Source organism: Manis javanica, chromosome 10 (assembly GCF_040802235.1).
Source record: "Manis javanica isolate MJ-LG chromosome 10, MJ_LKY, whole genome shotgun sequence".
Lineage (NCBI taxonomy): Eukaryota > Metazoa > Chordata > Mammalia > Pholidota > Manidae > Manis > Manis javanica.
The window spans coordinates 36,260,144-36,404,322 of record NC_133165.1 but is presented as its reverse complement, the minus strand read 5'-3'; the positions used below and the strand labels follow the sequence as shown (position 1 = coordinate 36,404,322).

At 41.9% G+C, this 144,179-nt stretch overlaps 3 protein-coding genes and 1 long non-coding RNA gene across 8 annotated transcripts; 2 read left to right on the top strand and 2 right to left on the bottom strand.

The window, feature by feature from the left end:
• The first annotated feature begins 17,609 nt into the window (after positions 1–17,609).
• FZD9 (frizzled class receptor 9) lies at positions 17,610–19,970 on the top strand. The gene has a single exon (XM_017660610.3). It carries the CDS (start codon positions 17,845–17,847, stop codon positions 19,621–19,623), a length of 1,779 nt encoding a protein of 592 aa, XP_017516099.3. The 5' UTR covers positions 17,610–17,844; the 3' UTR covers positions 19,624–19,970.
• Positions 19,971–23,761: 3,791 nt separating this feature from the next.
• Positions 23,762–96,247, bottom strand: BAZ1B (bromodomain adjacent to zinc finger domain 1B). Its single transcript, XM_017660612.3, has 19 exons — positions 95,818–96,247; positions 86,591–86,707; positions 83,025–83,169; positions 78,684–78,885; positions 75,676–75,797; positions 73,653–73,850; positions 65,911–67,612; positions 61,817–61,955; positions 61,146–61,279; positions 59,034–59,133; positions 58,186–58,284; positions 55,309–55,486; positions 53,489–53,671; positions 32,979–33,126; positions 31,790–31,937; positions 29,875–29,984; positions 27,505–27,650; positions 26,249–26,352; positions 23,762–25,926 (listed from the first exon to the last, which is right to left on the bottom strand). The coding sequence occupies exons 1-19, from the start codon at positions 95,922–95,924 to the stop codon at positions 25,569–25,571; spliced, it is 4,440 nt and encodes a 1,479-aa protein (XP_017516101.1). The 5' UTR covers positions 95,925–96,247; the 3' UTR covers positions 23,762–25,568.
• Positions 96,248–108,523: 12,276 nt separating this feature from the next.
• On the bottom strand, positions 108,524–135,121 carry BCL7B (BAF chromatin remodeling complex subunit BCL7B). 5 transcript variants are annotated; one of them, XM_037002739.2, is made up of 6 exons: positions 134,891–135,121; positions 132,574–132,682; positions 112,753–112,849; positions 110,468–110,638; positions 109,809–109,888; positions 108,524–109,556 (listed from the first exon to the last, which is right to left on the bottom strand). In XM_037002739.2, exons 1-6 carry the CDS (start codon positions 134,980–134,982, stop codon positions 109,464–109,466), a joined length of 642 nt encoding a protein of 213 aa, XP_036858634.1. In that variant the 5' UTR covers positions 134,983–135,121; the 3' UTR covers positions 108,524–109,463. The 5 variants fall into 5 exon arrangements, with proteins under 5 accessions (XP_036858634.1, XP_017516103.1, XP_036858635.1 ...); XM_017660614.3 differs by having other exon boundaries at positions 132,607–132,682; XM_037002740.2 differs by lacking the exons at positions 132,574–132,682; positions 134,891–135,121 and adding exons at positions 127,259–127,316; positions 131,769–131,836.
• A 183-nt stretch (positions 135,122–135,304) lies between these two features.
• LOC140844058 (uncharacterized) lies at positions 135,305–139,968 on the top strand. Its single transcript, XR_012122205.1, has 2 exons — positions 135,305–135,558; positions 139,595–139,968. It is a non-coding gene; the product is annotated as an uncharacterized lncRNA (long non-coding RNA).
• The last annotated feature ends 4,211 nt before the right edge of the window (positions 139,969–144,179 follow it).

The following is a 144,179-nucleotide window of genomic DNA, read 5'->3' as shown; positions in this document are numbered from 1 at the left end:
AATGTGTCTGCATGGGGCCGTGTTGAAGTCAAATGCCAGAGAGAAAACCCATCTGTCCCTAAAGTCTCTTTTTTATTGTCTGATTCTTATGGAGTAACGAGTTGGGCAAATGGACCATGTCCAATAAGGTGGTGGGATTGCAACATGTGTTCAGGATATTCCCTGGAGGTGGGGCCCAGGGCCCTGGCTGATGAATTGGGCATGGGGAATCAATGGTATTTCCAGGTTTCTAAACACAAACCTCTAGTTGGATGTGATGTCATCCCCTGAAATGAGGACAAGAAGGGAGGTAAAGGGGCAAGAGGGGGTGAGGGGAAGCCAAGAATTCTGTCCAGCCACGTTACATGGGAGATGTCTGTGGGACAGGCAAGTAGAGACCCATGTCAGGGACACAACTGGATGTCGTAACTCAGAGGGGTGGGTCAGGCAGGAGATGAGAATTTGGCAGCCACTGGCAGACAGATGAGAGAGCTCCTTCATGGAAATGCAAAATGGTGCTCCTCTCCACGCATTCAGAAAGTAATGGGAAGTGGAGGCATAGCCACAGAGCGCAGGGATGCAGGTCCAGGTGAGGGAGCCAAATGCCTTTTCAGAAGACTCTAGAATGTAAGCTCCATGTGGGTGGGGACCTGGCCACCTGTCCGTTCCTCCCACCTAGGCCCCACCCACCAGCGGAGCTGACCATCCTTGCCCCAACCCTGGAGTGCCCCCCCACTGGTAACAGACCTGCTTTGCTGTAGCATATATATCTTTTAAAGGAAAATATATACATATCAGAGACCATAAAAATATGCCCCAAACTATGCCCCATGGCACCAATGTTTGGAGAACAGTGATCCAAGAGAAAAAGCCATAGTTCATGGAAAAGTGTTATAATTGCAAAGGATTACCGTAGGATACATTTTTTTATTGTAGCCGTGAAGCTAATGTTTAAAAGCTATCATTGAGATAAAAGTTTAAATGTAAATTTTCAAAGGACTTGATCTCTCCAAATATCTCCTCACACCCCTATTTTGAGGGACACCCCACAGAGCCAGGCCCAGAGTCTGCAGTCCAGTATAGCCCAGCTCTTAGCAAAGGTTATCCGAGCGAGTAAGCGAAGGAAGGGAGGTTGGGGGAGGAGGTGGTGGAGATCAATGCAAGGCGTGGGCTCAGGATGCACCCACCACTGCTGGTCGTGAACCACGGGCACAGGCATCTAGATGGGCAGGTAGAAGGGGCCTGCATAGAGGTGGCATGGGGGTCTCGGTCTTCCCCCATTTTATAGAGAACCAGGAGAACTGACTGAGACAAGCTCAGAGACCCTCACACCCAAATCCAGGGACACACTGTGCACTTGTGAGAAGGTGACATCTGCATCTGAAAGCTGCCAAAACAGGCACAGAGCACTCAAGCCACTTGTCCAGGCCAGGCAGCTGGGGGCAGGGGCATGCACCCCCTCCTGGGCCCACCCTGCAGCTGGAGGGCATTTCCTTCCCCAAGGTCACAGCCATGGCAAAGCTGGGATGGGAGCCCCTTCCACCCACATGTCAGCTGCTGTCTCCCCTGCCTGGGAACCCTTGCTGGGGGTTCCTGCCTTCTGGGCATCCTCTCTGGGGCAGCCCTGGATGGGGCGGGGACTGGGCACACAGAGCAGCCCAAGGCCTCAGTGGGTCCTGTTCTCCCAGGGTTCAACAAAACCCAGGGGTAGGGGCTCAATCTCCCTTTCCTGCCCCTGTGGCCACACAGCTATGGCTAGGAGATTGGATGGGGGGAGAAAACCCCAACACCCCGCTTTCCACTCTGGGCCTCGACTTCTCTGTATTTGTTTATTTACCTTGGAAAAGGCCCCATGGCCCAGGCAGGAAATGGGCCAATTCCAGGAGGCTTGGCCGGCCGGGCTGGGGAACAAGGAGCCGCATTGTGTTTCATGCCGGGCCACTCCCCGCCCTGGGCCTGCTGCAGGAGCCCTGAGAGGGGGCTCCGCGTGGGGGCCCGGCAGGAAGGAGGCACGGGCCAAGGGGCTGCTAGTGCTCTGAGCCAGCCTGGCCATGAAAGGGCTTCTGTGCGGGGGAGGGCCAGGGAGGGCCATAGGCAGGGCTGCTAGGCAGAGGATGGCCCCTTGTCAGGGCCTAGGGCCTGCCTGGCACCTACCTGCCTGCCCAGGGGATGGGAGAGGACCTGCAAGCCACCTAGCCCTGGTGCCCCAGCTTCTTGTGGGCAGATGCCACCCCTTGGTGGGGGGCCGTCCTGCCCTCAGTCTGCCCTCCCCAGGCCTAACTCCTGCCAGGAAACTCACCCATGTCAGTGGGGCTGGAGGCTGGGGGGCCCTGTGGTCCGAGCCCTGCCCTGGCTGACGAAGCCAATGTCATGGGGGACCTGGGGGACCTGACTGCTCCCAACTCTGATTCTCCCTCGTCAACAGGCTGGGGTCCACAGGGGCTGATCTTTCATTCATTCGCTCACTCAATGTGTGGTTCCCGCCTGTTGTATGCACACTCCCTTCCTCTCTATTCCTGTCACCTTGACTTTCAGTGACCCCACTCCCCCAGGCCCCAGAGTGTTATTTGAGCAATACAGATCTGATCATGTGGCTCCTGTCCCCAAAGGTCTTCAGAGACTTCCTACCATTTTCTGAGTGAATAGCTCACGGGCCCTGTGAGCTCAGCACCACCTGCTCCTCAGACCCCAGAACACCAATGACTGAGTGAGGGGGACCATGGAGTGTTAGTCACAGAGAGATGGATGTGTCCCACCCAGCAACCAGGAGGGCTTCGGAATGCACTTGTCCTTCTTGAAGAGAGCCCGAGGGGCCTCAGAATTGGGACGAAGACCCAGGGCAAGAAATGTGCACAGCAGTCCCCCGACTGGAGCCTCCAGATCCTTCCAGGATAGCCCTTCCCCGCTGAGTTACCTGCATGGCCTCACTCTCTGCCCCCTCTTCTGCTGCCCTCATGGCCTGACATCACACAGTGTCTGTGTTTATCTGGGGTTCATCTCCTGATCAGCTCTACCCCAGGCACCAGGTCTGTCCCCTCCCCTGCATCCCCCAGTGGGGGCCATCGTAGGTGCTCCACAAATGTGCATGAAGAAAACAGGAAAAGAAGGGAGGGAATGGGGAAGGAGAAGACCGGAATGAAAGGAGTGATGATCTGCTTCCAGATGGGCAGGCTCGATATTGTGAAGAAGTCAGTTCTCCCCAGACTAATCTGTAACTTCAATAAATTGATCTCTAAATCTAATAAGATCTTTCAGATTATAAGGTTCATCTAGAAGAGAAAGCGAGGAAGAAGAACCAGGATGATGATCAAAATAAAGAACAAAGACAACAAAGAATAAAGAATAAGGAACCTGCCCTTCCAGGTAGGAAAGCAAACTACACATCTGCAATAATTAAAACATTTTGAAAGACTTATACCCTGAAAACTACAAGACACTCTTAAGAGAAATTAAAGAAGACACTAACAAATGGAAATTCATCCCATACTCTTGGGTAGGAAGAGTTAATATTGTCAAAATGGCCATCCTGCCCATAGCAAGCTACAGATTCAGTGCAATCCCTATCAAATTACCAAACTGAAACAAATAGTTCTAAAATTCATATGGAACCACAAAAGACCCCAAATAGCCAAAGCAATCCAGAGAAGGAAGAATAAAGCAGGGAGGATCTTGCTTCCCAACTTCAAACTCTACTACAAAGTCACAGTACTTAAGACAATTTGGTACTGACACAAGAACAGACTCATAGGCCAGTGGAACAGAATAGAGAGTCCAGATATTAACCCAAACATATACAGTCAATTAATATATGATAAAGGAGCCATGGACATACAATGGGGAAATGACAGCCTCTTCAACAGCTGGTATTGGCAAAACTGGACAGCTACATGCAAGAGAATGAAAGTGGATTATTATCTAACCCCATACACAAAAGTAAACTCAAAATGGATCAAAGACCTCAATGTAAGTCATGAAACCATAAAACTCTTAGAAAAAAACATAGGCAAAATTCTCTTGGACATAAACATGAGCAACTTCTTCATGAACATATATCCCCGGGCAAGTGAAACAAAAGCAAAAATGAACAAGTGGGACTATATCAAACTAAAAAGCTTCTGTACAGCAAAGGACACCATCAGTAGAACAAAAGGCACCCTATAGTATGGGAGAATATATTCATAAATGACATATCTGATAAGAGGTTGACATCCAAAATATATAAAGAGCTCACACACCTCAAAAACAAAAAGCAAATAATCCAATTAAAAAATGGGCAGAGGGTCTGAACAGACACTTCTCCAAAGAAGAAATTCATATGGCCAACAGGCACAGGAAAAGATGCTCCACATTGCTAATCATCAGGGAAATGCAAATTAAAACCACAATGAGATATCACCTCCCACCAGTTAGGATGGCCACCATCCGAAAGACAAACAACAACAAATGTTGGTGAGGTTGTGGAGAAAGGTGAACCCTCCTACCTTGCTGGTGGGAATGTAAATTAGTTCAACCATTGTGGAAAGCAGTATGGAGGTTCCTCAAAAAACTAAAAATAGAAATACCATTTGACTCAGGAATTCCACTCCTAGGAATTTACCCTAAGAATGCAGCAGCCCAGTTGCAAAAAACATATGCATCCCTATGTTTATCACAGCACTATTTACAATAGCCAAGAAATGGAAGCAACCTAAGTGTCCATCAGTAGATGAATGGATAAAGAAGATGTTGTACATATACACAATGGAATATTAGTCGGCCATAAGAAGAAAACAAATCCTACCATTTGCAACAACATGGATGGAGCTAGAGGGTATTAAGCTCAGTGAAATAAGCCAGATGGAGAAAGACAAGTACCAAATAATTTCAGTCATCTGTGGAGTATAACAACAAAGAAAAAACTGAAGGAACAAAACAGCAGCAGAATCACAGAACCCAAGAATGGACTAACAGTTACCAAAGGGAAAGAGACTGGGGAGGATGGGTGGGAAGGGAGGGATAAGGGGGGAAAAGGGGCATTACGATTAGCACACATAATGTAGGGGGGGCACATGGAAGGTTGTATAACACAGAGAAGACAAGTAGTGACTCTATAGCATCTTACTACACTGATGGACAGTGACTGTAATGAGGTATGTGGTGGGGACTTGATAATGGGGGGAATATAGTAACCATAATGTTCCTCATGTAATTGTACATTAATGATACCAAAATTAAAAATAATAATAATAATTAAAACACTTATTGCTGCTACAGTCAATGCTGTTGCACTTACCTGTGTCAGGTACTGTTAGGAGCAGCTTTCCCTGTATTGATCCATCTGAGCTGAATCCAGTTTTACAGCTACAACCATTTCCAGGTAAGGAAACAGAGGCACAAAAAGAGTTAACTGACTCAAGGGTAGCCTGGTGTGCCCCAGGCCCTGTGCTAAGCACTTTATACCTAGTATCTCATTTAATACTCCCAACAGTCCCATGCAGTAGGTACTATTACTCAGTCCAGCTATAATAGATTAATACTGTGTGAGATGCTGGGCCAGCACTACAAAGAAGGCAGGTTGAGCTTTAGATGGGTTCTACACCCATCAAGTGAAAAAAAAAGTTACAGAATAATGTATATCATTAAAGGGAAACAGAAGAAAACTATCCTGCATATATGTGTATATAGGGAGGTGAGTGCATTGAAAAGTGTTTGAAGGGAAATGAAATGAGACTCATAGTGTCACCTTTGCAGAGGAGAAAAGGATGGGGACCTTTGCTCTTTGCTACTAACTTCTGTGCCTTTTCCTCCTTAAATGGTAAGATATAACACGTAAGTGCACAAAACATGTTCACATTAAAACTTGCCATCAAATGAACACTTGTGGACCCCACTCAGTCAAGAAGTAGAGCACTGCCAGACCCTGAAGCCCCTCACCCGCCCTTTCCAAACCCAACCAACTCCCTGCCTCTACCATGACTACCGCATCCTACCTAACGATTATGATGTTTGCCTCTTTGCATTTCTTTAACATTTATTATAAATATCAATTGTTTAGTTTTGCCTAATTCCAAACTTTATATAAATGAACAGTGTGTATTCTGTTGGGTCTGGCTTCTTTCACTCAATCTGATGATTTAAAGAGTCAGCATGTTGGTGCAGGTAGCATCGTTCATGTGTTTTCTTTGCTCTATAGATTCTTACTTGACGTACTTAAAAAAATTTCCTATAATGAAACAAGAACAGGTGATGTAAAAAAGAAAAATAGAAACAAGAAAGAGCTCTTGCAATTTGAAAATATGGTAGTTAAAAGTAAAAAAAATAAAGAAGAGGAAATACAAGGTCAGAAGATAAAGATGAGGAAATTTCCCAGAAAGTAACTAAGAAGATAAAGGGGTAGACATTAGAAAGAAAATATGATATTAAAAATCAATCCAGGAGATCCAACATTCACCTCATAGAAATCAGAAAGAGGGAGTAAAAAACATGGGAGGAAGGGAATTATCACAGAAATAATTCAAGAAAATCTCCTAAAACTGAAGGACAAATGTGTCCAGACTGAAAGGGCTTGATGAGGGCCTACCACCTTGGAGGCAAAGAGACTGTTGTCAAAGATAAATAAAGCCAGACACTAGTTAAAGTGATAAGGACCAATTTTAATCAGTAATATCCTATTGCAATAGGGAAGAGTCCAGTGTGTACTGAACTCCACTTTGATTTGCACGGAGGTGACTGGGTGTTTTAAAGGAAAAGGAACAGAGTGGCGAGCTAGGGGAGCATGTGGGGTTGAGGGAAGCAAAAAATTACAAAAAGAGGAGAGGGGTTGGTCTACATGAAACCCACCTGGGTTTGCTAACTGCTACTTATCAAGATTAGGCTCCTACCTTCCACAGAGGCTGGGAGACCTGGTCCCTAATTTTCAGGTGTTTCTTGGAACCAATAGTGAGTTCTTTCTGCAGCCCTGAGTTTTCTCAGGCAGGCACTTTAAAGGGGGCTGGGGTCAGCCTAGGGATGCAGCCTCGAGCTGTTAGAATCTGTTAGTTTGTGGAAGTCTTTATAGGCCTAGTGGAGAAGAGGGCTCAGGGGAACCTGGCTAGACTTTGGTCAAGCAGAGAATCTCTGCCACCAGCCAGTTTAGAATACTGAGAACAAAGACAAGCATCTGAAAGTTTCCTCAGTGGAGGGGGTGGAGTAAGAAAGGCACATGCAAAGGAATGGAATGACAACATTGGAAACTAGAAAACAGTGGGAGTAAAATCTTTAAACTCTGGGAGAAAAATGTTTCCATCCTAGAATTCTGTTTCTAGCCAAACTATCAATTGCATGTAAGTGTAATATGAAAATTTTACTTTTAGACATTCAGGATTTCAAAAATTTGATCTCCTATGCACTTTTTCAGCAAAGTACTGGAGAGGGTATTTCTCCAAATTAGGACAACAGCCAAAAAAAAAAAAAAGGTAACTGTGGGGTCCAGAATGTAGGGGATCCATCAGAGGGAATCACCAGAATGGTAGGGAAGGAAAGCCCCAGAACCAGAGCTATGCCCAGGCCTAGGGGCAGCATGACAGAGAGCTTGAAAGGAGAGCCCCAAGGAAAAATGCATCGCATAGATTATTGAATGGATCTGGGAGGGGCTCTGCTGACTTCTTGGAGCCTTTGAGAATAAATTCATAAAAAATCAAGACAATGGGCAAATGGTGCAGGGAAGGAAAGGCATGACAATTATTAAGTTCAGAAAAAGCAATAGTTATATAAATGAAAAGACATGTAGTCCTACACTGGGTGCTCAGCAGGGCTGCCCTAACCATGACATTGTAAAACATTAAGTGTTCATTGAATCCAAGGTTGTGATGTAAACCCCATCAGACAGTTGAGGAAGAGACAGAACTATGACAGAGCCAAATCCTCTTTTCCCACTATGACAGAAAAGAGCCAAATCCTCTTTTCCCCTCAATGGGCAATCCCCCAAATCGGTAAATTGAGAAATAGCGGTATAAGCATATTATTTAGAAACATCAGATAAATAGTAGAAGGATAGAAGTGCTGATGGTGGTAACCTCTAAGGTGAGGAAGGGTCAGATAACAGCACCGTTTTCATTAAAAAATCTCGTGGAACTCTGAATTGTTAAATTCCATGCATGTTCCATAACACAGTTCTGCTCTTGGGTTCATACCCAACAGAAATGTCCACCAAAAGACAAGGTATAGGACGTTCATTGAAGGCTTGTTCACAAAAGCCCTGTCTCAGTTGTTCAGCTGCTCTAACAGACCATAGACCAGACTGGCTTATAAACAACAGAAATGTATTTATTTCTCATGTTATTGGAGGCTGGGAAGCTCAAGTTAAGGTGCTGGCAGATTCAAGGTCTGGTGAGGGTCCCCCTTGTGGTTCACAGATGGCTGTCTTGTCACTGTCTCCTCACCTGATGGAAAGGGAAAGGGAGCTCTTTGGGGCCTCTTGTGTAAAGATATTAATCCCATTCATGAAGACTCCACCCTCATGACCTAATCACCTCCCAAAGGCCCCATCTCCTAACACCATCACTTTGGGGGTTAGATTTCAACATAGGAATTTAGAGGGACACAAATGTGCAGTCTAAGAGCAAGCCCCACACTGGAAACAACCCAGATGTCCATCAACAGGAGAATGAGTAAATGGTACTATGACCATACAATGGAGTCCCAGCAACGACTCAGACAAATTGCAGAGACACGCAACTACGTAGATAAGTCATACAGGCAACATGCTAAGCAAAAGAAGCCAGACTCAGAAGAACAAATACCATATGATTCCATTTATACAACGGTTGAGAACAGGTGCAGCTAAGCCAGGAGGAGAGCAGTGAGAAGAGTGGACTGTCTGGCTGGAAGGGGACACCAAGGAGCCCTCTGGGGTGAGGGGCATCCTCTGGGTCTTGATCTGGGTGGGTCACATGGTGTGTTCACTTTGTTAATAATTTACCAAGCTGAACACTCAAGACTTGTGCATCTTAATATAAATCACATCTCCATAAAAAAGAAAAAACTATGTGCCTGTGTTACTTTAGTTACAAAATTGATTATAAATAAGTAAAAGCATCCCAATTTTATTCACTTGTAAGAAAGCATTTGAATCCATGTCTGTAAAAGTCTGAGGGGCACACCCCAGACTGCCTGTGCCAACAAGGGCTCCTCCCAGAGATGGGGCAGGTCTGGTGGAGGAAGTGTGGATTTTCGCTTATTATTTAAACTCATGTATAGTATAATGTTTGTTATTTTTAAATATATATGGTTATAAAGTGTATGTATTATATTTCTTTCTCTTTAAAAAGAGTAAGTCAGGAAGCAATGGTGGAGAAGGGTATACAGTTCTCAGAGGGACTGTCTTCAGCAATGGTGTGGCCCAAGCTCAGAGGCTGGGTTTCTGTTGGGACCCTGGGCTCCGTGAGTGGGAGGTGGGTTCCAGGCGGGAAGGCTGGACACAGCCCAGGGTGGGGAGAGGTGAAGCTGGTGGGCAGCCAGGGCCCACCTCTCCAGCAGGATCGGCGGCACCGTGCTAGGCGCACAGCGCTTCTATAGGGACTCGCCGGAAAGCTTTCTTTTAAAAACAGAAGGAAAAAAAATCAACTTTTAGGTCCAAAAGTGTCTTCATATGTATTAATATATTCATCTTTTTACTACTAGAATCATAAAATAGAATGTTAGTTATTTTTTTAACGGAGGGAGGGACCCAGGAAGGCAAAAGTGCGTAAGGATCATGAAAGTCAAAATGCGGCCCTGATGACAAAGGGGCTTAAAATGACAATTTCAGACAGTAGTTTACCCCAGAGTCCTGCAGAGACAGAGTGAACACTGTTCCTGTGTGTGCGTGCATGCGCACGCATGTGTGTGTCGGGGCAGGGAGAAGCAGCGTGGAGAGGGAGGGTTTGGATGTGAACTGACAGTAACGGGACATGGGCACATGGGCTTGCGGGTGGAGTCCCAGCCCCACACTGTGATCATTAAAATGACAAACTACAGCCCAGAGAGGCTCAACAGATTATCTGAGAAGAAAGCTTTTGGGGCATGATTCAAATCCAGGCAGCTGAATCCAGGAATCGTGTTCTGAACCATCCTGTGACATCACCTCCCAGAGCCCGAACGCCTCAGAGATGTACTTGAGGTTTTCTCTGCAGAAATGGGAGTACAAGCAACAGAAAAAGATGTATGGGGGCAGGCAGTTCTGTCCTTCACGTGAAATAAGCCTTGTGCCTCTCCCCACGGCACAGCCAGGAAAGACCAGAAACACCCAAGAAGTGGGAGAGGCCGGCTCCCTCTCTGTGGGAGCTCCTAGTGCAGCCGTTTGGGGGAGAGAGGAGTGAGGTCACAGGCACACTGATGGGAGCCACTGGAAGCAGGCAGACGAGTGGACCTGTCCCGAGGGAGAACACATGGCAGAGAAGGGGAGCAGGGCACGGGCCTGTTGTCAGGAGGCCTGGGGTCCAGCTCTGCCTCTCAGCCTCGGTTTCCTTAACTATAAAGTGAGGGCAAATAAGGGCATGGGTATGAAAGGGCCTTGCAGGACACAGGGACTGTTGGGACTGGAGGGCTTTAATCTGAAAGGGTTGAAGCAGGGACAGGAGGCGGTGTGCCCTGGGAGGCCGTCCCTGGGCTGTGGCAGGGTCTGGGGCAATGTCCACCCCTGGCTGAGGGAGGCCACGGTCTGGAGTGGCTAAAGGGCATGCCTCCTCAGCGTATGGGCTTTGTTGGGCTCCTGCCCTCACACCTTGAGAAGCCAAGGTGGCCTAGAGCCCGCAGTGGTGGGAGCTAGGGTGGGGCAGGAGAACGGCCAGGACGCACTAGGGCCATCCAGCCTGGCGCCTCCCCAGGCAGGGCCAGGCCGAGGGAGTTAGGCCCTACAGCCTCAGGGGAGTGGGGGTCCCAGGCCCTGCGGCTGGGGAGGCAGTGTGAGGCCCGGGCCGCTGGGAGAGCCCGTGAGCTCGCTCCAGGCCTCTCGCTGGGCTGGGCTGGGCTGGGCAGGGCGGCGGGAGGGCCCGGGGCCCTGCTGGGGCCTTCTTCCTCCTTGTTCGGCAGCTAAGGTTATTTTTCCCCCCCTCGACCGCTGCTGAATTTCCCTCCGAGTTGGATAAATAAGCAGCAGGCTCCAACGTCAACGAAAGAGGAGCGCGGGCGGCCGCACAAAAGCGGCTTTCAACAGCAGCAGGCGCCTCCGGGCCCGTCCTGGCCGTAGGGTGGCCACCGTGGCCGGCGGGGCCGGGGCAGCAACGGGACGCGGCTCCTGGGGGCGCGGTGCCCCTCCGCTCGCCCTCCCCGGCACCCCGCCCCTTCCCAGCAGCTCGCCACTTGCAGGACCAGCCGTCTTCCCGCCGCGCCGCCGCCGCCGCCCGCCAAACTCGAGATGCAAAAGCCTCTCCCTCTCCAGGGCTCACGCGCTAGTCATCTCTCAGATAGCCGCCTGCCGCCAGCAGAGCCCACGCCTGTCCTTCCCCCGCCACCCCAGCACTCTGCCGGGACTGTGTAGAGGGAAGTCCCTCCCGTAAAACCTCCTCCTGGCTCCCCATCCCTCCTGGCTTTCCAGCCTCCACTTGGGCCCCTGCAGGCTGCTGCTTTTTCTCTCTAATGCTTTTGCAAAGGCTTTCCCCTCTGTCTAGAACACCCTTCCCTCTCTTGTACCTGGCTCCCACTGGGCTTTGAGACCCTGCTCATGTATCACCTTCTCTGACAGCCAGCCCCAGCTTCTCTAATCCAGGAGGTCAGCTGACACCATAGCGGTCACTGTGCTGTGACTCCAGCTGACAATGAGCCATCAGAGGGCAGGTGACCTGTCTTGTTCATATTGTGTTCCCAGCACCCAGTCCAGTCTGTGCTGTGCATTGTGTGCAGTGGGGGGCTTAAAAGAGGAGGTGCCTGGTACAAAGTAGGTGCTCAATTAATGCTTGCTACCACAAATTCCCATAAAATCACATTAACATCCATTTACAAAAGTTAAATGCAAGCTAAGCTATAGTGGCTGCAGTTCAGTGGTTGCCTGTGGAGGGGAGGAAAAGTACAAGAAAACTTTTGGAGGTGATATATATATATTCATTCTCTTTTTTTTATCCTGGCACTGTTGCTTGCCTTTAGATGAGTTGCTTCAACAGAGTCTCTAAGACTGTTTCTTTGTCTAAAAATTAGGAAAGTAGTAGCCACTTCATAAAGTGTTATGAAGGTTAAATGAGATGTAAATGAATGCTTAATAAACAGTAATTAGGTTTAAGCTCATTTCACATTATATTGCCCAGTTATTATACCTACCAATTATATATGTACCAATTGTTGGCATGTTAGTGTGCTACTTCCCAGTAAGATACTTGTGTTTTAACTGGAAGAGATTCACTGGCTGCATCAATTTCACTGATGATTTCACAAGTATATCCACATGTCAAAATTCATTGAATTGTATACTTTAAATATGTGCAAGTTTATTGTACATCAATAATATACTTCAATAATGCTGTAAAAAAATTTCACATACCCATTGACCCCGCAAGTTCTTCGACTATGCTATAGGAATAAAAACACAAGTTGACAGATGTTTTCTGTAAAGGGCCAAATAGTAAATATTTTCAGCTTTTCAGGCCATGTGGTTTCTGTCAGAACTATTCAACTCTGCCATTGTAGTGTGAAAACAACCATAGAGTCTATGTAAACCAATGAGCATGGCTTTGTTCCAATAAAACTTTATTTACAAAAACAAGCAGTGGGCCAAATCTGGTCTGTGGACCAGATTGTAGATCCCAAACACAGATACATATACCCATGTATCTGCCAGGGGTAATATGGATTGAAATGGAAACCACCTAAATATCTCTCCAAAGTGGGCTAGCTGAATAATTTATAATAAACCTGCATTCCAGAAATCAGAGTAACTATTAAAAAGAATAGGTTGGATCCTGTGTGTTATATGGAAAGACATTCATGACAGATTTCTTTTTTCAAATATCTTATTACGAAAATTTAAAAATATACAGAAAATTTAAACAAAATTTATAATGAGCACCTGAATGCCCACCATGTAGATTCTACCATCAATACTTTACAGCACATATTTTTATCATCTATCTATCCACTGTCCCTGATAGATTATTAAGGGAGAAAAATGAGGCATAAAAATGTACAATATTAATTCCATTTTAGTAAAAGGCTGCACCACGTGTATGTATGGTTGTGAAATCTAGACAAAAGTGTCAAAAGAGATACCTAAACTCTTACTATAGGTCCCATGAGGGCTAGGATTGTAAGAAGAGGAAGAAAGGATTATTTTATTTCTCTGCTCACTTCTAATGTTGAATTAGTTGTGAAAATTATAAAAGCCTTAAAAAGAAAATTTTAAAACATTTCTTTAGCAATAGTGGAACAATCTAGTCCAGCCTTTGACATTCCAGAAAGGGAAATTGAGTCAGAACCAGGGTGTTGAGGAGATGGGCCCGTTCCCTGAGCCCCACCTGAGCATCTTACTCAGCCCTGCCCTGTGCACAGGCGTGTGCATGCACACACAGGAACAACTAGGTCCCTGCGTGTCCTTGTGTGTGCATACACTTAACTTGCCCCTGCCCCCACATCGTGTTGGTGCCCACCTCCATCTTCTCAGGAGCTGGGGTCGTCAGTGTACCTGCTGGGTTCTCTGTCACCACTGACGGCCCCTCCTGAGGAGGGTTCTGGGCACCTGGAGGAGGTGCAGGACCACCCTCCTGGTTCCTGCTTCTCACACAGACACCTCTGTCCTCCAGGGTCCAATCAACACTCCTTCCCAACTTCAGGCCCCACTTGCATTCAGCCTCTTCCAGAAAGATCTAGCTCCCTCCTCCTTTTAGCATTCTTTTCATTCAACAAACATTCATGGAGGCTTATTCCAGGCTAGATGCCACCCAGGAGCTCCCAGGCACACGTGTGGCGGCTGCAAGGCACACAGGGGGCACCAGAGCCATTGGGTTGGGGGGGCTGCCATCCTGGAGGAGGCAATATCAGAGCCACAGAGGGGAAGGGAGGGCAACGTGTGCCTGGTGGGTTTGAGTGGTGGCTACTGTCAGGGAAGAAGTTGGTAAGAAGGGCCTCTGGGAGTGTGGGGGGATAGAGGGGTGGCAGGGGTCACAGGTCAGGGAAATGTCCTTTCCCAATTGTGCAGGGTAATTTGTGTAGCCAAGCGCCCCCAGCAAGGAGTTGTTGAGAGGGGTTCTGTTCCCACCTCCCACCGCCTCTGGCCCCTTCTGCCCAGTGGGGCAGGAATGGGGGTGGGCACTGATGGTAATCTCCCTCCTCCCTGTCCCCTCTGGTCCTCCTCATAGTCTCCCTTTCAGTGAGCCTTCGGGTATTGTTCCACCTTTGTAAAGAGTGGGATCGAGTGACAAAGCCGGGTGGGTGGGCAGGCAGCCGAGAGGCCCCTTCTCTCCCAGGCAGCACCTGCATGGGAGAGGGGCTGTCCCCCGCCACCTCTGGCTTCCCAGGAGCAGCTGTTGCCATGGTGACAGGCCTGGCATCCCACAGCTCCTGGGGCACCCTCCCCCCTATAGCTGACAGACAGGAAAGGCCCTGGGACGCCTCTCCATCTTGGTGGGGAGTCAGGGCACAAAAACCCTGGCTCCCAAGCCAGCCCTCACAGGGGAAAGCCTCTACCACTCCCAGCCAACCCTCCGGTTGCCAGCAGAAGGGGCAGCTCCGGATGCCCTGCCTCCTACAGCCACCTTACATGGGGGTTGGGAGGCAGGGCCACACTCCACAATCATGCATGCACCTAGGCCTCCTTGGGGCAAGAAACAGACAGAAATAAAACGTCCCCGTGGTCCTTGAGCAGCTGCTGGTATTGAGGCAGGGGCACAGATGGAGAGCTAAGAATGTGTGACTGCACAGGGGACAGCGGGTGGGTGAGGACCCTGGGCCCCCAGAACAAAGCCTCCAGCCCCATCCAGGAGAGTTGGGGGAACTGCCCATAGGAGGTGATGCTGGAAGCTATTGTGCCACACAGAGCAGAAGAGGAGGGCCTGTGTCCTGGGCAGATTTGGAGGTGTGACACATGTGGCACTGAGGCTTCCAAGGATGTGTGGTGGCAGGACATAAAGAGATGGGCGTGGGGCTGTGGCTTAGGGACTTCTGCTGCCCTTGCAGAAGCATGAGCTTCACCCTGGATAAGGGAAGCTGCCACTGGCATTTGGGGAAGCTCCATTATCCTTGACCAGGCGATCAAAGCCAGGACCTTTCTTCAAAGGGACACTACTCCTGCGCTACCTCCTTGGGAAGTGCAGCCTCACGTCTCACGGCTCTGGTGGGCTGAGTGTGTGCTATGTGGCAGCACAGCACCGGCTGCACTTCCATAGATGCCCCATCTCTCAGTCCTCTTGGAGAGCCAGAGGCTGATGTACACCCAAGACAGAGCATCTCCCTTTCTTCCTCCCATCCCCGTTCCAGCACAGCAATAAGGGGAGGTGGGCACAAATTACAGCAGCTGTGTTGGTGCCTTCCAACGTGGCTACCAAGTGCCAGGTGATGTGGGCTGAGCTGGGCCAGCCGGGCAGGAGCCCTTCTGCTGGTGGTGACAGGGGTGGAGGCCTGAGCACCCACACTGACTTTGTGAGCTGTGTGATCCCAAGCAAATAGCTTGAGTTTTCTGAGCCTCAATTTCTTGTCTGTAAAATGGTGAAAGAATTCCTTGCAGGACTTTTGTGAGGGTTAACAAGGTCACTGTGTAAAATGCCTGGCCCAGGGCCCACTGGCCCACAGCAGGTCCCTGATTAATCTCTCAGCCCTCCCAGTGCAGGCCTCCATTAGGCATCCCAGAAGCTGCAGGGGGTCAGGCCTATGTTTGGCCCTCATTCAGAGTCTGAGTCTGAGTCTTCCAGGTAACCCTAGGCCAAGGGGTGAGGGGAAATGGAGCAGGAATTGGGGAAGGCAGCCCCCAGGGGAGTCCCAGACCTTGGGTGGCCTGCTAGCTGGCAGCCGGGTTTCACCCCCAGAGTTACCTGGGAACCATGGTGGGAACCTGGCTGGACAGAGGTGGGAGGGCCAAGGGGACTCCAGGCAGCCCCCTATAACCCCAGACCCTCAGAAATGCCTTCCCAACCTGGGGGCCTGTGCGCACTCAGGAGTTGCAGTGTCAGACCTCACTCACTCAGTGTCGTCTGTCACCAGCAGGTGAAGTCAGATCCTTAGGGGCTCACAGTTACCGCGCAGTGCCTTGGTACATGGGGAAGGACAGTGCCTGCCACCTCCCACTGGGACTAAGAACCCAGCATCATCCTGATGGCTCTTGGGAATGGGGTGAACTCCTAAGAAATGCCACAGGATGTCACTGTACGTCACGCTTCTGCTCTGCAGGCACAGGAGGGAGAATGGGGCTTTCCGGGGGGCCTGGCTGGGTGGTGGGGGTATGGACAGCATAGCGAGCTGCAGGCTCCCTGGGCAGAGATGAATTCACAGGGAAAGCCCTGTGTCAAGGGAGCTCAGACAGAGGAGGGGAGGGGGGCAAGGGAAACTGCTAAACTCGAGTCCTCCAGTTGAATACCATATGATTTCACTTAGGTGTGGAACCTAAAAAACAAACAAAACAAAACTCATAGATACAGAGAACAGGCTGGTAGTTACCAGAGGCAGGGTGTGGTGGATGGGGTGAATTGGTGAAAGGAGTCAAGAGATGCAAACTTACAGTCATAAAATAAGTCCTGGGGATGTGATGTACATAAAGCATGGTGATTACAGTCAATAAGAGTGTATTGGGTATTTGAAAGCTGCTAAGAAAGCAAATCTTGGAAGTTCTCATCACAAGGAAAAAGTGTCTGTGTGATGACAGACAGTAACTATTGTGATCATTTTGCCCTGTATGCAAGTATCTAATCATGTCGTACACCTGGAAGTAATATAATGTTCTATGTCAGTTATACTTAATTAAAAAAACAAGTCTTTCAATTCTGTGGGAACAGTTTCTAAGTGGGTCCCAGAGGTGTCATGGGGACACCCTAGAGAGCAGAGCATCCGGGCTAATAGGGTGACAACAGCTCTCTTGAGGGGAACACAACAACTTTGTGAAATGAGAATGGGGTCTGGGGTCAGACAATCGCAGGTGGAACACTTGATGACTCTGTGCCTTGGATATGGCATTCCTCCCGGGGCCTCAGTTTCCCCAGCTGGGTTTCTGGATTGCGGAGAAGAGACAATCAGATAGAGTGTACAACGTGACTGATAAGCAGCACGTGTGTAGCAAATGAATTGTCCATTTTTACAGGATTACCTGCATGTTTTACAGAACAGGAAACTGAGCTTAAAGGGAAGAGACCAAAGTCACATTCAACTAGTGAGGAGGCAGAGGATGCAAGGCTGAGGCGTCCCACGCGTGGGAGCCTTGAAAATGTGGTGCCTGACTGGGGTAAGAAGAGGCGACCCGATAGGGGGACCGTGGGGAGAAGACGCTTCCGGCCGATTGTCCGGTCGTGGGAGAGGTAGGGCAGCAAAGGAAGGGGAAGAACCGAAGGTGCGCGGGCAGACGGAGTCGCACCTGCATCGGGCACAGCTCGACTGAACTCCAGCGGGCACGGGCTCGCAGCTGTGAGACGCGGCTCTTTTAAAGCCCGGTGGGGGCGTGCTCGGCGCGCGGAGACCCTGCCCCTGGGCGTGTCCTCCAGTAGCCCCGCCCCGAGGTTTGTAGCTGAGTCCCGGGAGGCGGCGCCGGCTCTGGCTCCGAGGCCGGTGGAGTGGCCGTGGCAGTGGCTGCTCGGCGGGCTCGGCGCCTCCTCTCCTGCGGCCGGCTTCCTTGCCCGATGCCCACGGCGCCCGGCCGCACCCGGACACACGCGGGCGGCTCAGGGATGGCCCGCGCTTCGCGACGTGGCGGGCGGGCACGGGGGCGCGGGACGACGCGGCCCGAGTGAGCCGGGGCCGCCCGGGATGGCCGTGCCGCCGCTCTGCCGGGTGCTGCTGCTGTGGCAGCTGCTGGCGGCGGGCAGCGCGGCGCTGGAAATCGGCCGCTTCGACCCGGAGCGCGGGCGCGGGCCGGCGCCGTGCCAGGCGGTGGAGATCCCCATGTGCCGCGGCATCGGCTACAACCTAACCCGCATGCCCAACCTGCTGGGCCACACGTCGCAGGGCGAGGCGGCGGCCGAGCTGGCCGAGTTCGCGCCGCTCGTGCAGTACGGCTGCCACAGCCACCTGCGCTTCTTCCTGTGCTCTCTCTACGCGCCCATGTGCACCGACCAGGTCTCGACGCCTATCCCCGCCTGCCGGCCCATGTGCGAGCAGGCGCGCCTGCGCTGCGCGCCCATCATGGAGCAGTTCAACTTCGGCTGGCCGGACTCGCTGGACTGCGCCCGGCTGCCTACGCGCAACGACCCGCACGCGCTCTGCATGGAGGCGCCCGAGAACGCCACGGTCGGCCCCGCAGAGCCCCACAAGGGCCTGGGCATGCTGCCCGTGGCGCCTCGGCCCGCGCGGCCCCCCGGCGATGCTGTCCCGGGCCAGGGTGGTGGCGGCGGTACCTGCGAGAACCCGGAGAAGTTCCAGTACGTGGAGAAGAGTCGCTCGTGCGCGCCACGCTGCGGGCCCGGCATCGAGGTGTTCTGGTCGCGGCGCGACAAGAACTTCGCGCTCGTTTGGATGGCCGTGTGGTCGGCGCTGTGCTTCTTCTCCACAGCCTTCACTGTGCTCACCTTCCTGCTGGAGCCTCAGCGCTTCCAGTACCCCGAGCGCCCCATCATCTTTCTCTCCATGTGCTATAACGTCTACTCGCTGGCCTTTCTCATCCGTGCCGTGGCGGGTGCCCAGAGCGTGGCCTGTGATCAAGAGGCGGGTGTGCTCTACGTGATCCAGGAGGGCCTGGAGAACACGGGCTGCACGCTGGTCTTCCTGCTGCTCTACTATTTCGGCATGGCCAGCTCGCTGTGGTGGGTGGTGCTGACCCTCACCTGGTTCCTGGCGGCTGGCAAGAAATGGGGCCATGAGGCCATTGAGGCCCATGGCAGCTACTTTCACATGGCGGCCTGGGGCCTACCAGCCCTCAAGACCATCGTTATCCTGACCCTGCGCAAGGTGGCCGGGGATGAGCTGACTGGGCTCTGCTACGTGGCCAGCATGGATGAGGCAGCGCTCACTGGCTTTGTGCTGGTGCCCCTCTCCTGCTACCTGGTGCTGGGTACCAGCTTCCTCCTGACTGGCTTTGTGGCCCTCTTCCACATCCGCAAGATCATGAAGACAGGCGGCACCAACACAGAGAAGCTGGAGAAGCTCATGGTCAAGATTGGAGTCTTCTCCATCCTTTACACAGTGCCCGCTACCTGCGTCATCGTCTGCTACGTCTATGAGCGCCTCAACATGGACTTCTGGCGCCTTCGAGCCACAGAGCAACCCTGCTCAGTGGCCACCATACCTGGTGGCCGGAGGGACTGCTCATTGCAAGGAGGCTCAGTGCCCACCGTGGCTGTCTTCATGCTCAAAATCTTCATGTCGCTTGTGGTGGGTATCACCAGCGGCGTTTGGGTATGGAGCTCCAAGACTTTCCAGAGCTGGCAAAGCCTGTGCCACCGCAAGATGACAGCTGGCCGGGCCCGTGCAAAGGCCTGCCGGGTCCCTGGGGGCTATGGCCGTGGCACCCACTGTCACTATAAGACCCCCACAGTGGTCTTGCACATGACTAAGACAGACCCTTCGCTGGAGAACCCCACACACCTCTAGGGACACAGGCCTGCCCAGGGCGGCTGTTGCCCCTTCCCAGCCCCCCTCTGGAGGAGACAGCTGACTAGCAGCTGCCCAGCTGTCAAGGTCAGGCAAGTGAGTGTGAGGGGACCAGGACCGGGGTGGGGAGCCTCTCCTTCAACCTCGCTTGTCAGGACCCAGTGAGGCCCACTACCTTACAACCTAGTGCAGGGGCTGGGCCTGTCTGAGTCCCCCCAGGGTCGCTGGGAGCTTGTGGAGGGGAGGAGTGGCAGAAGGGGGCGTGGCCCAGCAGGGAGTTTATTTAATGATGTAATTTATTGTTGAGTTTCTCTGGAAGCTGTGACTGAAATAAACCCCATATGACATCGATGAGTCCTCTCTGGGCTGGGAAAGGGGAAGGTAAGAAGGTGAGGGTCCTGCCAGGGTCTCCCTTGTGAGCATAGCTGGGGGTAGGGGCCGGGTCTATCCCCTGGCCCCCGTCCTCTGGCTCCTGCCAATCAGGAGGACATCCTTCCTGGACAGCTGTTATTTTGCAGGAGTCCTAGGATCTGCATGTTTTCCCCTCTCACCTGTCTTTGCTCTTTTCAGCAACCTGTTTGCCTTTCTCTGGGCCTAGTCTCCCTGCTTCTTGAAGTGAGACTGGAATGCCTGCCAGGATACTCAAGGACTGCCCTGGGATAACACCCCCACCTCTGGCCCTGGGGAGTCTAGCCTGTTTAGGGGCTGTGGGTAAGACTGCTTTCCTCATTTATGTAGAAAATGAGGCCATCAGCCTGTCTCAAAGTTTCCCTTAAAGGCTCAGGACCTGCTCCCACTGTCCTGTGGGCCCATCCTACTGTCCCTTTGCTGGGCCTGAGAAAATCGCTGGTGTGTCCACCTCACTCCTTTGGGCCCTAGTCAGGGTACCCCACCCCCTCATCTGTCCAGGTGGAGTGGTGATGGGGCTGAATTGAGTTATGGGCAACTTGGTAGCACCGACAAGGGCATGGTGATGGGGAGCCCTTGAATGTAGTGAGAATTGGGCCCTCAGCTCTTGAAGGGCTGATAAGATTTGAGGTACTGAGAGCAGCAGTGAGAAAGGGATGCACATGGCTCCCCTAAGGCAGCTTGCACATTTGTGTACTGGGGGACGGGGCAAAGTACAGAGTGGATGTGTGTGCCAGGGAAGCCCATGGCTGCTGGGATCTGTACCGTCTCTGTCCATTACAAGGTGTGTGTGGCCATTCTGATGGGGATGACCCCCATCAGCTTGGCGTCAGACACCGGGGCCCCATCTTGTCCTCTGCTTTGGCTACTGTGACTCCAGCCAGGTGAGTTTTGGTTACTGTCCCTGTGTGCATAATACACAGAGCCAGCATTCAGTATCACAGCCTAGAGGCCCTAATGGTCCAGACTCATTTTAGAGCCAAGGGGGGGGGGCCAAGGTGGACTGCTTCAGATCAGAAGTAGGGATGAGCCCCCAAGCTCAGGGTGCCTCAGGTCAGAGCGCTGTCCTGCACTGACCACCAGTCTCACAGGGATATGCCAGAAACCAAACGAAGATCGAACAAGCCATGTCAGAGTCCCAGAACGCTCCGTCAGAGTAGAGGAGAGTTAAGGGCTGTTACTCAGCACAAGGGAGAGTACTGACCTCCAAGGGGGTTTTGCAACTCTCCCACCTCTGCTTATATATTTTGTGCCCATGGAATGTCCTCCCCATCTAAATCCTTCCCTTCTCAGAGCAGTCTTTGACCAACAGAGCCAAGTGACCCTAATAACACCTTGTAAGTCCCAATGAGGTTCCTTGACTGAGAGAGAATGAGCTGATTGAAGGTGATGGGCACAATCTGGGAGTCAGGGGACACTGGATTTACAGGCCAGGTTTGTAGGGAACAGAGGTGAAGCTGCTAAGGGCCTGCACTGAGGCAGGGGCAGCAGAGCAAAAGTAGAGGGTTCTGGAGACTGAGGAAGAGAAAAGCAAGTGATGCTTGCATGGGCAAGGGGAAGGGAGGGTGAGTGCCAAGAGGGCACCAGCTCACCCCTATTCCTTGCCAGTCAGTAGATGGGGGGAGGTGTGGTGCTTGGCTATGTCCTGCTCAACGGAAACAGACTGGCTTCCAGGACAACTGGGATGGGGGGAGGAGGAGGAGTGCAGTCAGGACAGGCCCCAAGGGGGCTATGCCTTGAAGCTGGGCTGGTTCACATGGTCCAGGGCTTGCAGGAAGGATAGGTGGGCCTTACCAGCTAAGGCCTCAGCCCTCGAAGACAACTATAGCAAATTCCAAAACCCAGAGAAAAAGAAAAAGAAAACATTAGAGACCTTTTCCAGAAGTCCTCCATTTGATCCTTTTCCTTTTAACAGACAGGGGAAGTGTGTTTGGAGAGTTTGGCTGGCACAAGATCACAAGGTGGGGTGGGGGGGGACTGCAGGTGTTATAACCCAGGGTGGTTTTGTCCAGAGAAACCACACCCACAGCAGAACCACCCTCTTTCCCCAAAAAGGAAATTCCATAGCCAAACAAAGAGGCTTCAGGAACCAACACCTGCTGGTTTGTGCATTTGTGCACTGTGCCCTCACCCCTTCCACCGGTGGCCCTGGTGGACCTCCAGAACAGTGCTGTCTGCCACAAGCTGAGCCTGTGTGCATGAGAAGGTCCTAGTTAAGGACTTCTCAGCTCTGACCTGTTTTAGTTTCAGAGAACAGTTTAAAGTTCACAGGAGTCAGCAGAGATGATCCTAAGGTCAACTTGACAGACCCCAGTGGAAGTCAGCAGCTGCTCTGTCCCTTCGGGACAACATACCAGAGGCAGTCTTGGGCGTGAGAAAGCCAGAAGGCCCTGGGCAGGGGTGGTGAAGGAAGGGCAACCTTCTTGTCCTACCAGGCTCGGGTTTCTCAATCTCCTGCTAGGGACATCCTGGCTCCCTGGGAAGTTGGACACAGGAGTGTCTTCCCAGTGGAAGAGGCGCTGGCCCGACTGGCTGCTCTGGAATACAGACACCACCTCACTGACACCCCTGACCTCCTCCCCAGAGACAGCATTTGAGAAAGAATAGTAGGCAGGACAAGGAAGAGGCCTCAGTTGATTCTCAGAAGTAATTCTGACCTGTCCTCAGGAAGCAGTCTCCTGTCCCCACCTAAGTAGTCCACCTAAACTAGGTGGTTCCCCCTAGGCCACACCCGAGCAATGGGCTAAGATGGTTGAACAAGATGAGAATACAGACAGACCCTAGATAAGATGACATGGCCCCAGAAGTGCCATCCTACTGTAGCCTAAGAAACCCATATGACAAACAGGACTTCACAGTTGGGGCTGGGAGCCCCAAGTCTGATTGTGTAGAAAATGATCTGAAGTAGCCCAGCTCCCTCCACCAGAGCGTGAGAGTTGCTCAAACTTGTTGACTGACTACTTCCTCCCCTGTAGGACTAAAAATCCTCACCTGCCCAGGGCAGGCCTGGCTCAGAGCCCATACTAACAGGCCACAAAGCATGTTAGTGGCAGAACCCACACCCAGCGCTGAGGTTTTCCTTCTGCTGTCCTGGTTCAGTTGGTTGGGAACTCGGTTTCATGTCGCAGCAAACGGGGTCACCAGTGGCTCTGCAAATCTTTGAATTCCATAGGCAGGTTGCCACCCAGCCAGTGACCTACTCAAATCAACCACTGACTTTATAAAAACTCCCAGCATAAAAGATAGATGAAAGCATAAATAAAACAAGATCAGCTACGTGGCAGAATTGTTGAAGCCAAGTCCATGGGAATTCATTGTATTTTCACTCTCCTTTTGTGTATGTTTGAAATTTTCCTTGAAAACTAGTGTTTTAAATAAATGCCAGGAGTTTCCCCCAAATTAAGTCCTCAAGGACTATCCAACTTCCCATAGTGAAGCCTTAAAAAACACTTTCTCCTAATTCCTAGAAATTTCAGTGAAAAATTCTGGGGTTTTAAACAGAGCCAAGGCCAGGAGAGGTATTTAAAGTTCACACTTTGATTACCCAGTGCATCAGAAATCTCTTCTGGAAGCAAAAAAATGCAGTAGATGGATCTGAACTGTGAGGCAAAAGACATAAGTCAGAGGTCCTATCGCCCTGAAGAACTGGCTGAAGGAGCCTGTGGAGAACCATGCCGGGAGCGCACCACCCACCACCCTGGAGAGCTGGAACAGAGAGTCACCAGAACCGTTTCTTCCTTATAAACACAAGTACATATGTTTATTTGAAATTCCAATTTATTACAAGTTCACCCTTTAATGGGACCCTTCCTCCTTAAAAGACAGTTTAAAAAACAACAAGCAATTTGGGTGTCACTGAAGCAGGAACACATGATTCTCACTGTTAAGAACAGACGGCTCTAGGGTGAGAGGCAGGGGAAGGTGTAGGTGGCTGGGAAGTTGTAGTAATGTCAGTGCTAACACCAGGCCTGTGGGAAAAGGGACAGTAAACCCAGCCAGCAGCCACGGGAGCAAATCCTCACAGTTCCTGGGCAAGGAGGACGGGGAGAGACAGGGACCACACCTTGAGGTTCAATAGTAAGAGGCTTTATTCATTCTCAAGTTCTAGGAGTTGCAATCCCCTTGGTGGACTTCTTTTCCCTTAATTTAAATACGCACAGAAGAGCACAGGTGCTCAAATTTCTAAATTCAAAGTCGATAGAAAAGAAAATTAAACCCTGTTTTACATTTTTATCAAAATCTGCCATAAAAGGAAAAGAAGACTACAAAGTTTACCTAAATGTAACTACTAGCACTAGACTCGCTGTGGGATGGGGCTGTGTGAGCTGCTCTGCCCATCCTTCCTCCTACCCGCCACTGACACAGACCCCTGAAGAATTCAGGTTCTCAGTGAGTTCTAAGTCTGAAGTCAGAACAGACAGGGGAGGAGGTGGAAGAGGCCACCAGGGCAGGCAGAGGGACGCCCCTGCCCCCAGATCCCGCTCCTTGCCCCCTAAGCCTCCAACCCAGCTTCTCTGAGGGAGTGAGGATGGGCTGAGGAAGATGACGGGGCAAAGAAAAAGCAAACACGTCATCATATAAACTGTACTGTACATGTGCCAAAGCAAGATGACAGAAATATTTTACAAGATGTTCTTTATACAATATCACTGCTGAAACAAGCAACTTTAATAACTAGAAAAGTCAATTAAAAAAAAACATTTAAATTCTTCCTGCTTTTCTTCTGCTCCCCTAAGAGCTTGTTTAGTATGTGGATGGGCTGGGCTCCAACACCCCTCTGACCAGATCATCAAAGCAAAAGTTATATGCATGATTATAAGCAGGACTCCAGTCTCAAAGTGAAGTGCCTTAAGTTTTTTGTTTTCCTGTTTTTGAGGGGAGGGAGTAAGAGAGAGCTGTCACAAAGAAGGGGAGGGGTACTCAGGAATGGCTCCAGGACATGTTCCTTTACTCTGCCAAGACCAATTCAAAAGACCACAACACTGTTTCATGATGCTGGTGAATACAGGGTGCTGTGTGGCACTCACCAATAACGACCCCTGAGGGGGGTGGGGACGACAGAGTAAGGGCTTAAGGAAACAAGACTGTGGATAAAGAGAGGTAAAAAACCACCACCACATCCCCAGTTGGCCTTACTACCCTTATCCTTCTAGGTAATACAGGATCCCTCCCCTGCATGGTGGCCAAAGTGAGAGGGACCTCAGGAAAGAAGAAAGGAAAAGGAACTGGGGTCACAAGAAAAGTCACCCCCTTGACTCTTCCTAGAAACTTTCCTGGAAACGCTCAGAAAGGGGGTGGGGGTTAGGCCATCTACCACCTATAATATTTCTAAGCAAAGACTGCCAACCCAGGCTCTCCAAAGAGCTCTGCTTGATTAAGGCCCCATGAAAAGTTCTGGAAACACAACCTTGGGATGACAGGTGTGACTGGACTCCCTGTGATCTCTTCTCTTCACGTTCTCCATCTTCCTCTCTTGCCTCCCTCCCCTCACCCTCCCGATTCCCCAGCCTCAGCTCCCTTACCAGGGCCCTGCCTCTCTATTTCTTCTGTCTTCGTCCCCTGGACTGTCCAACAGGCTCCAGCTCACTGTCCCCTTCATCTTCAGCAAGCCGATCAGGAAACTTCTTGCGTTTCCTACGGACATATGGGTGGCCAGGCAGGTGTTTATGCAACAGAGCCACCAGACACTGTTCTGTCTTCACCATGCAGTTTAGCACATGGCTGCCTCGGCAGTTGTAAAGCTCAGCATTGGTAAACACTTGCTTAATGTCGGTAAGAAACTCCTGCACAGAGCGGTAGCTCCCACAGGAACATTTGTTCTGCACTGTCTGGAAGTCCATGGGGTGGGTAATAACCTCATAGTAGTCCTCAGCCTCATCTCTGGTCACGGGCTCCCTGTGGGGATATTGGCACAGCCTTGAAAACAACTGACAGAAGTCTTGTTATCAAACCACCCATACCAGAATGCCCACCCCTGCTGAGATCAGCCCACTGGCAAGCCTAGTGAAGGTGTGTCCACCTTACATTAAGAGCTGTCTCCACCAGTTTGGGAAACTAATTACCCTGCTACTGAGACATGGCATGTCCTGAAAGGAAGGGGTCAGGGTAGCTCCTAGGGGTTTAGCTTAGTGTTCCCTCAGCCAGTTGCCTTACTAGGATGCTTTTAAAACCTACCAGATTGGTCCTACTCCCCTATGCTTTAGGACACAAAGCTCACCTGAAGGGCCAGCTGAAGCGGTACTTCACAATCTTGTGGAGGATCTCTTCACACTTCTGCAACTCCAAGCTTTGCCTCCGGGAGCTCCGCTTGGTCTGAAGCACCTGTGCCAAGAAAGAACACTCTTAGGGGTCCGAGAAAAGAAGTGGGAGGAAGTAGAAAATATGTACACATGATTTTAGAAAAAAGAGGAGTTCAACCATTTTCATGGAGCAGAGATGGTCAAAATCATATGACATTCAAGTTAAGAGCACTCTCAGCCAGAGGGCAGGCATCTTCCCACAGCCCACTCGCCTCCTTCCTGGTGGACAGTGATCAAAGGAGCAGGCGACAGGCAGCAGTTGCTATATTGCAGCAATTCTGCTAGAGGTTAGCCAGAGAGGGCCACTGTCAGCAGGACACTAGCCTCTGAGAGTGGATGGACCTGGGATTACAGCAGCACCACCTGAGTCTGAACAAGCAACTGCAGAAAGCCGGGTTAGCTCTGGGTACCGCCAGCAGCTGATTTTGTGGGTGTGGGTTGTCTAAGGTAAGAAATGCAAAAGGTAATAGTTATCTTCCTGGGCTCCCCACTTCAGGCATGTGGGAGATGAGAGGCAAGAGGAAAGGGTGGGCCTCCCCTTCAGGTAGCCGCAGCAGGCTGTGACTCAGTGGCAGGAGCCAGAGTTGAAGGGGGTAGGGCTGGGCGAGAGGGGGATCTCAATGCCCTCTGGGCTCCCTGCTTGCTTGCTTTATGCCCACCCCTCCCACCAATTTGATCTGTCAAAACAAGGTTTTCAAGAGCCTCTTTTTGTTCTTTAAAACTCAGACAAAATCTAAAGCAAAAGCATTAAAATTACACCAACTGAGGAGCAGAGGGGAGGATGATGGTCCTCCCATAACAACTGTCGGTAAAAAGCCCGAGTGAGTGAGGCTCAACATCGCTGACATTCCCACAGTGGAAACCAAGCCCCTCTGAAGCACTGGAGACACATGGGTACTATTTTAAAATCCTCAGCAAGTCACAAGCTGCTTGTTAGCTAGAGGAGACAGTGTTTGCAGGCTACAGCAAGGGGATGCCGGGCATAGCTGCTTCTGGAGGGCCTGCTGCCTCCGACTGCCTGCAGGCCCACCCATCTGCTCTATCAGCCTCCACAGTGAGGCAAGAGGAGGAGGGAGGAGAAGGGGAGGCTCCACCTGTTGCCTGATGAATTCCTAAAGCTGGAGTGGGGGATAAAAATCAGAAACTTAGAGGAAGGACAGTAAATAGTTCTTACCAGCTCATCAACCTCCGTGTCATCCATGGGTGGTGCCTTCAGCTGAGACTTCCTGGTAGGATGTGGATTCTTACCTGGCCGCCGGCCTGGCCTCACTACAGCAGGGATAACACCCTGCTTGCCCCGGACAGTCTTCCGAGGTCTCACTAAAATAAAAAAATACAATTTAGAGCAGAAAAACTGAGAATGAAAAGAGTACACATCCAGAGCCCAGGGAGATCATCTATGTGAGCAAAGCAGTAGCTTCCTCTGCTGCTGTGATGCCCTAACAGGACACTTTGAAGACAGTGGGAGGAGATGAAGAATGGATACATTTCACCAACTGCCAGAGACCTTCTAAGAGTCTCTTCAGAAGTTCCTTCAGCACATTAGTCCTCCTTCTCTACCCTGTTCAGTTACCCCCAAGAATGAGGCCCTTGAAGGAGTCAACTGTAAACTGACTCACTCAGGAGGAGAGGTCATTTGTTAATAGTTCTGCCTGGAATTCCTACAGCCAAAGCTCAGCCGGAGTGTATGCATGTATGTACATGTGAGATGGAGTTTGACTGTAGAACAGATCCTGTTTAATAATTCCCAGACTTATCCTACAATCACCATCACAATCTTTTCCAAGAAAAGCTGATTTATGTGAAGTACTTCCTAACTGCATCCAATTTCAGGGTAGTCCCCAGTCTGCTTTCTTGCATTTCTGAAAACCATAGACAGCAGGCCAGGTCACATCCCTAAGAGCCGTGCCCCAGATCCCCAGAGAATAAAGAACTCAAAGGCCCAAGACCACTTGGGTCACAGGTTTGCAGCAGATGCTCAATATCAGGCAAACCAGCCCTCCTCAGCATGTCCTGAGAATGCAATGCTCCTCAAGGATTAGCTCAAGACTTCTCCACTAAATGTATTTTCCCAGGAAAGTGGGGAGCTGACATTTGGAGACAGATGGGAGTATACAGAGGCAATGATACAAAGAATCAACAAACAATGTTCTGTATTCTACCTGTGGACCATGATAACCCTTGATTATTTTAGGGTCTCTACGCTCAAGACCAGGCCTGAAAGAAAGTAAGAAGCAGGTGCCAAGGATGCATAACAGTCACCAAACCAGGGCCTTGAGTTGCACTAGGAAATCATATCTTTGTTGGCCTACAAGACAGAGTAAAACAAAGGGCTCTGAGGTGCCAAATACTTCCTAGATCCTTTTGGCAAGCAAGGCCCTAGAAACCTGTAGAGGGAACAATTCCTGGGAAAGAAAGCAATCATGTGGAAGTAGAAAGCAACCACTCCTTTCAAAACAAAATTAATACATTGTTATATCCAGAATCTGTCCCCAGAGAACCATGCATCCAAATCACAGTAGTCTCCAGCCAGGAGACAATCATCTCTTCGTAATGCAGGGCTAATGGACTCCTTTCTCCTTAACCTGGATACCTGGCATATCATGCCCAGTGAACAAACAAAAGGAGCTCTATAGGACTGAGAGAAAGTAAGGTGTCCAATGTTAAAATCCCACAGGCCTGGGGAAGATAGGAGCAGGTTCAAAAACCCAAAACCCCCAGGTTTTGGCAGCACCAATGCAGGAAGAGACTGGTCAGCTGAGCATCTCTCCCTTAAGTCCGAGGGCTACAATCTTGGGAATTGTACCATCTTCAATAGTTCATCAAAATCTTGATCTGTGGTCCCCTTTGTACTAATCTACACAGGGTATATTTTCAAAAAGGGAGGCTGTTTAAAAGGCTAGGCTGTGGGACTTTAGGTTTAACTATGAAAGTGACTCAGGAAAAATGAACAGGATAGAGTAAGGGTCAGGGAGGTTGGGCAAATGGTGAGGCTTTTCTCCCCCTACTGGCATCTAGCGAGAAGCAGGTCTGAACCTTCCTAACAACTACACCAACGCCATGAAAAAACAAATCTCTTCTCAAACTAGCAAATCTATAGCCCTGCAGACTACAGGGAAGAGAAAAATCGCTGTAACCAAAGACAACAATAACTTCTCTGTAAGTGGCAATGCTCCAGAGGCCAAAAGGATGGCAGTGGGCCTGGACCTTCATTACCCACTCTCCCCATGCACTGAGGGCCTCAGAGCCACCGCACTTGTCATAAACTAACTCAGGGCCTGGCATTCCACTATATCGTGGACTGAGTGGACCTGCTGTTGAAGTGATACTCTTGAGACCCAGCCACCCAACGTCCTACTAGGAAGGTGGTTAGATACCATTTTGAAGCCCTATTCAAAACCATAGCAGCAGTCACCTCATGACACAACATGTGAGAAAAGGAAGAGGGCACGATGGCAACACTGGGTATCCAGTGCTCCCGCAGCTTTTCCAAGTCAGTCTGGAAGGCTGTGAGATTAATCATGAAGGCAAATTGAACACTTACATCGCAAACCAGCCACCTCATAATCTTCTTCCTCCTCTTCCTCCTCGTCTTCCTCTTCGTCAGTCTCATCATCTTCACTGTCCTCAGAGGCAGACTCTTCAGTATAATTCCTGTGGAGGGAAAAGTTATGTAGAAAACATGGTTCTAGGCCACATAGGTCCTAAGAAAGGATGAAGTCCCGCATGAATCCCAGGAGCTTTTTCATTTTCACAGACTACACAGATATGACGACCAGGGGAGGAAACCTGAATTTAGGCCAAGACACAGGAAACAGAATGAAAATCTAAGCTTCAATAGAATGCCCCCTCCACCAGGGGCCAAATGCTCTGGATAAGACACAAATGGCAACAGAAATCAACACCAAAATATAAGCCCACCCATCCCCACATAAACAATACAGAACTCTATATACCTTTTGTCTCACGAAAACAGCCAGATAATGTAACATTTCAGGTATAAAAGGCTGCCCCCAACTCTGGGGTGAACAGAAAGAATAAACCCAGACAGGTGTTACTCCACCTTGATGGCCCCCTTCCAGGAACTGAAACAGCTTGCAGATGACCACGACATCAAAGCAGTGGTAATCCCAGCTCACAACAGCTGGTCCAGAGCCCTACCATTTCAGAGTAGCATGCCTCACTCATCTCTCTGTGTAGCTGGAATGGAGCGAGAAATAACTGAGTAGTACTGTTAGGTGGGGTCAGGATCAAACAGCTCTACCCTTTCACAGACAGACCAGTCTAGAGTAAGCTGCTCTTCTTTAACTTCACATTTCAGCATGGAGAATAACTGTATTAACTTGGCAAATATCAACATCTCCTCTTTACAAGGCCCTATGTCTGGCATAATTGGGATTCAGGTGACACCTCTATTCTCAGGGCACTGACAATCTCATGGGAAGGCAGTCTGTATAGACCAACCATAAAAGCAAAATGCACCAAAATACTGTTTCAGAGATCAAACACTTAGATGGAACACAGAGGAGGAACAATTAATCCTAAAGATGTAAGGATATTTCAGAAAAGTCAAACTTTAGGCATCTGGCCCAGGTTGGGGTTCTGGAGAGGGAATATTCCTGGGGGAGGGAAGCACAGGAGGCAGGGCCGCACAATGAACTCTGTCTCAGTGCTGAGCACACAGACCTGGGACTAGGGCCCATAAAAACACAGGCTGGTGTTGGACATCAAGAGGCTCAGAAGTTATACAAAGGAGCCTGGATTTTACTCTAGGGGCACTGGAAAGATTCAAGTTTTTTTAGGAGGATAGTGACATAAGCAGATCTTGCTTTATGTAAACCATTCTGGTACTGCTATGAAAGCTGGATGGATAACAGAAGGAAGCTATGAGGGAAAGAGTGGAGAAGTCACTGAAGGAGCCCAGAGGTACAATGCAGGAGGGCAGATGAGAGCAGGCACCAAGCGGACGGGTCAGCAAGACACGGATTCCTAGGACATCTGGATGCTGAGTTGATAACATCTGGCAAAGGAATGAATGTGTACGATGAGGGAGAGGCAGATTCCCAAGTTGACACTTGGTATAGTAATAATCAGGAAAACAACAGGTTGGGTGAGGAAGGTACTGAGTTGCAGGGTTTTTAGCAGTGGGTGGTTGCAGAAGCAATCACAAATGAAGAATGGGCAAAGTGGAAGCAAAAGGCAGACAGACATACTGGTGTTTGAGAAGAAGGTATGATCAGGAAGATACAGACTACAGCTGGTGGTGAGAACCAGCAATGTCAACATGAAGTTAAAATGAAACCAGGCCCTGTGCGCTCCAGTGTAACGCCTTAAATGATGACGATCAGAACCCAAAAGACAAACTTAAAGCTCCTTAGAATAATTCAGTTTGAATAACTGAAGCTTAATTATAACAGCTATTTATTCATTTATTTGTCTTTAAAAGAAGAAATTCTCACCTGCCACGGGAGTTGCGCCTGGCAGTAGCAGGCTGGCAGGCTGGGCACTGCCACTCACCATCTGGTACTTCGTAGAGGGCTGGCCTCAGACAAAACAGGTGGAAGGCTTTATTACACTCGTCACACAAGATCAGCTTGTCATCCTCACCTGCAAGGAGATAAGCCTGGATAATAGCATTGCTGGGAGCATGGAAACAGTCAATGAATTCTACCATGAAGAACATTCTAGTGTAGTGCTGCCCCGCCTTTTTTTTTTTTTAATGCAGTCACTGTCTGAAAAGAAATGTAGCATAAACTAGACTATAGGTAATTTAGGTCTCAAGTCTTCTGACTTATATCCCCAAATCTACCCAGGCCTAGGAGAAGAAAGTTGACATTTACTAAGAGGCAGCAAGAATGAAGTGAAGGCAGGAAATGCTGCTGCTCCTCTTCCACTAAGAAATGAATCCCCCATGAAGTATTATATTTTCTGCCCCTCCTCCCCCTCACCTCTCCCAAAAGCTTTGCAACTTGTATCTGATATGGTCTCTTAAACCATTGGGTTTCCCAACATTTGAAAATACACTAAACTAACTTAACAGAAGGACAGTCATTTCCCCTCTTCAACCTTCACTCTAAATCAGTTTTTAGAGCAACTGAATGATTTTAATTTTACATGGGTCTTTCCATCCTTGGTAATTAAATCCTAACCTAATTCACAAAATAGATTTAGACACTGAGTAGTCAACCACTGGGGTTGCTTTAAGCCCTGAAGTTCCTTTTACACCCATGGTCTCTGAAAGCTCTAGCACTGAACAGGAACAATTCAAATGCCTTGCTCTGTAGGACTTAGCATTGTAAAGCCTCAAACCCGAGTATTCCTCACAATGTACAAATACCGCCCTCTTCTGGTAGTACCCATCTTACTTCATGGGTGACTAAAATTCAGATAAGAGAAAATTTAGGTTAACTCATTTAAAGATTGGAGAAATAAATTGCTTTTGTTTTGTACTCAAACTTGAACAATGGGTCTGTTTTGACTTGCTGGCACATGATTTCAAAGACAGCATTTTGTAGACCTCCAAGAGGAGGTAAAATCTGTCCCACATTTCAAAGCTGTGTACACAGAATTCTTTAGATGAGAAAGAGCTTGGGAATGGAGGTCCAAGTCCCTAACACACTCAGATGAGCAACTCTGATCTAAATATACCTTTCTTTCGACAAACTTTGCATCTAGCATTTTCTGCTGACATATCCCACTTGATACAGGCATCGAGCATCCCGAGTAGAACATGCATTCTAGAAAAAGTCTGAGCCTCACGGATTGCTGTCTTCCATTTTTCCAGAGCAGATGCAACCTAAACAGAGAACCAACCAGGCCAGCATTACTATAGTGACTTCAAAGACATTAAATGTGGATTTCTTACACAATACTGACAGAGAGTACACACTCAGAGAAGGGGCTAGGGCTAGGTAAAGACACGAGACAATTAGGAGTACATTTACCTCCTTCTTACAGAAGAAATTAAAAGCTCTGAAAGTGAAAAAAACTTGCCAAAGGTCACACAAAAATTAAGAGCAGAGAGTGACTAGAAATAGGTCTCTTCTGGTGAACTCCATTTAGATTCAGTATCATTTAAAAGCAGCAACACCTGTATTGTGTAAATGCTAGTATGCAGTATCATGTAGCTAATAAACTTAAACAAGATATGAGTTTCTGCACTAATATGGGCACAATCCCATATTCAGAGCCTAGAAATAGTAATATTTATAAACCATATATAACCCTTAAAAGTATTAATTATTGATATGAAATATCCCCCTTGATTTTATCACCAACTTCTAACCTAAGTGAAAAATATTAAGACCCAGGGGTTAGCCTGACTTCCTTCTGGGCTGTTACTCTCAGCATAACATGTATGCCTCCTCCTCCCATCATCAGAAAATGCAAATTAATTCAGAATTAGCCAAGCAAAACAGGATGGGGGAAAATGTAATTAGGAACTTAAATGGTAAGTACAACCTTCTCTCTTATAAAATATAAAATCTAAGGAGGAACTGCCACTGTAGGATAATTCCTTTATTTGTAATACTATTTTATTAGTCAAAAGGTGACACTTTCAAAGCACTTCTTGCCTAAATCAGGTGGGCATCCACATAAACAAATAACAATATGGGGTTATCATTCTCAGATAGGAAATACAACAGATATAGGCAATAAACAAGAAGCTGAGAGACTAGGCCATGTTACTATTGTTTTCCTTGTGGAGGTCACCCTGTTTGCTTTGGTCCTCAGGGAAGGGAACTGGAATTAGCAATGCCTGCTACTTTTACACCTCGAGGAGCTCTGGTTAATAGCACCACTACTGCAATTCACTGCCCTGCCCTAAGGCCAGTTATCCTGGAAGTCCACAGGCTTTAAAATACAGCTGCTAAGGGGCATAGCTGAGCTGCTTCTGAAGCTGTGAGGTGAGGGTGAGGGAAGGGAACAAAGGCTGTCCTTTCTCTTTCCTATAGAACTAAAGAACCACAGAGAGCCTTGGGTATATAAATTTATAAATAACAAAGATACATAATATAAACATACCAACAAAATATATTTAAGAAGCTGCTAAAGTTCCAGTGGAAACTGACTCATTCCACTCCAGACTCCACTGCAGGTACCTCAGCATCTGCCATGGAATCACAGGACACTTTGCAGCCTTCCCTCTTCAGAGCCCCTCTATAAATGTGGGGCCCACATCACAAAGGCCTCCCTGGTCTTCGCCCCTCATGTCACAGAGGGCTGATGCATGGTACTACAGATTCTCTTATTGCAACAACCCAAATCTCTTCAATGGAATATAAATTTAAGAATTTAGGTTCAGTTCTTAAAAACAAGAGTGCTATTGAAGACAGGCAGGGAAAGGCTAAAGCAGGCTTTGCTGTCCTCTAGTGGACAATCAGTTATACACAATCAAGAAAAATCAGCATGAACAGTATTGCTTTTTTACTTATTTCCTAAGTTTTAAAATTTGAACACTCAACAGCTCATTAGAATAAAAAAAACTGGAAGAGATCTTGGGAATAAGCTTATTTAACCTCATTTTTAAAAGAGATTTGAGGTAGAACTTACATATCAGTAAGTTCACCTTATAAAGTACAGTTAATGCTTTTCATGTATTTACAGAGTTGTACATTACAATAATCATAATTTTATAACATTTCCATCATCCCCAAAATAAACCTATACTCATTGGCAGTCATTTCCCATTCCCTCCCCTAACCCACCACACTTCCCCAGCCCTAGGCAACTAACTACTTCTCTACTTTTGGTCTATAAATTTGTCTACTCTGGACATTTCATGTAACATGTGACCTTTTGCAACTGGCTTCTTTTCTTGGTTTTCTAGGTTCATACACATTACAGCATGTAATGGTACTTCATTTCATTTTAATTCCCAAAAAATATCCATTGTACAGGTATATTACATTTTGTTTATTCATCAGTTGACAGACATTTGGGTTGTTTCCACAATGGGGGCTATTCTAAATAATACTGCCAATGAACATTTGTGCATGTTTGCATAAAGTTCATTGACAGAAAGTGTGTCAGGGAAACAAGAGTGTGTCCGGAATCTCATTGCAACTTAGGGCCAGATCTCCAAATCCCAATCCAAAACTCTTGGCATTACACACACTAGAAAAGCATTCGTATCCTGTTAAACCTACTGAGTTATCCATCTAGACTAGCCTAGACTTCAACTACCCTGTAATCTGGGGGACAAAAAAATATTAGACACTGAAGATTTGAAAGAACATCCTAGTCTCCCACTGCACAAAATTTCAAACAGTCCAACACATTAAAAAAATAAAAATAAAAACAACACATCATCATATTCAAGACACTGTTTGTAAAAACAGATGAACAGAGACAAGAAGTTTTGTCATTCAACACTGGCAGCACCCAGTAAATACTCTCTCTCACAGAGCTGCTAGGGGACTAGACACATGATCCTGACAGGAAACTACAATTCTCTAGCACGTTTAAATAAAGTCTGTCCCTAGTAAGAAGTGGGTATAACAGAATCAAGGGGAAGCCAGCTTATATGCAAGTCACCACTAATCCTTTTACTTAACAGTAAAAAGGATGTGGTATGAAATGTCTTATCTTGTCAAGGACAGAATGAGGCTTCAGACTATATTCTTTCACAAAAGAACATTTAAAATGCAAAAAGAGATAATCATGTTGTCAGGAAAAAGACATCCAAAGTAAACAGAGCACCAACAGAAACCAGGATGCCAAATTATAGATCTTTCCCATTTAGTCCAAGAAAATAAGCATTAAATATTTGAAATCATCAACTATTACAAAAAGGTACTTGAGAGATAATCTATTTTTATAAATAAGGAAGCCAAAGCCCAGATTATACACTGATATTAGCTCATGCAAAAACCTAGTGCCAGCTGAAAAAACCCTGACCCGTAAGTGGAAACCTTCAAAGCAAAGGAGCAAAGGACAGTGGAAAATTTCAGGGCTGTGGCAAAGCTGACCTTTGGTTGGAAACTGCAGGGCATAATGCCATTTTAATGGAGAACATTGTTGAACTACTTAGTAGGCAACTAATTGATTTTCCAAGAAACTCTCCCATGCTTTCCACTTGTGTAGTGTGTATCTGGGCCCTGAGGTTAAACCTTCAAAGTGCTCATATTTTCCTTCTCCATCAAGTCTCACATGACAAGCTAAAAAGAGGTTACTTCACCATGGGTCTGAGTACTAAAAAACACTTAAATGAGAATTCTACAGCTACTAGTTCCCAGCAAGAAAACACTTCCAGTAAAGAAATGGCAAGGAAACATCATGTCAACAAAGAGACTTTTCTGTATCGAACTGAGTTAAAAACAAAACCCATGGAGTACTCAGCACAGCTAAAAATTACGCATAATGAGAAAAGATTCAGCAAAGCAGACTATTAACTAATGTCTTAGACGTCATCTAGAAGCACCTGGGTGCTATATAGCCATTTCAAAGTAACAGAGATGAAGGTGAGAAGTAAATCTCATTAAGATAATGACCTGTGTGAAGTCTCTAAGTTTACCCAAAATCATCTTCTTTGTATAACATATCAGCGTGGCCTCAGGAAGAAACTTAGGTGGAACATGACAACTGTGTACATATCTAAGGAGCTTTAAGAGAGTGTGGAGAAGCTGGAGTTCCTATGGCCAGGATCCTCACTGAACTTAAACCACCTGATGATGTAACTGGCCTGTTGCTGGACTATAGTTTCCACACCTTTAAGCAATAGGCTATTTTATTGCACTATACAGAGAGCTCAGCCCAGTGCTCTGAGGCAGAGGCAGAGATGCTAGTGCTCAACCTACTGCCAGGAGAACAAGCTGGGTAATAAACCCTTTCATCCCAAAGAACGTTTTGCTGTCACTTTCTTTGGTCACATTGAATCCATAGCGAACTTGCCCAGGGCTGAAACCCACTGGCAAGACAATTGGCGAAAGTCAGCAGGGTTCATTGCTGACCAAGGAAAAAGACAGGCTGCCCTTATGGGAGGGGTGTTTAAGTGGGCTGCCCTGTGAATGGGGAGGCAGTGAACTGTCCTCCAATGGGTATGTGGTCTGAGGTGGCTTGCATACTAGAGGACTGGGCCCCACCCCAGAACTGGAGGCAAGTGGAGGTGACACCTGAGGCTGTAGGGTTGGCCCTTGGTATATAGTAAGTAGGTCTTTTGAGAAACAGAGTGCTCGTGAGGCAGCAGGGACTGTGGGTTGGCTGCTTCTCACAGTATTAAAAAGGTCTACAGAAGAGACTCAAGAAATGGCGGCACGAGAATGCAAGCTGCAAACTTCTGTGGATTCCCTAAAGAAGGAAATGGCATTGATGCAAGAGGAGGCAGCATGAGAACACCATCAGCAAGGTGCCATTGGAGAGGTAAACAATTCCTTACAGAATGAGATGCAGTGCTGCCAGGTGTTCTGGAGGAAGAGGCCATCAAGGAAAAAGATGAACTCCTGAGGGAAGCACAGGTGGAGGTGGCACGAGAACATCAGCTGCGCAACATTGAGGTGAAGGTAAGAGAGCTTCTGAAGACTGAGCTAGCATTGCTGCAAGGCACTGTAGAAAAGGTAAAGGTTGTAGAAGAGGAGGCACTTGGGGGAGGGGAGAGAAAGGTGCCATCAGCCCCAGAAATGGAGGAGCTGGGGAAGGATGAAGGGGTGGTGCTAGAGGCACCAGCACCTCCTGTATTGTAAGCACGCCTAGTGGTTGTAAAGAAAATAAAGACCCAGCAGCTGAAAGTTCCCCAAGGAGCGGAGCAGCCCCCTCCCCAGGTTGTGGAGCACTCTATGCTCCGCCCCTATACTCAGGCTGAGCTGGTGGATTTGGGCTCCTGGTTTAGGCAGAAGCCCTTGGGAGTCAGTAGCAGCTTGGCTCCTGCATCTGTGGGACTTAGGGGTGGATGGAATTGTTCTGCCGGCATCAGAGATGGGAAAGCTGTCTTCCCTGACAGTGCAGCCCGCCTTGAGGCAGTGATCACAAAATGAACATCAGACCTGAGAGAGTCACTCCCTCTTCAATTGGCTTATGGCTGCACTTCGTACTGTGTGGCCCAATCCGGGTGATCTCCCATCCTCTCCTGCTAGATGGCAGATGTATGCTGAGCTCCAAGAGGTGTTACAAGAGCTAGGCATAAGAAATGCCATCGATAGTCCAGAGAATTATGTCCCAGATGAAGAAATTTTCACTACTGGAATGAGAAATATGGTACTTAAAACAGCTCCTACATCGCTCTTTGGGTCTCTAGTGGCCATTCTTTCGCCTCACTTAGGACATCCCATAAGTGAGATGACACATGCAGTAGCAGACTTAGGAGAGGATGAAGCAATGAGAACCTAGAAATAAATAAGATCTGTTACTCATAAAAAGAATTTACAGGACAGGGGCCCATGAAGGTTACGAGGACCCAGATGTTGGTTGATTTCATATGGGCAGAAGCAGATGGAAGGAAATTAGATGGGAAGTCAAATAGGATCTTACTTGAGCCCACACAGGAAGGGGACTGGAGAACATGGTTTGACTGAGGAAAAGGTTAAGGTATCTGCCCTGAGGGACCAGGGGGGGACCGGAGGCCACATGTTGAAATAGCTATCCATTGGTCCCCAGTGAACATACAATGTGTCCTGGCTCTGGTGGACACTGGGGCTGAATGTTCACTGATTCATGGTAACCCTGAGCGGTTCCCCGGGACCCCCACTATCATAGATGGATATGGGGGTAAGGCTGAGTGGAAAAAGCCCAAATCCCTTTGGAGGTAGAGCATCTACCCCCAAAAGAGTATATTGTGTATCTATCTCCTATCTCTGAGTATATTTTAGGGATTGATACCTGCAGGAGGGTCTATGGCTGCAGACCACTGCAGGTGAGTTAAGACAGAGAGTATGTATGGTGAAGGCAGTTCTGAGGGGACATGCTAGGCACCCACCCATAGCTTTCCCTGTGCCTCAGGGGGTGACTACTACCAAACAATATAAATTGCCTGGAGGGCATAAAGAGATTGGAGAAACACTCCAGGAGCTGGAAAAGCTGGGTATTATAAAGCCCCATAGTCCTTTCAATATCCCAGTGTCTCCAGTAAAAAAGCCAGATGACTCCTAGCGTATGACTGTGGATTACAGAGAACTGAATAAAGTCATACCCCCTATGCATGCTGCTGTCCCCTCTATTGCAGGCTTGATGGATACCCTCAGCCATGAACTAGGAACATACCATTATATGATAGATCTTGCTAATGCCTTCTTTTCCACTGACATTGAGCAGGAAAGTTCAGGAACAGTTTGCCTTCACAGGGGAAGGACAGCAATGGACTTTCACCATCCTTCCACAGGGATACCTCCACAGCCCCACCATCTGTCATGGACTTGTAGCCTGACTTGGCTACAGGGGAGAAACTGCCAACAGTGCAGCTATACCATTATATTGATGATGTCATGTTCACGTCCAATTCTCTTTCAGATCTAGAAGGTGCAGCACCTAGACTGCTGCTACATTTACAGGAGAAAGGATGGGCTGTGAACAGCACCAAGGTTCAGGGAACTGGTTTGTCTGCCAAATTCGTGGGGGTCATCTGGTTGGGTAAGACCAAAGTTATACCAGAAGCAGTTATAGATAAAGTCCAGGCCTTTCCTACCCCTACAACTGTAGCATTCTGGGTCTTCTAGGCTACTGGAGAGTGTATCCCGCACTTGGCACAAATTCTGAAGTCCTTATACTGGTTGCTACGAAAGGGCATCAGGTGAGACTGGGATGAGACATGTGCATCTGCCTTCACTACAGCAAAACAGGCAGTCATGGCTGCGCAAGCCGTGAGTGTGATAGACCCATCAAGGCCCCGTGAGCTGGATGTTCATGTGACTGAAAACGGTTATGGCCGGGGGTCTCTGGCAGTGGCTTGAATGAACTCACCAACCTGCTGGATTCTGTTCACAACTCTGGAAAGGGGCAGAGGTTCAATACACTTTGATATAAAAACAACTGACTGCCCTGTATCATGCCTTGCTGGCTACAGAACCCATCACTGGAATGGCCCCAATAAAGGTAATAACCACCTATCCCATCTTGGGGTGGGTAAGAGACTGGACCCAAAAGCCAAGGAGTGGTGTGGCACAAACACCTACACTAGCCAAGTGGGTGCTTACCTACAGCAGTGTAGTGCCCTCTCTAGTAGCCCCTTGAGTGAAGAACTCCAAGACTTATTGGGGCTTGTGATATATACTAGTGAAAGGCAGGAAGAACTTGCTTTTGAAACATTAGTAGAAGAGAGTCCCTATCGGGAGGGAAGAGTCCCTATACGTGAAGATGCATGGTACATAGATGGCTTCAGCTGTGGGCAGCCCCCAAAATGGAGGGCCATAGCTTTCCATCCTAAGACTGAGACAATATGGATGGAAAATGTTGAGGGGAAGAGCAGCCAACAGGCAGAGTTGCGGGCTGTGTGGCTTGTGATCAGCCAGGAGCTCTCCCCTATAGTTGTCTGCACTCACAGCGGGGCTGTCTATTGGGGCTTGATCCTGTGGCTACCAACCTGGTACCATGCCAACTGGCTGGATGGTCACTGACCCCTTTGGGAGCAAGAACTGTGGCAAGCCTTATGGGCCTGTGGTCAGACTAAAATAATTACAGTATACCACGTGACAGGTCATTTGCCACTGGCATCCCCAGGAAATAATGAAGCAGATAAATTGGCCCAGATACGTTGGTTTGAAGGAAAGCCTGTCTTTGATGGAGCCTAATGGTTACATCAGCATTTGTTGCATGCGGGCAAAAGACAATGTGGGCTGTAGTCCGTCGGTGGGATTTGCCTTTGACCTTTGAAGAAGTTAGCAGAGCCCGGCAGGAGTGTGTCATGTGCTCCAAAAGGGACTTACACTGAGTTCCACAGCAACACAGGACAATAGCTAAGGGACCTATACCCCTTGTCAGGTGGCACATAGACTATATTGGGCCTCTACCTGTGTCAGAAGGATATCGGTATGCAATGACTTGTGTGAACACAGCTACTGGACTTCTGGTTGTTTTTCCTACTTGTTGTGCAGACAAGCAGACAACCGAGAGAAGCCTGGAGCATCTCTGCTATCTATGGCTGACCACAGGTAATTGAGAGTGATCAGGGCACCCATTTTACTGGACATATACTGCAAGAATTGGTGCGACAGCTGGGAATCAAATTGAAGTTTCACGTGCCATACAATCTTACTGCAGCAGGCATGACAGAGAGGCACAATGGCTTGTTAAAATCCAGACTAAAGTCAGATACGAATAGTCTGCGGGGATGGTCAGTCTGCTTATGGACTGTGCTACAGTGTTTGAACGAGAGACCCCAAAAGGGAGCCCTAAGCCCTGTAGACATGTTAACACATATGGCTGCCTACCCTATACAACTGCAAGTACAAAGCAAGGAAGAATCACTGAAGCTGAGGTTTGGCCACCAGAATAACATCTTGCTGCCAGCACCAACTGCACTGAACCTCCGAGACTCCATTGAGTGGACGTGGCCTCGGACCTTTCGACACATGGACCAACGATGGCTGGCTCTCCTGGCACCTTGGGCAGAAGGCCTGGAAGCTGGCCTCCTGTGCATCCCTGGAATAACAGCAGAGTGGCCACCAAAGGTCAGAGAAGTATATCCTGAACGACCAGAAGGTAGGAGCATCTTACCGGGGAGTTCCGTTTTATCATTACAGCCAGTGCATGCACCTCCAGTAGCACTATATATAGACCCTTCAGTAACCCCCACGGAGAAAGGAGTAAAACTATGGTACACTAGACCTGGAAGGGACCCCCTTCCTGCTACAGTACTAGCACAGGACCACTCTCTTGCATGTATCCTACCAGATGGACAAGATCTGCCTATGTTGGTATCATTAAAACATGTGTCTTATCACCCCTAAAGTCTTTGTGGTTGGGAACTTCCTCTGGCTTGAGGATTATTATAATTTTTGTTACCTGTATCAAAATCTTGTTCTATCTTAATTTTTGTTATTATCTCTAAGTTGTTGTTATCCTCTATTGCTATTGTGGATTCTGGATACAGTGCTTCAGCTTTCTCGCACAGGGACGATTGTGGAAGACTGAAAGTGTGTAGATTGTAAGGTGAGAATCCTGGAGGGGTGGAGTGTGGGGAAGTTGGGGTCCCTATGGTCAGGATCCTCACTGAACTTAAACCACTTGATGATGTAACTGGCCTATTGCTGGGCTGCCGCTTCCAAACTTTTAGGCAATGAGTTATTGCACTACATAGAGAGCTCGACCCAGTGCTCTGGGCAGAGGCATAAACACTAGTGCTTGACATACCACTGGGAGAACAAGCCAGGCAATAAATCCTTTCACACCAGAAAACGTTTTGCTGTCACTTTCTTTGGTCACAGTGAATCCATAGCGAATTGCCTGGGGCTGAAACCCATTGGCAAGACAGAGAGTAACCTTGTTCTTTGTAAACTCAGAGGGAAAAACAAGGACTAGCTGTCAGTGACAATGCCATTTTTCAGTTCAAGTTAACAAAGTCCATGACCTTTCCATGAGCTGATTAATTCTACTTACTCTTCAAAACCCAGCTGGTAAGTTCTCTCCTTGGGAAAGTTTTCTCTAATTTGCACTAGGCATCCCTCAGAGGTAGGGTGAGCACTGCTTTTTCTCATAAGTACTTGTCACACTACCATAACCATCTCTGACACTCAACTGTGCTCCTTGAAAGCAAAGACTTCTGGCTTCTACTCATCACTGTAACCTCCAGACTCACCCCAATGACTGGCACAGGCAAGCCTTTACCAGATGTTTATGAAAGGCACTAAAGAAGGGAGGGAGAGAAAGAAATCAAAAGTAGGGGAAACTAGGGGCAGATCCAAGATGGCTGTGTGAGTAGAGCAAAGGAAATCTCCTCCCAAAACCATATGTATTTTTGAAAATACAACAAACACAACTATTCCTACAAGAGAGACCAGAAGACACAGGACAACAGCCAGACTACATCTACACCTGCGAGAACCCAGCACCTCGCAAAGGGGGTAAGATACAAGCTGCGGCCCGGCAGGACCCGAGCGCCCCCACAACCCAGCACCCAGCGGGAGGAGAGGAGTTGGAACGGGGAGTGAGAGGGAGCCCAGGACTGCTAAATACCCAGCCCTAGCCATCCGCATGGAAAGCGCAGACACACAGTGCATGGTGTGCTGGATACTAGGGAAACAGGACAGTAAGACCTGTGAGCGGGTCCCCACAGCCGGCACCCCTGGGACAAAAGAAAAGCGAGTGCCCTTTGAAAATCTTAAAGGGACAGGGGCCTCACAGCTGGACAGAAGCGCCAGGGCGCAATCAGCCCAGTAGCTGGGAATCCCAGGGAACTCTGGGTGCCCCAATCCCCTGGGCGGTAGCACAACTTGGAGGCCCCTCACAGTGATAAACAGCCTCCTGCCCGTTCCCCCTCCAGCGTGACTCCGCCATAGCAGCAGCAGCCACGGCCACAGCAACTGGGCAGAGCTTCTTCCACAGTGGTGAGGCAAGAATCTGAGGCCTCGACTGCACGCAGCGGCCCAGCACAAGCTGCTAGGGGATGCTGTTCTCCCAGGAGAGGAAGGACACAAACCAGCAAGAAGGGATGTTCTCCCAGCAGAAACACACACCAGCTCCCCACAACTACCTCTATCGCCATGAAAAGGCAGAAGAATTTAGTCCAGTCCAAAATAGTCCAGACAGCCCCTGAGAAGGAGATAGACCTAACCAATAGCCCTGAAAAAGAATTCAAAATAAAGGTCATAACCATGCCGATAGATCTTCAGAGAAATATGCAAGAGCTAAGGGATGAAGTCCGGAAGGAGATTACAGAAATGAAACAATCTCTGGAAGGACTTAAGAGCAGACTTGATAGAGTGCAAGAGGCCATTAATGGACGAGAAACCACAGAACAGGAACACAGAGAAGCTGATGCAGAGAGATAAAAGGATCTCCAGGAATGAAACAATACTAAGAGAACTGTGTGACCAATCCAAAAGGAACAATATCCGCATTATAGGGGTACCAGAGGAAGAAGAGAGAGAAAAAGGGATAGAAAGTGTCTTTGAAGAAATAATTGCTGAGAACTTCCCCAAACTGGGGGAGGAAATAGTGCTCAGACTACGGAAGCACACAGAACTCCTGAGAGAAGGGACCCAAAGAGGACAACACCAAGACACATAATAACTAAAATGGCAACGATGAAGGACAAGGACAGAGTATTAAAGGCAGCCAGAGAGAGGAAAAAGGTCACCTACAAAGGAAAATCCATCAGGCTATCATCAGACTTCTCAACAGAAACCTTACAGGCCAGAAGAGAATGGCATGATATATTTAATGCAATGGAACAGAAGGGCCTCGAACCAAGGATACTGTAACCAGCACGATTATCATTTAAATATGAAGGAGGGATTAAACAATTCCCAGACAAGCAAAAGTTGAGGGAATTAGCCTCCCACAAACCACCTCTACAGGGTATTTTAGAGGGACTGCTCTAGATGGGAAAACTCCTAAAAAGAGCACACAACAAAACACCCAACATATGAAGAAGGGAGGAGGAGGAATAAGAAGGGAGAGAAATAAAGAATCATCAGACCATGTTTATAATAGCTCAGTAAGCGAGTTAAGTTATACAGTAAGATAGTAAAGAAGCTAACCTTGAACCTTTGGTAACCACAAACTTAAAGCCTGCAATGGCAATAAGTACATACCTTTCAATAATCACCCTAAATGTAAATGGACTGAATGCACCAATCAAAAGACACAGAGTAATAGACTGGATAAAAAAGCAAGACCCATCTCTATTCTGCTTACAAGAGACTCACCTCAAAACCAGACACGCACAGACTAAAAGTCAAGGGATGGAAAAAGATATCTCATGCAAACAACAGGGAGAAAAAAACAGGTGTTGCAGTACTAATATCAGACAAAACAGACTTCAAAACAAAGAAAGTAACAAGACATAAAAAAGGACATTGCATAATGATAAAGGGGTCAAAGAGGATATAACCATTATAAATATATATGCACCAACACAGGAGCACCAGCATATGTAAAACAAATACTAATAGAAGTAAAGGAGGAAACAGAATGCAATGCATTCATTCTAGGGAGACTTCAACACGCCACTCACTCCAAAGGACAGATCCACTGGACAGAAAATAAGTAAGGACACAGAGGCACTGAACAACACTAGAACAGATGGACCTAAAAGACATCTATAGAACTCTACATCCAAAAGCAACAGCATACACATTCTTCTCAAGTGCACATGGATCATTCTCCAGAATAGACCACATACTAGGTCACAAAAAGAGCCTCAGTAAATTCAAAAAGACTGAAATTCTACCAACCAACTTTTCAGACCACAGAGGTATAAAACTAGAAATAAATTGTACAAAGAAAGCAAAAAGGCCCACAAACACATGGAGGCTTAACAACATGTCCTAAATAATCAATGAATCAATGAACAAATTAAAATAGAGATCAAGCAATACATGGAAACAAATGACAACAACACAAAGCCCCAACTTCTGTGGGATGCAGCGAAAGCACTCTTAAGAGGAAAGTATATAGCAATCCAGGCATACTTAAAGAAGGAAGAACAATGCCAAATGAATAATCTAACATCACAATTATTGAAATTGTAAAAAGAACAAACGAGGCCTAAAGTCAGCAGAAGGAGGGACATAACAAAGATCAGAGAAGAAATAAATAAAATTGAGAAGAATAAAACAACAGAAAAAAATCAATGAAACCAAGAGCTGGTTCTCTGAGAAAATAAAATAGATAAGCCTCTAGCCAGACTTACTAAGAGAAAAAGAGAATCAACACACATCAACAGAATCAGAAACGAGAAAGGAAAAATCACGACGGACCCCACAGAAATACAAAGAATTATTAGAGAATACTATGAAAACCTATATGCTAATAAGCTGGAAAACCTAGAAGGAATGGAGGACTTCCTAGAAAAAGACAACCTTCCAAGACTGACCAAGGAAGAAACACAAAATTTAAACAAATGAATTACGAGCAAAGAATTGAAGCGGTAATCAAAAAACTACCCAAGAACAAAACCCCCCAGCCAGATGGATTTACCATGGAATTTTATCAGAAATACAGAGAAGATATAATACCCACTCTCCTTAAAGTTTTCCAAAAAAATAGAAGTGGAGGGAATACTCCCAAACTCATCCTATGAAGCCAACATCACCCTAATACCAAAACCAGGCAAAGACCCCACCAAAAAAGAAAATTACAGACCAATACCCCTGATGAACGTAGATGCAAAAATACTCAACAAAATATTAGCAAACCAAATTCAAAAATACATCAAAAGGATCATACACCATGACCAAGTGGGATTCATCCCAGGAATGCAAGGATGGTACATACAACATTCGAAAATCCATCATCATTCACCACATAAACAAAAAGGACAAAAACCACATGATCATCTCCATAGATGCTGAACAAGCATTTGACAAAATTCGACATCCATTCATGATAAAAACTCTCAACAAAATGAGTATAGAGGGCAAGTACCTCAACATAATAAAGGCCATATATGATAAACCCACAGCTAACATCATACAGAACAGCGAGAGGCTGAAACCTTTTCCTCTGAGCTCAGGAACAAGACAGGGATACCCACTCTCCCCACTGTTATTCAACATAGTACTGCAGGTCCAAGCCATGGCAATCAGACAAAACAAAGAAATACAAGGAATCCAGATTGGTAAAGAAGAAGTCAAACTGTCACTATTTGCAGATGACATGATATTCTACATAAAAAACCCTAAAGACTCCACACCAAAACTACTAGAACTAATATCGGAATTCAGCAAAATTGCAGGATACAAAATTAACACACAGAAATCTGTGGCTTTCCTATACACTAACAATGAACCAACAGAAACAGAAATCAGGAAAACAATTCCATTCACAATTGCAGCAAAAAGAATAAAATACCTAGGAACAAACCTAACCAAGGAAGTGAAAGACCTATACCCTGAAAACTGTAAGACACTCTTAAGAGTAATTAAAGAGGACACTAACAAATGGAAACTCACCCATGCTCTTGGCTATGAAGAACTAACATCGTCAAAATGGCCATCCTGCCCAAAGCAATATACAGATTTGATTCAATCCCTATCAAATCACCAACAGCATTCTTCAACAAACTGGAATAAACAGTTCAAAAATTCATATGGAAACACCAAAGACCCCGAATAGCCAAAGCCTGAGAAGAAAGAATAAAGTTGGGGGGATCTCACTCCCCAACTTCAAGCTCTGCGACAAAGCCACAGTAATCAAGATAGTTTGGTACTGGCACAAGAGCAGACCCACAGATCAGTGAAACAGAATAGACTCTAGACATTAACCCAAACATATGTGGCCAATTAATATACAATAAAGGAGCCATGGATATACAATGGGGAAATGACAGTCTCTTCAACAGATGGTGCTGGCAAAACTGGACAGCTACATGTAAGAGAATGCAAGTGGATCACTGTCTAACCCCATACACAAAAGTAAATTCGAAATGGATCAAAAACCTGAATGTAAGTCATGAAACCATAAAAGTCTTAGAAAAAAACAAAGGCAAAAATCTCTTGGACATAAACATGAGCGACTTCTTCATGAACATATCTCCCCAGGCAAGGGAAACAAAAGCAAAAATGAACAAGTGGGAATACATCAAGCTGAAAAGCTTCTGTATAGCAAAGGATACAATCAATAGAACAAAAAGGCATCCTACAGTATGGGAGAATATATTAATAAATGACAGATCCGATAAAGGCTTGACATCCAAAATATATAAAGAGCTCACGCACCTCAACAAACAAAAAGCAAATAACCCAATTAAAAAATGGGCAGAGCAGCTGAACAGACAGTTCTCCAAAGAAGAAATTCAGATGGCCAACAGACACCTGAAAAGATGCTCCACATCGCTAGTTATCAGAGAAATGCAAATTAAAACCACAATGAGATATCACCTCACACCAGTAAGGATCACCACCATTCAAAAGACAAAAAAAACCAAATGTTGGCAAGGTTGTCAAGAAAGGGAAACCCTCCTACACTGCTAGTGGGAATGTAAACTAGTTCAATCACTATGGAAAGCTGTATGGAGGTTCTTCAAAAAGCTGAAAATAGAAATAACATTTGACCCAGGAATTCCACTTTTAGGAATTTACCCTAAGAATGCAGCAGCCGAGTTTGAAAAAGACAGATGCACCCCTATGTTTACTGCAGCACTATTTACAATAGCCAAGAAATGGAAGCAACCTAAGTGTCCATCAGTAGATGAATGGATAAAGGAGATGTGGTACATACACACAATGGAATATTATTCAGCCATAAGAAGAAAACAAATCCTACATTTGCAACAACATGGATGGAGCTACAGGGTATTATGCTCAGTGAAATAAGCCAGGCAGAGAGAGACAAGTATCAAATGATTTCACTCTTATGTGGAGTATAAGAACAAAGAAAAACTGAAGGAACAAAAGAGCAGGAGAATCACAGAACCCAAGAATGGACTAACAGTTACCAAAGTGAAAGGGATTGGAGAGGATGGGAGGGAAGGGTGGGGAAAAAGAAAGGGGGTATTATGATTAGCATGTATAATGTGGGGGGGGGGCATGGGGAGGGCTGTGCAACACAGAGAAAAGAAGTACTGATTCTACAACATCTTACTATGCTGATGGACAGTGACTGTAATGGGGTTTGTGGGGGGAACCCTAGTAAATATAATGTTCTTCATGTAATTGCAGATTAATGATAAAAAAAAGTTGTGTAATGATGAAGAACAAAATGAATAAACACAGTGATCAAAAATTGAGAAAAGACTAATGTGGTAGAAGCCAAAGAAAGAATAGCCACATATTTGGCAAAAGTAGAAATATTCCAAAATGCCAATATTCTCATATATTGAAATTGTTATAAATGTAAAATGAGAATGATTGTTTGTATTTTTTAAAAAATTATAGTCACCCTAATAAGAAACAGAAAGGAAATATTAAAAATATATATAATGACCATGGCACAACCCTAGTAAATAAAGTGGTACTAGCTGAATGACCTTATAGGATAGGGATATAAGTAAAAATGTCTTGATGAAAAAGTTTATGGAACAAATAAAATATATCACAGCAAAAGAAAAAAGAAAAGTAGGGGAAAGTATTCCACTGGAAAAGGGCTAGGACTTCTCCCTTCCCTTAATGCAGTGTTTTCAAATTTTTTTCTTAATAAGTAATTTTAAACAGAAATCTGATGAACTAAACAGAAAAAATGGAGCTACTACTTACTCTAATAAGGAAAAAACAGAGACAACATGTTTATCCATAAGGAATTAAGATGTTCAAAAAACAGTGCATCTACCTACCACTTCAGCATTTTATTTCTTAAAAAATTAATAAATAAGGGAGAAATGTGGGATTCACATATAAATCAAGTATAAAAATCAAATGAATAATCATATCTGACTTGTTTATAGTTCATGATGCGTGATCAAAACCAAAAGTTTCTGTGATATGACTGCCGTTGCACTGTTCACCATGTAAGAACTTATTCACTATGTAAGAACTTGTTCACCATGTAAGAACTTGTTCGTTATGCTTCAGAAGATTGGAGACTGTTGAGAATTAGGCTTGGGGTTGATGAATGATTGTGCATTGAGTCCCCTATACAGAATTTTACTGTTGTTACCATTTGATCAATAAATATGAGAGATGCCCTCTCAAAAAAAAAACCAAAAAACAAAATAAACGTAGTACATGCAAGAGAATGAAACTGGATTGTGTAACCCCATACACAAAAGGAAACTCGAAATGGATCAAACCTGAATGTAAATCACGAAACTGTAAAACTCTTGGAATAAAACATAGGCAAAAATCTCCTGAATATAAATGAGCAACTTTTTCCCAAACGTATCTCCTCAGGCAAGGGAAACAAAAGCAAAAATGAACACATGGGACTACATCAAGCTAAAAAGCTTCTGTACAGCAAAGGACACCATTGGCAGAACAAAAAGGCACCCTACAGCATGAGATAATATATTTGTAAACAACATATCTGACACATGGTTAACATCCAAAATATATAAAGAACTCACATGCTTCAACACCCAAAAAGCAAATAACCCTATTAAAAAATGGGTGGAGGATATGAACAGATAATTCTCCAAATAAGAAATTCAGATGGCCAATAGTCATATGAAAAGATGCTCCACAGTGCTAATTATCAGGGAAATGCAAATTAAAACCACAACGAGAGATCATCTCACACCAGTTAGGATGGCCAACATAGAAAAGACTAGAAACAACAAATGCTGGTGAGGATGCGGAGAAAGGGGAACCGTCCTATACTGCTGGTGGGAATATAAACTAGTTCAACCAATGTGGAAAACAATATGGAGGGTCCTCAAAAAACTAAAGATAGAAATACCATTTGACCCAGGAATTCCACTCCTAGGAATTTACCCAAGGAAAACAACTTCTCAGATTAAAAAAGACAGATGCACCCCTATGTTTATTGCAGCACTATTTACAATAGCCAAGATATGGAAGCACCCTAAGTACCCATCAGTAGATGAATGGATAAAGATGTGATACATATATACAATGGAATACTATTCAGCTATAAGAAAGAAACAAATCCTACCATTTGCAACAACATGGATGGAGCTATAGGGTATTATGCTCAGTGAAATAAGTCAGACAGAGAAAGACAAATTCCAAATGACTTCTGTCATTTGGGGAGTAGAACAACAAAGTAAACTGAAGGAACAAAATAGCAGCCAACTCACAGACTCCAAGAAGGGACTAGTGGTTACCAAAGGGGAAGGGTGAGGGAGGGTGGTGGGGACGGAGGGAGGGAGAAGGGGATTGTGGGGTATCATGATTGGTGCACATGATGTGTGTGGGGTCATGGGGAAGACAATGTAGCTCAGAGAAGACAAATAGGGACTTTGTGGCATCTTACTACATTGAAGGAAAGTGACTGCAATGAGGTATGGAGGGAACTCGATAATAAGGGTGAATGTAATAACCACATTTTTTGAAACCTTCTTAAGAGTGTGTATCACTGATACCTTAATGAAAAAAAAAAAAAGAAACAAACATAGTGACATGAAGATCTATATGGACCGACAGGGAGAGGGGACAGATGCCCAAAATACTATGCTAATGAGTTAAAAACTGCAGAACATTATACAGAAGATTCCACTGTGCAAAATCCAACAAAGATATCTTTGTATGTATATAGAAAACACATCAAAGTATTAGAGTGATATCCCTGGGGAGTAAAACTAGGATGGGAATTGTCTCATATTTTACTTACTCTCACATTTGATTTTATTTACAGTGAGTATGCTACTTTTAAAATTAAAAAACCAGAAAACTGAATATCCACATGCAAAAAGTGAGGTTGGACCCTTACCTTACACTATCTACAAAATCTAACTAAAAATGGATCTCAAAGATACAAATGTAAAAGGTGAAACTATAAAACTTGAAGAACAAGGGAAAAGAGCTTTGTGACAATGAATTTGTCAGTGATTTCTTAGATACAACACCAAAAACAGAGGCAGCAAAAGAATGAAAAGGCAGCTTACAGAATAAGAGAATATATTTGCAAATCATATATCTGATAAAGGATTAACAGCCAGAACATATAAAAAACCCATACAACAAAAAATCAATTAAAAAATATCCAAAGTACTCAAATAAACATTTCCCTGAAAAAGACACATGTCCAATAAGCACATGAAAAGATGATCAATATCACAAATCATTACGTAAACCCATATCAAAACCACAAGATACCACTTCATACCCCCAGAATGTCTACTATCAAAGAAACAGAACAGGACAACTGTTGGCAAAGAAGTGGAGAAAACTGGAAACTTTGAGCACTGTGGGTGGGAATATAAAATGGTGCAGCTACTGTGGAAAAACGTTACAGCAGTTCCTCAAAAAATTAAACAGAATTACTATATGATCCAGCAATTCTATCTCTAGGTATGAACCCAGAATTTAAAGTAGGGACAAAAGCAGTTATGTGTACACTAATGTTCACAGCATTATTGGCTATGAGGGCCATCTGACTGAGACAACAGTCAGCCCAATGATCCCCAGAGTTGATTCAGCTGATCTGGCTGGCTAGCTGGGTGTCAGCATCTTCCCTCACGATGCCATGTGAGTCCCTCCCAAAGCTGCAAACTCAGTTGAAGAGGTTGGCCTCCTTGACAGAGGAAAACGGTTCTTCAGTTCCAAGGGTATGTGAGTAGCTGTGTTCCCCTGTCACAACCTCCAAACAAGCTCTCAATGTCCACAGCAGCATTATTCATAACAGCCAAAGAGTGGAAGTGGCCCAAGTGTCTGCTGACAGACGAATAAACAAAATGTGGTATATGAACACAGTGGAGCATTATTCAGTCTTAAAAAGGAAGGAAATTGTGGCCTGTGCTACAACGCAGATGAACACTGAAGGCACTGCGTTAAGTTAAATAAGCTGGTCATAAAAGGACAAATACTGTGTGATTCACTGCTATGAGGTAGAATAGTCAGTCATAGACACAGAAAGAAAATTGGGTTTGCCAGGGGTTAGGGGAGGGCAAAATGGGTAGGTTAGTGTTTAATGGACATAGTTTCAGTTTGAGGGGAAAGTACAGTAGTTCTGGAGACAAACGGTGAAGATAGTTGCAAAACAATGTGAATATAATTGATGACATAGAAGTGTACACATGAGATAGTTAAAACATTCATTATGTACATTTTACATTAAAAAAAAAACTGAAAACCATCAGTGCCTTAAAAAAAAAGACATTGATGGACAGTGACTAATGGGGTATGTGGGGGGTACTTGGTGAAGGAGGGAGTCTAGTAAACATAATGTTCATGTAATTGTAGATTAATGATACCAAAATAAAAAAATAAAAAAATAAAAGAATCAGCTCTGGTAATGGGGAAGGGGGCACTGTGACCCATTTATTCTGCCTTACAGGAAGGGCTGTGCTCCAGACCAATTTGAAAACCACAAAATTAAGTAAAAGTGATAAAAATGGAACACTAGCTCAGGGAACAGTGTTTACAGCAGCTAAAAAGCATAGGGTTACAGAGTATTTTAAAATTAGATCCCTCCTCTATACAAGTCATAAAACTTCCTCTTCATTAGCTAAATACCTTTGCTTCCTCTGCCATTTTTTTCTCTTCATCCACCTCTTCAGTCTTCACTGAATCTTCACTTTGGAGCTTTCTTCTCTTTTGCTTGGGAGCCATGAAGCCTTGGAGAAATTTCTTTATGACACTGGCTTGAAGGGCAATCACACACTCACCAAAATCCTTCAGTTTCACCAATGAGATCACCTACAGGAAATTATTTTAAAACTAGATTCCATGAAAGGCCAAAAGAAAGATAAAAGAAGACTATATTCTTGACTAATTTCAAATCAACCTAGACCCAAACAGGTCACATAATACTAATTTGCCAGGGTTCCTCAATTCAATGGGCGGTTTATGCAGTTACAAGTAGTTGACTTACTGCCATTTCCCCACAAAGGGATCCAGGGATGCTGGAACTTGCTCCATGTAAGGAAGCTACAAAATTCACTCACTAAGTAATTGAGTGCCTACTATGCGAACTCAGTCTCGAGGTAAAGAAAAACTGAGAAGGAAAATAAAAATTTACTGGCTTACAAACTACAAGCCAGGTAATATGCTTTACATATTGATCTTATGTAAGTTTCCCATTTATTTCATGGATGAGGAAACAACAAAATCACTTTGATCCAAATCACGCTCTTAAATCCTGAACACTACACCTTCTCAGTCACACAAAACAGACAATTTAAAAACACCATTTTATAACTACAAAGAGAAACAAAGAAGACAAATGATAACCCAGTATTAGGCAAGGTGTGGGCCTGGGGTTTGCACAGAGTAGGCAACTGATAATTTGCTTGGTAAACAAAAAAGTAAATAATATTTGAACCTGGCAAGATCCTTTGGGTTGAATAATTTCTCAAAAAAATAACATTAAGAACAATAAAGATGTTTAAGTCCTTTTCCCCAGGAACTGTATCAAGAATTCATAGCTAGACTAATTAAAAAAAAAAATTGCACATAAAAGATGCATATATAATTTGCTTTCTAGTAGCAAAGAAATAGAAACATAAGTCTGAGGAAAAGATTTATTGTATCACCCCCGTGGTACACCAAAGAGATATAATGACTAAAAGAAATGGAAAGTATTTATAGATTAGGAATAATTTGGAAAAAATTGCAGCTACTCATAAAAATCATACAACTATTAGTACACATGCTAATGCATGTGAATAATACAAAAAGATCCACAAATATTAATGTTTGGAGGTATATGGACTTTATTACTTAAAACCAATAAAAAAACATTTTACAATAATAATTGATGGGTAGTATTCCCCAATCTTCAGCTTTGATACCTAATCCTACCTAATGTGGGACATGGAGTCTCCTGAATTGTTCCACCTATACTACTTATGGGTCCTTCTGAGCAGTACATCACAGGACTATAAACGGGCCTTGAAATGTACCCATTTAACAGTTCTAGGTGTTAACCAACATAAGCATAACTCTACTGAGCTGGTCAGGTGTAAAGAATAGACAAAAGCAGGATGCACAAGCAGGTTTCATACCTGAAAGCACAGGCACCACACGGGAATAGACGTTAAGTAACATTTGACTACAATCCCAGGACTGGTTTTCATTCAATGTAATAGAAAAGCTTTTCTGAACAAGGTTCAGAGTCAACTATTAGATTTTTCTGGATACCAGCAGATGACGACAAAAGAATACTATCATATACATAGAGAAATTTTAGTTCCTTAGATGTCTTTTAAGGCAAGCCCAAATGTATAATTTCCAGGGTCATCCAGGGGAAGTCAAGAACATTATCAGGGAACAATTTCAAATTGAATATCCCTAAGTTAGTAAGTCAAAAGTTTTTTTTTGTTTAATGTTCTTACCCTAGCTTCAAATTCTGAGGTTTCTTCGACATAACCAAGTCCTCCCTTTTGTAACCTTGTTGCAACTTCAATGAGATCACTTCGAAGAAAATGTAAAAGCTCCTGGCTGCCATCACAGGATTTTAGACCCAAATTTGGCTTCCGGGCCAGATGAATAGAATGAATAATGTCCTGGTACCTAACAAAGTTGGAGGAAAGGGGAGTGAAAAAAAGAACTTTTGAAGATGGCCTATAAATTTAAATTACTTGAATGACATGTTTTATTTCTAGGAGACTCATTTAGATCTTTCTCATTTCTCCTTGGTGTTTTTTAAGTCTCATGTTTCCTGCACAGATTTTCAAATTTCTCCTATTCTTGATTCATTTTAAAAACACACTAATTTTATTCTGCATTTGATAGTTCCAGTATCTGAAGTGTATTTCTTTTCCTAGCTCTCATTCATGGTATCTGGCTTATGATTTTTTACTTTTTATTGTAAGTTTCTGAATTTTATCTGTGGAACTAGAGCTCTGAGAATTGGTTTAAAACTGTTCTTCCACAGAGAATGTGCAATAGTTTATGTCAGTTGCAAGGAACTGCTACCAACTGAGACAACTCTAAATCACCTGCTTAGCATTCTTCACAACACAAAAGAAACATGAGCTGAAAATCTACACAAGGAACTTCAAAAGTTTACTCACACTAAAGATTAACTTTTTAGGTCCTAGCAATAGAGACTCAAATAAGACAGTGTACACTGGGTGGGCCATAAGCTTCACTGTTAGCTTCTTAGAACAAAATGAAAACTAAAGCTCAAGGTCATCTAAGTTCAGTTATACTAAATTCCCTTATCATTCTCCAAAATTAAGGCTTTTAGTATTATTTTCCTCTGAATACAACTTCAGAGTCCCACTGGTTTCCTCAGAAAGGAATCTCCTTTCCTTGCTTTCTAGGTAACACATAATTTCCCTTTTATTTTCTTCTTTATCTAATTGTTATCCAGGAATATAATTAACTTACTACCAGTTGAGATCTTTTTTGATCATGTTTAAATAATTTATTTCTAGTTTTATTGCAATGTTTAAAGAATGCATCCTAAAACTCTACTTATTAAATTTGCTGAGATTGTTTTTGTGACTATGTGTGTGATCAATTTTTATAAATGTTCAATGAATATAACAGAAAGTTATTTCTTTGTTTCCAACTGGCCAAATATCCTTTTGCACTTTTTTAAAGTTATTTTTTAATGGAGATACAATTAAGCACACACCCTTTTATTTTATTTATATCCTTCAACACTTTACATATTTTCTTATAAAGAGCATATGTATTTATTTTATAAATTTGAACCTCAAGGGGTTTGTGACATTATTCTACCCCCTCAGCTATCTTCAGAGAAAAACCAATCACCAACAAGAGAACAGGTAAGTAAATTGGGGTAGATTCACAAATATTACACAAGATTCATGGACTAGACTATACAAAGGAAAATGAAGGAGTTCAGTTATAAAAAACATGGAAGGCTCTTTAGTAAAATAATGCTGAGTAAAGAGCAGTCAGTCTCAAAGACTACATACTGTTTGGTAGCCTTTAAAAAGTTCAAAACTAAGTAAAACAAAACTAGGTGATTTTTAAAAAATGTTCAACAGGACTAAAGAAAAAAGTGTAAATTTTATTGTTAATCCTGACAATCTCTAACTTTTTAATGGAAGAATTTTATCTGTTCACATTTAGTAAATGCAAGAAATCCTTCCAATTCAGAACATGTAACTACTTTAACCAAACAAAACAAGTATCATTAAACTATTCCTTTGTGATTCTGAGTATGGACATTTTCCCTTGTCTTTCTTAATTTCCCAGTTACATCTACTTTAAGACAGCACAATTCTGAATGTAATTTAAATTAATTTACACATTAAACAGTGGACTAAAATCAATATGATGTGCCTCTTATCACCCATGAAAGTCTGGAGAAGTTGCAGATTATGTATTTTCCTTCTCTCTTCAATCAAGCCTAAAGTCAACCATAAAAACAGTCAGATATTAAAGGTGTCCTGGCTTTGATAGAAACAAAGGCTAGAACAGAAAGGACACTAACAAATCTAGATGGAATTCATGCTAATTTGTTAGACAGTGTTTGGGGGGATTTTTTTGAGACATAATTCATGTAATAGTAAACTCACCATTTTAAAGCATACACTTTCAACAGTTTTATATTGTGGAACCATCAAAATTACCTAATTCCAAAATATTTTCATCATCCATAAAGAAATCCCATACATGTCAGTAGTCGGTCTAAATTCTCCCTTCCCTCCAACCCCGACAACCACTTTACTTACTGTCTACTGACTTGCCTATTCTGGATGTCACATATTAAATGGAATCATACAATAGGTAGCCTTTTATGTCTGGCTTTTTTGACTTAGGATGTTTTCTACATTCATCTATGCTGTAGCATATATCAGTGCTTTGTTCCTTTTTATGGCTGAATTTGTGTATATATCACATTTTGTTTATCCATCCATCAGCTGATGGACACTTAGGTTGTTTTCACTTTTTGGCTATTCTGAATACTGAGAGAATACTTTTAGATACCAACCAATACAGAACTGCATTTGTAAGGCTAACTATAGTAAGGCTCTCAGCTTTGTGCATGGCACGTGTTATTCAGTGAGAAATCCCACTGTTTATGGGATTTTATACATAGTTTAAAACTGTTTATACATAGTTTAAAAGCATATTTTTCCAAATAAGCATGATGAAATTACCAACCAATAAGAACATAAGAGGGTTATATTTTGGAAAATGTACTTTAATAGCTCTTACAAATAGCTCTAAGATATTTGTAATGTCTAATGCTAAAGAGAAGATGTAAGGAGCAAGATGAAAATCCTTACCTCTTTTCTAGTCTTTCTTTCAGCTGACTTTCTCTTATTCCCTGAGGGTGAAGGCAGTTTAGCAACTCATCCAGTTCCTTCTGACTATCACATAAAAACCTGTAGGGGCAAAAGAGACCTGCTAATTCTGAAAAATAAATAAATAAATAAATAAATAAATAAGAAAGGCATCTAGGGTTGACTTGACAGTAGGAGTTGGGAGAGCAGAATTCCAAACTTGCTTGCAAGTAGAACAAATAATTTACTGTTTCCATTAGGTCTAAGGTTAACTTTATCCTATGACACTGGAGCCAATGTTTCCTACTAAAATATAGTAAGACAAATTTTATATAATAGGTACACTTGTCCATACACCTTTAAAGAATAATTGTATAGACAAAACAGAAGATAAAAAGGTCATTAAACCAAAAGTGATCACAGCCAAGGCAGTTAATGCAATTACAAGTAGAAGGGACTCTCTCAAAACCTAGCTTCCTAATAGCAGAACTGACATAAACAAAGATTACTGGCTATGTATACAATCTGATATTCCTTAATTAATAAAGATGAAAATCCTAAACACTTCTATTCCCAAATAGGCTGAAAAGCATTTTCAATGCTATGTAAGATCTATCTCAAAGATACAAAGTTACATTAGAGGGGGAAAAATTAAATTCCAAACCTTAGGACAAATACATTTTATCAAAAACTCATATCTGCTTTTAAAGAGATGAGTTTACATATCCAAGAAATCAAAGTCACACAAAATGATCTTTAAACAGAAAATCACTAACTCACTAGAACCACTATGTTGAGTATTTTCTTAACACTGAAAGAAGAAAGAGCAACCAGAAGAATGCTCACATTACCATAGGTTCTGTCCTTGTTTGGGTATGGTGGTCTCTACAGAAATTTCTGGTCCAGGTTGTGGGTTCATGCTTACATTTTTGCCTAGGTTTGCTTTCTTACCTAAGAAAAATTTACACATTAAGGTGAATACAGAAAATAGCCAATTTATCTTCTTAAACCTAAGCAGTACACAGTGCCATCTCCAACTATGGACACTGCCTGTGAAATAAATCTATGCGTAAAACAGATGTTAATTTCTCTTACACACAGCATGTTACTTGAAGTTTTTGTTCTCTACACTGCTGAACAGTTGTACAATTCAAAGTTTAAGAGTATCCCAACTTAGAATGGAGAGTGATGACTAAATAAACCTTTATATCAAAGCAAATAAATAACTGACTCCTTGCACATGATGTTTAGCACAAAGGCATCTGTGGTTGAGACAACTTAAATATATAAACTACTATAAACTTACCCCTGGAGACATCAAATGTCAAATATCACTAACTTTTTTTTTTATAAACCAGCTCCTATATACAAATACATGACATTAGCATAGGTAGATCTCAAGCCAATAGCTGAGGCCTTTCCTAATACTATACTTGGGTCTCTCCCATTTAACATGTAGCATCTGCCCTGCAATGCTAATACATAACCTTGCTTAGTCCTTCGGTCAGGTAGTTTTGAAAAGATTCTACACCATGCTGCAATTAGAAAACATGAAGCTCCAACATCCACCAGGATGCTCTAGGAGGGAAGGGACTTGGATGCCAATCTTCTCTCAGAGAGCTGTAAAGTAGGCAGACCTGATTCCATGGGCAGCCATCAAGCTTTTGAAAAACAAAATCATAGCCCTCAATCCATTGGAATCTCCAAGTCTGAAGATCCTAACTTCACATTTACTGCTCTCAAATTTAACTGCCCTCACTGGGGTATTTCAAAGTTTAACAAAACTAGATTTTTCTACTAAATGCTATATAATTTAACAATTTAATTCAATATGAAAATTGCCTTAAGTTTGAAGTTTTGGGCTATGGATCAATTCCCTCATTTAATATTTTTGTGTTTGAAGTTTGGGTTATGATTTTCTCTAAATGACGGAAAACTGCTTCTCAAAAAAAAGGTTATTTTTCAAAGAGACATAATCATTTCATATTTGAGAAGAACTTTTCATATAAAAGTAGAGCTGGAAGGAAATCTATGGATCATCTAACCTAGTGGTTCTCAACAGGGAGTCCTATTGCCACACAGGGGACACCGGTAGTGTCTGCACATACATTTGGTTGGCATTGTTGGCATCTAGTAGGCAGAGGCCAGGGATGCCGCGAAATATCCTACACTGCCCAAGAAGCCCTACTACAAACAATTATCTGGCCCAAAGTGTCAGGAATGTGAGGTTGAGAAAACCAGATATAACCTAACCATCTGATTTTTTTAATGAAAAAACTTTTTCTCTCTTAATTTCTTTCTTAAAATAGTATATATATTCAGTATCTATATGCTTCAAGAGAGAATATATGCATTTTTAAAGTACACTTTTGTATTTATTTTACAAATTGGACATAACAATGTAACCAGAACCCAGATAAAGAAAAAGAACATTATCAGGGCCCCTTTATGATGCTTTCTCAGTCACTTATTTTGTTAAATATTTGCTATGTCTCTCACTAGAATTCTAGGTAAATGACATTCAGAACCTTATCTGTCTTGTTTGCTATATTGTATCACAACACATGGAAAATTGGCTGGCACATAAGAAATACTTCATAAATACAGAATAAATGAATTTTTTAAGTGTAGGAAGAAGACAGATAGCTGCCTTCTTACAGCTTGACTAACCTACAGCCCCTGAGATACCTACAGATTTCCAAGAAACAAAGTTTGAAAACTACTCATATAAAATCTAATACCCACATATCCTAATATTCAAGTTATCTTTTTACACTATGCCTGGAACAAAGTTGGTAATCACGTATCAGTTTCCTTTTTTATGCATTTCACATCCTCCCACCTCACTCAAACACATCTCAGAAGACAAAGAAATTTTACAAATGGAAAAAGTGACAGAGGACAGACAGTCCTTAACACGGACTCTATTTGAGCAGAGTAAGATAACTAATAGATATACATACTACGGGGACAGTAATCCTCATCAGCAGAGTCTGCCTGGTCTTTCCAGTGATGGTTGAATCGGTAGTCAATGCTGTCATGTACCCAGCCTTTTTCAATGAACAATCCTGGAACTTCATCTGAGAAGAGCCAGTATCTATGAATCACAACCACATAATAAGATAATGATAGATCATGAGTGCAGGATGACTTCCTTGTTGGGGAAGATAAGAGTATCACTGAACATTCAGACAGATACAAATTACAAAGAGCACAGAATACCAAAATTTTGGGAATCTGAGATTCACTTAGTTATCTGTAATTTGCATAAGTTCTAATATTTTTCTACCATACAGTGTGTGTTTAAAATACATTACCATTTTTATAGACTTCTATTTGGATTACATTTTACCTACGACCATAATTCAAGCTTCATATTTGTGGTATCTTTAAGGACAATGTCCTATTGTATTTAACTTCATAACCCTAAGCAGACAGCACAGTAAATATTCAATGAAGGTGTTATCAGCAATTCTTTTTCCAAAATCCACAAAAGCAGGGAGCTTGTCTATTCTTAGTACTTTTTAAGTTTTATTATTAGTAACAGTATAATGGCCCTAAAAGATTACAAAAACTGAGTCAAAGTTATTAGCTCAAAAAGTCTTACTATTTTTAATGACAAAAATAAACTTACCTATTATGGTTCCGGTCAGTACCAATAGGAGTCCTGCGCATGACTAATTTTGCCTTGGCTATTCCTTCCTGGAATGCCTTCTCAGCAGCTGCTTTGTGCCTTCGTATTCGCTCTTCTTCAGCTTCACGTTCTAGTTTCACTGTTAAAGATAATCAGCCAGATTTTTTTCTCGTAAATTCCACTTACAAATTAAATAATATATGGAGAGAGAAGTGCCTGGTATGAAGCAGATTTTCATCAAACCTTAGTTTCCTTCTTCAAATTTTAACCTGATATAAGAAATGGCCTTCAGGCAGCAATTCTATCTAGTCCTCCTATGTTCTTTGCATTTTGGTGATGTCTCAGCCATCAACTCAATGCAAAACCTTTTCTCTCCAGAATTTTACTTTTTATTAATTTATAATCATTAAATTTTACTTCAGTGATAGATAATTTTGAATGTATCTTTAAAACAGTCCTTAAATAGAACTGAAAATTTTGACAGGATCAGTCACAGGATCCTTGCAATGATCAGGATGAGTAAAACTAGAATACGTATTTCAAAATAAAACAATTTCAGTCCCAAGGAATTTGATAGCAATTCATCTTCTTAGTCCTGGTGACAAGAAAAAAAGAACTGAGAAGGAAGATAGGGCAGGGAGGCACTTGTGGATAATAACAATTACTGCATACTGCATACCATTTTTCAATTTACTCAGCAAGTTACAATGTTAATGATGAAAAAAAAGTTTTAATCAATTTATTTCTGATCACTCATTATGTGGGTTTATTCTATCCAGACAGAAATCTCCCTCAACAAAAGCAGCTCAGTAATCCTGCCTTTTAAGTTTTCTGTAACTGTCACAAATTGATACAGTAAACACAGGGCACTGCTGTTTACTATGCCAGAATTTCTAACACCAACCCACTACTGACAATATCTACAATATGGTGAGAATCTGGAAAATGCATCAATCTAAAGATGTTGCTTTAAAAACTTAAGATAAATTTTACTTATTTAAAAGCAACATATATATGCTAACAACATATATTGTATTAGAAAATAAACAATTTCTAACCTGAATGGAACAGTATGTTTGCAACAATGATAGGAGTAGAGATCATTACAAAAGAAAATGACAGAAATAGTAGTGGTAGAACACAATAAAGGAAATAATCCCTCTCATGTGGCCACAAATAAGCAAAAAATAATCAAGGGCAAGTCATCAAAAGGTGGCCAAATTTAGTTCCAAGCTGTAGCACTGAACTACGTATCAGATCTGAACTCTAATTCAAATACTGATCTTGGCAAAAAGATATTCTCTGTCCCTTGTTTCTCTGTATCAACCAGTAAGAGTATCAGACTGCTTTTCCTTTTACCTATGTTAAGATATAAATATAACAGAGAAACACTTCAGAAGCTCAAGAAGAAATCAGTACATTTTAGGTAAAGCACAGCTCAAGTGTTTTATATACATAAAGTTAATCTACATGCTGTTTTATTTGGAATGCACTTAAACTGTCTTTAAAACTGAAGGTACATATATATACATACACACAGTGGGCATGTGAAATCATTCCAATGGCCTTAAATAGTATAAATTGAAATGTTTTAAAAGAAATAGTACATATTTCCTAGAACTCCTAAAGTAACAAAACTGTCTGACTCAACCTAAAAATCTCTCACACATAACTTAAGACATTCTAGGTATCTATATGTCTAATCCTTAGCACACAACTTTGACAAATGGTTTTCACTATCTTCATTTAATAAGCTGGGAACTTTCATAAGGTTAAAAACTGTCACAGTGATCAAAACAGTCTAGTCTTAAAGACAAAAAAACTAACAAACTTCGTAGGTTTATTGTGGATAACAGCAACTTTGAAACTAATTTTGTGTACATTGTAAGACTGATAAATAAGTAAATACTAATATTGATTTGTGTCAGGGTTCTCATGACGCAAAAAGGGAGATACAAATATAGAATGAGGGTCAGCAAAGCACAACCTTGGGTGTCAAGATTTATTTGGGAATAAACTGAACAAAAGAAATACAAAACTTACACATTGAAAATTGTAAAACATTGTTGAAAGTAATTAAAGAAGATCTAAATAAATGGAAAACATTTCAAGTTCATGGATCCTAAGACAAAATATCATTAAGATGGCAATATCCGAAACTGATCTACAGATTTCAACAAAATATCTATGAGAATCCCAGCTGGCTTCTTTATAGAAATTAACAAGCTGATTCTAAAACAGTGTGATTGTAAAGGATCCAGAACAGCCAAAACTATCTTGAAAAAGAACAAGTTAGAGAATTCATACTTTCCCACTTCAAAACTTACTACAAAGCAAGAGTAATCCCTCACTGTGGTACAGATGTAAGGAATGACATAAAGATCAATGGAACAGAATCAAGAGTCCAGAAATAAACCAATGTATCTTAGACGGTCAAATGATTTTTGACAAGGGTGCCAAGATCATTCAATAGGGAAAGAACAGTCTTTTCAACAAATGATACTGGGACATCCCTGGAGAGCCACATGCAAAAGAATGAGGTGGTACCCTTACTTCATGCCATATACAGAAATTAAATCAAAATGAATCAAAGATCTAAATTAAGAGCTAAAACTGTAACAGGGGTATCTTTATGAACTTGGATTTGCCGATGGATTCTTAGATATCACATTAAAATCACAAGCAACCAAAGAAAAAATAGGTAAAATGGATTTCCTCAAAATGTGAAGAATTTGTGCTTCAATGGACACTATCAAAAAGGTAAAAAGACAAAAGACAACACACAGAATGGGTGAAAGTATTTGTGGATTGTGTATCTGATAAAAGATTTGTATCTAGGATTTCTAGCTACAATATATAAAGAACTCTAACAACTCAATAGTAAAAAGACCCAATTTGAAAATGTGCAAAAGATTGGAATTAACAGTCCTCCAATTAAAATACACAAATGACCAATAGGTATATGAGGAGATGCTCAACATCTTTAGTTATCAAGGAAATATGTATCAAAACCACAATGGGATACCAATTCACAACCATAGGGATGACTATAATCAGAGTCATATAACAAGTGTTGATGAGCATGCAGACAAGTGGAGAAAACAGAACCTTCACATACTACTGGTAGGAACATAAAATTGTGTAGCTATTTTGAAAAACAGTCTTAACAGTTCCTCAATTAAACACTGTTTATGTATGACCCAGCAATTCCATTCCTAGGTATATACCCAAGAGAAATGAAAACAAATATCCACACAATAACTTGTATACCAATATTTGTAGCAGCATTAATCACAATAGCCAAAAGGTAGAAACAAACCAAATGTCCATCAAGTGATGGATAGACAAAACGTGAGATGCCCAAACAATGGAATATTTTTCAGCCATAAAAAGGAATAAAGTACTAACACATGCCCCAACATGGATGAACCTTGAAAACATTATGCTAAGTGAAAGAAGCCTATCACAAAGACCACATATATGATTCCTACTATACGGTATGTCATAACAGGCAAACCCATTAAGCAGTGGTAGATTGGGGGCTGCTAGGTGCTGGGATGGATAGATGGGTGGATGGATGAGGTAATGACAGCTAAAAGTTCAGATTGGATGGTGCTATCAAAGCCCCAAACTTTTATGTTCTTCCATCTTAATAAGAGAAAGATTAATACTCAAGTTGGCAACTATGCTGAGGGCTTCAAATACCATTTCAGTTGTTACAATAATCTTAACAAGCATACGAAAAAATTGAGGCATGTGATAAATAACTTGCCCAAAGAAATACAGCTAAGTCAGAGGTAGGTTCTGAACCCAGGTCATATTTTATTTCCACTATACCAATTTGTAGATGTGGTCCTTTACTAAGCCTAGAAAGGCAGCCAGTATCACATTAATCTAAGGCAAACTATCATTAATGGTAGAATGCCAGGCTGAACACTCCTGCTGGAATATCACATACTTAGTACGGACTGGATTATTAGGAACAGAAATAACTAAATAGTTACAACAAATAGATACTATTATTACCTTAGGAATTTCCTTCCTTTTATTATCTTCTAAAGGGCTTCCCCTTTTCTGTCAACACAAGATTTTACCTTTCATTTCTCTCTCCTGGATTTCCCGCTCCTTTTTAGCCTGAATGGCAAGCAGCCTTCTGCTCTTCACAGCACTAATCATGTCTTCAGCTTCCATATCTACCTGGGGCTCAAACTTCACAACTTCTTTTTTCCTATCAGTTTTGCCTAACCCATTCTCCTCTTTTCCATTTTCTTTATTTCTGGCTTCCATTTCTTTCCGTTTCTGCTTTTCTGCTCTCTTCTTATCATTTTCTTCCTTCAATACAGCCAGCCGTTCCTTCCACAATTCTGCAGACATCTGCTGTCTGGTTTCCATATGGTCTTGCACTGAGTATGTCATGAGAATCCGGTGGCAGAGTGCTGTCAAGATCTGTAGTTTCTCCTCTGATGTTAGTTCAAAAAATTCAGATGTCTCCAGCCTCTCTAGGAATTCATCTTGTACCTCATTGTCCTCAAATGGTGCTGAGTCTTTATTGTCATCTGTGTCTGAGCCCTCACTTTCTTCCTGAACATCAGATTTACGCAAGCAGAGCCTCACCAGCTCTGATACAGAATGCAGAGTCAGAGGGATTTCAGACAGCTTCATTCCCAATTCACCATAGTCTTCTGCTATTTCATCTTGTAATAAGGTCTGTAAGAGGATGACCAAAACTCTATTCAAATATAAAAAGCCACCCTTTTCTGCACTCAAGGCTTCCATAAGGGACACAGCAGTAATAGGATACTGAGCATCTGGTAAGAGCAGCCCAGAGTAACAGCTCAAGAACTCCACCACAAGGGCCACATCCCCAAAGAGTGTGTTGGGCAACCCTTCAGGGGTATCCATCAATCTAAATGCTGGAAGGTTTTTGCCATTTAACTCTTGGTCCTCGTACCGCTTTTGTTTTTCTAGTTTCTCAAGCATTTCTTTCTCTCTCCGTTCCTTGGCTTTCTCCTTCAATTTTTCTTTAAGCTCCTCTCGCTTCTTTTTCAAATACTCTTTGCGCTGTTCTTCAGACATAGAGGCCCACCTCTTTTTGTGTTCTAGAAGCTCAAAGCGTTTTTGAACAAGACCTCGCAATTCTTCTGGGAGACGAGCTCTATCCTCACTAGAGAGAAGACGAGCTGTTTTGGAGATAACACAGGACAGGGCACTCTTCTTGTCCTCCCTGTCTTTGTTTTCTTTGTAGTAGGCAATAAGGTGTAGGGCAGCAGGAGGCAGATGTTTATGAGGTTTACTGGAGGACCTAGGAGTACCTCCAGAATTCCGTGGGGCCCGTGTCATCTTCTGAGTGCCTTTGGCCATATCCAACAGAGTCATCTGCTTCATTTTGGTCTTAGGGGTCTTCAAGCCCTTTTTGGGAGATTTGGAGTTCCCTGCAGATTTCTGTCCATTCAGGATGCCTTTACTTCTGCCCTTTGCTTTCAAAGGCTTGTCACTGTGCTTCCCGGATTTCTTCACAGATGGACCTTTCTTAGGAATGTGAAAGTCAGCATGTAGCTTGGTAGGTGACATCATCTTCATCACTTCCTCCAGATGCTCTTCTGGAGATTTGGAATTCTTTGAGTTCTTCACTTTAAGTGGTGAGTCATTCAAGGATTTCTTCAAGTGTACATGACACCATAACTTAGGATTTAGTGGTGAATTCAGAGAAGAGTTGTCTGTTTTGGATTTCTTAGAGGGCTTCCTGTCTGGGGATCCAGTATTCTTCCTCTTAGTGGAAGGGTTGAGAGTCAAGTACTATAGAATTTAAGAGGAACAAAATTAATTTTAAAAACTAATTTACAGAAGCAATATTTAAGCATCCTCTTCTACAGCTATTCAGGTAAAGGCTACATACTCATTTCTCTTCAGACACTACATCCTTGAAAAAACAGACATGAATGTTAGCCAGTTATCAATATTAATTAATGTTTTAGCCACATTAACACAGATTCTCTCCAGACCCAGACTTAAAAATCTGTATTATTAGACATTTTTGCTATGCAACTAGTTTTCTATTATATATGATTGGCAGTTCTTGAATACTTTAATGAAATCTGTGAACCCCTGACCCAGAAACAACATACAAGAATCCATCCATGGGCACCTGATCTAGATAATGGTAATACCTGAGGAATTTAAATAGTATTGTTTTCCACACAGGACTCGATATTTTAGTCTTTAAACTTCTGCTCCAACTGGGAGCATTATGTGCTTTTAAGTGGAAAGTATAGTATTTAGGTACTTTTGTCTAAATTCAGAAACTTATTTTCTTATTAAAAGTATCAGTGTATTAACAACAAAAAATGCTCACAAGTAAGCAGCTCTCCCAACCCTGGCATTCTGGTTCCTCAAACTCCTCTCCACATACCTCAAGAACTCACTCCCACTGAGTACACTGGGTATAAGCCCTCTGAATTCACAATTTCATACCATTCTCTCTGATACCCTATCTTTCAAATTTACCCCCTCCAGCACCCCAATTATGCAATCCTTCAATCCCACCAAGACTTTAAATCCATTAATTCTATCACATTTTCACCATGCTCACTTCCTTCCTTCTTAACCCAGATGCAATTCCACAATCAATACAATCTTGCATAAACCTAGGGCTCCCTTGTATCTCTTGCTCTATTTTATCTAGACTACTCCTGGACTACACATGTTCAGCTTAAACATGACTAGAATAAAGATACAATGACAGTATGTGTTGTTGTTTTTTTTAACTCAAAAAAGTTAGTCAAAAACTTTTTTAACTGAATGCCAGTTAAAAACTCAGTCCATTCACTTTTCCACTCTCCTAGACACATTATCTCCTGTCCCCACAAACATCCACATTATCCCCATCATGTAGAACTAGTTAACAGGTTAGAATCCAGTCAACTTGCCATTATACCGCTGTTTCTATTTAATGTGTATTAAAAAAAACCCTGCTGACTTTGATGCTTTAAAGAATGTAATTATGAAGAAAAAAGCCTGGCAGCTAAAATATTAACTGAATGAATTAAGAACCAAGCAATGAAAAAGTACAGCCAATTTCAAAACAAATTCTTATTTTAAGTGATCAGGAGAAAGACTAGATAACCTCTAGAATACTTGATTTCTATTACCAAAAGCAGCTAAGCATAGAGAGGGCACTCAGAGATTTACTGAACCTACCTTTGAGTGTTTGAGTAAAAGGACTTAGTGAAAGCAACATGTACAGAAGCAGTATGGAAGTGGTGGGTAAGACAGGCTAGTGCAAGATGACACTGTAGGTAAGGTAACAACTAAAGCCTATCCATATGAAATGATGTGCCCCTTTAAAAAGGCTATAGGGAATGGCCAAGGTGAAATCCCATCCCAGAGAGGATACAGAAAAACACTATGTTCCTGTTAGAAGTAAACAGGTATAGTAAAATTTAATAGCCTGTACTACAATGCCAACTAAGATTTAAACATTAAAGATATAATCATCAGAGGAACTCACAGAACCAAAACAACACAAAATGTAGAGAGATGGTCTGCAACGAGTGGGCTATACCTAACAAATCCTTCTTTTGGCTAAATTTCTAACTTAAAAGTCCAAGCTGCCTTCTAAGAATTACAGGCAATTGCGGTTATTATTCCTCCAGCTGGCTGTTTTTGTTGCCTAACTACACTGGATGTTTTGTTCTCTAATTATCACCCTCAGTACAGACTTGCAAAGAGGTTTCATGGTTTTCACCATCCATGACTCAGGGGATACTTTCCCCAGAAACAGAATTTCCCAATTCTAGTCTCCCAGAACTAAGTTTCAAAATGTTAAGAAGAGGCAAAGAGAACTTAGGTAAGATTCCATTCTCCTCATGGACAGTGATAGTGCCAAATACTCTAAGGAGTACAGTATTTCAGAGAACATGCCAGAAATCACAGAGTAAGACCCAAAGCTGCCCTCGCAGGAATTAAAGACAAACGTGTGTCTTCCAAAAGCTAACCATCTCTTCTGAAAGCCTTGGAAAATCTTCACAGTACAGACATGACAGATTGATACTTTCCCTAATGGTCAGGATAACAAGTTGTATTTAAAGTCATTCCAAAATAAAATTTATCATTAAAAAGGAGACTAGTGTGAGACTGTGATTCATTTTTAACATCTTAAGTAGATATCTTTTAACAGGGCCTATCATAATTGGTCCACTTCCTAGTTTACTGATACTTCTATTTAAAAAGTCACTCATATTTAGTATACAGTTCTTTAAATTTCTTCTATTTAGAAGTATTTTACTATGCAGAAATGATGCAAAGAAAGAGCTGGATGGGTTAGCCATGAGAAGATCCAGCAACCTATTTTTATTTATAAGGTGGGTTCTTTGCCAGGCCACACCATCTAATTTTTTTTCTTAACAATGAAAAAATTAACTCACCCAACCCCCTCCCAACAGGCCAGCTCCCCGCGAAAGCAGTCCTTCAGTAACTGGATCATCTCAGCATAGGCATGCTGGGCAGTCACAGCCAAATGGGAGCCAACATGGCTGGACTCAGGGGGATCTGAAAAAAGTATAAAACCACTTATGTGCTAAGGGTCTCCCCTCTCCCCCTCAGCATAAGTAATCTAAGAAAGCAGTGAACAGGGAGGGAGATAAGAATGGATATCTGGATTAGCAGTTTTTTGGCAAAGGCCCTTCCTAATTGCTTAACAGGAAAAAATATGAATGTTTCAGCAACATGAAAGGCTGTAAGAAAAATAGTACACACAATTCTATACTTGCTCCCTGTCACCTAGAACCAGAACCACAAATAAGGAAATCTAATAAGTAAGATAAAAATGAAGAGACTTTATTTATGCAGTTCATCCAGATGCTAAATTAATGGAATAGTAAGGAACAAGAACCCTAAATTAGAAAACTCTTGCTATCTGTTTTCTCATTCTTATTTCACTCTTCGCATTCACCCAAGGAACCATGTTAGGAGATTCAAGGCAACATTCACAACCTGGGCTTGTCTTTATCTCTAGACACATTTATCAGCTAGTTTGTGAAATGCATTACAATAAAATGCTTTTTAAGTGCTTGAAAATTAATGTAATTTTTATAGTACTTCTCCATTCGCTAACTCATAAACAAACTCCAAGAGGCAAAATTTAAAGAAGTATCTTAAGGCCAGGAACACTTACTTAAAACATCAGTTATTAGCAGATGAAGAACATGTTTAAAAATATATAGTAATTTAACTTCAAGCTCTCCTACAAAGCCACAGTAATCAAGACAATTTGGTACTGGCACAAGAACAGACCCAGAGATCAATGGAACAGAATAGAGAGCCCAGATATAAACCCAAGTATATATGGTCAATTAATATTCGATAAAGGAGCTATGGATATACAATGGGGAAATGACAGCCTCTTCAACAACTGCATTGGCAAAACGGGACAGCTACATGTAAGAGAATGAAACTAGATTACTGTCTAACTCCATACACAAAAGGAAACTTGAAATGGATCAAAGACCTGAATGTAAGTCATGAAACCATAAAACTCTTAGAAGAAAACATAGGCAAAAATCTCTTGAATATAAACATGAGCAACTTTTTTCCTGAATGCATCTTCTTGGGCAAAGGAAACAAAATAAAAAATGAACAAAAGGGACTACATCAAACTAAAAAGCTTCTGTACAGCAAAGAACATCATCAGCAAAACAAAAAGGCATCCTACAGCATGGGAGAATACATTTGTAAATGACATATCTGACAAGGGGTTTAACATCCAAAATGTATGAAGAGCTCACATGACTCAACACCCTAAAGGCAAATAACGCTATTAAAAAATGGGCAGAGGATATGAACAGACAGTTCTCCAAAGAAGAAATTCAGATGGCCAACAGGCACATGAAAAGATGCTCCACATTGCTAAATTATCAGGGAAATGCAAATTACAACCACAATGAGATACCACATTACACCAGTAAGGATGGCCAACACAGAAAAGACTAAGAACAACAAATGCTGGCGAGGATGCAGAGAAAGGGGAACCCTCCTACACTGCTGGTGGGAATGTAAACTTAGTTCAACCAATGTGGAAAGCAATATGGAGGTTCCTCAAAAAACTAAAAATAGAAATACCATTTGACCTGGGAATTCTACTCCTAGGAATTTATCCAAAGAAAACAACTTCTCAGATTCAAAAAGACATATGCATCCCTATATTTACTGCAGGACTATTTACAACAGCCAAGATATGGAAGCAACCTAAGTGTCCACCAGTAGATGAATGGATAAAGAAGATGTGGTACATACACACTATGGAATACTATTCGGCCATAAGAAAGAAACAAATCCTACCATTTGCAACGACATGGATGGAGCTAGAGGGTATTATGCTCAGTGAAATAAGCCAGGCAGAGAAAGACAAATACCAAACCATTTCCCTCATTTGTGGAGTATAACAACGAAGCAAAACTGAAGGAACAAAATGGCAGTAGACTCAGACTCCAAGAAGGGACTAGCGGTTACCAAAGGGGAGGGGTGAGAGAGGGTGGTGGGGAGAGAGGGAGAAGGGGATTGAGGGGTATCATGACTGGTGCACATGGTGTGTGTGGGGTCACAGGGAAGACAAGTGTAGCTCAGAGAAGACAAATAGGGATTCTGGTATCTTACTACACTGATGGACAGTGACTGCAATGGGGTACGGGGGGTACTTGATATAAGGGTGAATGTAATAACCACATTTTCTTATGAAACCTTCATAAGAGTGTATATCAATGATACCTTAATAAAAAAAAAAGAGAAAAAAGAAAAAAAAGTAATTCTGAAAAAAAGAGCATAGATGATGATGCTTTATCATGCTCATCTAAAATAAGAAAACATGCTAAATGCTAAACTATGGTTGGAGGTCTTGACCAAATTTGAGGAAATAAAACTGTTTCCCAATATACTTTTGTCAGCAAAATCAACCTAAGACAATTGAGGAAATTTAGCTGTATGACTCAAAATGTCCTTAGTTTTTGTAATTTAAAGGAGGTGGGGGGAGAAATCCTAGAACTCTTAGTTTTGACAGATCAGCAGCCCTCTCCTGATCCCATTCTGACAGAGACCAAGATGAAAATATCAGTATGCAAGTAAGTAAATTTACCAACAAAAGCAGCATAAATGTTCTCAAAACCTACAATAAGAAATCTTATTGAAGAAACCCTTTTATGGAAAAAGTCAGAAATCCGAGGCCGTTGTCATAGTTTCTATCATTTACTTTCAGTAGGTACTAATCAGACAAACCTCAGTTTCCCCATCGGGAAAATAAGATTAACATATATATATACCATACAACTTTGTAAGAATGTTTTGAAGATCAAATAAGATGATTAAGTAACAAAAACACATTCTCAAGAGGAAAATGCTAGATTTTCTACTAATCTGTTATACAAAGTAATATTTATTCCAAGTCCCTTTTCTAAAGGCTGCTACTATATCTGATCATCTTATCTAAAATATAAGATCCATTTTCATTTTTAGAATCGATTTGAAGAACATTTTTAGTTTTTATACCATGCCTCATTTCAAGAAGGATGTGAGCACCTCTCCTGCAAAAAAAAAAACCATATGCAGTTTTTCTTAAATTTTGCAACTATAGTAAAAATAAATTGAACTAGGGGAGATACTCAGTATGGTCTCCCCCTACCAACCCCACATCACAAACTATATGAAATATATATATCTGTAAGCTTTTTAATTCATTAGTTAAGAGTTCAAAATCTGATATAAATCTAATTCTACTGGAGTCACTGGAGATAATAAACTTATCTAATAGTATTCTACCCTGCTGTCCAAAAATTAATAGTGATCTTACCTTGTATGGATCAAGTAAAAAGTCACTGAACTTGCTAGGCAGGGAATATTTCTTCACCAATTCGTCTTCTACCACCCATGGTGCATTTTCACCAGTACCAGCCCGTATTGCATTATGCCGTATAAAGTATCGAAGTATCTCTTTATTAGGTGGGCGTTCTGTACGAATCAAGCTGTCTGCAGGCACATTACTGATGATCTAGATTAACAAATATAAATAACTCACCACTAGGATAAAAAGCAATTAACCAGTGAGAACATTTATGTTCTCTCCAGAAAAATTGTTAATTCCACCTATATACAGGGCTGTAAACTAGATGTAAGAAAAAGTAGAATATTTTCATAGTATTCACTTAAAGATATCCCTAGGTCATTTATCACCATGTGTCAGTCTTAAAAACGTGTATATACACTGAATGAGCAATTCTTAGGAATTCAGAAGTAAATGAATAGTAATCTACATCACCCTAAAAGAAAAAGTGAAAACTACATATAAAGATCCATCAGTAAGAGATTCACTTTTTAAATTAAAATACATCCATATAATGGACACTATGCAGCTTGGGAGAAAAATACTTCTTAATCAGGACAAATTTATCAGAATCATCCAGGAAGCTATTAAAATTCAGACACTTGGGCTTCCCCTCCAATTTACTGAATCAAAAGAATCTCTGGCAGTACAGCCTGGGAATCAACATTTTCAATAAACTCCCCTAGTGACTATGACACACATTACAACCTGAGAATCCTGTTTTGGAAGATAATTTAATGACATTACAGATGTCTACCATTAGTAAATGAAAAAAGCAAGTTACAAAACAGTATGTATGGAATATTCCTATATTTAAAGGTCACTTAAAAGCTAACTACAATTAACCACATCTATATTCACCAATTATCAGCTCTGACTATGGCACTAGAGATCTTGTATTTATATTTTCTATTCTCCTACAAAACAATATTTACTACATGTGAACAAAGCAATTTATACTCATCAATAAGAATACAAATGACAATTAGGGAAGTGATTGAGACTGCCTAACAATTATGTTTAACTATCTATCTTGCTGAATGAGAGGTAAGAAAAACTTAGTGACAAATTGTATTTAACATTCAATTTTCAAATACAGAGAAATCCTAACAATCCAGCCATGTCTTCAGATCACAAAATAAAACACAAGTCATTCTGTGGGGGGAAAAAACACATTCTAAAGAGGTCAAAGTTCTCATAATCCTTCCCAATCTCATTTACCAAATTAAGAACTTTGACAGAATTACTAAACTTCTCAGGCCTTAGCTATTTCTTCTATAAAATAGTTAAACATGAAGATAAATGTACAGCTACCTTCTACTCCCAGACAGCCTTCCCACTTCTTTCTAATTTTAAGATTTTACACATACAGGTAATAAGAGTACCTGAAAGTAATATGCCATAATTCATAGAATCTAAGATGCTATTAATCACAGACATATTTTATGTACCACTAAGAAAAAAACTTGCCAACTGATTTTAAGATATTTCCTGATTCTGGACATGTTAAAAATTGTGAAAAGATGAGTATCTTAAAATCAAAAAACATAGTATTAAGTCATCTTAAAGGTGTTAACTGTTTTAGATTATTAGCTCTATAGATTCCTTGTAAAAGCACCAATTAGAACTGACTCAGTTTCTGAGTGTAAATTATATTACAAATTGCTCTACTTTTCACTTAGGATGTCCATAACTACAGGGAACAGATTATTTTCCAAACAACCAAGCTTGAAGTTCAATTGCTAATACTCTTGTACCCTAATAATTCTTATTAAAAAGGAAAAAAAAGCATGGTATCTCCTAGGAAAGAAAATATAATTTGACTTAAAATCATAATTACTAAGACTAGAAAACCACTCACAATTTGTTGTAGAAACACATTCACTTACATTTTTCTTTAGCACACTTTTGCTGAGAAAACTAGCGCTATGATATTTTCTTAAATAACATCTACTATATTTAAAGGCTTATTTACTATAAAGTGCCAACTAACCTTATCTTCATTTTGTAGTTTCACATCATATTTGTGAGGCAGAAATTTTGGAGGAGCCCATTTCCTTTCTCCTTTTTTTAATGAAGTAGGGAGTTTTCGTGGAGATCTACGTGCTCTGTCATCTAGTCAAATTGATAGAAAATTAGTGAAAAAATAACTCTTTTAACTATCCATTCACTAACAATCATTTTACTAAACATCTACTCTACACCAGGCACTAAGTAATGGGGCACAAAGGTGAATCATAAAGTCCTTACCTCAGTAGTAAAGTCTATGGGAGGAGTAAAAAAAAAAATTACAATACAATGTGGAAAATACTACAATAACAGAGAAGTACTATGAGAGGAGACAGAAGAAATACCTAACTTAGTCTGGTAGATAAACAAGAAAGGCGTAGAAATAATCTGACTTGTTCAGAGACTGCGAGTAATGAGGTATGGGTGAATAAAAGCTAAAGTAGAGTAAAAAAAAATCAGACTGAAGAGATATAAGTAGAGATCAAATTATAAAGAACTTTTAATACCACTTAAAGAGATTAGAGTTTGTCTTGTGAGCAACTAAGTAAACAATGGATTTTTGGTCTACCTAACTAGATGTACATTTTGGAAAGATCACTAAGTGTGAAAAGGTTAAGAGAATAACATTTTCAGCAATTAGAAAATGAGTAAATGGGAAGGTGAGACTGAAGATAAGGAAATAAGATACAATGCCAAACATGCATTAATGTAAATGGAATGGAGAAGTAGTCAAAAGGTATCTAGAAGACAGACTTGGTAACCAACCTACTAGATGTGGGAATGTTAAAGGTTTCCAAGTTTTCTGCCTTAAGGACCGACTATAGGATGGTATCATTAACTGAGTAAGAGAACACTGGAAGAACAGCAGGGTTCTTGTTTATTTGCGCTGGAAAGACAACATAAAGAGTGAGGTGATCCATTTAGCTTCACATGTGTTAAATTTGAATTGCCTAGGACATATAGTGAAGATCAGGTGTAGAGTTAAGTAAATTAAGCTGATGTAGGCTTGGGATCAACCTATATATAAGTTTAAGAGTTTATACTGGGCATGAATGAAATATAACAGTAAGTATACTTTTATTGAAAAATTAAAAGATGGCAGAAAAAGCCTATGGAAAAAAAATCTAATGAATAGCAGAGAAAAAAAAAAAGATAAGTGGCAGGAGAACTAGGAGATCACAGTATCAAACAGGTTAAAAGATATGAAAGTGACTAGCTGTTGAATGTACTGGAGAAGTAAAACAGACTACAAATAAAGCAATGGATATGGCAATTCAGGGTCATCTATAATCTTATTAGGAACAGTTTCAGGAGTTAAAGAGGCAGAAGTTAAATAACGTCATAAGGAATAAACTAATGGTCAAACTGGACCAACATTCTAAAGAACCTTGGTTTGAATGAATAAGACAGGAATAGACCAAGAGGATCAGAGGAATATGTGTTTGTTCTGAGAAAAGCCATTAGCGGGGGGCTAAAAACATTACAGAGTAGAATAATAAATGTTAACCCAACCCTTGAGAAAGTAGGAGGGCATGGAATTCAAAGCACAAGTATCGTGGTCAAGAGAAAGAGCTCACTTCTAAGATGAAGGAAGAACACAGAAATTCATAACAAGGAGGATATAAACATAAAGCTACATAAAAAGTTCCTAATACATTTTTTTCATATAGTGGAAAGGTGACCTGGTGAGAAAATGTTGGCATACTATAATTTGATGATTTTTTTTCTGGAAACATTCAGAATACATGGTAACATTAATTCTTCAGCTCCCCCCACCACCACCACTCTTTGCATAGTAGCAATAACATTACATCTCAATAATTAAAACCTAAACCAAGGCACACAATACTATAAAAAAGAAGTCAAAGCCTACACAAACACAAACTAGGGGTGGTACACAATGTTTAAGGCATCAACTTACAACTAACACATCACTGGTTTTCCAATGATCTCATTCCAAAAACACCTGTCATCAACCAACACCTAAATAAGGCATTTATCAACCTCAAGCCTTGGGAATTTAAAGTAATGCACATATCTGCAATCTTTGGTATCAAAAAGAAAGAAGAAACTGAAAAACAGACATTAGCATTCATAAAACAGAGTGGGAAAACAAAACTCAAGTATCAACAAAACTGTGCCGGGCGAGCTAGAGCAACAGTCTCAGAAGTTGCCTTGGGACTAGGTAAGAACGTTCCTCTAAAACAATCTGCACAAACCCAAAATACCCGGAGAGAAACGAAATAAAATGGAAGACAGATAGCATAAATCTCTAATAAAACATTCAATTCAAACTTTGAAACTTAAATAATGAGGTAAAAATATTTGATCATCTAAGAGTAATGGGAAAAGGGATCAACATACTCAAACTCTTTGAGTAGTACTCATATTTTCGGAGACAGAATCTGTTCCCGTCAAACCCCTTATTTGCACAGATTCAAAAAAAAAAAATAAAGACCTCAAAGGTTGAATAGTTTTCCCAATAGGCAATGTTTCAGTTCTTCAAGTTTCAAAACATGATTGTTAGGTCTCCAGTTCCCTAAAAATTACTTATGACAGCTCCCACTTGAGTTACAGATTATAGATAAAAGAAGTATCTTAAACCACCACACCAGTTGGCAATCTGAAGAGAAATAAAGATTAGAACTTGCCCCTCCTACTCCAATCACCCCGCTTCCACACATATGTCCAACTTAGAGAGAAAAGAAAAACAAACTTTGTTCCCTGTTTTGAGGAGCTAGGTGCATGCACATAGATTTCTAAACAGCAAGAGGAAATGGTTTCCCATTGGTTTCACTGTGTTGAGAGATTTAAGTCTTGATTCACTCTGTGTTTTTTGTTTTCTCAATCATAATGAACAAAAGCCTATCTACCTATTAACAAAACTCAATTACAAATTTAGCTGCTAGAGAACTCAAAAAAGATCTGTGTATATATAATAAAATAAACAGAGTAGCATAACTCACTAAGGAAAGCTAGCATCATACATACTAATGCTCTCTCTCCTTCCTTCATCGTCTTTTACAACTGCCTCCTTCTTCTGATGGTCCTCAGTGATTTGGCTAGAATTCTCTTTGTCACTTGAGGGAGAATCACAGGCACCATTGGATTTTTTCCCAGCAGCCTCTTCATCCACTTTCTCCAAAGGATGAATTTTCACAATCCTCACCTTGAGCATTTTTTCCTTCCCAACCTACACAGGAGACAGGAGGAAGAATCAAAGATAATAAATAAGAACTAGAAACCTAATGTTTAGAATATATTAGCTAATGTAGATTCCACCTCACCTAACAAAAATTCACTAAAGTTCTAAAGTAGCCAAATACAGTGATTTCTTTCAACTTTATTTCTCAGACTTTTAGGCTGAAATATGACAATCATGTCATCTGCAAATAAAGATAATTTTACTTCTTTCTTTCCAATCTGGATGCCTTTTATTTCTTTTTCATGACACACTATACTGGCTAGAACCTCCAAAACAATGTCAAAGAGAGGTGGGAGAGCAGACATTCAGTCTTTTACCATTAGGTTATGTTCACTGGAAGTTATTCTGTAAATATCCTTTATCAAGCTGAAGTTTCTTTTTATTTGCAGTCTACTGAGAGTTACATCAGGAGTTGACGGTGGCTTTTGTCTAACAGTTTTTGTATGCAAAATGAGATATATCATATGCTTTTTCTTGTTAGTCAATAAGTAGAATTATAAATTTAAAACAACCTTGCATTTCCAGGATAAACTTCACTCAGTGATAATGAATTATCTTTTTAATATAGTGATTTCATTTGCTAAAATTTTGGTTAGAACTTTTACATGTATGTTCATGAAGGAGTTTTGTGAATATAGATTTTATTTTCTTGGTCGTAGTTTTTTATTGTAATGTGCTTGGAAGGTTTTGGTATCAGGGTAATGACCTCATAAAATAGACATGAAGAATTCCCTCCTCTCCCACTTTCTGGAAGCGTTTATATAAAATCAGTATTATTTCTCCCTTAAATGTTTTGTTGACTTCACCTGGGAAAACACCTGGGCCCAGAGTTTTCTTTGTGGGACAAGTTTAAGTACAAATTCAATTTCTTTAATGAGTATAAGCTATTAAGGTTTCTAGTTTTTCTTGGGTGGGTTTTGGTAGCTTGTCTTTCAAGGAATTTATCCATTTCATTTGTTAAAATGGCATAAAGGTATTTATAACATTTATTAGCCTATTAATATCTATAGATTCTGTAGTGACATCACCTCTCTTAATTCTTATTGGTTAATTTGTGTCTTCTCTCTTTTTGTTCTGAGTTTGGCTAGAGGTTTATTAATCTGATCTTTTCAGATTACCAGCTTCAACTATAATCGTGATTTGTCTACTTTTTCTTGTATTTCTATCCATTTTTGTTTTATGTATTTGGAAACTCGTTATTAAGGACTACTATGTCCTCCTAATAAACTGACCCCTTTGTCATGAAATGCTTCTTTGTCAATTGAAATATTCTTTGCTCCATAATCATACCTTTTTGTCTGATACTTTTATAGCTACTCCAGATTTCTTTTGACTAACATGAGGATGGTATCTCCCCATTCTTTTACTACCCTATTTGTATCTTCTTTATAGGTGGCATATAGTTGGGTCTAGTTTCTTTATTCAATCTGACAATTTCTACCTTTTAACTAAAATTTTCAGACCATTTACACTAAATGTAATTAATTATAGATACAGTTAGGTATATTGCTTTTTATTCGGCTTCATTAAAACTAAAAAATTCTGCTCTTCAAAAGACTGTTGAGAATGAAAACACAAACAGAGGATTGGAAGAAATAGCAAACGCATGTATCTAAATAATTTGTATCCAGAATATACAAAGAACTCTCAAAACTCAAAAACAAGAGAACAATCCAATTTAAAAATGAGCAAGGTGCACTGGACAGTGACTGCACTGGGGCATGGGTGGGGACTTGATAATATGGGTAAATGTAGTAACCACATTGTTTTTTCATGTGAAACCTTCATAAGAATGTACATTAATCATACCTTAATAAAAAATTTTAAGTAAGTAAATAAATAGATAGATAGATAGATAAATAAAGATGAGCAAGGATTTGAAGTCACTTCACCTAAGAAAGAATAAAAGGATAGCAGGCAAGTATGTACGTTAACATGCTCAAAAGGGTAAATATCCAAGAACAAAACCCTCCGTCAAAGGGTATCATATTCAATCTCACAATATCCACCAAGAACAATGAATACGCAGCTCCACACTTTTGTCAAAACCTGGCATTATTCTGGCATTTTCTTACTGACTAATCCAGTATGTATAAAATTATCTCACTACGGTTTTAATTTGATTTCCTGGGTTACTAACGAATTTAAACCTTTTTTCATATATTTATGGGCATTCATCTTTCTCTCCCCCCAGTTCTCAAACCTCTCCTCTTCCACCTTAGAAATACATACACAGTATTTCTTTTTGCCATTCCCAATCTGTCTCCTTCTTCTCTACCCTGCTCTGTGCTTCAAAAGGCTGACCTTTATGAACTACACCAAACTTCCTTAAGATTTTGGTGGGTTCAGCCCAAGGGAAGCATCAGAAGAAAAGATGGTGGGAGAAAAGTGATGTTGGGGGTATGTATTCTCCTGTCTCCCTAGCTGGTTATATCTTATTCCCAAAGTACTTGTCTACAACTACATTACTCTCTTCTAGTTCCAGTATCCACTCCCTCTCCTTGTTTCCTTGGGGTTTAGAATAATAGTCTCTCTACTGTTGACAGCCACAGGGTACTTAACCTTTCCTTGTTACTTTTCCTTGACCTAGATCAAACTATTATCTGTTGTTCATAGTACCTTTATTAAACTCAATCCAATTACACCACTTGAATATGCCAACTGTTTCCTGCCAGGATACTGACTGATATAGTGTGTTATTAAAATCCAGTGGTGATCCCATAGACATCACAAGTATAAAAAGAAGTAACAAGGAGATACAGGGGGTCAAAGTAAATGAAGGAAAAAACAAGGACTTTGGAACAAGATAGACATAGAGACAAAAGCCTGAATCCCTATCCCATCACTTACTGGATATTGTTGGGCTACCTAGGCCACCCCCCGACCAACCCCTTCTCTTGCCAGCCTGCCTCGTGAGGCTTTAAAAAAAAGACAGTATTCACTTTCTCAGTTCCCTTGAGCTAAGGGTGGTTATATAAGCAACGGTCTAGCCAATAATATGCAAAGAGGGATGGGGAGGAATATACTTCTGATTAAGATTTCCTCACTCTGAATACAGTCACAATTTCATAATTAAGAGACAACAAAGCTAAGGACAAAACCCAGCACACTAAGAAGAGCAGAGCAGAAAGACACAAAGAGTCTAGGTCCCTGACAGTATTACTCGACCTTTATGCACACTTGGAACTGCCTGCCTGTAAGACTTACTATGTGAAAATAATCAAATGTCTTCATTTGATGGCTAGCAGACAGTACTGTGTCATCCCTAGAGTCACCCCCTGGAGTTTGTGAGAACTGCGAACTTTTACTCTCTACCTTATACCTTATGTACCAAACTTTCAGGGGCTGGGGCCCAAGAATGTATATTCAGAAGTCCTACAAGAATGTATATTCGAAGTTTGAGAAATACTAGCCACTGTTAGTCAGCTATGTTTTTAGACACAATTGAAATCATTCTTAACTAATATAATGTATTAGTTGCAATGCATCTACCTGAACAAGCTATTTAAATATCTGAGCTTGTTAATTACCTCAACATTTCTGGGAAGATTCTGTAAGACATTACGTAAACTGACTAGTTCAGTATCCAGTACCTACTGATATTTAACAAATGTTAAACATCCCTTCCTCCTGGATCTTTAAATTTTCAAAGGATTATATAGGGGTTACGTTAGTGTTAGGTACCACTTTAATAATAGTTATCCTTGAACTATTTGGTCTGGAAAATTTAAAAACAAATTTAAGTAGAAAAAGAAAAAAGTCAAACTCGCTCACTATTGTAGTAAAATGAGATCCGTCACTTGTTGGTGCCATAGGTTTAGATTATAAACACATCTGAAGTCCTTTAAACAAAAAATTATAAAACAAAAAGCCAAGACAGCATAGATACAAAAAGGGACAGAGCAGGGAAAACAAGGGTACGGGTACAAGGGTATACAGTGTAACAGTTATCATTCCCAATAATGAATATGGTTCTAAAATTTCATCCTCAGATTGGATATTAAATAAAGTAGATTTCATATATAATACAATTTTACACACACTGAGATGAATTCTGCAATCTATGTTGGAAGCTCCAATCCCGCCATCTGTTAGTGTCACATCACATTAACAAAATAGGTGCTCACCTCAAAGTCACAGTCTTCTCCCACAGCATATTTGGTCATGATCTCCAACCAAGCAGTATCTACTAACTTCTCTAAGGAGGCTGTATTATGGTGAACCATTTCCAGAACAAGTTTTTCATACCAGGCAGGAAACTCCTCTTTCAAACTAAACAAACATGTGATTAGTTACCAAGAAAATGCAGAAAAACCTATCCAGAGATTCAATTCAAGCCAATTCAAACGTGTCTTCAGCAAATATATATAATGCCCTGGGAATACAAAGATTAAAAACCATGTGGTACACAGGGAAAGAACTTTTTAACACCTTTCCCAGACAGACCTATCACAACTAATTTTCTCATTTATAAAATGAAAATAATAGGCACATCATTAGGAAGGTTGAACACTTTCCCATTAATCTGTTTTTGCACTAGACTTCCCTTTTTAGGCATGAATTATTTATTATTACCATTTGCCCATCTTTTGGTTAGGAGACCAAACCTTGATTATATTTGTGTTAAGTCTCAATCAATAAAATGCTTTCAAATGCATTCATTCATTTAGTTCTCACAGTACCTAGTATATATATAAGGACAGGGAAAATAAATCAAGAAGGTTAACATGTTGGAATCATGACTTGAACTGACCTCCAAGGCCCTTGCAAAGTAAAATACTGATATACCACTTTTCACTTATTAAAACTACCCCAAAATATTATTATTATCATACCCAATATGAGCAAGTAAAAAGTGCAAAGTAGGATTCATTAACTGCTGATAACCTGTTTCAATTCTTTTGGAAAGCACTGACAATTAATTATCCAAAACCATCATATATGTAAACATATTTACTGTTACTTTCTTGATGGTGTCAGATAATGGGAAGCAACCTAAATGGATAGCTGTTAGATATCCAATTCCAACCAAACAGTTTAATATTTGTGTTGCAGGGTAAAGGTGAGTATCAGGCATGAGATCATTCATGCAAATGTAAGTTACTAGGTTTATCATATTATGGTATTCTCAGTCATTCTCTGTGCTGTTCCTAACTACACATGTTCCTCCAATTGACTATTAATCTTAAAAATCTCTTTATCATATTCCCTTACAATGAATTAACCTACCAAGTTATCCGCCATTCCCCAGTCATAATCAATAAGCTTCTAGACGCCTCCATGCCTTTGCTGAGGCTTTTACCATTGTCCTCTCCCCACTGTCCTCCTTCCCCGCTTAATCATCCGAGATGTCCTCACACTTCCTTAATTCCATGAAGCCTTTCTTGTCCCCTACAAATTCACTCCATCCATCCATTTAGCCTTCTATTCTTTCAGACTTAGAACTTCATTGTCTGTGTTTATTTCTGGGGTGTGAGGTTTGGACAATGACATTCACATTTTTTTTTTTACTAACTCTGTATTGTTTATATTCTTATAATGTGTACATTACTTTTATAATCAGGAAAAAAAACAAAAAATTTCTACTTTGAATAAAAACTGTAAAACCTCACTGCTTTTTAAAATTATTCCTCTAATCATCCCCTATATTCTGTTAGCTATCAAATCACATATAACATTCCTCAAGTGTGTTTGTTCTTCAGACCACCCCTCTGATGAAATGGGTTCTAAGGCCAAGGTTTGAACTCACAAGATTAAACCAAGCTAAAGTTCCTTTACTACAGGTGTGCTGAAAATCTTTAATATGTGAATATGTATTATTATGACTTTTCAAAAAGAAAGTTTGTAGTGGTTTTCCAAAGTTATGGCCAAAAACCTCTTTTCAGGAAGGATTAGAGAATTAATCTCAAATTCTTTCTATTCCCAATAATGCCACAATTCACCTGAATACTATCCCAGCTAGCCTATGTAGACTTTCCACCCACTTCCTCCCTCTCGAATTCAGCCTACACACTGCTTTCAGATCAATCTTCTCAAAGCCCAATGCCAATCATCAAAAACTGTCCTATACTCTTCTCCTGTTCAAAAAGTATTGGTGTCTGTTCACTGCATTAAATACAAATATTTCATCTTGTCTTCTATCATCTGGCACCAACTAGCCTTCAAATGTCACTTCCTTTATAAAGTTCCAATAAGTTTTCCCTAACATCTCCAAGTTAGTTTCTCTAGCCTCTAAATTCCCACTGTACTTTATCTCTTTGTATGTAGGAACACAATTTATTTTCATTTTGAAACTGAACTCTCTCTCGTATTTGTTCCTAATGGTTTTTCACTATTTTTTAAGTGCATAATCATTTGTAAGCAACATTAACTGACCTCTTCTTTACTATTACTACTTTTCATACTCTTCATTTGCTGTAGGTTAATGGTTATTATCTTTTATTTGCATAGAATTCACACACATTATCTTTTTGTCCCAAAAAGACACCCAGAGAAGTAACAGTATCTCTAGTAAGAACAAGTGCTTAGACAATGCAGAGAACTGTGCCTAGGCACTGTAATCAATTCAAGAGTTAAGTCAAATATGAGACCTGCCCTCAAGTTGTTTACAGGCTACTACAGGGGACAGCAACAGCCCATGGGCCAAATCCAGCCCGCTACCAGTTTTCATAAATAAAATTTTACTGGAACACAGCCATTCCCATTCATTTACATATTATCTACGGCTGCTTTCACTGTACAACCTCAGAGTTAAACAGCTGAGACAAAGACCACATGACCCACAAACCATAAAAATTTACCAGTTGACACATTACAGAAAGAAAAGGCTGGCTCACCCGTGGTCTAGTAGTACACTAAACAAGGCATATACTCAAGTAACACTAATCCAAAGTGGAATAATCTAAGTGACCCAAAGGAAATAAACAGGCAGTGGGTTAACAGACTAGACTAATTACTATCAGTGACTGAGCCATTACTAGAACACCCAGGTCTCAACTGAATCCAGTGCTCTGTTACACTGACAAAAGAGCAGAACACTATGAGATTACTAAACTGTATGCTCTCTGCTTATCCACTATCGAGATTAAGTCAATGAGAAGTCTACAGAAAAAGGTTCCATTCGAAATTCCCAGAATACTGTTTTATTATCCCTGGTTTCTACTTATCTTTTGCATGCTCCTACTGCCCAAATTCTGTACATTTTTAGAGAATACCCAGATGAGTAGACACTTTAACATAAACAGGTTTTTTAAAGATACTTCATTCAACTACCTCACTTAGATAAACTGTCTTCAAACTATCTTTGATAGCTGCTGTAAATACTGTTTAAATTTCAAATGATCACAGAATAAAGAAAACTTTCTAATTTGCTGCCTCTATATTACTTCTAGATTGTATCAGCTTCCTTTACTTAAAACCACATTTCCAGAGTATTTACCAAAGTATAGAGCAAAAACACTCAAAAGTCTGATAAATACTTAAATAAGTATATACATATATACAACTATATACTCTATACTTTGTTATTAGCAAAATGCCACTAGGCAAGAGTTCTCAGACACTAATAAATTATACTAATATATTTCAACTTATGCCCCATAAATTTAAATGCAAATACTGCTTTACTGTTAATTTCCCCCCTTTCCTAATAATGTGAAGATGGTGCTAGAAGGGCAATGCTTCTAATACTTACAGTTCAGCAACTTCCTGTTCCTCCTCCCAGGCCTCCTTGTGTGTTAGCTGACTGCTTCCGGTACTCTTACACGTCCAAATGCGTTCACTGTACCTTTCCAAGCGGGCTTCATACTCTCTGTTAACAGTGGCTCAGGAAAACAACATTCAAGGAACAGAGACAACTAATTCATATCCATAAAATACCTACCATATATATAAAAAACATCTACAGTCTCCTTTCTATAATGTACAACATGAGAAGATAAAATTAACATCAGTTTTCAACTGGCAAATCCAAACAAAATTATTAAGAACAAAGTATGATTAAATTATATGTCATTTTACAAGTAAAATAATATTTTAGTATAAATGTGATTTCTTCAATTCACCCGTTTCATTTCACAAGACTCATGCAGCACTAAAAATTCCTAAGAAAAATATAAAAGCAAAATAAAACACAAGTGTTAGTAAGAAATTAAGGTATGTGGAATTGTTACACAACTCAGTCAGCAAGTTGAAGAATCAGTTCCACAGTACGATCAGATGACTTATACCACAATCTCATAGGCAGTTTGGAATAACCTTGTGCATATGCTGATGATCCACTTACTAAACAGCCTTCCAGTCTACGTGGAAAACACCTGCTGATACTTAGGGCTTAAAAAATAAACTCCATGAAGTCCTAAAAATAATTTTGATACAGTAGTATTTATCCAGTCTTTATCTTTTCTCCAGTAATACTACATTCACAAGTTACATAACAGTCAGGTTCAGTCTTTATGAGGGAGATGAAGGAAGAGAATATCACTTAAGTTAGGGCCATATATAACTTTTCACACCCTCCCAACTGGAATTCACTATCAGCCAGCCACATTCAAATTTAAATGATTAGAAACTAATTTCCTTTTTATGCACAGCAACAGATGCTATGCAAGAAAATAAACTGACACCAACTAGAGAATTAGCTGCCCATCTCTGAACCTTCCAAGTGACATTTTTTTACAGAGGTTGAAATAAAAGCATTTAAACAGCCTCCTCTGTAATATTACTTCACAACTTAACAAGTAGTTTATTTTTAATACATGGAGGTTCTTGCTTTTCCAGGGTTATGACCACTGAAAAAACAAGCGACAGGGACAAATCCATAGGTAATTTAAAACTGCAGCTTTAGCCAACAGCATAAAGGACCTTCCCTTACTCTATCATTCCCCAGATCTGCCAAAAACAAGCCAAAAATTACTTTCCTCACCAGCAGTGGTCCTAATATTTAAATGATTTAAACACAATAGAGTACCAGTAAAAATCAGGAGTCAGACTTCCATAAAGCTATGTATATCCAATCACCGAAAAACTATAAAAACCTATAGAGAAAGAAAAGGAAATAGCAGAGCTTACATAGTGACATTATCACAACTACTCAATAAGATGGATTTGTTTTTTGTTTTTGTCTGTTTACACTGGGGGAGGAGAGGTAAAATAGACACAGAACAATCAGTAGGTGGATTTCTTAAAACATTCAAAAAGCTGATAACATTCTAATATATTATTTAGCTTACACTGAAGAAATCTAAGTACAATCAGAAGGAAATGTGAGATTAATGAGTATGTCCTAAAGCTTTTATTATTGGCTGTTATTTTTAAAAGTAGGAATAATGTGTCCAGTCCATTCTCCATAGATCTAAACCCATGCAGTCAACGACATACAAGACTGTTATCACCTCAATGCCTCAGTGAACCCTCAAATCCAACTTTTTCTGAACTCTTATGATCCCCTTCTCCTCCCCAAACTTGCTCTTTACGGATATTCCCACCCTCACTTGAATGATTCCAGTGTCCAACAAATCAGCAATCAGGGAATCATCCTCATCTCTTCAGTCCCTAACTGCAGCCACTTAGGTATTTAATTCTGTCTTCTCTCTCCAATGGCAGAACCACTATCTAAGTCCAGCCTCTGATCCTCATTTCTCACGAGTCGTATTTTAAAACATTTTTATTGGACTCACTGGTAATCCTCTTCTCTGGTCCCTTGTGCTCCTCACTCTAACATCCTTTTTTCTCAGTCTTGTTTTTAAACTCGTTTCCTCCTTCTGATTGCTTAAAAATCTCACTTGCCCTCAAAGCCCCCTGAAATGCAAATCGTTCATGCCAGCAATCCTTCCATCCTCTAGCTTCCAGTTTGTATCCATCAATTAAAATGTTTGTTGTGTTTTTCAGTGATTTTTATTTTAAGATAAAAGTAGAAAACTTTTCCCAAACAATATATATTTAAATACCAAATATTTACCATTGATTATGATTTTTCAAAGTCCCTTCTACCCTGATACATATCTTTCCTATCCTCCTTTGAAAATCACTGCTATCAGTATAGCATTCTCACTCTGGGTAACCTCACCCATTCTCATACTTCAATTACCATCTGTATGCTAACAATTTCTATCACCAGTCCAATCTCCTCTCTCTCAACTCTAGGCCAGCAGTGCAGATGTCTCCATTTGAGTATCCACAGCCACACAATGTAAGAATGTCCAAGTTAAACCCTTCACTTGCTCTCCTGCACCCCCTCTCCCACCCCTCAATTCCCAGTCAAAACAGAAAGAGAACACTTGATCCTCTTCCAGAATTCTCAATTTCAGAGAAAGACACCACTAACCAACAGAACTTTACCCTTAACTCCTCCCCAATCAATCACCAAATCCTATCAAATCTAATTAATTTCAGGAATCCATCTATTGCAATTCTCTCCACTTCAAGGGCTAATAAATTTATGCAGGTCATCATTACCTACTGCCTAGATTATCTAATGAAAGCCTCACGAGTCCAGTCGATACTAGTCTCAAGGATACATTCCACCCTGCAGCCAGTGACCTTCCTAACCTAAAATCTGCCTCTTTCCTATTCACATTTTTCAAAAGCCTCCACTAAATTCAAAGCAAAGTCCAAACTCAGATCTCACAAGGTCCTGTGTAATCCAGCCCTCTTCTCTCACCACTTAACAACTCTATCTCCATTCCTACTTCTTCACTCCAGCCATATGAAACTTCCATCAATTTTTAAAAATGAAGATCACCTTCAAACTCACATACTCTTTAAAGAATAGTCCTCTACTATTCTTCATCTAAATTCTAATCATCCTTTAGATCTCAACTTAAAAGTAACTTTCTCTAGGGAACATTCCTTGAACCCTGAAATATGGTAGATTGTATTATTTTTTCTCAACATTCACTACCTTTCCCTAAGAGGATTCTACATCTTCACCCACTGCCATCTGGCTAGCAATGCCTCCAGTGAAGAGAAATGTCCATCTCCTCCCAAATGATGATGGGCTTGTCCACATGTCTTGTTTTGACCAACAGAAGTGAGTAGGTGTGACAGATGCCACCCTCCAGGAAGAAGCTTAAAAAGCCACCATGTTTCTGCTAGCTCTTTCTGCCACTAGAAAAGCACACTACAGTCAGGGACTGCTCCCTCAGACTGCATCTTGAAATTTTTAAAAAGTCTTCCTTTTTTTTTCACCCATTTTCCTTTTTTTCAAATGTGCCTACTAGAAAAATTTTAATTACATGTGGCTCACCATTACATTTCTGTTGGATGGCACTATAAACCTAAAATTTACCTAATTTTCTAATAATGAATGCCCTCTGACAATAACACAAAAATTTTAATTGACTAATCATCTAAATTAGATTAAGATCTAAAACAAAGTCCTAAAACCCTTAAAACAAGATGTTTAAATTTATGTAAACTGTTCCAGTTATTACTTTGACTTTTGTTAAGAGAAAGCAAGATAAAAACAAAAATGAGAGGAGAAAGCAAAGCCCGTTAGAAGGATATTAAGTCAGCTGCCTTTAAATCCTTAGATTTTCGGTTTCCAAAATAAGTCACTCACTCTCAAATAACCATTCATATCAAATGCCACTTGAAGTTTTTATGTTCCAGGGAGTGCTGCACATATAATTGCAGAAAAAATGTCAAAGCAATTCGCCAAAGGTTGTGAAAGCCATAAATGATATTTTCAAATCCTTGAGTATCTCATTATGAATCCACCTTTTCATGAGTTCAATAGCTACCTCCTTACCACAAAACGCTGCTTCTTTGTTTGCGTCAGTCTTGTATGGATCATTTTTTTCAATAAAATACTCGTTAGCCTGAAAGGAAGTACCCAGAAAAGTATGTAGTTAAATAAGCATAACTATAATCCTAAGAGTTCCAAGTGAAATGACTGGCACCAACTCAAGGTTTGCTTTTTACTCTATTTTCTCTCTTTGGACCAGTTTGTCATTGAGTTAAAAATAACTCTAATCCTGGCATAATTATTATTTTAAAGAAATTCAATTATAAACATCAATATAAGTACATAAAAAACCCTAAAGACTCCATTCCAAAACTACTAGAACTAATATCTAAATTCAGCAAAGTTGCAGGATACAAAATTAATACACAGAAATCTGCTGCTTTCCTATACACTAACGATGAACTAACAGAGAAATCAGGAAAACAATTCCATTCACAAATGCATCAAAAAGAATAAAATACCTAGGAATAAACCTAACCAAGGAAGTGAAAGACCTATACCCTGAAAACTACAAGACATTCTTAATAGAAATTAAAGAGGACACTAACAAATGCAAATGGAAACTCATCCCATGCTCTTGGCTAGGAAGAATTAATATTGTCAAAATGGTCATCCTGCCTAAAGCAGTCTACAGATTCAATGCAATGCCTATCAAAATACCAACAGCATTCTTCAATGAACTGGAACAAATATTTTTAAAATTCATATGGAACCACAAAAGACCCCGAATAGCCAAAGCAATCCTGAGAAGGAAGAATAAAGTGGGGGGGGGGATCTTGCTTCCCAACTTCAAGTTCTACTACAAAGCCACAGTAATCAAGACAATCTGGTACTGGCACAAGAACAGACCCACAGACCAGTGGAAAAGAATAGAGAGTCCAGATATTAACCCAAACATATACGGTCAATTCATATACGATAAAGGAGCCATGGACATACAATGGGGAAATGACAGCCTCTTCAACAGCTGGTGTTGGCAAAACTGGACAGCTACATGTAAGAGAATGCAACTGGATCACTGTCTAACTCCATACACAAAAGGAAACTTGAAATGGATCAAAGACCTGAATGTAAGTCATGAAACCATAAAACTCTTAGAAAAAAACAAAGGAAAAATCTCTTGGACATAAACAGGAGCGACTTCTTCATGAACATATCTTCCCGGGCAAAGGAAACAAAAGCAAAAATGAACAAGTGGGACGACATCCAACTGAAAAGCTTCTGTACAGCAAAGGATACCACCAATAGAATAAAAAAGCATCCTACAGTATGGGAGAATATATTCATAAATGACAGATCCGATAAAGGCTTGACATCCAAAATATATAAAGAGCTCATGTACCTCAACAAACAATAAGCAAATAACCCAATCAAACAATGGGTAGAGGAACTGAACAGTTCTCCAAAGAAGAAATTCAGATGGCCAACAGACACATGAAAAGATGGTCCACATCACTAGTCATCAGAGAAATGCAAATTAAAAGTGAATGAGATATCACCTCACACCAGTAAGGATGGCCACCATCCAAAAGACAAACAACAACACATGTTGGCGAGGATGTGGAGAAAGGGGAACCCTCCTACACTGCTGGTGGGACTGTTAATTAGTTCAACCACTGTGGAAAGCAGTATGGAGATTCCTCAAAAAACTCAAACTACAAATACCATTTGACCCAGGAATTCCACTTCTAGGAATTTACCCTAAGAATGCAGCAGCCCAGTTTGAAAAAGACAGATGCACCCCTATGTTTATCGCTGCACTATTTACAATAGCCAAGAAATGGAAGCAACCTAAGTGTCCATCAGTAGATGAATGGATAAAGAAGATGTGGCACATATACACAATGGAATATTATTCAGCCATAAGAAGAAAACATATCCTACCATTTGCAACAACATGGATGGAGCTAGAGGGTATTACGCTCAGTGAAATAAGCCAGGCAGAGAAAGACAAGTATCAAATGGTTTCACCCATCTGTGGAGTATAAGAACAAAGAAAAACTGAAGGAGCAAAACAACAGCAGAATCACAGAACCCAAGAATGGACTAACAGATACCAAATGGAAAGGGACGGGGGGAGAACGGGTGGGAAGGGAGGGATATGGTGGGGGAAAAGAAAGGGAACATTACGATTAGCATGCATAATGTGGGGGGGAAGGACAGGGAAGGCTGTACAGCACGGAGAAGACAGGTGATTCTACAGCATCTTACTACGCTGATGGACAATGACTGCAATGGGGTATGTGGGGGTAACTTGGTGATGGGGGGAGTGTAGTAAACATAATGTTTCTCATGTAATTGTAGATTAATGATACCAAAATAAAAATAAAGAAAAAAAATCAACGTAAGAGTGTAATGTTCCAACTGTTCAATAAAATCCTGTCTTGCAATAGAGTGGAAGTCCTATTCTTAAAACATGCACTCGTCACTCTTGCCTACTAGAGTCAGATTAACTGTATATTCTAACATCCCCTCATTACACTTCTCATACATCCATGCTACAAAGGTTATGAACTGGGTCATTTCTAAGCTTAGAAACTAGGATAGTTAAAGTAATTCAAAAATATTAATCCACAGCAGGCAGCTTGTAGCTTCAGTTCCTTCTTAAAATCAATCTTGACTTAAATACATTCAGTGTACCATCCTATTTTCAAAGAATCACATCAAGAAATGACTTTGGTAGGTTGCTTTTTCCTACTAAGATCTAGTGTCTTCTTTGGAATACTACCCTAGAAGTAATGTACAACAGACTCAAAGCTACAGTACAATAAACACAAATCATCAATGTTCAGCACCCAGTCATTAAAAATGTGCATCATTCACAACTACCACTGTAAGTTTAAGGATGTACAATAATGTCCTCAGGAATATACCAACACTAACAGCTTAGGTCAATAAAATACCATACAAATATGCTATAGAATATACATGTGATCAAAAGGTGGCTATTTGAGAAAATTAAAGTATCAAATCCTATTAAAATATAATTAAATATAAATTAAGAACTGGAAATAATAATCCTTCAAATGCAGCTGTTAGCCAATCACATACTTGTTTTCCTCTATGAAATCATTAGTAGCCTAATAAAGAGATATGCCAACATGCCAAACACATAGTACTATTGTTTAAAACCCATCCTCAAAGTGCTTCCACTTGTAGAAATTTCCCCCCAATATATAACACAGTTTAAGAACTCGTTTGTTCAAAGGGTTCTGAATCCTGGTATGAAAAATTTTTTTAATTAAGAATTTTTATTAAATACATAACAAGAAGTTTCAAGTTTCAGTTTCAACTGTCGTTGAGAAACTCCTCACACAAATCACTGTATTTCAATGTTTTCAGTAAATGGTATGAAAAAGCCTGTGCAGCCAGTTCTAAATTAGCTATCCACAGCCATTTTCACATGGCTCAGTACCTATTTACAGACTTGGAACTTTTCTCTATCACGTTTCTTATGCTCCACTAGAACCAGGCATGAAAAATTTACATCTGGTAACATTAGTGTGTGAGTATCCATCAACTGCTCAAAAGATGACAATTGAAGGACATTTGAAAAGGATATGAAAGATTCCCACAAAATTTTTTACTCCACTGATGTTATGGAATGTTACTAAAAAAAAAAATAGGGCACCTTTAAGAGAATTATGCTGTATTATGTAGAGCTAGAGTACTTCTCCAAAGCATTCCAAAAGTCCTAACATAACAAGAAAAAGAACGAGATTACCACTGCCACTCCTCCCTTAAATGCTCACCTTACACCAAGAACTGACAGAGAAAGTCGGCTCACATAATGAAAAGTCAGAGAGTAGCGCTCCACGCTCTTTTTGTGATTTACTGACAAGGGATGAGGCAGGAAGAGCTCTGGATTCTACTCCTGACTCTCATCACTTTAGAGTGTGTGACGTTTAACAAATCAACCTCAACCTTCTGGGCCCACTTGGCAAACCAAGCAGGAGAACCTGACCATCCCCAAGATCCATTTCAGCTCCAAGATGCTATAACTATATTTCTCCAAGGGCCTTCCTACAGCATGGACTCACTTTCCAGGTACGCTTTTATGTAAACAACCAACATCCATAAATTGCCCTGGAAAAAGAACTAGGTTATCCTATAATGTATTACACTGAAGGGATGATCATAGACAAATCAAATGACATCGCTCACCTGGATACTTTCTCCTATGCAGAAGCAAGCAAGCAGAAATTCCTAAGAAACCATATCCTTCCAAAGGGAAGGGGCTTATAAAACTCATACATTAGCTTTTACTTTTGAAGCTTTCTGTACATTGAAGAAAGCTTGATTCTGAAATCTTTTTTTACACTTAAGCTTCAGTAAGGATCGATGTCATGACATCAAAAAAAAAGTAAATAAAAGTCGTGTAACTTTTAACAAATAAAAGTCGTGTAACTTTTAACAAAGACAAACCTTGTGGAAGAAACCTTAAACAAAGATTAGAAGAATACTTATTTACAACACCAGTGTCCTGCTTCTAAAATACAACAAAAAACGTGAAGCATGTATTGCTATTTTAAAAAATTGTATTTGGAGACACATACAATCTCCTTCTAAATCGTCAAAATTTCAAACCTGTGCATGCCCAGGGAAGGAGAGCATCAGCTCCTTCAAGATAACTATTTTCTACCCCTTCCTCTAAATCTGGAAAATCATTCTTGATTTTGTGTTCGATCCTGTCGGTTCATCACCGGCCTAAAGTCCACTCAGGAGGAGAAAAACGCCAAGTAGCCCCAGAGATCTGGGCAAAACGCAGTTTCATACAAGCCGGATCACGAGGCGCGCGGGTACGATTTCAAAAACTTAAGTAGAAGGTTTAATTTAAAAATAAAGCAGCAGCAGAGAAAGAAACCCCGCTCACCCTGGCACTTCAGGCCTGAAGCCAACCGGATGGAGGTGGGGGTAGCTCCTAGAAAGCCAGGGCCGGGGACAAAGTGCGGAGCAGGGAAAAGGATGGTGCGGGGCTCCAGGACGACCTGAGCGGAGCCGGTGCGCGCCCACGCCCACCCCCAGGAACGGCGGGCTGCGGCTCGGGGTACAGGCCCGTTGGCTCCGAGCGCGCTGACAGCTGCCACAGTCACCAGCTACGCTGCCCGCCTGACCGGACGAGCCCCCGACCCACCCCACCCCACCCTGCGGGCCGCCCGGCTGGAAAAAGATACTCCCGGGTGCGGAAGGCTTCCTGAGTGTGCGCGATGGTGAAGAGCGGCTCCTCGCCGGGAAGCGGCTTCACCAGCGGGAAGGGCTTGCGGCCCAGGAGCGGCGCCATCGCGCCGGCGGCGGAGAAGGCAGGGGCTCCTCGGCGAGCCCGCGGCGCAACGCTAGGCCCCGCGGCCAGGAGCGAGCGCCTAGCTCCCGGGGGTGGGGTGGGGGAGGGGAGGGGTGAGAGGGCGGCGCGAACTCGGCTCCCTCACCGCTGGCGCGGCCGCGAGAAGGCCATGGAACCGGACGCAACGGCAACAACCTCCCACGCACACCGCTGCGCCGTTCTGTAGCCTCTCGTCAACCTTTACTACGGATCCTCGGGTTCGGCAGTTGCGACTTCTCCTTAGCGGCACCGTAGAAAATTATTGAAAAATGGCGGGAGATTCCCCTCCTCCCCCCGGCCGGGCCAGCACACACACTAACGTGCTCCCCTGTGGCGCCGGTGGCGAATGCTCCAATAGGCGGAGAGCTGGTCAGCGCTCACAATCTATTGGCTCAGAGGAGCTGCCGCTCTGCGCTTCGGTCCTGCCCCACTCCCCGGCCGCGTAGTTGGGTTGCAGCGCACTAGAGGGCAGTATGAAAAGGTGAAAGGTCACGTTATGTAAGCTCCGGTAACAGGCGTGCGGGCGTCCAGCGGCGGAGTTGATAGTGGGGGACAGCGGGGGACTAAAAGGTCGAGAATTCAAGGAGGTCAGGCCAGAGAAGCCCCCTAACAGACACTGCGCCATCTGTCATCGACGGCGACACCGACATCCGGGTACTACTGTCCGTGCGCTGCGCCGGAGCGGGGGAGGGGGAGCGCGCGGCCAGGGGCTTTGTCTTGCCACTTGTGCTCCGCCCCCTTCTTAAAGGCGCCGCGCTCGGCCACGCCCGGAGATAAGCGGGTGGGGCGGCTGGCAGGAGCCGGCGGTGGGAAGTAACCCTAAGACCTTGCCCAAGCAAAGGTTATATTGAAGGACTTATTGAACCCCAGTGTGGCTTACCCCAAACTTAACTTCCTCTGGACGAGAGCGTCATTGAAATCTCGATGTTAGTATGATGTTTGTTGGGAGGGACTTTCTGGAAAGGATAATAGAGATGCTTCTTTGGAAAATTAAAGCACATGTCTATTAAAGATACATAATTCATTCATATAGTCTTTACTAGCGTCTGCAACGTGCTGGGTGCCATGGGAAAAAAAAAAAAGAGACACAATCACAGTTTCATGTAATAGAGCTGTACAAAGTACTTACTAAGAAGACAGAGAATGAGGACATGTGAGCTGCTTCTCCAAGCAAACTACACCCACATAGTCCAAAATCCCTTTGGCTGCCCACTACAATTAGAAACACAAACTTAATAATTCTTTCCCTATTAAACTGTCTCCGTCAGTTCAAAGATCTTCAGTGGCCCCAGAACATGCCTTCCCAGCCTAGTCTTCAACCAGGGCTAGACTTGGATTGTTAGGTGTCCTTCGAGGCAGCATGCTAATGCCAGACCTTTTCCTCTTTTTCTTCTCATCTTGAGGTGAGTGTACCCCCAATGAAAAGTTACATACCACCTCTAAGGGGGCCTCCTCTGACCACCCAGCAGAGAAGGCAGCTCTCCTTTCAGTAGCCATTTCTTCTAAGAAGACTAGGAGAAGTCTCAGTATGACATTTGAGTTGACTGTGAGAATATAAGTAGCACTTCACTAGGCAGAGAAATGAGGGAACCGACATTGTAGGCAGAGGGAGCAGCAGGGCAGACTTGGTAAATCCAGGACAATGTACCGAAAACGTAGGGGTTTTGAATCAGAGAGTATCCAGAGATGAGTGGCCAAGGAAATGATCATCCTGGCCACAGCATGTGATGGTTGAATTTAAGTGACCACTTAGAAGGGAACTGCAGTTGTTTGTGGCAGTGATACCAAGAGCCTTGAATGTAATAATATTTGTGGAGACAGGAGGACAGATCTGAGAGGCCTGGACTAGATGACTCAATGAGATGGACATTTCCAAGCCTAGATACCTAACAACCTACTGTGCAAAGAGTAAGAACTCCAAAAACATTTAAGGAACAAATTGTGGAAATTTATGATCTTTAAAAAAGGCATCTAATTGCACATGAGAATGTGCACCATAACCATTTCAGTGCCTGGGGCCACTGTGAGCTGCAATTCAGCCCTGGTATTGGCAAAGCAAGATCTAAAATGGGAGAATGAGAGATGGGCTCAGTTCAGCTGTTAAGAACCAGAGGTGCAGTGGAGAGCCATCCAGAACACAGCTGGGGGTGGAGTTTTGTGAGCAGAGCTGATCAGTTGGAGCTATAAGGAACTGATAAAAGCTCTCCAAATAAAGAACAATGCTTTCATGGAGAGTGGGAAATTCAGTTAGTTTAATTTTCTTCTTTCTGTTTTTCTATATTTTTCAATTCATTTTTCTATGATTATATTTATTTTACAATAGAAAAAATAAACATTGATGTAACTCTCCCTCTGTGGATATCCTCCATTTCTGTGGCTCAGGTGTACAAAAATGGAGCTGATGAACATAAAGGCATTAACAACTTATCCTAAAGATGTCCAAAAAAAATGGGAGAGACTAAGTTAACGCCACTATCAGTTTCCTGATATGATACTTTTGTTGACTCCTAGAACTGACAGAACCCTTCTAGGTTACTCTTCCTTCCAGCTTTTGCACTCCTTCAGCAAGCCCCAGTGGACCACTTCCTCCTAATTATACCTACCCACCGCCAGAAGTGTACTTCTTTCTCCTCTGTGCATCTAAATCCTACACTTCCTTCCTAATGCCTTGTCCCAGTTATTCCAGTCCACATCCACTTACACTGAACTCTCAAGATTGTTTAAATCATAATTTTAGAAAATTCCTTGTTCAATGCCATTTCCCCACAACACTGAATAAACTAATTATAAAGGGCAAGAGATTAAAATGTGTAATTTCCAGGTATCTGCACCAGGGCTGCTATTGCTGAAGGTCAACTGTGGCTGCTTAGCTGCAGGAATAGCACTGCCTAGACAAGCCCTATGCACATCTTCACTGGGCCGTTTTGCAACATGAGCTCAGTCAGCAGAGCCTGTTTTTGTGGACTGTGTCATGTGTGTAAGAATATAGTAATTTATCCTCCATTTACCCCATGGTCCCAAGCACATAAACTGGTGAGAATTATGCCTGGGCTTGCCTGGGGCTTGACTGGGCTTACCCCGCCTTATCTCTCAACATCCTGACCCTCCCCCAAAGCAACAGGCCCAGCGGATCCGCCACAATAAAAGGCACACCATGCTGCTGCCCTCTCTCTCTCTCTCTGTCTCTGTCGCCTTCTCTCTGTCTCTCTGTCCCGCTGCCCTCTCTCTCTCTGTCTCTCTGTCCCCCTGCTCTCTGTCCCTCTCTCTCTTTCCCTCTCTCTCTCTCCCCCTGCTCCCTCTCTGTCTCTCTGTCCTCTCTGCTCTCTCAACTGCTCCCTCTGTCTCTCTCTCTCTCTCTCTCACCCCCCACCCCCCTCTGGGGCAGCCACTCTCTCCTTCAGATAATAAAGTCTCTTGCATGGACCCATGTCTCCTGAGTCATTCTGGGTAAGGAGGGTTGCGGCAAGATACCCTTTCATTGGTGCCGTGACTCGGATGAGGCTCTCCCATTGACTTTGCTCTTTCTCTGGGAACCTGAGCTGTTCTGGGAACCCTCACTACCCGATCCTCCTCCATGGGCTCACCGTCCATTTCCCCAGTCGCTCGTCTTCTCTCCCAACACTGGCCTTTGATTTGGTGAGTCTCTCCTTCATGGTCAACTTAAATTTCCCTTTGGAACCTGAGAAGTGACTGTTGAGTGTCCGGCACCCCCAAGGGCTCCTCCAGGACAGGGGCACCCCCAACCACTACTTTCAGAGTCACGGTTGATCCCCATAGTCAACCCTTCTCTGCCTCCCCATGGTGAGAATCCTCATCCACTGAGGCCCGGTCTCCCTTTATCTACGTGTCTACTCTACTTGTAAACTCCTGGTACCAGGTGCCGAGCCTCCCCAGCGTTTTTGCCTCGACCCCACAGTTAAGAGGTGGTGACGACCCCCTAACTGTGCCTGGTCTTCTCCGTGACCTCAATAGCTCAGGGATGCCTCAGCGGCCTCTGAACGGTCTCGTTCTCACCATGGGATCTGGCCCCTCCGTTCCCACAGATTCACCGCTAGGGTGCTTACTCAATAATCTAAAATCCCTCCACCTCACTCCAGACCTCAAACCTTTTCTACTTGTTTGCTACTGTAATGAGATCTGACCCCAATATCCCTTGGACAATCAGTCTAAATGGCCCCCAAATAGCTCTTTAGATCCTAAAATTCTCTGCAACTTACACAACTTCTGTGAGCATACGGGCAAATGGAAAGAGATCCCATATATCCAGGCTTTCTCTTACCTCCAAACCAAGCTCTCTCTCTGTCTCTCCTGCAATCCTAAACACCTACTACTTGCCTTAAAGTCCTCACCCCTAAGCTTTTCACATTCCCAAATATTCTCAACTGCCTATAAAACTCCTAGACAATGCACCTCCACGGGCTCTCTTGTTCCCTCCTAGCTCACACCAGGAGCTCTGTCTGTCCTCTTACTGTATCATTACATCTCAATCTGTATGTTTGTCTAACTGTAAATGAAAAATATTTTTCTACCTCCAGATGGTATTAATAAAAATTGATTTAAAGACAAGCGCTTGTGAAAATTGGGCATTCTAAAGCTTCCAAAAAATTCTAATAGAAGATATTAAGCACTAATGCTAATTTAAGTTGAACCTAATAGATATGTCCTTATGGTTATCAGCTTCCTAAGTTTACCTAAAGTCATTTAAGTTGATGGTATCTATTAAATCTTTCAAAGAAAAATGCTTAAAGTGAAGTGTAGCTTTGTCTAATGTGAGTAATCATTTAAGCAAGTGCCTTAAAACTTTTAACAGCTTCCCAAAATCAAATTCAAAAAGGTGCTTTTTACCTCTAGTTCACTGATATTTTCCAGAGGGCCCCTGGAACATGTCAGAGGAATTTTTTCTCATTGGAGAAAGTATTTGGCTAATTTGGCTTATTTATCTGATATATAATTACCTGCTTAATTACCTAGAAGGCACTGTCACAGGGAATGATGCTAAACTTTGTTACTGAATGTTGTGTTACAGAAATATCCAAATTTCCTTATGTCATCTGTCTTACAGTAAGCTCTCATCAGATCTTTAACCATTGTCATTATAAGTCTTTGGTCATCTATACTCACTGTTTGATTACTCCTAAACTAGTAAAAAACTAGATTTCAGCAGAACAGGTATTAGTTACATAAGATGAAGTAAAGTAAGGAAGATGATTTGGTGACTTTTTGTTTCAAATGTTGATAAAGTGTTTTAAGTTTTTTCTCTTAAGCTGACAACAGGTTAGTAATGACTGCCTTTATAAGCAGAATTGAAACTTTATCTTTCTCTCTACCTGATCCCTCCAGAATTTAAAACTCTCAGTGACTATTTTTGTATTTCATGGTAGTATGTTTATTTGTATAAGTTCAATAAGAATCTGATTTCCTTGTAAGAGGACCAATTAAAAACACTGGTTATATTACCAAGGCTTTGACTGGAACGTCATACCTGAGAGACACATGTGTAAACTCAGATATGAACAGACAGCTTTAAGGAACTAAGGTTGACTTTATAAAGCCAACAAAGCCCCTTAGAAGAACTGGCCTGGTACCAGCCTTACCAGGTGAGTAAGGAAGGTCACTTCCTGGTAAGTGCAGGAACCTCAGGAATGTCTTGGGAACCTCAAGAAGAGAGGAATTCACCCAAATCTACAGGTACTGCAGGCACAACCTGATGGCAAATCTGTTTTGGCTTTCTGGCCTCAAGAAGCCTTTAAAAATCCAATCTGAAATTCCTTACAAAAAGTTCCAGCAAAGCATATTTAAAAGAACCTATGTAATCAATTGCTCTTCTTGCTGTACTTATGCAAATAATCAAGCCAAGTGTTACTTATTTTCTTAACCTGGTTACTTCTAATAAAAATGAGGGTGATTTTAGAAAAAAGTATTGTTTCAATAATGCAGTCTTATCTATACTAAATCCTAATACTAGTCATTGAGATGTAAACTGATCCAGAATTCTAGTTTCCCCATGATACCTGGCTATGATTCTCAATTAGACTCTTCATATTTCTAGTTCTCATATTCAGCCATGCATTCTTAATCTCGTCAAGTTTGTCCTTCCAGAATGGAAAATCCAACTCCAGATGTTGCTACTTAACCTAATAACAATTTGTTCTATCTTGCCTAGAAGCCACAAAACTGCAAAAAGTAATAGAAATGAAACCTGGAATAGAAGCGCCAACCTTCCGAGGCCCTCTTAACTAACCAGTGATGGAGACCTAGCTGCACCCTTTACTGCGCCCCCTCCTAGCATGAAGCAGCCAGAGCAGTCATCGCCCCATTTCCCTAGCAGCAGCTAAGGTCTCCATCTGTAGAGGGGAGAATGAGACAGGGACCATAGGCTTAGAATAAGGTGAGAGCCTCTGGAGAAAGCAAGGCAGGATATTTGCAGTCAGAGCAATGTAAAACTACATGCTAGGAAACCCTCCCCTACTAACACTATGTTGAACATTAAGCTCTAGAATCATTCATCAGTGAGATCAGTTAATGTTCCCCAGATAAAGAAGAGTAACACATGTTTTATTATGCTAATCATTTGTAATCGTGTATAAGATTCACTTTAGCATACTAAAAGGCCCAGGCCTCTGTGCTGTCTTTCCTCCTTCAGATCTGAGGAGGTAATTTTGCAAACTGAGCAACTAACTTAGCATGCAGACCCAGCTGTAGAAGGCATAGTAAAAGGCAGGATTATTTAGCAAATAGACAATACCTCAGCCCACCTTGGGAGCTGAGCAGGCAGCCTTTTGATATACTCCCAGACCAAAACGCCGGTATCCCAGAGAAAAATCAAGGCAGGAAATTCCTTATGTTAAGTTAATTTTTAATATTCAGAGAACACTTAACAAGGCCTTCCCCAAGGCTTTAGAGATAGTCCCCACCTTTTTGGAGGCTCTAGCACAAGACCTCAAATCCCTTACTCTCTTGAGCTCCACCCTCCTTCAATATGTAGATGATCTCCTCTGGTGCAGTCCCTCCCTACAAACCTCTCAACAGGATACTATTCTCCTTTTAAACTTTGTCTCTGAACACAGCTATCAAGTTTCCAAAGTGCAGCTGTCTGCTGCTCAAGTCACATACCTGGGAGTTCAGCTCTCCCTGCACTACAAGGCCATTACCATAGACAGGAAAAAACTCCAAACCATGCCCATTCCAAACACCAAGCAACACCATCCCTAACTCCCAAATGGCAAAGACCATACACAGTAATCCTTTCCACCCCAACTGCAGTTAAACTCCAGGGTCTTCTCCATTGGATACACAACTTCCACCTTAAGCCGTTTCTCTCCCCTTATTCCCCTCCCACCAAATCTCCCACAGGTTCCTACTCCTCCACCCTGACGGGACCTCTTACTCTCCTCATTTCGCACTGCTCATCTTATCTTCCACTCATCACCGAAGAAGTTTCTGCCAGGAGTCCTAAGACCTCCCTTACAACAGCCATGCGTCATGCCTCAGGATTGTTAACCCTGGTCTCAACACTTACTCTTTCACCAGACCTATCTTCCCAATGCCAGCCCTTTCTTCTCTTTCAGACTGTCCAAAAGATTGCACCATCAAGGATTCCCTTTGCCCTACAGGTTGCTTTGCTGCCTACACATATGTCCCCCAAAATGCTATTAATTCAGCCACCCTATGTAAACATAGCAATCAGCCCAAATGCAAAAAATTTCTAACCAAACCTTTAACCAGCTTATATTATAGGATTACCAACCCCTCTCCAAAGACGATGATCCTTATTGAACCTGGAAAATGCCATCGCCACTGCAGACCAAGGGTTCATCTGAGGACCGTCCCCCCATCAATACAAAAATGAACTTCATCGCCCCTAATCAGCAAGAAGCAGTTACTAAAGACTGACCTTCACCCCTTCCCAAATCCTCTACCACTTATAAAACAGAAAAAAGAGGAATGTAAGGATATAGTAATTTATCCTCCATTCACCCCATGGTCCCAAGCACATAAACTGGTGAGAATTATGCCTGGGCTTGCTTGACTGGAGGGGATCCGCCACAATAAAAGGCAACACACTGCTTCCCTCCCCCTCCCCCTCCCCCTCCCCCTCCCTCTCCCTCTCTCTCCTCTCTCTCTCTCTCTCTCTCTCTCCCCACAGCCACTCTCTCCTTCAGATAATAAATTCGCAGCGAGATACCCTTTCAATGTGGAACTGTGACACCCTGCCACAACCCCACAGGCTCAGCCTTGATCTCTCTCAGCTCCATAGTCATAGGGTCAGCCAGATGTCAATTCTATCTGCCTAAAATCTTGAATTATGTGTGCCCTTCCTGCCATCCCCACAGTATTCTACATCAGCCTTTTATTATTTCTGGCCAAAACTACTATAATGACTTTCTTCAAAATGTTTTACACTACCTGAAAGTTATGTATTTTTTCACGGTAAAATGAACATAGTTCAAAAAAAAAAAAAGTTCATAAAAAAAAAAGTTCTACAAAAAGCAGCCCTGCGGCACCCTCCCCCGTCCACTTCCTGCCACCCCACGCATCCATTTTCAATCTGTTAAACCAAGTGAAAATAAAACTTCACTTAAAATGGGAGTCAGGGGGGCAGAAGGAAGAGTTCTCACACCCTACCATTCCTGCTCAAAAGCTTTTACTAACCCGAAAGCTTTTATTAACCCAGCAGTTAGAAGAATGGTTTTCACCTGGTCCGGCAACAGCCCAGCCAATGAGAGACTGCCACACCTTAGCCAATGAAAAGCCACGACACTTCAAACTCCCAGTTTCCTCCAATGGACTCTTTGTTTATAACAACCTCCCCTCTTTCCCCTTTCCTCTATAAACAGCATTCCTCTCCTTTGTTCTCCAGATTTACCATTCCTGCTCAAAAGCTTTTACTAACCCGAAAGCTTTTATTAACCCAGCAGTTAGAAGAAAGGTTTTCACCTGGTCCGGCAACAGCCCAGCCAATGAGAGACTGCCACATCTTAGCCAATGAAAAGCCACGACACTTCAAACTCCCAGTTTCCTCCAATGGACTCTTTGTTCATAACAACCTCCCCTCTTTCCCCTTTCCTCTGTAAACAGCATTCCTCTCCTTTGTTCTCCAGATTTGCCTACGGTTTTGCCATGGGCTGCTTGTACCAAATTGCAGTTCTCTACTATTCCCAAATAAACTCATTTTTGGATTTTATTTTTATTTTTAAGGTTAGCAGCTAGCTGTTTCCTCTGGTATTCACTTACCTCCATGTATCTACATAACATACATTGCTATTTTTTAGTTTTTCAGTTTTAATATTAGTTGGGTACTTTCTTCATTGTAAGAGCAGGAGTTAGCACCCCTCCATCACCACAAATATATACATATACAAGCATGTTCCCAATATAATTAAATTGCAATCTGTTGAATAATATTCAGTGTTTAATTTAGGATTAGGTATGGATCATACAGATGATCCAGTGCGGTTAACTGATTACATTTCCTTCCGTCTTTTGTTTTCCCTGGTTTGCTTCAGTCTGTTTTTGCTTTTTCTGTGTTCCCATCACTGCTCTATCCCCAAACTGACATAACTGTAAGTCCCTCTCAATACATGCAAACATAATCTGGTGGGCAATGTCCTTCCAATTTGTCCCCCACCTCCCTCTTTCCTCCCCATGGTGTCTTATGCAATATGTCACTCCCGGTCTCAGCTTCCAATGGTTGTCTCTCTAAAAACCAAGAGTCAAACCAAACTCTGTCAAAGCCCTCCACAGTCTGTCCTCAGTCTATTACTTCTCTCAAACTTCTTATTCTTCAGCAAAACTAGGTTTATCTAGGTTTCTAAGTACCATTCCCCACTACAAGGACCCAGGGCTCCTTGGAAAAAGACAGGCTGGCAAAGTTCAATGTGAGTCAGGAACATACTGTGCCTGAAAGTAAGGAACTGATCAAATAATGATGGAGACATGTCAAAAGAACATATGAACCAGGATGAGAGGATTCTAGCTGGCTGAATCTGAGATGGTTTTGACACTAACAAAATGACAGTGATTGATTCTAACTATATAAAGGGAATATAAATGAATATAAAGGGAATCCATGACCCTGTAGTAATACTCATATATAGAGAAAGACAAGTGAAGAGACAAGAAGGGAAATCTGTTATTTACAGAAGGCTGCCAGTGAATGAAAATAAGAATGATTGATCTAGAAAAATCACCATTTTGCAATCTCCAATGAAGTGATTGATTCAGAAATAGATTATCAATAGATGATAAAACCACCAGGAGAAAGGTTGTTGGGGAATGGTCTAAAATGATCATCGCCTGCAGATTACTTATGTAAAAGCACCTAAAGGTGAGAATGTCTGGCAGACACCACCTTAGCCCGGTTATCAAACTTGGCATCACCAATATTGGGACAAACACACAAAAACGTGCCTCTTAATATAAGGCAATAAGAAGTACACATTACCTCTGTAGTATTCTAATCAAAAACGTTTAGCCTAAACCCTTAAAATAGGACAAATCCAGATTGGGACATTCTACAAATAATGGCATAGACCCTTCAAAAATATCAGTAACGAAAGACACCTGTCCACCAATTTCCAAAAAAAAGGTTCTAAAAGGGCACTAAAGAGATGTTAGAACTAAATGCAACATGTGACCCTAGGTTAGATTCCGGATCCGGGGGTGGGAGAGTGAGGGGAATGTTATTGGGACAGTTGGGAAAAATTCGAATGTTTGTATTAATTTAGTGTATCATTGTTAGATTTCTTATGTACTTTAAACTCTGGAGATGTGGAGAATGTCCTTGTTTTTAGGGGATACAAGCTCAAGTATTTAAAGCTAACATGTCAGAAGGACAGCAACCTATTTTCAAGTAACTCAGAAAAAAAAATGTGTATTGAAATACAAAGCAGATGTGGCAGAATGTTAATAACTTGTTAAATCTAGGTGAAGAAGGGTATACAAACTTCAATGAACTTTTCTTTCAACTTTCCAGTTTTCAAGATTACCAAAGCATTGGAGAAAAAAAGAAAACCCGTTTCCTGGTTACTCCCTACACACATCTTCTCAAGCTTCCCTGCCTCCATTTGTGGCTCATGCTAACCTGCCCTGAGAGCCTCTCCTCAAATCCAGACACATTTTTCCAAGCCCAGCCTCCAATGCAACCTCTTCGTAAACCTGCCATGACCTCAAAGCCTCCCAGTTACTTCTCTGGACCCTAACAGAGAAGCCTACTCTGCTCTCACTACCCGCGCAGCAAAATACTCATCTATCCTCTACCTCACCAGACCATCAGCTCCTCAAGGGCAGAGGCAACATGTCTACCAGTTGTACTTTACAGAGAACCCAGTATATGTCAACAAATATTTTAAAATAAATGTTATTTTCCAAGATGATGAGTATATTAGGCATGAAAGTCTGCTCCCATGCACTCAACCTTTTCCATACTCCAAATTTCTCTTGTACAAAATCTATCAAGCTCTATTGATCATTTTTAGTGCTTATTGTATTAAATGAATTCAGTTAGTGGGCTCCCGTGTATTTTTCTTAATTCAAATGTGCATATGCATTGGGCCTACCACTACCCAGAAGGAATTTACAAGTTACTTGTGAATTGTCACTCCTTGGCTTTTCCTTTTCTTCTCATCCTCCTAATGCTTCCCTCATCAAGATTCTGGGATGGTGGAGACTGCTAGCCTTAGGACTATCGACGAAGTGGTGCTAGCTCCCTAGCCAGTCTGTCAGCCTTTTGAGGGATGGGATTTCTGTCCTGTGTTCCTAGTCCTAGGACCTGGTCACAAGGCATCCACGAATGCCAACTGCTCTCTCCCCTTGTTAGTTTTCTCTCCTGCTTGCCTTTTGTGACACCTGATTTCAGTAAATCTGTTTTTCACTTACAGAAACTTTATTTGGTTCTTTCCCAAATCTGCCTGATCATTTTTTATGGCCTCTTAGTCATACTTTCAATTACTTCCTTTCTTTAAACATATTAAAACATTTTATGTACCATGTAAGAGAAGTAAAAGCAATCATTTTAGAGAATACTAAAATATAATTCTTGAACATAAAGAATGTAGAATCCTTTTCTAAAGGGCAGAGTTTTTGAAAATTCTAAAATGTTCTAAAAATATGTGCAGATTTGTAATTGCCAGGGCCTCATGGGGTACAAGGGCTTCTATTTGAAGTAATGAAAAAATTGGAGCTAGATAGTGGTGACTATACAATATCATGAATGTACTTAGTGCCACATGTTAAAAAGGTAAATTTTATGCTATGCATATTTTACTATAATTTTTTTTAAAGTGAAAAAAAAACAACAACCCCTGAATGAATGCCTGAGGACCTGGAGCTGTGGAAAACATCCACTGGTTGCACTCAGTGTATGCAGGGGCAGAAATATAATTTGAACTACACGGCAATTTCAAAGGGAGTCTCCAAATCATTTTCAATAGAAAATCAGTCTGTGGGAGCAAGACAATTGGCAGAGCCCAGCCCACAGAACTTCACAAGCACTCAGCCTCCACCACCCCCAGCCCTGCCCTCATAATCTTTAAGAATGAAGCACTCAGATACCAAAAAGACATATTTCAAATACTTTAATTTTAAAAATATTCTATTCAGTGCTAAAATATGTCTTCACTCAGTGCTGCCCATTTCCATTTTCTTAAACTTTTTTTGAAACAAAAAATAAAATCACAAAGTTCAATTAAACATGCAGATTTCAAAGGGAACTTTCTAGAAAGGCTGAGCTGAAGGAGCATTGTGGGGGATGGGTACTTTTGTCAGAACCTCAAATTCTTGCTGGGGCAGAGTCTGGCAGGAAGCAGGGGTTGCTGGAATGAAATGTACAGGTGAAAACAAGGAAAGCTGCATGTGTGCGTATTGAGGCAGGGGGTGGTTATGGTCAGGACAAAGGACTGTCAGCAGTTAGAGAGCCCATGAGAGGCAGGAGAGCCTCAGGAATGGGCAGAAGTGCCAGGACAGTAAGAAATCTGTATGAACTTTCCTGCCCTTTGGTGGAGAAAAAACCTTCCCTTCCCTCCAGTCTCTACCCCGGCATTCTCCAACAGCAGCCTACAGGGCCCCTAGTCCTGTGGGCAAGTCCATGAAGCTATAGTCTCCATTCAAGTTCAAGTAATCAAGGCACTCTCTTCTCGAGAGGGTGCCTTCCACATCTCTTTCCTCTTGTAGAAGCGCCAGCAGCTCAGTCCAGAGGTTCTGGAGCAGAGACTGCTACCTGGAGGTGACAGATGAACCCTGGGATAGTCGACGCTCCAGCCTAATTGGGACGCGAAAAGGACATGAGCACTTCTCTTCCCAGGAGCAAGCAAACACAGGTGCCAGGGACAGGAAGATGATGCTGCAACTCCAAGTCCTATGTCAGCCTTCCAACCCAGAAGGCTCCTATGTGCGGGCTCTGGACCCCAGTGCTTGCCCTTACCCCAGCAACACAGTACGGCCAGAACCAGAATGCAATAAATAGAGGCAGGGGGCCAGGAGGCAAAGGGTGTGAGGATGCTGCTAGCTCTCTGATGCTGTCTGCGGCACTGTGGCTTGGTCCACACAGAAGCGTTTCAGGGGTGGGGCACCTGAGTCTTCCTCTTCCTCGGCAATCTAGGAGCAGCCAGAACATGGAATTAGAGGGCCATCCCTTGAACCACAACCTCCCATCACCCTAACTACAACCCAGAGCCAGCCTCCGACCTCGAAGATAACCAAAATTCTTCCCTTACCTATAACCTGGAGACCCCAGTTTCCCAGTCTGTCCCCCAACCCTCACATAGCACATTCAATGCTACAGATCCAGTCCACATCAACAGTCATCACTGTTTTTTTAGAAACTGGGAAACCCAAGTGCCTCCTTACCTGTGTCTCTAGTGGAACTGGTTCTTCCTTTGTGAGGGTGGGAGGTTCATCAGCAACTTCCGAGGCAGGCAGAGAGGGCTCTGAAAAAAACAACATGGTCAGCAGCTCTGTGGGACCTCCTGGGGCAGGAGATTCCTGAGCAACCTCTGCCTCCAGCTAAGGGAGCTTTCCCAAGAGCTCTGTGAAGGTGCTGTGATGAAGAGTCCATGCTGGCCAGAGAATCAATATATAATGTAAGAAGAAATTCACAGGATACAGTGCAAAGAGCATGAATTCTTAAGTTAGGAAGAATGCAACCAGAGACATCCCACTCTACCAGTTCTTGAACAATTTAACATTTCCAAGAATCCAATTCCTCATCAGTAAAGTGGAGGCAATAGATGCCACTTCAGAGGGCTTTTGAGGGAATTATAGCAGGCATCAATTTAAAAAGTGCCTTACACAGAGCCTGGTACTCAACTATGTTGTTTGTTTATTCCTTCGTTCCGTGAAAAGGGAAAATACAACCATTCCTCCAATAGCCCAAACTGTTAACAGATGCCTTGAGGCTGCCAGGCTCTGAAGCACTTTCCATAACCTCTCACTGTAAAGAAGAAAAATATCAAAAGCAAGAGGCAAGGCCCTTCCAAGATGCTCATCCTGGGTCAACCGAGACTCACCCTCGAGGATCTCCTGGCCTAGCGTAGGAGGCTGGGAGTCATCTGTGCGGAAGTCAGAGGTGTGTGCTGGGCTCAGGGACTCGCTCTGCTGGGGGCTGGGGCTCGAGTTGGTGCTGCTGTCCACCTTGAGTTGATAGACATCAGACACAGAGCTCTGGTTGCTGTTTTCATCTGAAAACCAAATATGACAAAGGCAGCAACTGAGAGTGGTTAATTTTCCTTGAGAATAACTCAGTACAGCGCCAAGGGCCTGGGGTCTCCTTAGGCCATCATGGACACACAGGGTACAATGATCTCTGCTACTGATGCCCCTGAACCAAAGGCAGGCGCTCGGGGGCTTAGATGCACTGTAAGTTATCAACAGGGTCTACAAGCATTTTCTATTTCATGACACATATTCCAAGCACCAGATACTTTAACTTTAAAGCCAAAATCTTTAAACTTATGCAACATTTATATTTCAAGGTCAGAATATGCTTTCTAACCCTTCTTTATTACCCACCAATGGTAGCTTAGACCTGGTGTTCCCTCACTGTCCAGTGGAAGAGAGGGATGTAGCTGAGCCTCTCAACCTTTCTTGTAACATAAAATAAATAGAAATGACCCATCTGTCTGGTGCTCTTGGTTATATCAAGGATGGTGGTGGTATCTGGAGATGGTGAGCTCAGGCCCTTCAGCTGCCCAGGCTCCACATGACTGCTTCAAGGACCAAGGAATTCTCAGCCTCAAAGCTCTTTCTGAAGGCTTTAGAGTCACCACCTAAGTTGAAACCACAGAAGTCCACAACTTCTTCCTCTCCCTCACCTCCAGCAGCCAGTTGCCAAATCTGACCCATCGTACTGCTCTGAGTTCACATGTGTTCATCTCCTACTGCCTTAGCTCAGGCTTTATCTCTGGCCTGGCCTCCTGAAACAGCCATCCAACTGCCCTCTTTCAGTCTCATGTACTCCCAAATGTACTTTACACCAGTGATCTTTCTAAACCCTTCAATGCTTCCTCAAGGATAAATTTCAACTTCCAGTGCTTCTCCAGGCAGGCACGAGATGGCCCTATCACAACCTATAAAGTCCTTTTTAATTTCCAAGCTCACTGTCTGCCAAAACTGGACCATAACTTAAGAGCTGCTTCACACAAAGGTGTCTGATATGACTTGCTCTTTCTAGTCTTCCTGGAAAGTCTCCATACATGTCAACATTCAGCTCAAGCATCATGCCCTCCAGGGAGCCCTGTGTCCCAGCTCTGTGTCCAGGATCACTCTCTCTTTTATGCTCTTATTGTGTCCTGTGCACACCTGCATTTAGTATTTTTCTATTGTTTTACACACTAGTTTCCTCTCATGCTCTATTCAGGCAGGCTCTGTGGCTACTGGTTCTTGAATCTCTGGTGCAGTTCATAGCACAGGCATACAGTGGTTCACTAAATGTTCACTGGGTGAGAAGAATAAGATGGTGGCAGCCTAAGGAAGTAGAGCCTCCTATGTCTCACAGAGCTCTATGATGACTGAATACCCGGCACACAGCTAGAGAACCTGTCCTTTGTGTTCTTCCTGTATCACTCTGACCTTGCAGGGAGGAAATACCTGGCTGCTCCCAGTCTAGCTCCCAAGAGAATCGTAGGCCTTCTTAGTCTCTACTTCTACACTAAAATGGAAGTAGCATTTTATCATAGAAAGAATAAAGCTCTGTCACTTTTGAGCTTAGGCGAACACTTCTCCATCCATCGGTTTCCTTACATAGGGATGATGGTAACTGCCTGGTTTATATCACAGGCTAATGTGAAGATAAAAATGAGAAACTGAAGTCAAAGTGCTTCATAAACAGTAACTGCCACGCACGTGTGGAAGGGAATTTTATGACTGCAGCGCTGGCAGGCAGGACACTACCCGACGACTGGCTTAGGAGGCAAAACTTGCGCCAAGAGTAGGCAGGCAGATGCCCTGGCTTTGGGTGGCCTACTCAAAGGCACTCTCATAAAATACACAGTCTAAAGAAAACAGCTTCTGATTCAGAAAACCAGGACCACATGGGATCTGTCACTTACTAGCTATGTGACTTTAGATATGTAACTTCACTTCTCTGAACCTCAGTTTCTTAAACAGAAAGTGAAGAGATTATCCTCTATCTTGCAGGGTTACTGTGAAGTTTAAATGAAAAGACTTACATAAAGTGCCTGGCAAGATACCAACAAACCAGTAGGCACTAAAAAGCTACGTCGAACTGTTATTATTAGTGAGGTTCATCTAAGTTTTCATTTTCCTGCAAGGAAGACATGTGGATGCAACTCACCCTGGAATTCAAGAAGGAGAGAGGAATTGGCTGAGGTATCAGAGGGAAAGCCATTAGGTTCCCGGGCTGCTGAACTGTTCGACTTGGACTTTTCTTTCTAGAAAAAGGAAAAAAAGAGGAATATGACAGAGTTAAGCAGGAGACTTACAGAGAGGGAAAAGGGTGCTGAGACACCACAAAGGTCTGGACTAGAAATTAACAGGAATAATGACAGCAGTTGGAAAATCCAGGACCCAAGGAATAACAAAATCCTGGACAAGGTGTCCCGAAGGCTCAGAGTCTCTATCTGTAAAATGGACCCTTCCAGCACTAAAGTCATGAATCAAAAGTGAGAGGCAGATTTATATGCTTCTAATAAAGCTCCTGTGGTACTCTTCAGCTTTCTACCCTCATCAGAACATTCTGTCCAACCCTTATGTGCATGGGCAAGAAACATTAAAATACTCATCTGAGAAAGATTCCTATTTTATTAGCACAGCAGCAAACAAAACATGAAAGAGAAATGGACAAAGAAAGGAGTCACTTTATATACAAGCAGTGACAGGACAAAGGGAAGCCTACTAGTTCTGTTCCTGACCAATCAATCCTATCCATTCAAAAATGATCACCCCATGTCCACCCTTGCCTATAAAACTATTTCCTCCAGACAGGATGTGGGTTACACACGCAGGGAACCACAGTGGGAAGGCAAGCACTAACTTCCAACAAACAAGCCTCCAGGAGGCGAAACAAAATCATCAATCCAAGCACTTGCAAGTGAGAGTAACCCAAGAGCCCAAAGTTTAATTCTGGGAAATTTCAAATTTACTAACTCATACAGTTTATACATGTCATTTGTTGGACATGCATCATACTAGTAATACAATTTTGTTTTTGTTAGTAACTCTCAATCCTGTCTCTACAATAAATCAACTGTACACACTTAGGCATGTCATTTATCACTTCTATGCATGTCTCCCTTTCATTATTCACATGCAGACATGATTTTAATGTAATTACACTTTGTCATTTTACTACAAAAGCTACATAAACATGATTTTTAATTGCCACATAATAATGCATATACCATAATTCACTTAATCACTTTGCAATTATTGAACATTTACCTTTAACTTATGTAGGAATTTTTATTTATTGCTGCTAGGAATAAAACCACAATGTCCAACTGTTACTTTTTCTTGGACTAATCAGATGAATTCACAAAAAAATGCTTCTTCTAGATCAAAAAGTGTAAACATATTTTTCTTTCTTGAGATACCATGTACCTCTCACCACTATCTATAAAAGGACAGTGGCAATGTATTTAATATACTGACTTCACAGCATTCATGCCACCATTTGGGTTTATTATCATTTTTTCCTAATCTATCATTTATTTTAATGGTTCTATGCTAACATACAATGCTATAGTAAAATTCACTATTAGAAATCCTGAAAATACAGAAAAAGAAATCAAAGTCACCTGTACTACCACAAACAGCCTGGACACGTATTTGTATGAACATGGATCATAATACAGTATTATAACTTGCTTCCCCTCCACCATTCACTATATTAAAAACAGTTTTCTATGCCACTCAGTAATCCTCTACAAGATCTTTTATGATGGTTACAAAACTTTACAAGATACAGGTACACAATAACTTACTTAAGGAACTCTATAATATGATCTTTATTTTGCTTGCAATTTTTAAATTCTACAAACAATACTGTAATGTTCAACACTGCAGAAGTACCTTATATATATTATGATTATCTCCTGAGCATAAATTCCCAGAGATAAAACTTCTAGATCAAAGGGATAAATATTTTGAAAGCTTTTTACCTCTCACAGCTTTATTTTATTGAGGCATAATAGACAAAAAAAATTGTAAGATATCTGAAGTATACATATGGTGACCTGATACACATATACATTGTAAAAGGCTCCCCACCATAGTCAATTATATATAAAATTATATATAAAAGACTTTTAAATACACACATTTGTCAGGGGGATGGAAGTACAGCATGGAGAATACAGTCATGATTCTATAACATCTTTATATATTGACAGACAGTAACTGCACTAGTTGGGGTGAGGATTTAATAATGTGAGCAACTGGTGAACCATTGTGTTGTATACTTGAAAGTAACAGAAGATTGTGTATTAACTATACTTCAATAATCAATCAATCAATCAAATGGGGGATACTGTCCCTTTTCACAATAAATAAACACACACACATAGGACCGCTTCACCTGTATAAATTTGTGCCAGTTTGCTCTGCCATCGTCAGTGTCCCACTCCCTTTTGTCCTTCACATTTCTTTTCTTTACTAATTTGATCATCATTTCCCATTTTTCCTAATCAGCAGGTCTGCACCAGTACCTTAGAAAATGGCACACCACCATGGACCACTTTAGGGCAGACTGGTACAAGGGAGTTCCCTAGGAGGGAGGGGAAAATGGGAAAGGGGAAAAGAGAAAGGTTGAAAGAAACCTGATGCTAACCCCATCCTCTAAACTCATTTAGAGGAAGGAAATCAAGAGTTTAGGTTTATATTTTCCTGTTACATATCACTAGCCAAGGCAGCACAGAGTCCCAAGGGAATAAAAGATAAGTGCACAGAAAAATAGTAACCAGATACTGGAGGATAGACAACAGAACAAGCTATATCAGATGAAGCAGACTAATGGGACAAACATAGTAAGTCTTCTCAGAAAGATAAGGATGATACTGGATAATTTCAGATAGCCCAGTTTTTACAGGTATTTCTTGTTTCAGCATTTCTTAGTAAGACAAACAAAGCATTACTAATTACTTATTAACCTTCTGTAGCTCTCTATTATTGCTTTCTCCTAGATAATACTTCCCTTCTTGCTGGAATATATCCTTCAAGAGTTTTCCCAAAGAGGGATTTGTGGGGAACCCTTTCTGAAAATATCTTTTTATTCCTGAATCTCTATTTTACTTTCATGTTTAATTGATCACTTTACCTGTATATGAAATTGTAGGTTCAAAATAATTCTTTTAGTACTCTGTAACTGTTACTCAGTTGTGCTTCTGGTGGTGTTGTTGAGGAATCTAATTCTGGATTCTGTGTAGGTGATCCTCTTATATTTCTGGAAATTTAGAATTTTTTCTCTGTCTTTGATCTTCTAGGACTTCTATAAGGAGATCTTCTCATGCACACATCTAGTTTATTTCTTCTCTCTTACTTATTTCATCTCTTGATCCTTTCATTATATATTCTGATTTCTCAATCCAGTTTCTGCTCATTAATCTTTTCTTCAGTTGTATCTATTTCTGCTACTAAACTCATTCACTTAGTTTTTATTTTGAACAATTATATTATTCATACCAAATTTCCTCAGTTGGTTTGTCTTCAAAAACAACTTTCTAGTATCATCCTTATCTTTCTGAGGAGAGTTACTATGTTTTATTTAAATTCTTCTTCTGATATAGCTTGTTCTGTTGTTGTCTATCCTCCAGTATCTGGTTACTATTTTTCTGTGCACTAATCTTTTATTCCCTTGGGACTCTGTGCTGCCTTGGCTAGTGATATGTAACAGGAGGATATAAACTGGACTAGAACTAAAATTCTAGTCAAAACTAATGAGATGGTAGGGAAGGAAATTGGGGAGTAGCGAGCAGGGGTGGTTAAAGTATGTCATGGGTGTTATTAGGTTCAAAGGAAAAGAGATTTTTATAAGCTTTATACATTGACAGGGAAAAAAGTTAGAGGTAGTCAATACAAAAATAAAAACTGAATGTAGAACTTTCAAATCAACAGAATAAAATTTGTCTAATTATGAAGTGAAGAGAGAAAAAAAAGAAGTGTATTATTTAGAAATTCTCATCCATATCAATAGAATTTTTAGGTGGTCACATTTTTCCAGCCTTCCTGACCACTAGACATGCCACAAGTTATTATACACGTACACAGTAAGTTATATACACAATAAGTATCTATGTCCTCAGGCAACTTTTAGGAAACTCCTGAAGTTCACAAAAATACCATTTGCCAAAAAAAAAAACAAAAAACATTTGCCCATCCTCCAGTCCTTTGCTGCCTAGAATCTGAATTTGTGGAATGAGTGGCTGGAGCTTGACCATGGCATGCAGTATCAAAACTGGAGCAAAGACATGGGGAGTTACTTAATGGGCAAAGAGTTTCAGTTGTACATAATGAAGAGTTCTGGAGACTGGTTGTACAACAAGGTCAATGAACTTAACACTACTAAACTGTACACTTAAAAAATGGTTAAGATGGTACATTTTATGGTATGTATATCTTACCACAATAAAAAATAAAGCAAAACAAATAGAGCCATTACTCTATAAAAAAATTTTTTTCAAACAGCAGAAAGGTTGGAAGAAACCTAGGTCCCTGGGAACTCTTGGTGCAGAACCACCACACCTATCCTGGGCTGCATACTTCTGTTCCTCTAAGAAAAAGAGTAAAATTAACTTCCTTCTTAAACCATTACTATTTTGAATTTTCTGTTCAAATTGGGTGTTCAGCTAATCTTAATACACCCAATAAGAAGAAAATGTGAAACAGGAAGCAAAATAGAATTACAAGATATACCAGTCAAATCTAAATCAAAAGAAGATAGGATAGAAATTGTAGTATAAGACAAAACAAAATTTGAGGTGACAAAGGGTTGGACAAAAGGGACAAAGTGAGAGTTAAATATGGCGGCATGAGAGGTGAGACAAAGGCTTCCTCCTAAAACCGCATATAATATGAAAATATAATTAATACAACTAATCCTGAGAGAGTAACAGGAAAGAGGACTGTGCCAGACAGCATACACCTGGAGAAAAGAGCAGACCTCACGGAACAGGGTGATGTACCAAAGCTGTGTCCTGGAGGGACCCAAGCCCTTCCCCCACCCCAGCTCACTGGCAGGAGGAAGGATGTGGAGGCCTAGGACTGCTGAATACCTAACTCTGGGAGCAGAAACCTACGTTTCATGGTGCTTTCGTGATACTCTCGTGATTACAGGGTTGGAAAGCTAAGACAGGAAGAATTCCTGGAGAGACTGAGATTCCAGCTACTTGTGGAAAGCAGGGATCCACAACCAGCTGCTCTGGGACAAAAGCTTATACTTGTGTGCTCCACCCACTGGTTCAGGCAGTGGAGACAGGCATAGTAGCCAGGAAGCAGAAAACAGTTCTTTCCTCCCCACAGGCACCAATCCCACCCCCCTGCAACCCCCGACATTGCTTGAGGGGCTGAGCAGCTTAAGAGAGTAGAGTTTCTGGACACTAGATGACACCATACACAAATATGAAATGCCAAAGGAACCTGCTACAGAGTAAAATTAATATAACCCCTGAGAAAGATGACATGGACCTCATGACTCTTCCTGAAAGGGAGTTCAAAATAAAAATCATTAACATCCTCATGGAGGTACGGAAAGATATTCAAGAACTCAGGAATGCATTCCGGTAGGAGATCCAATCGTTGAAGAGCACAAAGGAGGGTAGTAAAAGCAGATTGGACATGGTGGAGGAGACAATAAATAAAATGGAAACTAGAGAAGAGGAATACAAAGAAACTGAGGCACAGAGAGAAAAAAGGATCTGTAAAAATGAAAGAATATTGAAAGAACTGTGACCAATCCAAACGGAACAATATTCGCATCAAAGGGGTACCAGAAGAAGAGAGAGAGAAAGGGACAGAAAATGTCTTTGAGGAGGTAATTGCTGAAAACGTTCCCAGGCTGGGGAAGGAGATAGTCTCTCAGGCCATGGAAATCCACAGATCTCCCAACACAAGGGACCCAAGGAAGACAACACCAAGAAATATAGTAATTAAAATGGCAAAAATCAAGGAAAAGGACAGACTGTTAAAAGCAGCCAGAGATTGACCCAGGAACCCAACAGCCAGCAAGCTAGTCTTCTTTACCTTGAAAAATATTAATCATCCAAAAAGTATGTGAAATATTAAGCTAGACCACTTTTATGAAATTCCATATCCAAATCAAAAGCTGGCATGGGATTTGTTTCCTTGTTTGTATTCACAGATACCCCATTCATCAAGATTGCTAATAGCTGGGCTTTGCCAACTTAAAGAGGGAGCTTTGAGTTATTGTCAGTACACAGTGTAGACCATTGGCAGCCAGGGTTGATAGGTTTCAAACCCTGGCTGTCGTTTGTTTGATCTCTTTTCTTCAGTCTTCCAACTGAAAGCAGTGATGATGTTAGATATTTCATAGGGTCTCTAAGATAAAGAGGGAGCTTTGAGTTATTGTCAGTACACAGTGTAGAGCATTGGCAGCCAGGGTTGATAGGTTTCAAACCCTGGCTGTCATTTGTTTGATCTCTTTTCTTCAGTCTTCCAACTGAAAGCAGTGATGATGTTAGATATTTCATAGGGTCTCTAAGAAATTAAAACCTTTTATCCTCATACAACATAAGGAGCACACTCAGTAATATTATGATAACTTAGGGTGACAGGTGGTAGCTACACTTACTGTGAGGAGCATTTTGTAATGTATATGAATGTCAAAGTACTATACTGCACATCTGAAACTATAATATTATGTCAACTATACTTCAATAAAAATTTTTTAAAATAAATAAATATTCACTCAGAGATAGAAGATCACATCATAAAGTAATGCCTTATTTCTTCTCATCTAAAGCCATTAAAAATCTATTTCTAGTAATGGGTCAATTGCTAAATTGCAAAACATATACTTTCTATACATACATGTTCATTCCAGAATGACACTAACGTCAGGAGATATAAATTGCTCACTTTTATATTATGACTTAACAATAATCTTTCACTTCCTGATCACTTCAAAATATTTTATAGGCATTATCTCATTAGGAAAGTATTAATGGGAGATTACTGTCCAAAACTTATGAAAAACTGGGATGAAAGATATGTGGGTTGGAAGATCTAAACTGTAATGAATGTAATGAACGATAAGAACTTGAACTATAACAATAATATATTATGTAACAATGCACACTATAATAATAACTCACTATCATATCTTCAATGGTTTAGAAAATATTTTTTTGGTCATTGTATCATTAAAATTTTAACATAAACCTGTGAAAAAGGCAGGAGAACATATAATAAATAATCTGTGATCGAGAAAGTACTAGAGTATTGAAGCTGACTAATCAACTCTGTTTAGAATTTCAAAAAATAAATGCTAAATAAAAATTTTGTTTAGATTAAAAAAAAAAAAGGCAGCCAGAGAGAGAAATAAGATCACATACAAAGGAAAGCCCATGAGGCTAACATCAGACTTTTTTCAGCAGAAACCTTACAGGCCAGAAGGGAATGGCATGACGTATTTAATGCAATGAAGCAGAAGAGCCTGGAATCAAGATTACTTTATCCGGGAATATTATCATTTAAATTTGAAGGAGGGATTACATAATTTCCACATAAGCAAAAGTTGAGAGAATTTACCTCCCACAAACCATCTCCACAGTCTATTTTGGAGGGACTGTTATACATGGAAGTTTTCCTAAGGTTTAATAGCTGTCACCAGAGGTAATAAAACCACAGTAAAGAAAGTAAAACAGCTAATTACTAAGCAAATGCAAAATTAAATTAACTATCCCCAAAGTCAATCAAGGAAGGGATAGACAAAGAGTACAGAATATGATACCTAATATATAAAGAATGGAGGAGGAAGAAAAAGGAGGAGAAAAAGGAAATAACCCTTAGAATGTGTTTGTAATAGTATGTTAAGTAAGTTGTTAGACTCTTAGATAGCAAGGAAGTTAACCCTGAACATTTGGTAACCATGTATCTAAAGTCTGCAAGGGCAATAAGTACATACCTATCGATAATCACCATAAATGTAAATGGTCTGAATGCACCAATCAAAAGACATAGAGTCACTGAATGGAAAAAAAAACAAGACCCATCTATATGCTGCCCAGAAAAGACTCACTTTAAACTCAAAGACATACACAGACTAAAAGTGAAGGGATGGAAAAAGATATTTCCTGCAACTAATAGAGAGAAAAAAGCAGGTATTGCAGTACTTATCTCAGACAAAATAGACTTCAAAACAAAGAAACTCACAAGAGACAAAGAAGGACATTACATAATGATAAAGGGGTCAATCCAACAAGAAGATATAACCATTATAAATATCTAGGCACCTAACACAGGAACACCTACATATATGAAACAAATACTAACTGAATTAAAAGGGGAAATAGAATGCAATGTATTCATTTTAGGAGACTTCAACACTCCACTCACTCTGAAGGACATATCAACCAGACAGAAAATAAGTAAGGACACAGGCACTAACCAACACATTAGAACAGATTGACCTACCAGACATCTACAGAACTCTACACCCAAAAGCAGCAGAATACACATTGTTCTCAAGGGCACATGGAACATTTTCGAGAATAGATCACATACTAGGCCACCAAAAGAGCTTTGGCAAATTCAAAAAGATTGAAATTGACCAACCAGTTTCTCAGACCACAAAGGTATGAAAGTAGAAATAAATTACGCAAAAAAAAAAAGAAAAATCCCACAAACACATGGAGGCTTCACAACATGCTCCTAAATAATCAATGGATCAATGACCAAATAAAAACAGAGATCAAGCAATATATGGAGACAAATGACAACAATAATTTAATACCGCAAAATCTGTGGGACGCAGCCAAGGCTGTGCTAAGAGGAAAGTATATTGCAATACAGGCCTATCTCAGGAAAGAAGAACAATCCCATATAAGCAGACTAAACTCACAATTAATGAAACTAGAAAAAGAAGAACAAATGAGGCCCAAAGTCAGTAGGAGGGACATAATAAAGATTAGAGCAGAAATAAATAAAATCAAGAAGAATAAAACAATAGAATCAATGAAAAATAGATAAACCCTTAGCCAGACTTAACAAGAAAAAAACAGTCTACACACATAAACAGAATCAGAAATGAGAAAGGAAAAATCACTACAGACACCACAGAAATACAAAGAATTACTAGAGAATACTATGAAAACCTATATGCTAACAAGCTGGAAAACCTAGAAGAAATGGAACAACTTCCTAGAAAAATACAACCTTCCAAGGCTGACCAAGGAAGAAACAGAAAATCTGAACAGACCAATTACCAGCAATGAAATTAAACTGGTAATCAATAAACTACCTAAGAACAAAACTCCTGGACCAGAGGGCTTCAATGCTGAATTTTATCAAACATTTAGTGAAGACCTAATACCCATCCTTCTTAAAGTTTTCCAAAGAGTAGAAGAAGAGGGAATACTTCCAAACTCATTCTATGAGGTCAGCATCACTCTAATACCAAAATCAGGCAAAGACACCACAAAAAAAGGAAATTACAGACAATATCCCTGATGAACAGATGCAAAAATACTCAACAAAATATTAGCAAACCAAATTCAAAAATACATCAAAAAGATCATCCATCATGATTAAGCAGGATTTATGCCAGGAATGCAAGGATGGCACAACATACAAAAATCCATCAACATCATCAACCACATCAACAAAAAGAAGGACAAAAACCACATGATCACCTCCATAGAAGCTGAAAAAGCATATGACAAAATTCAACATCCATTCGTGACAAAAACTTTCAACAAAATGTGTATAGAGGGTAAGTGCCTCAACATAATAAAGGCCATATATGACAAACCCACAGCCAACATCATACTTAACAGCGAGAAGCTGAAAGCTTTTCCTTTAAGATTGGGAACAAGACAAGGATGCTCACTCTCCCCACTGCTATTCAACATAGTACTGGAGGTCCTAGCCATGGCAATCAGACAACACAAAGAAATAAAAGGCATCCAGATTGGCAAGGAAGAAGTTAAACTGTCCCTGTTTGCAGATGACATGATATTGTACATAACAAACCCTAAAGAATCCACTCCAAAACTACTCGATCTAATACCTGAATTCAGCAAATTTGCAGGATACAAAATTAAGATGCAGAAATCTGTGACATTCCTATACACTAACAATGAACTAGCAGAGAGAGAAATCAGGAAAACAATTCCATTCGCAGTTGCAGTTGCAGCAAAAAGAATAAAATACCTAGGAATAAACCTAACCAAGGAAGTGAAAGACCTATACCCTGAAAACTACAAAACACTCCTAAGATAAATTAAAGAAGATACCAATATATGGAAACTCATCCCATGTTCATGGATAGGAAGAATTAATATTGTCAAAATGGCCATCCTGCCTAAAGCAATCTACAGATTCAATGCAACTCCTATCAAAATACCAACAGCGTTCTTCAACGAACTAGAGAAAATCTTTTTAAAATTCATATGGAACCACAAAAGACCTCAAATAGCCAAAGCAATTCTAAGAAGGAAGAATAAAGCTGGGGGCATTATGCTCCCCAATTTCAAGCTCTATACAAAGCCACAGTAATCAAGACAACTTCGTACTGTCACAAGAACAGACCCATAGACCAATGGACCAGACTAGAGAGCCCTGATATAAACCCAATCATATATGGTCAATTAATATACAATAAAGGAGCCATGGATATACAATGGGGAAATGACAGCCTCTTCAACAGCTGGTATAGGCAAAACTGGACAGCTACATGCAAGAGAATGAAACTGGATTATTGTTTAACCCCATACACAAAAGTAAACTCAAAATGGATTAAAGACTTGAATGTAAGTCATGAAACCATAAAACTCTTAGAAGACAACATAGGCAAACATCTCCTGAATATAAGCACGAGCAACTTCTTCCTGAATGCATCTCCTCAAGCAAGGGAAACAAAAGCAAAAATGAACTCATGGGACTACATCAAACTAAAAAGTTTCTGTACGGAAAAGGACACCATCAACAGAACAAAAAGGCATCCTACACCTACAGTATGGGAGAATATATTTGTAAATGACATATCTGACAAGGGGTTAACATCCAAAATATATAAAGAACTTACACGCCTCAACACCAAAAAAGCAAATAACCCGATTAACAAATGGGCAGAGGATATGAAGAGACAGTTCTCCAAAGAAGAAATTCAGATGGCCAACAGACACATGAAAAGATGCTCCACATCACTAATCATCAGGGAAATGCAAAATTAAAACCACAATGAGGTATCACCTCACACCAGTAAGGATGGCCAGCATCAAAAAGACTAAGAACAATAAATGCTGGCGAGGATGTGGAGAAAGAGGAACCCTCCTGCACTGCTGGTGGGAATGTAAGCTAGTTCAACCATTGTGGAAAGCAATACGGAGGTTCCTCAAAAACCTAAAAATAGAAATACCATTTGACCCAGGAATCCCACTCCTTGGAATTTACCCAAAGAATACAACTTCTCAGATTCAAAAAGACATATGCACCCCTATTTTTATCGCAGCACTTTTTACAATAGCCAAAATATGGAAGCAACCTAAGTGTCCATCAGTAGATGAATGGATAAAGAAGATGTGGTACATATACACAATGGAATACTATTCGGCCATAAGAAGGAAACAAATCCTACCATTTGCAACAACATTGATGGACCTGGAGGACATTATGCTCAGTGAAATAAGCCAGGCGTTGAAAGACAAATGCCAAATTATTTCCTCATCTGTGGAGTGTAACAGTGAAGCAAAACTGAAGGAACAAAATAGCAGCAGACTCACAGACTCCAAGAAGGAACTAGTGGTTACCAAAGGGGAGAGGTGTGGGAGGGCAGGTGGGGAGGGAGGGAGAAGGGGATTGAGGGGTATTATATTTAGTACACATGGTGTAGGGGATCACTGGGAGAACAGTGTAGCACAGAGAAGGCACATAGTGGATCTGTGGCATCTTACTATACTGATGGACAGTGACTGCATTGGGATATGGGTGGGGACTTGATAATATGGGTAAATGTAGTAACCACATTGTTTTTTCATGTGAAACCTTCACAAGAGTGTATATCAATCATACCTTAATAAAAATAAATTTTTTAAAAAGCTGAAAAAAAAAGGGACAAAGTGGGACATTACATACAGGTAAAAGGAATGACAAGTCACGATGATATAACAATCATGACACAAACACACACGCATCAAAAGCAGAGCTTCAGACTATATAAAGTGACAGCTGATTTATCAGCCATGAAGAGCAAGCAAATCGACAGTTTCCCTCACTCAGCAAGGATATGGAAGGCTTGGTTAACGTTGTAATTGCTTCCATGGTTTAATTTCAGACCTAGAGAGTGTATTTGCTTCAATCACAAGTAAATGCTCCAAAAATCAATCATTTACAGGGTTACAAAAAGGTCCCAATAATCCCAAAGAACTAATATCCTACCAATTTTAAATATTAGAACATCAATTTTAAAAGGATAGAGAAAAAAAAATTCACATATCTGGAAACTAAAAACCATTCTAGTAAATAAACTTTGGGTTAAAGAGGAATTCCAAAAGGAACTTACAAAAAAAGCTAAATGACACCATAAGTGACATTTTGACATTCAGACATGTCAAAATCTGTGGGAGACAACTATATAAGTGAAACATATTTTTTTAAAAACTAAAAAAAAGGAGTAAGTGTTTAGTACAATAAGCTAGAAAAAGAACAACAGAGTAAACCCAAAAGAACAAAAAAAGTAAGTAACAATGGCAAAAACTAATGAAACAGAACAAAGGAAACCAAGGCTTAACAAAAATTACTAGAAGATTTTTTATAAAGATTTTAAGAGAGGCAACAAGATAGATCATGTTATGGAAAAAATACAAATAGCAAATGTGAAAAAGGAAACATAATTACCAGTAGAACAGAGACTTTAGAGTAAAAAAGAATATAAATAACTATATAGCAATACATTTGCAAAGTCTGGTTAATGTTCTTCAACAGGAGTACTGCTGGCATTTTGGACAGGCCACTTAATTCTTCACTGTACAGGTCTAAATCACCCGCTGCCTAAAGCTTAGCATCACTGGCCAACTGAAAAATGTCCTGCCTCATTTATAAACATTCCTAGGAAAATGGGGAAAGGGGAAGACCCTGGACTGCCACTTATTAAATAATCAATGGTCTATTTGAAATAGGTAAATACATATATAAGTACGTAAAACAGCAAAGTATATAAAAAGAGAAAATCTAAAAATATCATTCACCATTAAAGCCATTTTAATGATCACCAACACCCCTCTCTCCTACCTAAGGCCCAGAAAATACTGAAGGTGAGGTCTATCAAACCATCATTTCATGCAAGTTGTTCTAAAAATCAAAACAAGAGGGGAAATTGCCTTATTTGTTTTAGGAAGCTGGCCTAACCTTTTACACCAAAACAAAGACAGCACAGTGTAAGAAAATTACATACCAATTTTACCTGTGAATAGGATGCAAATATTTTAAATATTTATGAATTGAATGCAACATTGTATGATTTAGGCACGTTCAAGAAGAATTTGTCTTAGAAATACAAGAATGGTCAGGAACTTTATTATTATATTCACTATACTAACAGATTAGAGATTAGAGGAGGGAAATCACATGAACATATGAACATTTCAGTATATGCAGAAAAAGTAGTTGATTTCAGTATATGCAGAAAAAGTAGTTGGATAAAGTCCAACATCATCTCAAATTTTAATAAATCTTAGAAAACTAAAAAGAGAAGGTAATTTTATACCTTGATAAAGGCTATCTTCTGAAAAACCTATAGCAAGAGAGAAAACATACCCTACTTAACATTAAGACATACTAAAAACTGATAGTAAATAAAATATCACCCTAGTGCAGAAAGAGATAAAATAACAAGACAGAATTGAGAACCCAAAAATAGATCTAGACATGAATACGGCATACAATAAAGATGACATAAATCAGTGGAGAAAGGATGGATTATTTAATAAACATTAGGGGAACTGGCTCACTATATGAAGAAAAATTAAAATAAGATCTATCTCCAAGAAACAGCAAATGTTGGCAAGGATGCGGAGAAAGGAGATCCCTGCTATACTGTTGGTGGGAATGTAAATTAGTTCAACCACTGTGGAAAGCAATATGGAGGTTCCTCAAAAAACTAAAAATAGAAATACCATTTGATCCAGTAATTCCACTCCCAGGAATTTACCCAAAGAAAACAAGATCCCTGGTTCAAAAAGACATATGTACCCTTATGTTTGTCGTAGCACTGTTTACAATAGCCAAGATACAGAAGCAACATAAGTTTCCATCAGTAGATGAATAGATAAAGAAGATATGGTACATATGAGACAGGGACCATGGACTTAAAGTAGGGTGAGGGCCTTTGAAAAAGACAAAGCAAGATAATCCATTGTGGGATTTGCTTTAGCTTGCTGGGGGGCCCAGCTTGTTTTTCTGACTTTGTGCTGAGGTGCTGCTTTTCTTCCTCCAGCCCTAAACAAATGATTTGCAACCTAAGCAATGTAGCAAGCAAGCCCAAAACAATGCAGTAAAAACAGGAAAGATGCCATCTTAAAAATTAGATTGCATTTTTTTTTTAAACCCAATTTGTTAAAAAGTAACTTTCTTAACATATTCTTTAACAAACAGAAAATAACTCAGCCCACCTTGGGAGCAAAGCAGGCAGTCTTGAGTGATATGCTCCCAGACCAGGAAGCTGCTATCCTGGGAGGAAATCAGAACAGTAAATTCTTATAAATAACCAGAAGACTAATAAGAAACTTAGTGTTTCTTCAAAGGTAAACATTTTGGGACCACTTAGCAAGTGTAAATCCCTAGCCCTTTGTCTCTCAACCGCCTATAAATCCCCTAGACAAACAATCCCAAATGAATAGTCTAAGGTCACAATTATCGAAATTGGAAAAAGAAGAACAAATGAGGCCTAAAGTCAGCAGAAGGAGGGACATAATAAAGATCAGAGAAGAAAGAAATAAAATTGAGAAGAATAAAACAATGGAAAAAATCAATGACACCAAGAGCTGCTTCTTTGAGAAAATAAAATAGATAAGCCTCTAGCCAGACTTATTAAGAGAAAAAGAATCAACACACATCAACAGAATAAGAAACGAGAAAGGAAAAATCATGATGGACCCCACAGAAATACAAAGAATTATTAGAGAATACTATGAAAATCTATATGCTAACAAGCTGGAAAACCAAGAAGAAATGGACAACTTCCTAGAAAAATACAATCTTCCAAGTCTGACCAAGGAAGAAACAGAAAATCTAAACAAACCAATTACCAGCAAAGAAATTGAATTGGTAATCAAAAAACTACCCAAGAACAAAACCCCCCAGCCAGATGGATTTACCTCAGAATTTTATCAAACATACAAAGAAGATATAATACCCACTCTCCTAAAACTTTTCCAAAAAATAGGAGAGGAGGGAATACTCCCAAACTCATTATTTGAAGCCAACATCACCCTAATACCAAAACCAGGCAAAGACCCCACCAAAAAAGAAAATTACAGACTAATATCCCTGATGAATATAGACGTAAAAATACTCAACAAAATATTAGCAAACCAAATTCAAAAATACATCAAAAGGATCATACACCATGACCAAGTGGGATTCATATCAGGGATGCAAGAATGGTACAACATTCGAAAATCCATCAACATCATCCTCTACATAAACAGAAAAAAGGACAAAAACCACATGATCATCTCCATAGATGCTGAAAAAGCATTCGACAAAATTCAACATCCATTCATGATAAAAACTCTCAACAAAATGGGCATAGAGGGCAGGTACCTCAACTTAATAAAGGCCATATATCATAAATCCACAGCCAACATCATGCTGAACAGCAAGAAGCTGAAAGCTTTTTCTCTGAGATAGGGTACAAGACACGAATGACCACTCTCCCCACTGTTACTCAACATAGTACTGGAGGTCCTAGCCATGGCAATTAGACAAAACAAAGAAATACAAGGAATCCAGATTGGTAAAGAAGAAGTTAAACTGTCACTATTTGCAAATGACATGATATTGTACATAAAAAAACCCTAAAGACTCCACTCCAAAACTACTAGAACTAATATCGGAATTCAGAAAAGTTGCAGGATACAAAATTAACACAGAAATCTGTGGCTTTCCTATACACTAACAATGAGCTAATAGAAAGAGAAATCAGGAAAACAATTCCATTCACAACTGCATCAAAAAGAATAAAATACCTAGGAATAGCCAAGGAAGTGAAAGACCTATACCCTGAAAACTGTAAGACACTCTTAAGAGTAATTAAAGAGGACACTAACAAATGGAAACTCACCCATGCTCTTGGCTAGGAAGAATTAATACCGTCAAAATGGCTATCCTGCCCAAAGCAATATATAGATTCGATGTAATCCCTATCAAACTACCAACAGTATTCTTCAATGAACTGGAACAAATAGTTCAAAAATTCATATAGAAACACCAAAGACCCCAAATAGCTAAATCCTGAGAAGGAAGAATAAAGTGGGGGGGATCTCACACCCCAACTTCAAGCTCTACTACAAAGCCACAGTAATCAAGACAATTGGTACTGGCAGAAGAACAGAGCCACAGACCAATGGAACAGAATAGAGACTCCAAGCATTAACCCAAACATATATGGTCAACTAATATTCGATAAAGGGGCCATGGACATACAATGGGGTAATGACAGTCTCTTCAACAGATGATGCTGGCAAAACTGGACAGCTACATGTAAGAGAATGAAACTGGATCACTGTCTAACCCCATACACAAAAATAAATTTGAAATGGATCAAAGACTTGAATGGAAGTCATGAAACCATAAAACTCTTAGAAAAAAACATAGGCAAAAATCTCTTAGACATAAACATCAGTGACCTCTTCTTGAACATATCTCACCAGCCAAGGGAAACAAAAGCAAAAATGAATAAATGGGACTATATCAAGCTGAAAAGCTTCTGCACAGCAAAGGACACCATCAATAGAACAAAAAGGTATCCTACAGTATGGGAGAATATATTCATAAATGACAGATCTGATAAAGGGTTGACATCCAAAATATATAAAGAGCTCACACACCTCAACAAACATAAAGCAAATAATCCAATTAAAAAATGGGCAGAGGAGCTGAATAGACAGTTCTCTAAAGAAGAAATTTAGATGGCCAACAGACACATGAAAAGATGCTCCACATTGCTAGTTATCATAGAAATGCAAATTGAAACCACAATGAGATATCATCTCACACCAGTAAGGATGGCTACCATCCAAAAGACAATCAACAACAAATGTTGGCCAGGTTGTGGAGAAAGGGGAACCCTCCTACACTGCTGGTGGGAATGTAAACTAGTTCAACCATTGTGGAAAGCAGTATGGAGGTTCCTCAAAATGCTCAAAATAGAAATACCACTTGAACCAGGAATTCCACTTCTAGGAATTACCCCAAGAATGCAACACTCCAGTTTGAAAAAGACAGATGCACCCCTATGTTTATCACTGCACTATTTACAATAGCCAAGAAATGGAAGCAATCTAAGTGTCCATTAGTAGATGAATGGATAAGGAAGGTGGAGTACATATATACAATGGAATATTATTCAGCCATAAGAAGAAAACAAATCCTACCATTTGCAACAACATGGATGGAGCTAGCGGGTATTATGTTCAGTGAAATAAGCCAGGCGGAAAAAGACAAATACCAAATGATTTCACTCATATGTGGAGTATAAGAACAAAGGAAAACTGAAGAAACAAAACAACAGTAGAATCACAGAACCCAGGAAAGGACTAACAGTTACCAAAGGGAAAGGGACTGGGGAGGATGGGTGGGAAGGGAGGGATAAGGCTGGGGAAAAAGAAAGGAGGCATTACTATTAGTATGTATAATGTGGGGGGGGGCATGGGGAGGGCTGTACAACACAGAGAAGACAAGTAGTGATTCTACAGCATCTTACTACGCTGATGGACAGTGACTGTAATGGGGTTTGTGGGGGCGACTTGGTGAAGGGGGCAGCCTAGTAAACATAGTGTTCTTCATGTAATTGTAGATTAATGATAACAAAATTAAAAAATTAAAAAAAACCTAGACAATGCAACACCCTGGGACTCCAGTGCCCTCCTGGCATGAGTCAGGAGCTCTGTCCTCTCACTTTCTCTCTAAATAAAAACCTCTGCCTTGCTCTCCTACCTTGAGTGTTTGCAAAGTTCATTCTTCCGCTCCAAGAACAAGAACCTCAGCATCACATATAAACAATGGAATATTATTCAACAATAAAAAGAAAATAAATCCTACCATTTGCAAAAACATGGATGTACCTGGAGGGTATTATGCTCAGTGAAATAAGCCAGGCAGAGAAAGGCAAGTACCAAATGATTTCACTCATTTGTGGAGTATAACAAAAAAGTAAAACTGAAGGAACAGAGCAGCAACAGACTCACAGACTCCAAGAGGGGACTAGCAGTTACTAAAGGAAAAGAGGTTGGGGAGGGTGGTTGGGAAAGGAGGGAGAAGGGGATTAAGGGGGCACTATAATTAGCATACGCAATACAGGTAGGTCATGGGGAAAGCAGTATAGCAGGAAGACAAGTGATGACTCTATAGCATCTTACTACACTGATGGACAGTGATTGGGATGGGGTTGGGGGGGCACTTTATAATATGGGTGAATGTTGAAACCATAATGTTGTTCATGTGAAATCTTCATAAGTTTGTATATCAATGATACCTTAATTTAAAAAAATTAGATCCATCTCTTTACCATTAAAAAAAAAAACTTACATAGCATTAAAGAGTTAAATGTGAAAGTTAAAACTAAAAAGCTAACAGAAAATGCCCAAGTTTTTTATGACCATGTAATGGAGAATAATTTTTTTAAAAGACCCTGGAAGTAAAAACTGTAAGGAAAAAATTTGATTTATTTGACACACACACAAAAATTTAAAAATGTTACTGATAAAGTTAACAGACATTTAGACAAAGACAAAAATCTAGAATATCAATTACAGAATCCATGCAAACCAAAAAGGTAAAGACAGAAAACCCAATACAAAAATGAGCAAAATATTGAAAAGGAAATGTGAATGGAAACCTGAAGAGATAAAATGATCAACCTCCCTAGTAATCAGAGAACTGCAAAATTAACAGAGATACCTTACATCCATCAGACTGGCAGGATTTAGGAGCTGGGCGTTAGGTAGTATCATGTTGCTCGTGAAGATAATAGACAACGTGAACTCTCCAGTACTGCTGGGGAAGTATACGAACTATACTGGTGCAGCTGTTCTCCAGAGGGATCTGTCATTTACTAAAAATAATTACGTATGTACGCCTTGTAACAAGGCAATCCCATCCCTGGGCATCAAATCCGAGAAAACCTCCCACAGCCCTCAAGGAGAATGGTTTAAGGGATGTCCACTGCAGTCAGCTATACTACCAAAAAGCTGGAGGCAGAACACAGAAATAGACCCAAATAGACATGAAATATGACAAAGGTGGTTCTACAGAACAAGAGGAAGAGAACAGTCTTTTCAATAAATGATGCTAGGACAAATGCCTATCTGTGGGGGGAAAAAAATGAAATTGGGCCCCTAGTAGCAGGAGTCAGCAAACTTTTACTTATAGGGCAGGTAATAATACATTGTAGGCTTTGCTGGCCATTAGGTCTATGGCACTACTCAACTCTACTGCTGTGACTCAAAAGCAGCCAGACAGTAAGGAAACCAATGGGCATGGCTGTGTTCCAATGAAACTATACTGACAGTCACAGGGAGCAGGCTTGGGCTGTAGTTCACCAAGCCCTGAAAAAGGGGACTAGGTTAAGGAAAGGGAATAAAGGGAGGAAATAATAAAGAGCGGCTTTGCCAGATGACAGAGAGTGCCTTGAAATGTTTCAAGTCAATTCTGGGGAAATAAATTCCTTCATAATTTAGAGGCAATCAAAAAAAGAACACAGTACCTTTTTGTCGTTTTGATTTTCTTCCACACTTACCTCCTTGCTGTCTGTCACAGGAACCCACTTAAATATCCTAAGGGATGTGTCACCCACAGTCACCCACTTTTTCTCCCTGAAAAAAAACACTTCTTAGAACTGATAAACAATTAAATAGATTTTCTGTTCATAACTTGTGCTTTTGTACTTCTCAGATCATTCCTTCAGTCTCAAATGCCTTCTAAAAAATGCCTTCTAAAATGCCTCACCGTCAAATTATACCTCACCTTCCAGTGCGAAATCCTTCCTTCCAGAAAGACTTCTCTATCATATTAATTTGGCTCTGAACCCTCTGCTTGCCACCTTTCCTCACATACAGTATACCAAAACCTTCCTTCCCTCACAGACTACACCCATATGGAGTACCAGCACATTTTTAAACTCAGTATATACCTGGCACTGCTTCTTTATTTTCCAAAAATTAATTGAATTCCACAAATAATTATAAAGTCCAATTATAAAAGGCCCTGCAAGAGATAAAGGATAATATATATAAGATATGGTCCCTACCCTAGGGGCTCAGAGGAAAAATAAGGATATTAACATAACACATGAAGGTGGCAAAGAAGCTGAGAAGGCGGCTGAAAGACAGTAAGATTAGGCCATCCCGTGGGAGGGAGAACTCTCATGACTCCCATGGAACTCTGGGTTGGAACACTATTCCATTTTAAAATAATCACAGGAGCAGGACAGGATGCTTCCAACTAACAGAAACAAACCTTACACTGGGCTTCTGGAAGAGGTAAAGGCCAAGCCATGGAAAGACTCCTTTAAGGTTTTATTTTACAGAGGAAGTTACTTTTGAGATAAGCCTTAAAAAATAAGTCTTTTTCCCCAGGCACATACCTGTGGAATGGAAAGGGAGATGCCATTCTTGAATTAAGGGAGTAATTTACCAACAAACAGAATTGGGGAACCTGGAGTATGACTTATAAAGGTTTCACATACAAACGAGGTTATGAAAAAGCAGAAAAAGTTGTGTTCCTATTGTTGCTACAGATGATGCTATACAGCAAATGAGGACATCACCGAAGTGTAGAGGCTGTGATGTAACAGAAAGAAAAATGAACTAGACTTAGGAAACTGGAATTAATTCCTGGACAAGCCACTCCATCTCCTCACTTAGTCAACAATATTTAATATCCAAGACCCTATGCTAGGTAGGCCCTGGGCACACGGAACAAGGCACAGTCCTACCCTCACAGTCTGCATTCTAGTCGGAAACAGACATCAAATAATTCATTTCACACTGAATTCATTGGGCTTGACCATACCAGACTGCTATTTTGTAGGTTAGAAGTCAAATGTAGTTAATGTCTTATGGTTCAACCTAAGACAACTGTGGAAAGTTCTATGAAGGGGACCTGACTGAGACTGGGGGGATCTTGAAAGGTGAGCCTTGACAGGAAATCCTTAAAAGGATCTCGAGGAAGCAACTTTCGAGTGGAGTTGTGGGAAATGGATAAATAAAGTCCAAGGGGATGACGCCCCTAAAGGGGATGGAGAGTGAGGGGCGAGAGGAGAGGAGCTCCTGTAGAAGCTAACAACCTATCTGGACTTTAAAATTATTAGCAGTAATCAGTTAGAGAAAAGTACTCAAGTTGGCGCAAAACAGTTGGCTGTCAAAGTTAACGTGACAATGCATCGAAGTTCCAGATACAAAACAGGCGGACGACGGCGCCTGCAATGAATGTTGCACAAGCCAGTTTCCAAACGCGGGGGAGGTCTACTAACAGCTCCCAGCCGCCGAGAGAAAAATGCCTACTCGGTTTGCAACGTGGAGGCTCACAGTAGGGGATAGGGGGCTTCGATTGCCAAGGCCACGCTTGCTTCAGTGGCAGGTAGGTTTACCAAGATGCTCTCACCAAACTTAAACGAGTTAGTACTAGAGCGTCGGTCTGGTCGACGGGAGACAGATTGTTAGCGACTGTATGAGACAGTTCAGAACTTGAGCTCCTCCAGAGGTAGGCGGGAGCGAGCACTAATCCGCGCCGGGTATACCTGGAAGCACAACCAGAAGCAGGGAGTTCCCCCTTCACCGCCCAGGCGACGCGTTGCCCGAGGGCAGATGGGCGGGCCCGCGAGCCGGGCGACCCTCTGATTGGCCCCAGCCGGGGCGCCCTCTGACCTCACGCAGCCGCGAGCTGCGCCCTCCTTCCGCCTTCTTCTGCTACCCCCTCCCCCCAAGCGCCTGCTGGTCGGCTCCCACCCGGCCTGTCAGTTCGGCGTTCCTCCGGGCCAGGGCCGGTGACCCCCGCCAGCACCCTCGGCACCGGCCCCTCACCATTTCCGCACTTTCTCGATGGCCGCCATCACCTTCTTGATGTCGTCCTTGGCCCGGCTGCGGGTCTCGGCCCGGACGGACCGGCCCGACATTGCGGCGGCGTGGGCAGCGGGGGCCCAGGCACTGCTCCCAAGACACGGGGAAATTACGCGCCACACGCGCTGCCGCCTGCCCGCCGCAGTAACGTCACCGCAGTCGTCGCCCCCTCCGTGCGCGCGTGCGCTAGGAAGCGCGCGCACCCGCCCTCCCTTGGGGCACGAGGGCCTCAGCGCGCCTGCGCGCTCTGCTCCTGGCGTCCCTCTCCGATACCCTTCCCTGGGCGCCCGGGGAGGTCCCTCGGGCCTTTGTCAGGCTGGGGTTCGCGGCCGGTGGGTGGCACGTGCTGTGGCTGGGGCAAGGTGCGAGGCTTAGTCAGTGGGGCCACTGGCTCTTCCCCAGGGGTTATGGATGTCAGCACCTTTGCCCTGTGGCCAGGGTTGCCATTACCTACAGTTTACGGACTTGACTTAAGTTACACTGTTGCCCTAGATCCCCAGATACATTGATGTGCTCCAACCACAGAGAACTTAACACCTTTCTTCAGCGTGCCTTCCCATCTTTAACACACCTGTTCACTACCTGGAAATCTCTCATCTTCATGGGATGAACTGACCACTTTCTCTTCCAACGTAAGTTCAAACCCAGAGAAACCTCCTGAAATCCTGGGATTCCACTCCGTTCATATTTAGCACTATACCACTGTCTTAGTTAATTCAACAATTGTTAATTAAGTGAACCCTGTGTTGTACAAGGCTCTGTGCTAAGTGATGAGGACAAAAATCTATTTCTGCTTTCAGAGGGCTTCCAAGTTGAGGAAAACATGCAGACCAGAAAACGGGCATTTTAAATGCCATTTTATAAATGCTAGTCTTAAGGGAAGTACAGAGTGCTAGGACAACTCTGAATCAGATGAAGGGTGTCCAGGGGCTTCTGGGGGGGAAATGACCTTGAAGCTGACTTCTGAAAATAGAGTAGATGAAATTGTTCCAAAGGCCCATGTCCACAGACAGTGTAGACTCCCAAGAAATGTTTGGGTGAATGTCGAATCTTCAGTGTAGTTCCCTTGCTCTTCATCCCCCCACCCTATAGGCATGTATTGATGCCTGCAGTATACAGGGAGGGTCCTATAGCAGCTGCTTCAGGAGACATGAAGGAAGCAGGTGCCAGTTTGCATTTGTTGGCACCAACTACATCTCTCACTCCAGAGCAACTTCCTTCTTTGTGCACCAAAGAAATGCCTGGCTAACCCTGAACTTGACACAGTCTCTGACTATTCAGCCTTTCATGATCAGCACCATGGCTTGATAAGCATAGGTCCTCTTGCTCATGAGGCCCAGGAATAGCATCTTGCCTAAGGAATGGAAGAGCTGAACCAGCATGTGGAGGGAAAGGATGATTCTAGTACTAAAGATGGCACATCTATGTCTCATATCCAGCTGATTCAAAATAACACAAGCACTGCCTGAGCACCTGCCTTGTGCCCTTCCGGCAGTGGAAGCTGGGTGACGCAAGGCTGAGTAAGACATGCTGCCCACCCTTCAGGTGAGAATAACGAAAGCAGCAGGAAAATAAAACACAAGGCAGTTATAGCTCTCTAGACTTATCCAATTCTGCTCGCCGGCCCCCTGGTCCAGGCAAACAGCCAACAGTCTAACTGCTCTCTCACCCTTGTCCAAGTGCTGGCCAGCTTCCCCACTGAGACTTCTTGCCTATTTCTTGCCTCTGTCTACCCAAAAACCACTGCCTGTCCCAGCCGCACTAGCCTCCAGCCTCTGTCTCTTCTCCAGCCCTCCTGCCAGTCAGTCACCTTAGGCCATCCCCTGCTCCAAAGACCCAGTGATCCCCCTGTTTCCTGTCCACATTTGTACACCTGCCCCTACATTCCCCACCTTATCCCCACCTGAGTATTCTCTGCATAAGAGAGACCAAAGTGGTCTCCTACCAACTGTTCCCCGCAGGCTATGCACATGCCCTCTGTTGACAGACCTTTCTTTAAAAACAGCAACTTGACATTTTCTAAGTGAAGCCCTGTGCTAGATGCTGAGGGGGATGCAGAGAAAAGCCACCACAGACCCCTGCCTTGAGCAACTGACCTTCAAGGCAGTGGTTTCCCTTCTCAGAGTAAAACCTAAAGTGGCCTGCAATTCCCTGCAATGCCCCATCTGTCCAACACCTCCTCCCACTCATCTCTGACCCCACTTTCTACAATTCCACCCTTTGCTGTCTCTGCTCCAATCACACTGGCCTGGTTGCTCATCTGAAAACACCCAGGAAAGCTCCTGCCTAAGGACCTTTGCACTGTAGGTTCCTCTACCTGGAATACCCATCCCACATATTTTACATGGCTCACTCTCACTTCCTTCAAGTCTGTACTCAAATGTGTGATGCAGTCTCCTCTAGCCACACTAAGGCTACAACAATATCCATCCCAATGGTCTGTATCCCCTTCCCCATTAAATTTTTCTCCAGAGCGTTTTTCTGAAATACTATTTTACTTGTCTATCTTGCTTATCATCAATCCATTCAGTAGGTCTGTGGTGGTACATGGATTTACTCACAGATTAGCCCTAATACCTAGCACACTCAATAAGTGCTTGTTAGGTATTTGTTGAACGAATGCATGTCCACGTCCAACCTCAATGCTTCCCCTTCCGTGAAGCTGCTCCCAGATCACTCCAAGCCGGAGGAAGGATGCCTCCCTCCCATGAATGACCCAGGACCCTGAACACAGAGTGCATTACACTCAGGAATTTCAAGGCATACAGGAGAAACCACCCTTGAGACCCATGAAGCTGGGCAATGTCCTCATAGGTTCCTGAAGATCATATGCTTAATCACAATTTGAAGTTCTTTCACGTGTTCATTTGCTCTTTATTATCTGTTATTCCCTGAAATGCCAGCCCTGTGAGGGCAGGGACCCTGTTGCCATGTTCAGCATTGCAGCCCCAATGCCTAGCACAACACTTGGTACAAAGGAGGTGCTTTCTGAAAAGTTACTGAGTGAATGAATGAGCACCATTCTTCCCCACAGGCCCTCCGCCATTATCCCTTTCCACCCTGTCAGCGTTCCCTGTAAATCACCCCTGCTTCCTGCTCAGAGCCATGTAGCTGTGTGGGGGTGCTCACATTCCTCTACCAGCCAGTGCACATGCCTGAGGCCCAGCACACCTGTGATTATCATGCCTCCTCTAAAATCCTTAGAATTGTGGCTCCCTGTTGTCTAAGTTTAACCTCACACCACAGCATTACCCAGGGCCCCAAAAGAATGCTAGGAGACAGAAACCTCAGGTCAGAATTCCAGCTCAGCCACGTACTTGTCTCACAGCTTTGCCTGGGTGACCTAACCACTCCAAATCCTAGATGGTGGTAGTTTTTGTTTTCTGTGAAACAAGTTCAATGACAATGGCTCCATATGTCACAGGGGTTGTATTGAGGATCGGGTGAGGTAGGGAGTGGATGAACTTTGAAAATACAAAGACCTTTGCAGGCACAAACAGTCTGTGGTTTCCAGTACCACTGCTGTACTCTTCCTTCCAGATTTTGTACGTGTCCACCTCTGTGCTATTACGCTGTTTTGCCCCTGAGGACTGCTGTTCCCTCTCCTAATGCACCCACCTTTTGAACTACCCATCTCTCAAGACTCAGTCTCCTCCAGAATACAGAAAAGCAAGTCATCCCACCCTTACTTTGACCCCCAAGAGTGTTTGAGTTTGGCTCTCTTGCTGTTTTATTTTACCTCCCAAAAGCTGAGCTCCTTACCCGGGCTGCTTCTGTGAGAGATAAGGCTTGAGGAGCCTGGCAATTTCCATGGGTCTCACCTAGAACCCTGTGTGTTTGTCTCCCAAGCTGGTATCTATGAAACTTGAAGAAGAGCTGCAGTCTGAACTGTGCTGACATTCCTCTCCCTTTCCTCTTTCTTGGGTTGTGTTAAAAGCCCTCTTGAGAGAGAAGGCATAGGACCAGGATCAGGGTCTCCCTTTTGTCTGTGAAAGCCACTTTCATTGTGCTGTTTTATAAGCCACAGAGGCTCGAGAAAGCGTCCTGAAGAGTAAAGAAAACCTGTAGAAGGCTGTGGAGGACTCCCAAGCCTTCTTAAGCAGCAATAGTGAACCTTCTGGAATTTATTAAGAGAGAGGTCACATGAGCTAAGAATGGAAATAGTTCAAGGAGGCCTTCAAAACATTCACAACCAGTGGGTCCTCGATGCACTACCAATAAGAGTGCTAGGAGGTGAGAAAAAAAGTGCAGCCAGCAAGGGCCAGTCACACGCAGAGAGAACCCAGTGCTGCCCCCAACCTGGAGGGCCCCCCAGTAGCTTGTTAAAATGCAGGTCCCTGGGACCTGTCCCTAAGGTTTTGTCTCCTTAATTCTGTAGTACAGCTTGGGCATGTGTATTTTATTTTCATAATTTTATTTATCTTAGTATATAACATATGCACATGCTACAAAATTAAAAGGGTACAGAAATGTTAGTAATTGTTGAGGTTAGGTGATGGATACATTGGGGGTTCATTATACTATTCCTTCTATATTCTGAAATTTGCCACATTAAAAGGCTTTTTTAAGGTATAAAGTGAAGTGCAAAAGTTAAAAAAAAATAAAGCAAATTCCTCCTTTCCCTCCTTGGTCTTGCGGTCACCATGTTCCCCTTGCTTCGCCTTTCAGAGACAGTCTGCCTCAATGGTTTCCACCTGGCTGCACCTGGGAAGCTGCAAAAGGCACTGATGTCTGGTTCCTCTCATCTCCTCCACTCCCCACCCCACAGAGGTTCTGATTTAAGGATCTGCAGCCTGCATGTTGGGATTTGTTTTTTAAGCTTTCCAGATCCCTCTAATGTACAGCCATGGTTGAGAACTACTGGTGCACATGTGGATGAACAGACACACAAAGGTACATATCCTTTTGTTTTTCCACACAAGTGGTAGCACACTCCCTGCATTATTCTGTACTTTGATATTTTACATAATGTAGCATTTGTATTGGTTTTCTGTTGCAGTCAGAGAGCAATTAAAATAAACTTAATGGTTTAAACAACACAAGTGTATTATCTTGTAGATCAGAAGACTGACAAGAGTCTAAATGAGCTAAGATCAAAGTGCATTTGTTCCTAGAGGCTCCAGGGCAGAATCTGTTTCCTTTCCTTTTGCAACGTCTAGAAGCTGCCTGCTTCCCTTGGTTCAGGGCTACTTTGTCCATCTTCAAAGCCAGTAACATTGGGTTGAGTCCTTTTCATGCTGCCACCTCTCTGATTCCCTCTTCTGCCTTCCTCTTGTACTTTTGAGAACATTGTGTCCCTGTGATTAGTTACCCGGCCAGATAAACCAGGATTATCTCCCTATTTTAAAGCTGGCTGATTAGCAACCTTAATTCCATTTGCTACCTGATTTCCCCTTTGGCATGAGAAATGGACTGAATGTTTGAGGCCTGTCAAAATTCCTATGTTAAATCCTAACCCCCAGTGTGATGGTATTAGGAGGTGGGACCCTTGGGAGGTGATTAGGTCACAACGATAGAGCCCTCATGATGTTTGTGCCCTTATAAAAGGGGCCCCAGAGAGCTCTCACCATCTTTCTGCCATGTGAGGATGCAATGAGAAGATGGCATCTATGAATCAGCAAGTGGGCTCTCTATCAAACACCAAATCTGCTGGTGCCTTGATATTGGATTTTCCATCCCCCAGAACTGTGAGAAATGGATTTCTGTTGGTTAAGCCACCCAGTTTATGGTACTTTTGATGCTGGGGTTCTTGTTCATGAAGCCGAAGAATGAGCTTCACAAACACCCAAGGTAGGAGAGCAAGGTACAGGCTTTTATTTAGAGATAAAGTGAGAGAACAGAGCTCCGGACTCATACCTGAAAGGGACAAGAGTCTGGGGTTGACTCATTGTCTAGGGGTTTTATGTGAGGTTGAGGATTTTCAGGAATGAGGGTAAAGGGTTAGGAGGGCAGACTTGTAAGACCACCTGCCCTGCCCTCAAGGTCAGCTGGGCTGTTGTCTGCTTGGGTTGTTTATAGTTGAGATTGCTTACCAAAGTAGTCTTTTGCCTAGGTTGCAGATTATGATTAGAGAAGGGAAAAATAGCACATAGTTACAATTAAAATAAACTGGGCCTTTTAGCAGGATAAGGTAAATTTTACATTGTCATGATGTAATTGATAAATAAAGTGATGGTTTGTGCTGAGATACCCTTCTTTATCTGCAGAACACTCAAACATTCCAGACCAAGTTGCTCCTGGCCTTTTGAGCTTTAAGTGATTTTACTGAAGAATGTCTATATTCCTAGTCATGTATACAAAACTTTACCCTAGAGAATTAGTGTAACTCTGACTGCATAATGCTTAACACAGAGTTTTGACAGGGACTTCTTTGCATATTGTTACATTGTTCTGACTGTAATTATCTTGCTCTACTTTTACTCTGGAGGCCCTCACCCTACTCTGCCTAATCCCATGGTCCCTGTCTCATTTTGTTCTAACAGCCCAAACTGAGATGGCATGCACCTAACAAATTCACAGGTTCCAGGGATTAGGATGTGTATGTCTTTTGTGGGAGGTGGGAGGACATTGTTCTGCTACTGATAGGGAAGATTTACAAGGACAGCAACCTAGCTGGTGACTCCACTCTGTCTCGCCCCCCCTCCTCAACACAAACAACACTACAAGGACAGTAATTTACAAGGTGGCTCCCCTCCACCTTTCCCCCCATCCTCGACCCAAACAAAAAAAACACGCCCTTGGTTTTCCACTCTGCCTAGCGCAGGTTCCCAAGGTTCACTCCCTCAACTCCCTTCCCCTTGCCTGCTGTGCATATAGGAATGTTACAGATAAGGAAGCAGGAAGATATATGTTGCTCCCTTTGCCTTTGTTCGGGGCTCAGACTTTTTGGGAGATTACTCCCCTCTGAGCCCGCCGGTGTGAAATAAAGCCTCAACACTCCAAGACCTCCGAGTGCCGCTTGATTTTTCCGTCGGTGATCCAGTCCAGGCTTTTTTTCAGTATTTTCCATAACACTACCACATCACAGAGATTGGGCCAAGCTAGGGGAAAATGTATTTAATGTATTTTTAAAAAGATGATCTCATGTGTTGCCCAGTCTGGCAGCCAGTGTGATAGCCCTGCTCAGAAAGAATATGCGAGGCTGAGTAGGGAGCTCTGACCCGGTTTCACTATTTGTTTAAGTATTCTCCCGATATAAAAATCAAGCAAACAAAAGGTTCTTTATCTGTAACCTGGGAATGTACAGCCAGACCTGCCTTCTCCCCAGTCACAGAGAGGCATCATCCTGTATACTCCACATAGAGCCAACAGAAGGTACTCAGCAGGCAGGCAGGCAGGCAGGAAGAAGGAAGGAAGGAAGGAAGGAAGGAAGGAAGGAAGGAAGGAAGGAAGGAAGGAAGGAAGGAAGGAAGGAAGGAAGGAGGGAGGGAGGGAGGGAGGGAGGGAGGGAGGGAGGGAGGGGGGAGGGGGGAGGAAGGAAGGAAGGGAGGGGAAGGGAGGGAGGAAGAAGGAAGGAAGGAAGCAAGCAAGCAAGCTAGCTCTCCTACCATCCTACCATCCTCGGTTACTGGGTCAGCTCGCTTTCCCGGGAGAGGGAGCCTGTCCTCTCCTCTTCTCCATTCACTGTTGCTGCTTCCAAACTCTCCACACAAGGGCTCCATAACACCTTGGATATCCTCATTTTGTCACTTCTGAATACCAGGTGCTGTACTGGGCACGGGGCTCTGCCTCACTGTTGGCAGGTAACCACCTGCCCATGTTCTAGGTACAGGCTCAGCTCAAGGGCAGCTTAGCAGGGTGGGCTAAGAGCTCAAGTGCTGGAGCCAAGTTCATATCCTAAGTGCACTGAGGCAAGTCCCTTAACCTCTGTTTCTCAGCTTTATGATCTGTAAGATGGGAAGAGTGATGTCTACCTATAGGGTGTTCAATGTCCTAACATATGTGAAGCACTCAGAACCATGCCTACCACAGTCTGTATTCACTGTTGTCACTATTGTTATAGTTCCTGATGCTAGATCAAGCTCTTTCTGGTTGGAAAGAATGCCATTCACCCATCTTTGCTTCCCAGTGGCAGGCACCAAGTACTGCGTGCAGAAACTGTGAAAAAGAGGGCTTTTGAATTAAAGTGGTTGGTGAACCATATACCAGGGAGCACACTTACTTAAATACAGTGCATAAACTGCATCACTAGATAATAATTATTGTATCAGAAGTCCCTATTTGTCATTTGTATGTAGGTAGCTGTAAGTTGTGGCCATCTGATGCTTTTGACTGCCCAGCATCTGGTATTTCTGTAACCAAACCTGTCTTCTTTGTTGGGGAAACACCTCTCTCTGCCTCAGTCAATGGGACTTGGGTAGGACTGACTCTACCTTTGGTCTCCAAGATGGGCACAGGACCCAGGTCTGGCTGATCAGAACACTGCATATCATTAGTCACAGTGATTGGCTCAGGGTTGGATCTGTGAACTAAGGAGGGTCCTCCTTTTGCTGGATGTCTTTAGAAAGAGATCCTCTCTTTCCATCAGGGACTAAGCTGGAAGATTGTAAGACTGGAGCTGCAGAAGCCATATTGATTACCATCTGAGGAAAGCCTTCCTGATAGTGAAGACAGTACATAGGAAAACATAGCTAAGAGATGGAGATTTGGCAGATTCCTAATGGTCTCTGCTAAGCACCTAGATCCAGCCAAGGCTAAACTCCCGAATTTTCTTTACATGAATCAACAAAGTCTGTTTTTTTTTGCTCGATACAAGATGAATAAAGTTCTAATATGTGCAACTCACAGACTCCCAATATAGTTCCAATTAATTTATCAAATCAAAACAATACTTATTGAGTATCTCTTAGCTATAAACAACTGCACAGTGTCCTATAAAGGATGCAAGCAAGATCAATTTTTAAAAATAGAATAAATTTTTCCCTACTCCACTTACATTAGAAGTGTATTATCTCCTGTTCTGATAACTAATTTAAGGACTAAGGGCAAGGCTGTGGGATAGACACTGGGGAAGGGAGAATCTAGAAAGAAAAGACCTTTCTCTTGAGGAGTAAGACAGAGGAGATATAATTTGGGAAACACCTTGGGGAGGGCGGCTGTATTAGTTTTCTAATATGCATAATAAACTGCTACAAACTGTGGCCCAAAACAACACGTTTATTACTTTAGTTTCTGTGGGTCAGGAGTCCAAATATGGCTTACCTGGGTCCTTGCAAGGCCACTATCCAATATGTTGGCCAGGGCTTAGATCTCA

Excerpts from the sequence above, each read along its gene's own strand:
- FZD9 (XM_017660610.3), top strand. The coding sequence starts at position 17,845 with ATGGCCGTGCCGCCGCTCTGCCGGGTGCTGCTGCTGTGGCAGCTGCTG.
- BAZ1B (XM_017660612.3), bottom strand. The coding sequence starts at position 95,924 with ATGGCGCCGCTCCTGGGCCGCAAGCCCTTCCCGCTGGTGAAGCCGCTT. Across the intron at positions 86,708-95,817 it reads GAAGCCTTCCGCACCCGGGA|AGAGTATGAAGCCCGCTTGG; the intron begins GTATCTTTTTCC and ends CACTGTTAACAG. Across the intron at positions 33,127-53,488 it reads AAATGGCAGAGGAAGCAAAG|GTTGCATCTGCTCTGGAAAA; the intron begins GTATTTAGCTAA and ends TTCTCTGTTTAG.
- BCL7B (XM_037002739.2), bottom strand. The coding sequence starts at position 134,982 with ATGTCGGGCCGGTCCGTCCGGGCCGAGACCCGCAGCCGGGCCAAGGAC. Across the intron at positions 132,683-134,890 it reads ATCGAGAAAGTGCGGAAATG|GGAGAAAAAGTGGGTGACTG; the intron begins GTGAGGGGCCGG and ends GTTTTTTTTCAG. Across the intron at positions 109,889-110,467 it reads AGGCCAGGAGATCCTCGAGG|AGCCCTCTCTGCCTGCCTCG; the intron begins GTGAGTCTCGGT and ends TGTTTTTTTCAG.